Genomic DNA, 121,896 nt, shown 5'->3' on the forward strand with positions numbered 1-121,896 from the left:
TTCTTCTCTGATGGGCCTGAGACTCCCCTCCTCCTTCACTCAGAGACACCATGCAGTCGGAAGGCACCAGAAAGGGAAACACACCAAAAGAAGAGAGCATCAGGACTAACTGAATTTGTTTTGCAGACAATAATGAAAAAGAAAATCCAAAAAGAAATAATTTTTTTGAAAGCATTTACTTTGCAATCGGACACAAGAAGGTCCTGTAGGCATGGACCAAGTCTATACAGCTATAACTCATGGCCTAGAGAGCCCTTGGAATGTACAGCTACAGACAGCTACAGATACCCATATCCTTGCCCCTAGGGACGTCAGGAAAGAGGGTGTCATCTGCCAGACTGTGTGTGACCATGACTCAGGATTACTTCCCTTCAATCCCTTCAGAGACAAAATGAAATGAGGGATAAGTCATCCCTGACTTTGTTTAAAACACAGCACCCTATATAGGTTTTACAAACATCTTATTTTTTATGGCCTTTTTCTGTTATTTCATTTTTAAGAAACCCACCACTCACCTATTCATCCCCTGACAGAAACTTATTCAAAGCTATTAAAAAAGCAGAGAAATACTTCACAACATTGAAGCAAAATAATCTGACTGAACCAAACTTTCATAGGGGAACTGGGGAAAGAGTGAAGAACCAAGCAAAATAGACAAGTCAGGTAAAGTTGTAAAATAGTTTGGTTTTGAATTCTTATTTCTAGAAAGTTTTTGCAAAGTAGCATTATAACTAAGAGATTTTCCTCTAAGTTGCTATAAAAAGTAAAAGTGGGCCCAGATGTCACCAGGGAGAGCTGTCATGAAGGCTCTCCTGCCTCAAGAAACACCTTACCCGTCCCAGAGAATGACTTTGAAAAGAGGTCACTCTCAGAATGTTTACCGAGAGAGAAGGAAGTCAGTACTTCACACTTCTCCTGGATTTGTAATCCCTTGCTCTTCTGCTGGTTTTTAATTTCTATCTGGATGGCCTACTATGAGGCTGCCCTGACCAGATCCTTCCCCAGAACAAGGAGCTTTCAGTAAGTGAGAAGAGAGGAGTGACGAATCGCACTCCACTTTCAGAGTGTCTTGTTATGGAAAATTTTCTTGCATCGCATCCCAGAGAATTAAAATAATTGCACAAATGTTAGAAAAAACTTACGAGAACATTGTAAAAGCATCAGTAGAGCACACATTCATTCATTTCTTTAACAAATAAGAATTGAGCAACTTCTACATGTCAGATATTGTCCTAGCCACAGGAAACACAGCAATAAAAGCAAAAAAAAAATCCTACTGTAGAAGGCTTACATTGGAGTGGGAAGAAACAGACAAATAGTTATCGGCATCTGACCATAAGGTAGGTTAAGGAAGAATAAAGTATATTAAGGGAAGCAGAATTAGGAATATAGGGAACGAGAATACTGTTTTAAATCCTGAAAGATAATCTTTCTGAGGAGGTGACCTTGAGTAGAGACAGAAAGAAATGAGGGGAAAGTATGCACAAATGTGGAAGAAAAGCATTCCAGACAGAGAAAAAGCGCATGGGAACATGCATGTTCATGGAGAGTGAAGAGGGGAGGGTGGATGAAGTGTGTGCTGGCAGTGAGAGCAGGGGTGGTGGGAGCAGCCCACAGAGCACCTATGGCCAATGGAAGGATCAGACTTTCACTGTGTGCAATATAAGAAGCCACTGGAGCATTCTGAACAGAACAGCAACATCGTCTGGTCAATGTTGGGTCATGTGGACTGCTGTTGCAGGATAGGCGGTGGAAGGGGCAAAACTAGTTAGGAGGCTATTGCCTCAGTCAAGACAAAAGATGGGGGTGGCTTGAATCAGGATGGGAGCGTGGAGATGATGAGACATGGTCAGATTCTGAACAAATTTTGAAGGGAGAGCTGACATAATTTGTTGATAAATTGGGTACATGGACTGTGAGTGGGAAATAGGAATCAAGGCTGACCCCAAGGCTGTTGACCCAAAAAGCTGATAGAATTTACTGAAAAGCAAGATACTGCAACAAAAGTAAACCAGAGGTAGGTATGAAGAGAATTAAGAGCTTGATTGGAGATGTATTCAGTTTGAGATGCATGTTACATGCCTAAGTGGAGCTGGCAAGTAGGCAGTTGGACTTCAAAGTTGGACTCTTATGGGAAACGTTAATCGCTGAAGCTACTTTTGGAAGTTATTACCCAGATAGCTGGTACTTGAGCCATGGAAGTGAAGTTTACAAAGACAGAAATCTTCTTGTTAAGGCCCCTTGGATTTCAATAATTTACCAGATTTGTGCAATAGTAGACCAAATAAAAAATAAATAGAACAATAAAAATTTCTGTCTGTAGAGCCTATATAGTCAAAGTAGAAAAGCCTCTGGACCTTTAAGACTTGCAGTTTACTAGCTCTGTTCAAGGAATTCAATGACCACAAAACATGTGTGAGCATATAATATAAGGATGACCAAAGAAGGGAATTTAGACCAAGATCATCAAAAAGTTTTCATAGAATACATCAAAAAGACATCTGATACACACACAAGCACATACACACTAAATTCAAGATAGACAAAGATAGATATAGACTTACCATGGACATTTATACTTAATTATCCATAAAGAATAGAATCAAATTCCATTAATTTTTTTCAATTCTTTTTCTAACTCAAGACTTTCAAACCTCTTCTCTCTTTCGTTGTCCCTTCCTTGCTCATCTCAAATAAAAATCACAATTTATAAGATCACTCTTACCAAACCAAAGAGACTTGGGGGGAACAGTAATTTTTACAAGCTAACTTGGGATCTGTTATCATTTTTAACAGGTGACACTTGATTTCTCACCTGATGTACCAAAGAATGGCAGAACGAAAGCCTCGAGGGAGAAAATGAGATTTTCATAGCTTAAACACTAAAAATAACAGCCCCATAACACTGAATCTCATTATCAAACAGCAAACACTCCCACCTCTCTCGTCAACTGTGGTGTGCACGAGATGCCTTTCAGAAGGCCACACATTCATTTACACTCATGCCTACCCACCATGCCACCCCCATCACAAACAGACACACACACACACCCCACCAGCAATGATGCTGTTACCTCTGGTAAACTTGGAAAACATGTGTCAGAGCTAGAACCTTCTCTTGTCACACCATCATAAATTACTGCCCAGGATATGAGTCTGTGGTTGCAGACCATTTTGTTCCTTATGTGGTGAATTTGGCCAGAGCTGGTGAGAACAATGAATGCAGCTACATGTCCAATGTGCAAGGAGGATATTCAGACCCAGGGTAAATTAGAGAAAGAAAAGACCCCAGCAAGAGGCACGATGCAGCTCACTCAAGCTTTCTCAATCACTGTTTACATCACGTTCACCCATAAAATAGATAATGACAATATTTTCCCACATATTTCTAAGCTGCTGGTCTCTGGGGAAGTCTAAAAGTTCACAGTGGCCTTAAAAATGTGTACCAAATCTTTAGCATACAATAACAGAGATGTGAAATCAGCATTTTATCAATCACTGGATTAGACCTCCCTATGCCCCAGGCAAGGGACTATTTGCAAGGCTACCAAAAAGCAATGAGCCTTGTCCTACTCCACTGTTTTGCCCTTAAATTCTGTTGTCTTTTGGGGAAAGCCTTACCTCTGGAATCTTGTCTTGGAGTATTCTAGAGGGGGAAAAGCCAGCATAGCACTCCACACCACACCAGACTACACAAACTCACCTCCCTCTCCCTACCCCACCAAACCCCTTCTTCAGCGCCTTCGGGAGGGCTGCCTTTCTTATCCTAGCATGGCTTGGAATTAGCAGAATACAGGATTAACACTTTATGTGCTAGGCTTCAAGAACAGTTTCAACATCCATGGGCATGTTAGAGTTTGAAAATGTCTTCATGCCCTTTACCACAGTGAATACGTCCAACAAGACTCTGGGAGAAGCAATATGGGCATTACTCTCCCATTTCATAATTGAGAAGGGAAGGCTCAGAGTTAAGGCAGCACAGAGGCCAAGGTAAGAAAAGGCTGGCAGCAGGATATGACTGGAGGCCCATGAATTGAGGTCCACCTGCAGGAACTATATTCACTCATCTTTCTTTATAGGAAAAGATTCTGGTCTCAGGCAGATCCGACTGCCACTCAGGCAAACCTAATAATTCCTCTAAGCCAATTCACTCATCTATAAAGTTGATTTATTGTACCTGCAAAGGCAATTATGATTAAGGAAAATGGAGAATAGAAAGCACCAGGACCAGGACTGAGCACGTGTTCTGGGGATGTTAGTTTCCTGTGTGTCTCTTCCCCACTCCTTCTGCCCCAGCTTCAATCCTCACAGCACTATTACCATTACTATAATTGTTACTTTGATGTGATTACACCTAACCTGTTCTCTGTGCTTACTACATACCAGCCACCCCTATACTTAATTCTTGCCACAACGCTATGAATTACCACTATTATCCACCTTATTTGAAAGCCTGAAAAAAAAAATGATTGTCAGGACAGTTGTGCAGAATTGAGAATCCTTCTCTGGTCTGAGTCCCATGTCACAATCTCAGCCACTTGGAACACCGCCTGGATGCTCAGGCCTCCTGCTCAGCCCACTTGTTCTCACTAGCTTTGAACGTCTGCCCTCTCCCTCTTCATTCTCATGCCCTGGTCCTCACCTGACCTAAACAACCTTGTAACTAGATTAATAAAACAGCTTGTAGGACCTAGCCCCTGGTGCTATTCACAAGTCTCTCACCTAGGTTTGTTAGATATAATAAAAAAAAATATAGAACTCCCAATTAAATTTGAATTTCAGATAAATAACCATGTTTAAGTATAACTAGGTCCCAAATATTACATGCTATGCTGACTTGCATGAGACATAGTTGTACTAAAAATTATTCATTATTCATCTGAAATTCAAATTTACATTAGTATCCTATATTTTATCTTGATAACCCTAGGCACTTCCCAATCTCTAGTAGACTCTGCTATTCTGTGTGTCCCATGTCCATAAACCCTGCTGTAGTGGTTATTACATTAGTGGATTTTGAAAAATCACACCTCTATTATTCACATCTTACAGAGTTCCCTCCATTTGAATCTCAACGGATTTATGACTTGTGTTAGTAAAACTGCAGTGGCAGTGTCTCTTCTAAGCCTAGGTTTTAGGAAGCCCTAGAAAATAGTGTCGGGGCACGTATATCAGTTATCTATTGCTGCATAACAGTTTCTGATTTTGCACTCTTGTAATCTCTGAACTCTCAAGTAAGAAGTCTCACTACTCTGCTGGAAAGACTATATGTATTACTTTACTTCACAAGGATTTATGAAATGCAAATGAGAATGGGACGATTTAGATCAGCTTCCTCAGAAGTAGAACTCAAGACCAAGATATATATATATCACACATATAGAGATATATATGGACATATATATGTACGTGTGTGTGTATATATATATGACATATGCACGTGTGTGTGTGTGTGTGTATATATATATATGGAGAGAGAGAAAGACCTTGAAATTACATGAAGGAAAACCAAGGAAAGCAGTCAACAGCAAGGCCTAACCTCTGATCCTAATTGAGCTATTTCAGCCACCTCCAGCCATTTGAACCATGGTATCAAGCACGAATGAAGAAACTGGTTTGGGTATTCCAGCCCTAAGAGGCACCAAGTGAAACAGAGATATTCTATCCCGACTGTGCCCTGTACAAATTTCAGACCCTCAGAATCGTGAGAAAGTAACAGTACTTTTTTTTTTTTTTTTTGAGATGGAGTCTCACTCTGTTACCCAGGCTGGAGTGCAATGGCGTGATCCCAGCTCACTGAAACCTCTGCCTTCTGGCTCAACCAATTCACCTGCCTCAGCCTGCCAAATAGCTGGGATTATAGGCATGCGCCACCACGCCCGGCTAATTTATGCATTTTTAGTAGATACAGGGTTTCGCCATGTTGGCCAGGCTAGTCTCGAATGCCTGACCTCGTGATCTGCCCATCTCAGCCTCCCAAAGTGCTGGGATTACAAGTTTTGAGGTAGTTTGTTATGCAGCAATAGATAACTGACACACATGCCCTGGCACTATTTTCTATAAAGCTTTAGGGTTAACATCATAAGCATCTAATTCAATTCAGTTATTACCACAGAAGTCTCACAAACCAAACTTACCAGCTCTGATTCTAGATACAAGCTGCCTCTTTAAAAGCTGCTGGAGTCCAAGCTGGTCCCCATATTTCTCAGTTACAGTTGGAAACTAAGACGTGACAGGGCACAGCAGGCAGTTATCGTGTTGTGCTGCATAACAGAAGCAGCGTGGGGCCAGCCCACACCCAGGGAGACATTAGCAGAGCAAGGCTGAGAGAAGATTGTCCAGCACCTGCCTGCTCTCAGCTGGATCTCCTGCCAATCTCATTAGCTTTATGCTTACATAATCACAAAGTCCACCTACATAGCTTTCAAAAGAAAAATTCCAGGAACTGTGGGCCATAATATGTATCTGAATTATTATTTGGGTCGGTACACTGAGGAGAGAGTTGATAAAAGCACAGCAAGGAAAATATACTGGCAGCATCAGTGGAAAAATACAAGAGGTTATGATATTGATCCACAGTTTAAACAATAATAATGCCATCATTGGACCCCAAAAGTGGTTAAGTCATATCCTGAGCATTACTCATGTTCGATGTCCAATATAATGATCAGGCTTGATTTTAGTGGAAGACTTCTGCATAGAAAATGAGGAAGAGGAATTCATAATTCCCCAGAATTAGAGTTGATGTCACTAGGGCCTTAAAAAATGTATATCATCTGAAAATGAATCAAGGGTAAAAACCTTTTGACAGAATTAGTTAATGCTGCTGGAAAGGATAAATCAGAGGATAGACACTAAATAGAGAGAACGTTGGCTTGAAGTCTTTGCATTAAGTTGTAATATAGGTACTAGACTAACTCAAGGTATGGCAATTCCTTTTAAGGACTTAGAAAAATCCCTTAATTTTAACTTAATTGATTTCTCCAGAGTTGACTTTTTGTGAAGGAAACTGCCCTGTGGCTGGTCCTTTAATTGCAAGTATATTTGTTTGAGAGCCTATCATGTGCCAAGCACCAGACAGGCTCTGGAAATTTTGCAATTAGTTACACACGGCCCAGGTCCTCAAAGAGCTTACCGACCTGTACAGAGCCACATGTGGAAAAAGACTCTTGAAGTAGAGCCCTGATACATGCAGTAGGTAGTTAGGTCTGAGAGTCCAGACTTACTTAATTCCTGTGATTCAATTCAGGAGACAACTGTCTACGTAACCTTGAAAAAGAACCTGAAATTCTGAGACCACTGGCTAGCTTCATGTAAATGCTGATTGTTTTTCATGGAATTCAGTGCACTGGAGTCAGACACAGCTGGATTCAAGTCACAAGCTACAGATACATTACTACCTTTTGAGCCTCAGTTTCCTCATCTGCAAAAGGGGAATAATAACATTTACTTCGGCCAGGCGCGGTGGCTCACGCCTGTAATCCCAGCACTTTGGGAGGCCAAGGCAGGCGGATCACGAGGTCAGGAGATTGAGACTATCCTGGCTAACATGGTGAAACTCCATCTCTACTAAAAAAATACAAAAAATTAGCTGGGTATAGTGGCGGGCGCCTGTGGTCCCAGCTACTCAGGAGGCTGAGGCAGGAGAATGGCGTGAACCCAGGAGGCGGAGTTTGCAGTGAGCCAAGATCGCACCACTGCACTCCAGCCTGGGCAACAGAGAGAGACTCCGTCTCAAAAAAAGTAATAATAATAAAAATAAATAAATAAATAAAAAATAACATTTACTTCACAAGGTTTTTATGAAGTGCAAATGAGAGTGCGACAATTTAGATCAGCTTCCTCAAAAGTAGAACTCAAGACCAGGACTCATGATTCATGTCCAAGTAATTTATTTTTAAAACATGCTTCCAGGGGCACCAGTAGGGGTATGTGGGAAGCAGGACAGGGAAGAGGAAGAAGTCAAGTAAGGCTGTGATCTCAGTGAGAGTGCCACAAAGACTGGCCTCAGCCTGACCAGGGAGGGCAACTCTGGAGTGTAAGTCGAGCCTCAGAGTTTAGTTCTACTGGAAGCAAGAGCGGGGCATTTATGTTCTTGCATCTATTGGTCATTAGCTAAAAGCTTTCAGGGGGGTCTAGAAGGGAAAACTAAACTCACAAGCACTTTAAATTCTCTGCATATGTGGGTAAAGCAACTCCAACAACCAGAGCACAGGCCTCCAAAGAACAGTTTCAAGGGGCTAGCTATTTGGGAGCAAATGCTCATTGAAGCTGGGGGAGGTGGGAACAGGCATGGTAAAAGATCTGAGGGTGTCTGGGTGGAATACCAATGGCATCCACCTCAGTTTATATTTCTAAGCACACAGTAGTTAATAAACAGTCCTTTCCCATTTTCCTTAGAACGTGGGGTGGTGGGAATCATCCCAGCCTTTCACACAATGCAGTCAAGACACATCTTTCAGCTTTGTCTCACTTGTAGCTCAGAATCGTGTTCTACAGCAATAGACTGAGACTCTCACACGTGCAAGCAAATTCACCCAGGACCCAGGAAGAAAAGGGAATACGAATCACTAGTACTCTCTAGTGGGCTATGGTCCACTAATCCCTCAGTTTCTTCTCCAGCAGCTCCTTATGAGACCAGGAGAATCTCCCTCACCCCTGCCTTACTTGCAAGACAGGAAGTAACTAAACAAGGGACAAGGGGACAAGGTGGGAAGTGTTGGTCACATCCATTTTAGGCACTCAGCAGTTTCTTGCCTCACTGAGAGGCACTGCTATCATGTACTATAGTGGCTGAGGTGCTTTTTTTTTTTTTTTTTTGAGATGCAGTTTCACTCTTGTTGCCCCAGGTGGAGTGCAATGGCACCATCTCAGCTCACCACAACCTCTGCTTCCTGGGTTCAAGCGATTCTCCTGCCTCAGACTCTGGAGTAGCTGAGATTACAGGCATGTGCCACCACATCCGGCTAATTTTTGTATTTTTTTAGTAGAGACGGGGTTTCTCCATGTTGGTCAGGCTGGTCTTAAACTCCTGACCTCAGGTGATTCGTCTACCTTAGCCTCCCAAAGTGCTAGGATTACAGGTGTGAGCCACCACGCCCGACCGAGAGGCTCTTAACTCCCACTCTGTACAGGGACAGTGGCTGGGCCCAGACATTTCTTTCAGGGGCAACTTGCCTCCCAAGAGCTGGACCAGACCTCTCATATCTGGGGAAGAATTGGTGCCCAAATAAAGGATCTTTAAGAACCACCTGGCCTAAACTAGCACATAGTTCAAAGGAACATTCTGCCCTCAACAAGGAGGAAAGAGAGGGGTCAACACAAATCTGGGGCCAAGGGGCCTGAGGAAATCTACTGTCTATTGAGAATATGATATAGGCCATGATCTCTATTATTCTTGTTGTTGGAAGAAGGATTTTAAGTTTCAGAGAGGAAGTGATACTACTTCAAGTATCCTCATTCACTTATTCATTTATTCATTCTGTCAACAACCATGTTTCAAACACCTACCATGTCCCAGGCACTGTGCTAGATGCTGGATGATGAACAAACTCATCACTCTTCCCCTCAAGGACAGCCCCATCTAGTATAGAATTCAATGCCTTGAAGGGTGAATGGTTTTTTGCCTGATTGCAAGTTCCTGGCTAATGTCAACTGCCTCAGCTCTTCCCATCATATCTGCTTTTGTATACAGGCTTCCTTCTCGGTATCTGAACTTACCCTCCTCCATGTCCTGTTTGTCTAATAGCTCTTGTCAACAACAGCTCCATTCCCTCAGGTCTCATTTAGAATCCTGGTCCCTAGCACTAGGAAACACCTTAGGTCTACATTAGAGATAAGTTACACCCTCTCTCTAACCCTATTCGACCTCCTGAGAGAGTCACCTTCCACACACCTGCTGAATGGGCAAAGGGCACAGGATTCCACCCCTTAGTTATATCATATTGGATGGAAAGGGACCCCAAATAAGAGCTGGGCCAATCACGTTCTTCTTCAAAGGGTTTGGGATAGAACACACAGAGTGGTCTCTTTGAATACAGATCCTTGAGCATATGCTATCCAGCGAGGTCTGAAAAGGCCCGTAGTCCCAGCTACTGGGAAGACTGAGGCAGGAGAATGGCGTGAACCCAGGAGGCAGAGCTTGCAGTTAGCGAAGATCGCACCATTGCACTCCAGCCTGGGTGATGGAGCGAGACTCCGTCACACACACAAAAAAAAAGAAGAAAAAGGAAAGAAAAGAAACACAATCAAGTACAGACAGGTACTTCTAGTGAAGATTTAGTTCATGGTTAGCAGGAACAGATCTTCCCAAGTAGTTCTGGGAATGAGGTCAAACCCATTTGTTTCCACATGGTCCCAGACAACCAAAAAAAAGAGAGAAAAATTTCAAAGGGTAATGGAAAAATTTCCAGGCATCATAGGGTCATTCATCACATCTAACTGGCACCTTGATTCTTGAAATGCTGGATAAATCTCCTTTGGAAGTTAGCCATGTAACTGTCCTATACATGTGGACTTTATTTTTCAAAGTAAAGTAATAACTTTTTATTCAAGGATTCCTAAGCCATGGCCCCTAACCAAATTAAATATTCTTTCCCCACTGCAGTCATTTATGTTACTAGTAGTAGTATTTTTCTTTCTTGTACTATTCATTTAACATTATTTCTGGAGCACCTACTATTCACTGAGCTTTTTTCTGACACAGGAATGGAGTCCTGAGCACAACAGTCCTCTACTTTCATGGAATATATATTCTAGTTGGGGTTTGGGTGAGACAAATAATAAACAAAAAAAGAAGTAAATATGTACGACATACATTACAGTATATACATAAAAATATACATACTGAATATATAATATATAATGGAGATTAGGGAGAAAAATAATTGAAAATTGTGAAGATAGAGTTCCAGTGATGACAGGAGTTTGCTATCACACATAGAATACTCAAAGAAGACCTCACTGAGCTTGTGACATTTGAGCAGAGAGCTGAAGGAAGTGTGGAAGTTAACTGAACATATCTGGGGAAATAACCTTCTGGGCAGAGAAAATGCAAGTACAATGGCTCTGAGGCAAGAAATGCTTGGTGTGTCCTAGGAAAAGGAAGGAAAACAATGTCTCTAGATTGGAATGAGTATAGGAGACGAGGTCAGAAAGGTGTACGTAAATACTTGCTACTAGACCTCAAGTTCTAAAAAGTGAGGAACACTTTAATCATCTTTATACCCTCCCTAGCTCTTACTAAAGCAACTGGCACGTAGAATGCTTTAATAAAATGTTCGTTGTAGTTATAATGAATGTAGAGTATATTTATGTTTTATGTCATTTCCAGTGCATTCCTTTTATTATTTATTATTTTAAAGAAATTGGTCGGGCACAGTGGGTCACACCTATAATCCCAGCACTTTGGGAGGCCAAGGCGGGAGGATCACCTGAGGTCAGGAGTTCAAGACCAGCCTGGCCAACATGTCCAAGCCCCGTCTCTACTAAAAATACAAAAATTAGCCGGGCATGGTGCGCATACCTGTAATCCCAGCTACTCGGGAGGCTGAGGTAGAAGAATCGCTTGAACCTGGTGGAGGTTGCAGTGAGCCAAGAGCACGCCGTTGCACTCCTGCCTGGGCGACAAAAGCCAAACTCCTCAAAAAAAAAGAAATTAAATTTAGTTTTCATTTCTATTAACTAGGTTTAATTAGGGAATCAGTAGATGTATTTCTGTTGGATGGGTGGGTGGGTGGGTGGATGGATGGATGGATGGATATGTGGATGGACCAACAGATTTAGATATACAGATGTCAGATTTGAGCAAAACCCTAGATCCTGGCCATGATTATACATCTGTACCCATGGCCAGGATCCAATGGGCCTCTCAATTTATCCTTAACTTGCTTATTTGCAATTTTATCCATCAAGTGATGCCACATGAGGAATTTAAATATCCAGACTAAGTGGGAGAGATTATAGTTTGCTAAAGCGCTGCTGTTCCAAGCTCAAGAATGTTATGCTCTTGGCACTTATAAACCCAGTTCTAGGCATCATTATCTTGGTGGCCTTGAGACATTACCAGTCTACCTCAGAGAATCAGACTTGTCTCCTGATTGTATCTCTATCTTTTCCTCACTTCCTGGATGATTTACAATTACTGTCTCTCTGTCTGTACCAGCACAACACTAACAAGTGAGGGCTCTGCTGACTCAGTCGCACATGAAGTCCATGAGGCTACTCAGGGCCACCCAGTTGGCAAGTGACTGAGCTGGATTCAAAACCAGCTATCATCCTCTTTCCTCACACTACACACATTGCCCTAAGGCAGACTTCCACACTGGAACTGTTTCATCTGTTAAAAAATAAAAAGAAAAAGAAAAGAAAAAGCTGATTCTGCAGTGACCACTGGGACATCTAAACAGAAGCCTCACCTTACCCCACCTCAGGAGACAGGGCCATTGGAAGGTCAGAGTGCCCCTTTCCTGGTGTTTCTTGTGCATCTGGATTCAGCACAAAGCCCTGTCATTCCCCAGCTGTCCACTAGGCACCGCCGTCAGCAATAAAGGAGTTACCACTTAATCTCTGGTACTTAAAATGGAAAATTGAAGCATATAATCACAGGAGTAGAAACAGCTGAATCTAGGAACTCTGAAAAACCCTTTAGAGTAAGTTGCCAAATAGTTTTGCTCTTTGCCAAAATATCTTTTCTCTTTATTTAAACCTTTCTGAGTTATAAGAGAAATGCAATTAAAACCATGATATTCTCTACTAAAATGAACAGCTTCTGCTGTCTAAGAAAAAAAGGAAAGACTCAAAAATACACCTGTGACTATTGTAGCTCTTGGGAGGAGGAAAAGCCCTCTTGAGTCATCCAGAGTCAGGCCACTTGGAAATTGACCATACACGTAGGTTGGGAACTAGGCTGCTTATTAAGCTACTGTATCTTAGCACTACCCACCCATCTGTTCTCTGTTACATGATTTTGAGGCTGGACTCCACAAATAAAGTTTATCCTTTGCCATCTGGTTTCCTGTTAGGCTCTGCCAATAAAGGGTATTAGAGGAAGACTGCAAACCCAGAGGATGGCAAAGGGATTTGCCCCTTGCTGTTTGCTTTCTGTGCCTGTCAACATACCCTCAGCAATAGTTCTGCATCCTAGCAGCAACGTATGGGTCTAGGTCTTTTTTTTTTTTCTAATTTCCAGAATCAGCCTCATTGGAGTCACTGCAGAGACACCAGCACCAGCCAGGTGGCACTTCCTGCTCCATGGTCTTGTTCTCAACTTTATGGGGCCCTTCATCCAATCTTCTAGGTTATACTAATCCACTCTACCCTTTGCTCCCCTGTTCTAATGGTGGAAGATATTTCCTGTAGTTTTTATATCTTTCTGGAGTCACAGTTTTCTAAATACGTGTTTAGCAATTCGATTCCCTATATTAAATTATCTCTGTTAAAATAACTGGTATGGTTTTTGTTTTCCTGAATGAAACTTGATGGATACAGGATCTAACTTTATTTGTATTCCAGATATAGGTTGGAACGGTCACTTTCCCAAAACTTTTATTAATTTATTAATCCAAGAGAACACATTATATGTCTGGCATTCTGCTGAGGACTGGGAAAAGAAATATAAGTATCTTCTACTAACTTAGTCCAACAAACCATAAGAATACACAAATAAACCCTATGCAATCTGATGTGCTAAAAGAGATGTATAAAAATTGCCGTGGATTTTTTTTAAAAGAAAGGAGTATGCTATAACAAAAGTATCTCAGAAAAAAAAAATTTTTTTCAAACAAAAAAAGGGGCCGGGCGCGGTGGCTCACACCTGTAATCCCAGCACTTTGGGAGGCTGAGATGGGTGGATCACAAGGTCAGGAGATCGAGACCATCCTGACTAACATGGTGAAACCCCGCCTCTACTAAAAAATACAAAAAATTAACTGGGTGTGGTGGCGGGCGCCAGTAGTCCCAGCTACTCGGGAGGCTGAGGCGGGAGAATGGCACGAACCCGGGAGGCGGAGCTTGCGGTGAGCCGAGATTGTGCCACTGCACTCCAGCCTGGGCGACAGAGTGAGACTCTGTCTCGAAAAAATAAAATAAAATAAAATAATAAATAAATAAAACAAAAAAAGGAACAATTCATTTTATTAAGCAGGATTCAAAGGCAGATAAAGAACCATACTGAAAAGATCGAAAAAATGTTTTAACATAGACACAGGGAAGGGAACAACACACACTGGGGCCTGTAGGGGAGAGGCAACGGGGAGAGAGAGCATTAGGAAAAATAGCTAGTATCTGTTGGATTTAATACGGAGGTGATGGGTTGATAGGTATAGCAGATCACCATGGTCCACGTTTACCTATGTCACAAACCTGCACATCCTGCACACGTACCCTGGAACTTAAAATTTTAAAAAAGAGAGACAGAACAAATGAAAAATAAAAAAAGAAAAGAAAATGAAGGTTTTAAAGGGCCATGTGAATTTACTGTTTAAAAACAACTATAGTTATTTTTAGTTTAAAATAGTTTAAAAACAACTATTAGCACTCTCAATTTTCATTCATTATATCCACAATTTAAAAACTATTAAATCAATCTGGCCTGCTGAATCTCTGCATAATTCTTCCAGCCATTAAGATTACATTCATTTGTAAAACATCACCTTCTGCAGGAGTTGTATTTCATATTTCATAACCCTCCCCCACAAACACACACACAAATGCTAAACTTGTTAACTCTCTTTTCAAGGAATGCGCACTCTTACAACAAGCATTACGCAACTATAGAGCAAGCCCATGAAACCTAAAGTACATTCCATGATACGTTACTTCACTGGGGGCATTAGTAGGTAGTCCATGAATGAAGGGTACAATATGTAAATAACTTTGTGAAATGCTGGACTGAGCAGATAGATTTACTTACTGCAGGATTTTCCAAAGCTTTTAATATCCTAATATGTTTGTGAATGCCAAAGACAACGTTAAAAATTGCAGCCAGCTCTCCAGATCACATTTGCTTCAATCTTTCATTTATCCATCATATCCAATCAGATATTTAAGTTCCCTCTAGTTTCTTCCTCCTTCTTCCTTCCTCCCTACTGTGACCATCCAAGTCTTTGTCCTGGTCTTTTTTATCTACCACCCTCCTACCTGACCACCTTGCCTTACTTCTCATCCCCCAGGTCAGTCTTCCATTCTGACCTGCAGAGGTCAGAAAACTGCAGCCCACAGACCAATGCCAAACAGTTCCCTGTTTATTCATAGTTGATAAGCTAAGAATATTTTTACATGGTTATGTTTTAAACAGTTATATAAGCACCTACATAATATCATTTTGTGTCTTTTTGCAAAGCCAAAAAATGTACTATCTGGCCCTTTAAGAGAAAGTTGCTGACTCCTGCTTGACGCCCCTGTCAGATGCATTTATCCTAAATCACCTGTACTTTTTATGGTTTCTTATCACAAGTTATAATGGCTCCTGCTTGTTTAGCCTCAATGACCGAAAACCATGAACAAGGAAAATCCTCTCACCAAGCAGGGAAGTGAGGTCCTTCTTTTAGGTTTTGATAAAGAGAAAAATTGTTGTCATCTGCTGACTCCAGTGCAAAATCAGGGAACACTAAAGGTATAGAAAGTCCCTTTCTGGGGATACAAAAATGTGCATGCACCAGAGAGTGGTAAACAGAAAGAATGACCAATTTTGTCAAAGCAGAATTACCAAACAGGAAGCAGAAGGTACACGCAGTGATGCACTGACAAATGTCTCAAAACTGGCTTTCCACTGAGATGCAGGGAAGATTTTAATTAGAGGTGAGAGGCCTTGAGGTGTATCATGTGCCAATTTTCATGGTGTAAATGCTCAAACCATGCTGGTTTCAAGTTACAAATAAGACATCATGGAACTAAGTTGGGAAGAGACACATTTAATGGGCTTTCACCCTAATACAGCAGGAACAGAGCAGGAACCAAAGCAGGACTAAAAGGAGCAGAGTCCCGTTTCTCTGGGCTTCTGTAACCTGGTCACTCAGGAGAAAGGCAAGCTGCCTAGGATAGTGGTTAGAAATCAAGTCGACAGCCGGTCCTTGACACTAGCCTGAAGTTTGGGAAAGTATTTCATCTGCTCCCTTTGTGATATGACTTTTTTTCCTGGGGGCTGGGGAGGTCCACCCTGTTCCTACGCTCAAATTCTTTCCATTTCTTTCACAATAAGGAAAGCTCTTGAGAAGGAAAGCAAGGAAATATACACTTATCCACCCCATAGGCCAAATGCCTGATGTCAAACCCTTTCCTCGGGTCATGTTTGGTTAGGATATTTGGTTAAGAAGTAAGCGGTAAAGAAAATTTGAAAACAGTATATAAAAGGAGGCATCAGAAAGAGAAAAGTAGAAGAAAGGGAATTAACTACTATCAAGTGTGTGGTTTTTTTTTTTTTTTCCTCATTAAGCAAGAGGTTCAGGGTTCCATAAAATTGGAAGGAATAAAATTCATCTTTATTTTCACTCTTCTTTAATAAGTATTCAGCATTTTCTTCATCTACAAACGTAGGTTATAAACCCACAATGTGATTTTGTCAACAATAGAAATGACAGATATTTTCATGTACAGTGTTACAGTTTGGCAGATAAATCAAAATATCATTTATGTGCTTCTTTACCTCAAAATTAAAGTAGTTATCAGATCCTCAACTTAATCTCTTAATTTTGAACACATGAACAAAGAAACATATTACATTCTAACACATTTATTTTTAAAAAACATTTTGATAAATGTATTATAGTGTTACCTTTGTAATTCCCCATATTTTGTTTTACGAGTTTAAAGTACTTCTTCTAGGATCCCATAGCCTTCACTAGACTGCCAAAAAATATGGTCAATAAAAGATTGAAATCCCCATGGAAGACATTTTAAATATGTTAGTTTAACCATCAAAATGATGCTATAAGTTTTCTTGTTCTCCTTTCACTGGTGGAAAAAAAATTGAGTGTTAAAGAAGTTAAAAGATGACCCAAGCTTATTCTGCCATTACATGGCAGGGCCAGTAATTGAACTCCAGTTGGCTTGATGCTCTATTGCTCTTCCAGACCCTTCATTCTTCTGATTGCTCTACTGGTAAAGGGAAGGAGGGTTTGCTCAATGGTCTTGATCAGGCCCCAAATATCTGAAAAGGTCTTTTGGTTGCTACAAAGTCAAGAGCCCCAGAAAGCAGGCCAGCACGATGTTGCAGAATGGGCAGAAAAGTAGCCTTTCAGTGCTACCATTGTCCCTCCTGGAGTGGCTCAGCTAAATTAAGCCAGGCCTCAGTGACCTCGTCCTCCAGACATGCTACAGGGACCTAGCCTATGTGGCAAAGGCCTGGAGGGTATATGCACTCCATTATACAGACAGGTCCCATGGGTTTCATTGCATACCTCAGCTCAGTGCGAGGGAGCAGGAACACTGTGAGAAGGAGAACTTCCAGGAGAAAAGATGGGGAGGAAATAAATTCTCTCTAGGCTTGTGCCTCTGCTCTGCAGAGTGACTTTACTTCTGTCCAACCACCATCTATTGGGTCCTCTATGCCAATACTGTGTGAAATACTGAGATTCAAAAACAAACAAGTTATATAGTTTCTACCAATAGGAGCTCACGGCTTAGGGGCAGTTATACGTCCTGCTAGCTAATTCCAGGGTTCTTTGATGCTAATTCAGAAATCCCAGGGGGAGGAAGAGATGAAAACAATCCCAGGACAGTGAAATAAGAGGAGTAATACATGGAACTGCAACGAGGATGACAAAGAGGGATTTATATTGGTTACTTAGGTAAACAACAGAAGTTTTCACTAAGGGACTGAAAAGATGGATAGGAGTGTTCCCTACAGGGTGGAGGGTGGAATGGTGAACAGGCGGAGAGAAGACTGTGGACTGAATCACAGCTCACCTTCAGCAAGAGTGCTGAGTTCAGATTCCCCCAAAGGCAGAGCTGAGGCAAAGACTTGAGTGCAGGTGGTTTATCTGAGAGGATGTGAAATTGAGGGAGTAGTGAAAGACGGAGAAGGAAGAAAAGCCAGTAAAGAGTACATTTCTGAGTTGTTTACCACTGTAGGCAACAAGGGCTCAATGTACTAGGAGCCTGCTATAAAACCACATGGAACTCATCTCAGCACTGTTCCACTGGGGGAATGGGAGGCCTGAGTGGTAGAGACGAGGTTTGCTCTCAAGGAAGTTAACTCCATCATACTTTTCACGTTCCGCCTGCATGCAGCTGAGTAGCCTTTGGTGGTTTTGGAGACAGTAGAGAGCCACCACTCTCTGCATTTGTGTGATGTTGTCTAGTTCATGGAGGGGTCCACCAAGGTGTGCTGAATCAGATAGGCTGAGAGGATGGGAGATATCACAAGAATCTACTACTACCAACATATGGCTTCTCCTCCCTGGACCAGAGGGAAGAAAAAGAGTAAAAATAGAGGCTGAGAATCACACAGGAACCAAATGCTGCTCAGTCTCTTCCTGAGATTTGACCTGGGAGTTTACAAAACAAAACCAGTCCCTTTCAAGCCTTGTAAGATGGAAGAAGCTGTTTCAGAGAGTACTAACATTTTAGATAGAGCAGGCCTTACCCAGATTTGAAAGGCTGAATGAAACCCCCTCCCCACTCCCAAATATTTTCACCCACTAAGCCTAAATTTTTCACTTCAGTTCCTGCCAGGAATCCTATCAAATTAGGTATTTATTTTCATATATTCTTTTTTGATATCAAGCAAATTATCACAATTTCACATGGTTTCAGAAAATAAGTGCAAAAGGCTCAGTAATTATCCTAAGGAAAGGAATAAAAATTTATTAAAGTACGAAGATGTTCATTATAGCATTTTTTATTTTCATGTTTATGTGTTCAATATTCATTTTTAGTGAGACATAGTTAACACACAATAAAAGGCACCGATTTTAAGCAGTTTGATGACTTTTTGGCAAATTAACACATCCTGCTCTCACAACCACACCACAATCAAGGTGTAGAACATTCCATTACTCCTAAAATGTTCCCTATACTCCGTTTGAAGATGATCCTCCTAACTCTGGTGCCAGGCAACACTCATGTGCCTTTTTTTTTTTTTTCCTTGAGACAGAGTCTCGCTCTGTCACCCAGGCTGGAGTACAGTGGCACCATCTCGGCTCACTGCAAGCTCTGCCTCCTGGGTTCATGTCATTCTCCTGCCTCAGTCTCCCAAGTAGCTGGGACTACAGGTGCCCGCCACCATGCCTGGCTAATTTTTTTGTATTTTTAGTAGAGACGGGGTTTCACTGTGTTAGCCAGGATGGTCTGGATCTCCTGAACTCATGATCCACCCGCCTCAGCCTCCCAAAGTTCTGGGATTACAGGTGTGAGCCACCACACCCGGCGTGCCTTTTATAACTATAGATTAGTTTTGCCTGCTGTAGAATGCCACATAAATGAAATCACACAGTATGTGCTATTTTAGGTCTGGCCTCTTATATTCAGTATAATGTGTGAAATTTATCCATGCTGTGACATGCTTCAGTAGTCCATTCCTTTTTGTTAACATTATTTCTGCATCTGTAACCACACTTAATATGGAAAGTCTTTTTTTTTTTTTTGAGATGGAGTCTCATTCCTGTCAACCAGGCTGGAGTACAGTGGCATGATCTCAGTTCACTGCAAGCTCTGCCTCCCGGGTTCGAGGGATTCTCCTGCCTCAGCCTCCCAAGTATCTGGGATTACAAGCGCCCACCACCACGCCCAGCTAATTTTTTTGTATTAATAGAGACGGGGTTTCACCATGTTGGCCACGCTGGTCTCGAACTCCTGACCTCAGGTGATCCACTTGCCTCGGCCTCCCAAAGTGCTGGGATTAGAGGCATGAGCTACCATGCTGGGCCAAGTCTTTTAAATTCTACCCATTTTAGTGAATATGATCTGGGATCTCCTTGTGGTTTTAATTTGCATTTCTTGAATGACTTCTTATGCTGAACAGCTTTTTGTGTGCTCATTAGCTATTTTTATATCTTATTGTCTTCTTTGACATGTCTCTTTTATCCACTTTATTAGATTGTCTTTTCTGTATTGATTTATAATGCTTTTTAAAAATGAAACTACCTACATGGGGCAGGGCGTGGGGGCTCACGCCTATAATCCCAGCACTTTGGGAGGCTGAGGCAAGGATCACTTGAGGCCAGGAGTTCAACACAAGCCTGACCAACACGGTGAAACCCCATCTCTATTAAAAATACAAAAACAAGCCAGGCATGGTGGCGCACGCCTATAATCCCAGCTATTCAGGAGGCTGAGGCAGGAGAATCATTTGAACCTGGGAGGTGGAGGTTGCAGTGAGCCAAGATCACATCACCGCACTCCAGCCTGAGTGACAGAGTGAGTGACACTCTGAAAAAAAAAAGACCCTACATGTCAGAAAACAGAGATTACGTATTTACATATACAACAAGCTTTTGAAGGCTTCCACCAAGATATAGCAAAACCATCCTTACCAAATTGATAACTGTGCCTAGAAGTGAGGTTGTTCAGACAATTCAATGCATTTAGTCAATAAATGGATAATGGACCATGTTGTCTCATCAATATTCTGTAAGTATCCTTTGTTAGTTGTTATTTTCCTCTTTACCTTTATAATAAGTGTCAAGATTTTGATTCCCACGTGTTTTTTTTTTTTTTTTTTTTGCAATTTAATAATTTTTCAAGGAGTCAATTTCAACCAAACACCACATGTTCTCACTCATAGGTGGGAATTGAACAATGAGAACAATTGGACACAGGAAGGGGAACATCACACACCGGGGCCTGTTGTGAGGTGGGGGGAAGGGGGAGGGATAGCATTAGGAGATATACCTTATGTAATTGATGAGTTAATGGGTGCAGCACACCAACATGGCACATGTATACATATGTAACAAACCTGCACGTTGTGCACATGTACCCTAGAACATTAAGTATAATAAAAAAAAAACCAAATATGTTCTCCAGTTGACGTGCTATAATATATAGTACACACATATACACGTATATATAATTGCTTAAAAATAGCTCATGTGGTCTTATCTAAATCACTATGATGAGATAGAGGAGATATTCACACAGGAATCTTGGTGGCTAGACAGATATTCATTGAGTAAAAATGAATTTTGATGTTACTAAATTAAAAATTTCCAATAAAAATTGTCCAGAGGGGCTAGGCACAGTGGCTCACCCCCATAATCCCAGCACTTTGGGAGGCCGAGGCAGGTAGGTCACATGAGGCCAGGAGTTCAAGACCAGCCTGGACAACATGGTGAAACCCTGTCTCTACTAAAAATACAAAAATTAGCTGGGCATGGTGGTGCAAATCTGTAATCCCAGCTACTCAGGAGGCTGAGGCACAAGAATTGCTTGAACTTGGGGGGCAGAAGTTGCAGTGAGCTGAGATCACGCCAGTGCCCTCCAGCCTGGGTGACAGAGTGAGACTTGGCTCTGTCTCAAAAAAAAAAAAATACTGTTCACAGGATACACTTAACCATGAACACAAACTATCCACCACTTAAATTAGGACTTCAAAATAACCAGAACTTTTATAAAGAAGAACCCACTGGAAAAGGTCATAACTGGAGATTTTTAAAAATACATGTTTAAAATAGAGATTTTAGAAATGATATGAGTATTGATAATAAGGTCTAGAATTTGCCATGGGTGAGGTAGCTAGAAAGTTGTGTAGTGATAAGCTATTACAAAGGAAATGATTATTGGAAGTCATCAAGAAATCTGGAGGATAAGGCATTTGAAGTTTTATGCAGATAGATGCTAATGTTGCACATGATATTTGAAGTTAGAAAAACTGGCCCTTGGTCCCAGATCTGCCTTTTATAGGTTGCATAGTCTTTTTCTCAGCTATTAATATAAAATAGTGACAATAACGGTGATGATGGTGGTGTCTGGCAATGATGATGATGATGTCAGACGATGATATTGGTGGTGATAACAAAAATGATGACTGATTAACTTACCTATTCACAGCCTTAAGGACAGTATATGTGAAGGCAGTTTGTAAACTATAAGGCTCAATACAAATGTAAAATGTTGCTTTTATAATTTGAGGCATCACTTGGTCATTATATTAGCTGGGGTTCAACCAGAGAAACAGAACCAGCAGGAGATATATATTAAGAAATCTGATCGCAAGAAATTTGCTTATGCAACTGTAGGGACTGGCTAGGCATGTCCAAAATCCACAGATCAGGCCATAGTAAGAGTAAGCTGAATCCTCAGGCACGAGCTGAAGCAGTCCAAAGGCAGAATTTCTTCTTCTGGGAAGCCTCAATTCTGCCTTTAAGAACTCTCAACTGATTGAATCAGGCCCACCCAGATTATCTAGAGTAATTTCCACCACTTAAAGACAACTGATTACATGAAAAAATGCTCATCATCACTGGCCATCAGAGAAATGCAAATCAAAACCACAATGAGATACCACAGTTAGAATGGCAACCATTAAAAAGTCAGGAAACAACAGGTGCTGGAGAGGATGTGGAGAAATAGGAACACTTTTACACTGTTGGTGGCACTGTAAACTAGTTCAACCATTGTGGAAAACAGTGTGGCGATTCCTCAAGGATCTAGAACTAGAAATACCATTTGATCCGGCCATCCCATTACTGGGTATATACCCAAAGAATTATAAATTATGCTGCTATAAAGACACATGCACACGTATGTTTATTGCAGCTACTATTCACAATAGCAAAGACTTGGAATCAACCCAAATGTCCATCAGTGACAGACTGGATTAAGAAAATGTGGCACATGTACACCATGGAATACTATGCAGCCATAAAAAAGGATGAGTTCATGTCCTGTACAGAGACATGGATGCAGCTGGAAACCATCATTCTCAGCAAACTATCGCAAGAACAGAAAACCAAACACCGCATGTTCTCACTCAGGTGGGAATTGAACAATGAGATCACTTGGACACAGGAAGGGGAAAATCACACACTGGGGCCTGTTGTGGGGTGGGAGGATGGGGGAGGGATAGCATTAGGAGATATACCTAATGTAAATGACGAGTTAAGGGTGCAGCACACCAACATGGCACATGTATACATATGTAACAAACCTGCATGTTGTGCACATGTACTCTCGAACTTAAAGTATAATAAAAAAAAAGAAAAAATAAATTTCTTTAAATTAAAAAAAAAAAGACAACTGATTATGGACTTTAACCATATCTACAAAATATCTTGACAACACCACCTAGATTAATGTTTGATTGAATAATGGGGGACTATAACCCAGACGAGTTGGCACATAAAACTGACAATCACAGTCACATACTATTTTGTGTTCATGAGTTCATTATTTAGCTTCTTTGAGCCTGGGTTTCTACATCTCTGAAATGGGAATAACTATCTACTTCACAGGGCAGTCATGAGGATCCAGTGGAATCCTATGTGTTTAAATGAATGTTAACTATAGTAGTCTGCCTTATCCACAGAAGACACATTCCAAGACCTCTAATGGATGACTGAAAACCGCAGATAGTACCACATCCTATGTACACTTTTTCCTATATGTACATACGTATGATAAAGTTTAATTCATAAATTAGACATAGTAAGATATTAACAACAACTAGCAATAAAATAGAACATCTATAAAAATACAGTGGTCCCCCTTATCCATGCGGGATGCCCTCCCAGACCCCCAGCAGATGGCTAAAACTGTGGATAGCACTAAACCCTAGCCAAGGAACATCAAGGTCACCTTTTCACTTAAAGGAAGCACTCATTTACAGCTTCTCTTTGGTATATGCAAACTGCCGGCATCACTACTTTTGCACTTTGGGGGCATTATTAAGTAAAACAAGGGTTATTTGAACACAAGCATTGCAATATTGTGACAGTTGATCTGATAGCCAAGGCCACTACTAAGTGGCTAATGGGCAAGCAGTATTACAGTGCGGAAACGCTGGACAAAAGGATGATTCTTGTCCCAGGCAAGACAGTGTGAGATTTCATCACACTACTCAGCACGGAATGCAATTTAAAATTTATGAATTATTTCTAGAATTTTCCATCGAATATTTTCAGACCATGGTTGACCACAGGTAACTGAAACTGCAGGAAGTGAAACCATGGATAAGGGGGGACTACTGTATAAGAGTGAAAATTAAGGAGCTATCAACAGTAGGAAATTAAATTTAGCTAGCTAACCCTTATAAAAATGAAACCTAGACCCTGGGCCTCCCTGGCACCAACTCTTAGTTAACAGGAAAAAAAAAATTACCACCTGCCCATCTATCTCACTGATAACTTGTATAAATTTGTCAGCTACCTAAGAGACTGAGTGATTCACACCACAGTTCTTTAAAAAATAATTCTCATGTAAACAATTGTTTTAAAATGTTTCAGTAACACCAGCCTGTCATCCAAGTTGACACTTTCCCATGGTCCTGGACAAGGCTCAATTCCCTTGCTTTGTCCTTGGGGAGCTGAGCAGAATAATTGCTTTCAGTCTCACAATCTTCTGAAGCAATTCAGCTTCCTAATATTGATATTTAAATCAAACTCACTTTGAGTAGATGGCTGAGCCATCTCCTTTATGAAGGAGAAAAATCCCTGCACATACCATAAACCCCACATAAACCAAGCAATATAAAAGATTCAGATCAAGGTGAATAATATGCAAAATAAGGATTTCTTCTACATGCACAATAATGGTGCTTTGGAATTCATTTTTCAAAGTTGCGTCTTAAAGGTATGTTCTCCAGGCCAAAAAGTAATTGCAAATTCACCTCAGCAGGTTGAGAGAAACTCAGAATTTGTCTGAGAAAATACTTTTGCAATTTGTAGAGGATGGCATTTGGGAGGATATTAGGTTCTACAGCAGTTAGGATCGGGATTAATAGCCACAGGTAAGCAGAACCGAAATAACACTAAAGCTGATGGAAGATACAGTTTTTGTCAGTTCTCAAGAGTGCCAATCTTCCCAAATAGAGTTTCATTCACCTGCCCAATTTTCACTGGGTCAAATCACATTATATATTTCATAATCACCAATTCCCAGACAGCCAAGCAATTGAATACAATGAAATCCTTAAATGTCTCTCTTGCCCATGTTCTACAGTTCAACTCCATCTTTTCTTCTCTTATTTTTCTATATGCTTTATCCCAAATCAAAGATCAATTGGTCATAAGTATTTAACCAGCAACAATCTTTGAATGCCTACTATGTGTCAGGCACCTTTATAATAAACTGAGATTATAATAAAATATAAAATAATATTCTCTTGATTTCAGAGACCAGGACATGTGATAATTTTAAAAATCACTATAACATGAGATGTGAAATAAGATGTAGGTGAAAGTGCTCTAGGTGCCCAGAAGGAGAAACGCCAAATAGAGCTGAGCAGGGGGACAAGAAGTTTGAATTGCTTCTTGAAGGTGGGAAAGCGCCTTCCAGACACAACTGACACTTAATGAATATTTACTACATATCCTAAAGTCAGCTGAGTACTTTATGTGTGTTAAATAGAAACCACAGGCTGGGCTCGGTGGCTCAAGCCTGTAATCCCAGCACTTTGAGACTTCAAAATAACCAGAACTTTTATAAAGAAGAACCCACCGGAAAAGGTCATAACTGGAGATTTTTTAAAATACATGTTTAAAATAGAGATTTTAGAAATGATATGAGTACTGATAATAAGGTCTAGAATTTGCCATGGGTGAGGTAGCTAGAAAGTTGTGTGGTGATAAGCTATTATAAAGGAAATGATTATTGGAACTCATCAAGAAACCTGGAGGATAAGGCATTTGAAGTTTTATGCAGATAGTTTTATGCAGATAGATGCTAATGTTGCACATAATATTTGAAGTTAGAAAAACTGGTCCTTGGTCCATCTCAAAAAAAAAAAAAAGAAAAAGAAAAATAGGGAAGATTTGTTAGTATTCTGTGAGTTCCACAATCATGTCAAGCATATTAAAAATTCCTTAAATTCCTATTACCTTTTCCTGTTTTTTTTCACAAGAGGATTTAACTTCATCAGAATTTTTCTTTACATTTAAAACACCTGCATCTTCAGTTGCCTCATCATCCGGCAAAGCAAAGTTCACTCTTTTCAAGCTGTCTTTACATTGTTTACTGTCTTCACTTTCTTCCAGATCATCATCTTCATCCCTACAATACCAAAACTCCTATAAAAAGAAATATTATACTGCTTTCCATTAGAAAAACAAAAGGAAACATCTTTTCGGGCCGGGCGCGGTGGCTCAAGCCTGTAATCCCAGCACTTTGGGAGGCCGAGACGGGCGGATCATGAGGTCAGGAGATCGAGACCATCCTGGCTAACACCGTGAAACCCCGTCTCTACTAAAAATACAAAAAAAAAACTAGCCGGGCGAGGTGGCGGGCGCCTGTAGTCCCAGCTACTCCGGAGGCTGAGGCAGGAGAATGGCCTAAACCCGGGAGGCGGAGCTTGCAGTGAGCTGAGATCCGGCCACTGCACTCCAGCCCGGGCTACAGAGCAAGACTCCGTCTCAAAAAAAAAAAAAAAAAAAAAAAAAGAAACATCTTTTCCCTTAATAGAGTTCTTCTTTTATATGCCTAATGCAACAAAATACTCAGAACTTCCAAAACCATTCAGGTATTAAGGAACAGAAGGTATCATTTAAGTGAAATGCTATATAAGAAACAGAACAAAAAGCATCCAATATATAGAAAATAAATTGTTCATCAATCTATAATGCAAACCTCCTATCTCACAAAAATAACAGGATTTTTGGGGCACAAAACCAAATCAAAGTTCCTTGTAAGAAAGGTTTAATTGCTACTGTCAGTAACATTTTTCATAATTAAATGATCTCTAATATCCCTTTAAATCCAGAGACTTTTCTCTGGCTATCTTGAGAGTATCTGATATGACAGAATCTAACTTCTTAAAACAAACATGTGAAAACTACAAGTACAAATACATGATTGAGCAATTCCAGCTCACAATGTAAAGGATGGTTCAAAATACTCACATTTCAGAAATGCTTAGTTCTTCTGCTGCTGCTTCAACAATTTCATCATCTTGTTTGAACCCAGCTCATCATCATGATCACTTGCTATGTCTTCATCACTTTCGACTGGATCAAAAAAACTTTGTACTTCACATTTCTGAAACTTTTACCTGACTAAAATAAAAAGACTTTTTAAACTATTAGGAATAGAAAAATACCTTATTAACACATGTATATATACTTATGTATACTATATGTCTCCATTACTAACTTAATAACACTACAAGCCAAAAATAGTTATTAGGTGAAATTGGCAACTAAAAACACTACCATAAAACTATTGTAAGAACAACTGGAACATAAACTGAATGGAAGTACAGATTCATTTATAACTGATAAGATAGAGCACAATATTTCTTAGCTCTAAATCTTCTGACTACAATTACATCTCTCCTAGAAAAACAGAACAAAAGCTAATTGGAGGAGGATGAAAGTGCTCTCTCCTCTCTCAAAACTTTACCTTAAGTGTTTTACTTCCAAACAGTCCCCCCTCATCTTCATCAGAATCAATATCTTCAAAAAAATCAGTATCTTCCACCTCATCATCATTATCATCTTTTTGTTCCTCTTCTTTTTCCCTGTTTTCTAAATCGGCCTCATTTTCAGAGAGTTGGAAGAATTTCTTGTCTACTATGGACTTTTCTCTTGGTTTTCCATGTCCTTTGTTTTGCACCTTGCTCTGCTGTTCCAGTTTGTCGATATCAAAGTCATGGTCAGAATCCTCATCACTGAAAACTGGGTTTTTTCCTCAGATCGAATTTGCTTGAGTTTTTAGCTCTCTCACCCACTTCAGGATTGTCACCACCCATATCTGACATTTCCTCCTCCTCCTCTAAATCTTCTAGGTCCTCCTGGCCATCAGCCTCTGTCTCTGAACCATCCTCTTCACCCTCCTGTTTTTCACTCTCTGAGAGAAGACTGATACCTTCATCTTTGTTTCACTAACTGCACTCTGGAAGCATTGTAAAATTGGTTCATTTTGCAATTCCAGTTGTTGCAAAGTCTGCTCATCATCAAAGCTTTCTATCACAAGTTTTTGTAAAGGGCTTCCACAGATCCTACCATTCTCTAACATTTTATTAAAGTCATAAAGCACTTTTGTTAAAGAAGTGAACTTTGATGCCAATCCATCTTGAATCCTATAGGGAGGAATTAAATGAGATTTAGAGTTATAGGTAATAATTTCACAGCCCTCTTAATTAAAAGAAAAATAAAAACCCAAACTCTTATAAAATCAAATTTGAATGAAGTGTAAGTATAGATTCTGGCCCCAGCAACATATAAGCTGATGAGCCACACTGATATATGAAACCTGTCAACCAAGTATTTGTGAATCAGCTGTATAGATTTTAGGCAGGAAAAGCATTACAAATCTATTTGCTTGGAGATATATAGTGAATTAGCCTTAAATTACCAACTCTGCTACATTATATACCACTCCATTCATTTATTCCCTTATTCCTTCAGTGATCAACATTTACTTTGGCTACAGTGGTCAAGGAAAACCTCTCTTAGATATGACATCTGAGGTGAAACCTACAGATAAGGATAGTCTTATAAAGACCAGGAAACATGTATTCCAGGCAGAAGAAACAGCAAGAACAAATTCTCTAAGATGCAATTGAGCTTGGTAAGCCTGAGGAATAAAAAAGTGAGCATGGCTAGAGTGTGAAGGAGGCAGAAGGTAAAGTTGGAGAGTCTGATGGGAGCCAAATTCTGCGGGGCTCAAGGGTAAGAGTTCGCCATTTTAAGTGTAATAAGAAAACATGAGATTTTAAGCCGAAGGATGAAATGATGATTTACACTAAGGAAAAAGAAAGGGAGGAAGGAGGAGGAAGAAAGTAGAGTGATTAGAAGGTTGATGCAGAATTCCAGGCAAAGGATGATGGTGATTTAAGCTGGAGTTAGAGCAGAGAATATGCTGAGTACAGTTTGGAGGTATAACTGACAGGATTGCTAAGGAATTAGATACAGAATAGAGAAAAATGAAGTCATCAAAGCAGCAGCCTAGTTTTATGTGTGAGCAACTGGAAAGACAGAACTGCCATTTACTGTGATAGGCAAGGCTTGAGTGGTGGAGCATAGGGAAAGGACTTCAGAGGATGGCAGTATAGGTGGGTAGAAACAACATTCTACTCTATTTTGGACACAGTGCATTTGCGATGCTGAGAGTACCAAAATTAAAAAAATCGTTAAAAGCCGTACAGTGCGGATATCCCAGTTGCGCGCTACTGAATTCCAACTAAGCTCAGTCTGTAGTTGCTAAGAGCCGGGAACTCAAGGGAGAAGTTGGAGTTTGAAATATAAATGAGTTATAATTTTATAGATCATATTTGAAGTTCTTCAACAAAATAGGCATAAAACGCTTGTGCTGGAAAGAGGCATGAAAGTTCTAATTCTCAAGAAGCTTAGTTGGGGTGGGTAGACAAGTGACAGTTTGTACTTTCAATAACGTATGATGACAGGTAAACACTGAGTGCTTTAGGAGCACATAGGCAGAAGAAGAAACCAACACAGTTTGTGTGTAGGGGGATGGCGGCCGTAATAAGCCTCAAGGGGAGCTTCTAGGCGTTAATAGCTGAGGTCAGGTTGATTTCAATAACATTCAACTGAGAGATCCATACGGTAAAAATTTTAACAATTTTAAAAATTTTGATAGCCTAGGAAAGTATAAACCCTGAAATGTGGGGAAAAGTGATTTACATTTCCTCTTACCTTCCCCCAGCTCCACAATTTGCCAGGGGTCTGCAATCCGCTTCCACGTGAGACCGCCGTCGCACCCCAAGCCCGGGATCTGCGCACTTATGTGAGGATGCACTGGGGCCAGCCGGTGGCTTTGGGGACCTCCGTCAGACGCCGCTCCAGGGTCCCTCGGCGCCAGGCCAGTGGGGCCATGGCTGTCTGCAGCTCCTGACACAACGCTGCAAGCAAGGCAAGAGAAACCGCGCCGCAAGGATGTGCGCCGCCAGGAAACCGCACCGCAAGGATGTGCCTAGCGCAACTTGGGAGCTCAGAGCCAAAGTTCCCCTGCGCACAAGTTCCGGACTCACCCCAAGTCCGAGCCAATGGCAGCGCGAGCGCTTTCGCGTGTGCAGGGGGGCGGGAAATAAAAATTGCTACTGGTCAACCCAAGCACCTTTGAACTGTTTCCAAACCTCGTTTTGTATTTTTCAGGGGCCCACAAAGGATGGCGCCTCCTGGCTTTAATTTCTGCTTTAGGTAAAGTGGGCTGTTGTATGCAGTAGGAAATCAGTGGCCTTCGCCAGGCCCCCTGCCGGTGGCCCCGCCCTCCGCCGCGCACCTCCCTCAATCAGCAGCTGCTGGGGAGGCAGCGGAGATGGCTGGTGCTGAAGGCTGTGGCTGCCAATGCATTAGGTGAATACCGGGCGCCAGCAAAGGTCGCGGTGGGTTGGGGCGCGTGGGAATGGAGCCCGGGGGAGAAGGAGGCCTCAACGCGGCCAAAGCACCTTGACGATGCGCTGTCTCCCCGCGGGTGCGTTCTGCGGCCACTGCCGGCACCTAGGCAGAGGGTACCTTCCAGAAACGGCTCAGCTTAGTGCGGGAATGGCCTTCTTGTGCATGAGTCCCACTGCCACTCGGGAGCTGTGCGCCCTGGGCGCTGCACCTTCCAGTATGTGGGCGGGAGAGGCGGGGGATCTTGTCCAGAGGGTCCGACAGGACAGGGACTGAGATAAATGGAAGCCGGTAGGTAAGTGTTATTTTGCCGCTCACCCATAAAGAGGCTGGGGGAGAAAACAGAAAGGAGAGCAAGTCCTGTTTAAAAAAAAAAAAAAAAATCTGGCCAGGAGCGGTGGCTTACGCCTGTAATCCCAGCACTTTGGGAGGCCCAGGCGGCGGATCACAAGTCAGAAGACCGAGACCATCCTGGCTGCTACGGTGAAACCCTGTCTCTACTAAAAATACAAAAAATTAGCCGGGCATGGTGGCATGCACCTGTAGTTCCAGCTACTCAGGAGGCTGAGGCAGGAGAACAGCGTGAACCCGGGAGGGGGAGCCTGCAGTGAGCCAAGATCACGCCACTGCACCCCAGCCTGGGCAACAGAGCAAGACTGTCTAAAAAAAATAAAATAAAATAAAATAAAATAAAATGAAATAAAATAAAATACAGGGCCTGAAGGTGAGTAATAGCAAGATGGCTGTCACAGGACCTACAAAGGGGAGAAGCCATGTCGCCCAACTCCAGAGGTTGGTATAAGAGTTTGAGAGGCGTTGTCTGATTTCAAAAGCCTTTTTATGTAAATGCCGGGCAATGTCTCATACTCTCCCTGACTCGTTAGTGTAAAAGCAACACTCTTCCCCTAAGAAGGTGCAAAGTCCTCCTTTCTCAGCAGCAAGGAGGTTTAGGCCTCAGCAGTTTTGGAAAATCACTGCTGCCAAAGAGTATATTTGGGATTGTAGAGTAAGAATAGATTTTGTTATTTCTCGCAAACAATCTGAGACACCCTTTGAGAGTGTGCGGTAGTAGGAGAGTGAAGTGGACAAACCTGCTATTCCAGTTCCTGTAGCAGTGGCCATTCCTAACCCTATAACTAGGGGTATTAGTTGTATGGCCCTGCACTGATGGACTTGTGCTTTGAGATGCATTGATAGGGTTTGATTTCCTGGGGCAATATCAATGTTGGGACTTAGGAAGACTAAGGTGCAGGTGCCTGTCCAGTTGGTGGAGAGGCAGATATGGGTTGAAGTTCCACATAAGAAGAATATGTCTGGCCAGGCACGGAGGCTTACATCTGTAATCCCAGCACTTTGGGAGGCCGACACGGGTGGATCATGAGGTCAGGAGATTGAGACCATCCTGGTTAACACAGTGAAACCCCGTCTCTACTAAAAATAATAAAAAAATGAGCCAGGCATGGTGGCAGACACCTGTAGTCCCAGCTACTTGGGAGGCTGAGGCAGGAGAATGGCGTGAACCTGGGAGGCGGAACACTGGAGCTTGCAGTGAGCCAAGACTGCGCAACTGCACTCCAGCCTGGGCAACTCCATCTCAAAAAAAAAAGAAAAAAGAATATGCCTTGGCTGTAGACAGAACTGGTTGTGTATGTTAAACAGGTGTGTGAGTTTGTTGTTTTCATTTTCCCATACCCCTAGAGTACTTGCCAAGGTAGCTCTGGTGAGCAGCTGGAAATGGGTATGGGGAGCAAACTGAGTGGCTCCCTGTGTTCTATTTTCCCATTGGAGAGAAAACTGTTTTGTATCTACTGGGAACCATTCAAGGGAGTGATTGAAAAAGGGGATGAGAAGGCAATCATTAATGGTGGGGGCGCTGCTGCAGGGAATCCAGGAGTGAATGGTCATGCAGGGAGTACGTTTGCCGTTACAAAACCCGGACTGTTTGTTAAGCAGGGAGGAGGTGATGATTTTTGGAGGCCCTGAGAAGCGGACAAGCCATCTGAATGGAGCTGTTTGGGTGACTCAGAAGTTACCATGATCAGTTGGGGCTTGAAGTTGTAGCGTGTAACTACACTGATAGGATAGTAGGTGCCCCAGGGGCAGGCCTGATAACAGGTTGTGCTGGATGCATAAAGGGGCTTGGAAAGTTAAGACAGTATTTGTGGTTATAGGGTCGTGTATGGGCTTTTCACTGCTCATGTAATAGGTGTGGTTGGAAATGTAAGAGAGTAAAAGCTGGATTGCGCATCCTGTTAGGGCATTCTTGGTAAGCTTTGGGGAAGCCGAAATCTAGGAATTATTTCATGAATTAGGACTTTAACCACTTCCCCAGCCTTCTCTGTCTTACAGGGGAAGGCTTCTATCCAATTTGTAAAAGTATCGACACAGACCAACAAGTATTGAAATCCCCTTGGCTTAGGCATATGGGTGACATCTAACTGCCAGTCCTTTCCAAGATAGTGCCCTGTTCTTTGTTCCCCCAGAGGGGCCTTACAATGGACCAAGGGATTTTTGCTTTGGCACACCTCACAGGCTTTGACTACTTGTTGGATGGTCTGGAGGATATTTGGCCCTGTAAATAAGGATTTGACCATTTGATGAGTGTTTTCAATACCCATATGAAAAGTTTGGTGAAGGGTCTTAAGTATTTTCCATTGACTGGCTTTGGGCATGAATACCTTTCCCTCTTCTGTCATTAACCACCCGAGGGGAGGAAACTACACCCCCATGAAAGTCCCCATTCTGTTTCAGTCAGGGAATTCTGGGGCTTAATCTCTTGCAGGGGGTTGTTCCATACCAAGGGTCCTTCCATAGATATTTCTAATGGGAGGTTCAGCCTGGCAGCAATTTTGACCTCAGTGTCTGTCCGATGATTTCCTTCTGCCTTTTCTCCTCCACCTTTTTGATGACTTTGGCAGTGTAAGACTGCCATCTCTTTGGGTTTTTGCACTGCATGCAATAACTTCATGATTATCTTGTGGTATTTAATGGGGGTTCCCCCAGAGGTTAGGAAATCCCTTTCTTTCTATATTGCAGCATGGGCATGTAGGATAGATAAACATACTTTCTATCTGTATACACATTTATTCTTTTTCCCTTTCCCAGTTCTAAGGCTCAGGTAAGCACCACCGGTTCTGCTAACTGGGCACTGGTCCCTGGGGGAAGACGCTTACTTTCAAGTACTGTTACATCACTAACTATGGCATAACCTGCCATTCGTATCCCATTCCTCACAAATGAACTTCCATTGGTATATAGCTTAAAGTCAGGATTAGCTAAGGGGACTTCTAAGAGATCATCTTGGGCGGCATAAGTTGACTACAATTTATTGGCAGTCATGCTCGATTGGTTCCCCATCCTCTGGGAGAAAAGTGGCAGAGCTGAGGGCTGCACACATGCGTATTTGAAGCACTGGTCCCTCAAGGAGTAGCACCTGGTATCTAAGCAGGTGGTTGTCTGATAGCCACAAATTTCCTTTGGCACCTAGTATGCCGTTTACATCATGAGTAGTTCAGACAGTGAGATCCTTTCCTTGTATTATTTTGATAGCCTCTGATACTAAGATAGCAACCACTGCAACTACCTGTAAACAGTGAGGCCAGCCTTTTGCCGCTACAACAATTTCCTTACTTAGGTATGCCACTGGTTGTGGGGTTGTCCCACAAATCTGAGTAAAAACTCCAACAGCTATTCCCACTCTCTCTGTGATGTATAAAGAGAAGTTTTATCCTGTGGGAAGGCTTAAGGCTGAAGCTTGTACTAGGGCCTGGTTTAAGGTTTTGAAGGCTGTCTCTGCCTCTGGTTCCCATTCTACTAGATGAGTATTTGCCCTCTGGGTCTCCTTGATTAGAGTATAGAGTGGCCTGGCCATCTCACTATATCCAGGGATCCATAGTCAGCAAAAGCCAGTGATTCCAAGGAACCCCTGCAACTGCTTTAATGTCTTAGGGCAAGGATAAGCCAGTATGGGCTGTATTTGTTCCTAGCTCAGGGCCCTGGTTCCTCTGGCTAAGATTAGGCCTAGATATTTGACTTGTTGTAGGCAGAGCTGGGCTTTCAGTTTAGATGCCTTGCACCCTTGATTAGCTAGAAAGTTCAAGAGATCTAGAGTAGCCTGCTGGCATGAGGCTTCTGAACTGTTGGCCAAAAGTAAATCATCCAGATTCCGTTCCAAGATGGCTGAATAGGAACAGCTCTGGTCTGCAGCTTCCAGCGTGATTAATGCAGAAGAGGGTGATTTCTCCATTTCCAACTAAAGTACCTCGTTCATCTCATTGGGACTGAATGGACAGTGGGTGCAGCCCACAGAGGGTGAGCTGAAGCAGGGCAGGGCATCGCCTCACCCAGGAAGTGCAAGGGATCGGGGAATTTCCCTTTTCTAGCCAAGGAAAGCTGTGACAGACTGTACCTGGAAAACTGGGACACTCTTGGCCAAATACTGTGCTTTTCCAATGGTCTTAGCAAATGGCACACCAGGAGATTATATCCTGCGCCTGGCTTGGTGGGTCCCACGCCCACAGAGACTTGCTCACAGCTAGCGCAGCAGTCTGAGGCAGCAGCCTGGCAGGGAAGGGGTGTCCGCCATTGCTGAGGCTTGAGTAGGTAAACAAAGCAGCTGGGGAAGCTCGAACTGGGCAGAGCCCACCACAGCTCTGCAAGGCCTGCTGCCTCTGTAGGTCCCACCTCTGGGGGCAGGGCATAGCTGAACAAAAGACAGCAGAAACTTCTGCAGACTTAAACGTCCCTGTCTGACAGCTCTGAAGAGAGCAGTGGCTCTCCCAGCACGGTGTTTGAGCTCTGAGAACGGACAGACTGCCTCCTCAAGTGGGTCCCTGGCCCCTGTGTAGCCTAATTGGGAGACACCTCCCAGTAAGGGCTGACTCACACTTCATACAGGTGGGTGCCCCTCTGGGATGAAGCTTCCAGAGGAATGAGCAGGCGGCAATGTTTGCTCTTCTGCAATATTTGCTGTTCTGCAGACTCCGGTGGGGATACCCAGGTAAACAGGGTCTGGAGTGGACCTCCAGCAAACTCCAACAGACCTGCAGCTGAGGGACCTGACTCTTAGAAGGAAAATTAACAAACAGAAAGGAATAACATCAACATCAACAAAAAGGACATGCACACCAAAACCCCATCGGTAGGTCACCAGCATCAAAGACTAAAGTTATATAAAACCACAAAGATGGGGAGAAACCAGAACAGAAAAGTGGAAAAATCTGAAAACCAGAGTGCCTCCTCTTCTCCAGAGGATCCCAGATCCTCGCCAGCAATGGAACAAAGCTGGACAGAGAATGACATTGACGAGCTGACAGAAGTAGGCTTCTGAAGGTTGGTAATAACAAACTTCTCCGAGTTAAAGGAGGATGTTTGAACCCATTGCAAAGAAACTAAAAACCTTGAAAAAAGATTACATGAATAGCTAACTAGAATCAGCAGTGTAGAGAAGACCTTAAATGACTTGATGGAGCTGAAAACCATGACACGAGAACTAAGTGATGCATGCACAAGCTTCAATAGCCGATTCGATCAAGTGGAAGAAAGGATATCAGTGATTGAAGATCAAATTAATGAAATAAAGTGAGAGGAGAAGTTTAGAGAAAAAAGAGTGAAAAGAAATGAATGAAGCCTCCAAGAAATATGGGACTATGTGAAAAGACCAAATCTACGTTTGATTGGTGTACCTGAAAGTGACAGGGACAATGGAACCAAGTTGGAAAACACACTTCAGGATATTATCCAGGAGAACTTCCACAACCTAGCAAGACAGGCCAACGTTCAAATCCAAGAAATACAGAGAACACCATAAAGATACTCCTTGAGAAGAGCAACCCCAAGACACATAATTGTCAGATTCACCAAGGTTGAAATGAAGGAAAAAATGTTAAGGGTAGCGAGAGAGAAAGGTTAGGTTACCCACAAAGGGAAGCCCATCAGACTAACAGCGGATCTCTTGGCAGAAACTCTACAAGCCAGAAGAGAGTGGAGGCCAATATTCAACACTCTTCAAGAAAAGAATTTTCAACCTAGAATTTCATATCCAGCCAAACTAAGCTTCATAAGTGAAGGAGAAATAAAATCGTTTACAGACAAGCAAATGCTGAGAGATTCTGTCACCACCAGGCCTGCCTTACAAGAGATCCTGAAGGAAGTACTAAACATGGAAGTGAACAACTGGCACGAGCCACTGCAAAAACATGCCAAATTTTGGCCAGGTGTGGTGGCTCATGCCTGTAATCCCAGCACTTTGGGAGGCCTAGGCAGGTGAATCACAAGGTCAGGAGATTGAGACCATCCTTGCTAACATGGAGAAACCCTGTCTCTACTAAAAATTCAAAACAATTAGCCAGACATAGTGGCAGGTGCCTGTAGTCCCAGCCATTCGGGAGACTGAGGCAGAATGGTGTGAACCCAGGAGGCAGAGCTTGCAGTGAGCCAAGACTGCACCACTGCACTCCAGCCTGGGCAACAGAGTGAGATTCCATCTAAAAAAAAAAAAAAGCAAAAAGCGAAAACAAAACAATGCCAACTTTTAAAGACCATCAGTGCTAGGAAGAAACTGCATCAAATAACAGGCAAAATAACCAGCTAACTCACACATAACAATATTAACCTTAAATGTAAATGGACTAAAAGCTCCCAATTAAAAGAAACAGACTGGCAAATTGGATAAAGAATCAAGACCCATCAGTGTGCTGTATTCAGGAAAGCCAGCTCACGTGCAGAGACACACGTCGGCTCAAAATAAAGGGATGGAGGAAGATCTACCAAGCAAATGGAAAGAAAAAAAAAAAAAAAAAAAAGCAGGGGTTACAATCCTAGCCTCTGATAAAACAGATTTTGAACCAACAAAGATCAAAAAGACAAAGAAGGTCATTACATAATGGTAAAGGGATCAATTCAACAAGAAGAGCTAACTATCCTAAATATATATGCACCCAATAGAGGAGCACCCAGATTCATAAAGCAAGTCCTTAGAGACCTACAAAGAGACATGGACACCCACACAATAATAATGGGAGACTTTAACATTCCACTGTCGGTATTAGATCAGCGAGACAGAAGCTTAACAAGGATATCCAGGACTTGAACTCAGCTCTGCACCTAGCAGACCTAATAGACATCTACAGAACTCTTCACCCCAAATCAACAGAATATACATTCTTCTCAGCACCACATTGCATTTATTCCAAAATTGACCACATAGTTGGAAGTAAAACACTCCTCAGCAAATGTGAAAGAAAAAAATCACAACAAACTGTCTCTTAGACCACAGTGCAATCAAATTAGAACTCAGGATTAAGAAATTCACTCAGAACTGCAAAACTACACGAAAACTGAACAACCTGTTCCTGAATGACTACTGGGTAAATAATGAAATGAAGGCGAAATAAAGATGTTCTTTGAAACCAATGAAAACAAAGACACAATTTACCAGAATCTCTGAGACACATTTAAAGCAGTGTGTAGAGGGAAATTTATAGCACTAAATGCCCACAAGACAAAGCAGGAAAGATCTAAAATCAGCACCCTAAAATCACAATTAAAAGAACTAGAGAAGCAAGAGCAAACACATTCAAAAGCTAGCAGAATGCAAGAAATAACTAAGATCAGAGCAGAACTGAAGGAGATAGAGGCACAAAAAACCCTCCAAAAAATCAATGAATCCAGGAGCTGGTTTTTTGATAAGATCAACAAAATTGATAGACAGCTAGCAAGACTAATAAAGAAGAAAAGAGAGAATAATCAAATAGACGCAATAAAAATGATAAAGGGGATATCATCACTGATCCCACAGATACAAACTACCATCAGAGAATACTATACACACCTCTATACAAATAACTAGAACATCTAGAAGAAATGCATACATTCCTGGCTCATACACCGTCCCAAGACTAAACCAGGAAGAAGTTGAATCTCTGAATAGATCAATAACAGGTTCTGAATTTGAGGCAATAATTCATAGCCTACCAACCAAAAAAAGTCCAGGATCAGACGGATTCACAGTCAAATTCTACCAGAGGTACAAAGAGGAGCTGGTACCATTCCTTCTGAAACTATTCCCAACAATAGAAAAAGAGGAAATCCTCCCTAACTCATTTTATGAGGCCACCATCATCCTGATACCAAAGCCTGGCAGAGACACAACAAAAAAAGAGAAATTTAGACCAATATCCCTGATGAACATCGATGCAAAAATCCTCAATAAAATACTGGCAAACAGAATCCAGAAGCACATCAAAAAGCTTATCCACCACCATCAAGTTGGCTTCATCCCTGGGATTCAAGGCTGGTTCAACATACACAAATCAATAAATGTAATCCATCACATAAACAGAACCAACAACAAAAACCATATGACTATCTCAACAGATGCAGAAAAGGCCTTCAACAAAATTCAACAGCCCTTCATGCTAAAAACTCTCAATAAACTAGGTATTGACAGAACGTATCTCAAAATGATAAGAGCTATTTATTACAAACCCACAGCCAATATCATACAGAATGGGCAAAAACTGGAAGCATTCCTTTTGAAAACCAGCACAAGACAAGGATGCCTTCTTTCACCACTCCTATTCAACATAGTGTTGGAAGTTTTGGCTAGGGCAATCAGGCAAGAGAAAGAAATAAAGGGTATTCAATTAGGAAAAGAGGAAGTCAAATTGTCCCTGTTTGCAGATGACATGATTGTATATTTAGAAAACCCCATCGTCTCAGCTCAAAATCTCCTTAAGCTGATAAGCAACTTCAGCAAAGTCTCAGGATACAAAATCAATATGGAAAAATCACAAGCATTCCTATACACCTATAACAGACAGAGACCCAAATCATGAGTGAACTCCCATTCACAATTGCTACAAAGAGAATAAAATACCTAGGAATCCAACTTAGAAGGGATGTGAAGGACCTCTTCAAGGAGAACCACAAACCACTGCTCAATGAAATAAAAGAGGACACAAACAAATGGAAGAACATTCCATGCTCATGGATAGGCAGAATCAGTATCGTGAAAATGGTCATACTGCCCAAGGTAGTTTATAGATTCAATGCCATCCCCATCAAGCTACCAATGACTTTCTTCATAGAACTGGAAAAAACTACTTTAAAATTCATATGGAACCAAAAAAGAGCCTGCATTGCCAAGACAATCCTAAGCAAAAAGAACAAAGCTGGAGGCATCACACTACCTGACTTAAACTATACTACAAGACTACAGTAACCAAAACAGCATGGTACTGGTACCAAAACAGACAGATAGACCAATGGAACAGAACAGAGGCCTCTGAAATAACACCACATATCTACAACCATCTGATCTTTGACAAACCTGACAAAAACAAGCAATGGGGAAAGGATTCCCTATTTAATAAATGGTGCTGGGAAAGCTGGCTAGTCATATGTAGAAAGCTGAACCTGGATCTCTTCCTTACACCTTATACAAAAATTAAGTCAAGATAGATTAAAGACTTAGATGTTAGACCTAAAACCATAAAAACTCTAGAAGAAAACCTAGGCAATACCATTCATGACATAGGCATGGGCAAGGATTCATGACTAAAACACCAAAAGCAAGTCAACAAATGCCGAAATAGACAAATGGGATCTAATTAGGCTAAGGAGCTTCTGCACAGCATAAGAAATTACCATCAGAGTTAACAGGCAACCTACAGAATGGGAGAAAATTTTTGCAATCTACCCATCTGACAAAGGGCTAATATCCAGAACCTGCAAAGAACCTAAACAAATTTCCAAAAAATAAAAATAAAATAAAAAATAAAACCCATCAAAAAGTGGGCAAAGGATATGAACAGATACTTCTCAAAAGAAGACATTTATGTAACAAACAGACACATGGAAAAATGCTCATCATCACTGGTCATCAGAGAAATGCAAATCAAAACCACAACGAGATACCATCTCATGCCAGTTAGAATGGCAATCATAAAAAGTCAGGAAACAACAGATGCTGAAGAGGATGTGAAGAAATAGGAACACTTTTACACTGTTGGTGGAAGTGTAAACTAGTTCATCCATTGTGGAAGACAGTGTGGCGATTCCCCAAGAATCTAGAACTAGAAATACCATTTGACCCAGTGATCCCATTACTGGGTGTATACCCAAAGGATTATAAGTCATGCTACTATAAAGACACATGCACACGTATGTTCATTGTGGCACAATTCACAATAGCAAAAACTTGGAACCAACCCAAATGTCCATCAGTGATGGACAGGATTAAGAAAATGTGGCACATATACACCATGGAATACTATGCGGTCACAAAAAAGATGAGTTCATGTCCTTTACAGGGACATGGATGAAGCTGGAAACCATCATTCTGAGCAAACTATCACAAGGACAGAAAACCAAACACCTGATATTCTCACTCACAGGTGGGAATTGAACAATGAGAACACTTGGATACAGGGCAGGGAACATCACACATGGGGGCCTGTCATGGGGTGGAGGGCAGAGGGAGGGATAGCATTAGGAGAAATACCTAATGTAAACGACAAGCTGATGGTTGCAGCAAACCAACATGGCACATGTATACCTATGTAACAAACCTGCACGTTGTGCACATGTACCCTAGAACTTAAAGTACAATAATAATAATAATAAAATATAAATCATCCGCATACTGAAGGACCAGAGTTCCTGGACTTGAGAAGTGGCCTAGATCTTGGGCCAGTGCCTGATCAAACAGATGAGGGCTATCCCTAAACCCTTGAGGCAAGACCGTCCACATAAATTGGGATGTGTGGTCTGTGGGATCCTGAAAGGCAAAGAGAAACTGGGAGTCAGAGTGCAGGGGAATGCAGAAGGCGGCATCCTTGAGGTCCAGAACAGTGAACCATTGTGCTTCCTCTGGTGTTTGAGAGAGCAGGGTATAGGACTTGGGTACAACTGGGTATAGAGAAATTACTGCCTCATTGATGAGTCCTTATAAGATCTTGCTCTAGTCTCCACTGACCATTCGCTTTTTGTACTCCTAGAATTGGGGTGTTGTAGGGCCTGTTGCATTTTCTTACTAAGCCTTGAACTTTTAAATGTCTAACAATATCCTGTAATTCTTTATGAGCTTTAGGCCTTAATGGATATTGCCTTTGATAAGGAAAAGTGGTGGGGTCTTTTAGCCTGATTTGAACTGAGCGGGCATTTTTTGCCCTTCTGAAATGTCCTTCCAATGCCCAGACTTCAGGGTTGATTCCCTCCTCAAGTAGGGAACAACAAATGGGTAACTTGTCCCCCATATTCATATAGATAATGGCTCCAGCTTTGGCTAATATGTCCCTCCCTAATAAGGGTGTGGGACTTTCAGGCGTAACAAGAAAGGCATGTGAAAAGAGCAAAGTCTCCCAATTACAACTGAGGAGGTGGGAGAAATACCTGGTTACAGGCTATCCCAGGATTACTCAGATGGTAATGGACTTTGAGGACAGCGGTCTGGGGCTGGAGATTAACACTGAGAAGGCCGTGCCAGTGTCCAGGAGGAAATCAATTTCCTGGCCCTCAATGGTTAAACTTACCCAGGACTCAGTGAGGGTGATGACATGAGCTGGCACTTGCCTCGGGCACCCTCAGTCCTGTTGTTGGATCATCTGGTTGGGGGCTTCTGGCCCAGAGAAACTTTGTCCTCTGGGGCAGTGTGCCTTCCAGTGATTTCCTTGGCATAGTGGACATGGGCAAGGGGGAAGCTTGTTTCTCATTGGATAATCTTTTCTAAAGTGTCCTTGCAAACCACACTGATAACAAGCCCTATTGGGTGATTGGCCTATTCCATTTTCTGTCCTCTCTGAACCACCAAGATTTGTTCATCTGAGGGCCATGACTAAGGTTGTGGCCTTTCTCTCATCTCGCTTTTTCTTCTCGGCCTGTTCCTCTTGGTCCCTATTATAGAACACCTAGGTTGCCAGATTTAATAATGCCTCCAGATTTCGTTCAGGGCCCAGGGCTCGCTTTTGGAGGTTTCTCCTGATATCTGCAGCTGATTGCATAATAAACTTATCTTTTAGGATCAATTGACCCTCAAGGGAGTTGGGTGACAGGGAAGTATATTTTCTTAAGGCCTCCCGTAGCCACTTGAGGAAGGTGGACGGATTTTCTTCCTTCCCATGAGTTATGGTGGACATCACTGAATAATTCATTGACTTTTTCCTAATTCTCCTTAGTCTTTCTAGAACACAGGTCACCAGATGTTTGCGATTCCAGTCCCCATGATCTGAGTCGAGGTCCCAGTGGGGATCCATACTGGGGATAGCTTGCTGACCAGTAGGGAATTTGTCCCTTTCTTTGGTTGTCATTCTATCATTTACTTGACTAAGATACCAAGTATCTCCAAACTCTCAGGCTGCAGCTAAAGTTTCATTCTTTTCATTAAAGGTCAGGGTTTGATCTAACAGTAGCATGACATCTCTCCAAGTTAGGTCAAAGTTTTGCCCTAGACCCTGTAGGACGTCTATATACCTATCAAGATCATCTGAAAACTTCCCCAGATCTACCTTGATCTGCTTTAAATCAGAGAGGGAGAAGGGGACATGTACTCAGTTTGGGCCAAATTCCACTACCCCTACAGCTTGAAGAGGACACAACTGATAGCCTGGGGGTTTTTGTGGTCCCTCGGAGATTTCTTTGCTTGTTTCCTTCTGGGTGGGGGAGATTGGAGGAGGTTTATCATTAATAGGAAGAGAAGCTGTAGAGAGGCTAGGATATGGGTGTAAGCTGAGAGGTCCTCCTGTGGAATGTAGATTGCAAGCTTTGCATAGTTGTGGATTATCCTTCAATGAAAAGAAAGCTTGGACATAAGGTGTTTCACTCCATTTGCCTTCCGTCTTACAGGAAAGGTAAAGCTGCAGGATAGTATTGTAATTTATACTTCCCTCAGGTGACCATTTTTCCCCCATGAGAGAGAGAATATTGGGACCAGGCCATAGTGCAGAAAAAAATAAGCCTCTTCTTTTTCAGGGTTTGTTGGTCAAATTGGTACTAATGGCTTAGGATGCATTTCAAGTGTGAGCCTGTTGATGCCTGAGTGTTTCCCATCTGAAAGAAAAAACCACCCACAGTTTTGGTTGTTTTTTTTTTAAATTTCTGCCCAAAAACATGCAACGGTCCCTGCACCCTGCTGTTCAGAATAGTTGCGCTCACTGAATCAGCAGCGGAAACACTGGTTTTCCTCCTAGACCACAAAGAGGACTGAGGAAGGTCAGATTTAGTGGCCCTTACCGATGCATTCTCGAAAACCTGCACTCTTGCCTTTCCTCTTAGACCACAAAGAGGACCAAGAAAAAATCAGATTTAATGGTCCTTACTGATGCATTCTTGAAAACCTGTTAGTTAGAGTCCTAAGCATTTTCTTCTGTTAGTATTGGGAATTTACCCTTGTCCTATAAAGATGATATGCCTCAAAATGGAGTGCAGGGCCATACCTTGAGGGATGGAAGGGATCTCCAGGGTTCTAAGAGTGATGCCTTTTGTCCTCACTTGTCATCATATGAATAGGAAGGATATCCATCCCCTCAATTTTGGAGTCTATAATTTATGAGGCTCCCCATATCTTAGCTTCAGGAATAGTCTTCATTAGGCCTGCTAGTCTGAAGAGGGATCCTAAAATTCCAGATAGTCCCCCCTGCCACAGGCCTTTGGGCAATAATTGTCTTTCTGATTGGTGAGCCTGGGTGCCTAAAAAAAGGGAACAGAGTCCTGAAATTTATACTAGAAATTATTCTTATAAGAGAAACTAGAAAAGCACCAGGGACAGGGAGTGGTATTTAGAAGCAGGACTAACCTCAGAAAAGAGAGGCAGGAGGAAGTTTGTCTGACAGTCATTAGGACCCAGGAGGCAAGGGTCAGGATAGATAGGATAGATGGACAAATCTCGCTTGGGTGACGTAACTTTGAGAGTTATGCTCATGGCTGCAGGGTCAACCAACTTTTTGTCGGGACCCCGGAACTGAATGGCTTTCCTCTCTGTCGAACCTTGGCTCAGCCCAGAAGTGCAGGAAAAGCAGAAGCTGGTTCCAGGCAAACCAATGCTCCTAACTCCAAAGAGTTGAGGGTTGTTAGAGAGCCCTTTCCTAGAAAGCCTGACACCTGTGTCTTTAGTCCAGCACCTGCACTAGTTGCTTCTAACTGCCTGACAGGTGCCTGGTGTTTAACCCCCGGATTCTAAGGAAAAATAGGACAGAATAGCAAGTGAAATGGTACTTACTGCATGGCGCTATCCTGGATGAGCCCCCTAAATGTGTCTGGAGTTGGTTCACAGTGGGTTCGTGATCTCATTGACTTCAAGAATGAAGCTGCGGACCTTCACGATGAGTGTTACAGCTCTTAAACATGGCATGGACGCAAAGAGTGAATGGTAGCAAGATTTATTGTGAAGAGCTAAAGAACAAAGCTTCCACAGCGTGGAAGGGGACCTGAGCAGCTTGCCGCTGCTGACTGGGTGTGGCCAGCTTTTATTCCCATATTTGTCCCCTCCCATGTTCCATTTCTATCCTATCAGAATGCGCTTTTTTCAATCCTCTCTGTGATAGGCTACTTTTAGTATCCTGCTGATTGGTGCATTTTACAGAGCACTGATTGGTACATTTTACAATCCCCTTGCTAGCTGCAGAGTGCTGATTGGTGTGTTTTTACAGAGCACCGATGAGTGCCTTTTACAATCCTCTTGTAAGATAGAAAAGTTCTCCAGGTCTCCACTCAGCTCAGGAAGTCCAGCTGGTTCCAACTCTCACCAGCACTTTGGGAGGCCAAGGCAGGCATATCACCTGAGGTTAGGAGTTTGAGACCAGCCTTGCCAACATGGCAAAACACTGTCTCTACTAAAAATACAAAAATTAGCCAGGCATGGTGACGGACACCTGTAATCCCAGCTACTCGGGAGGCTGAGGCAGGAGAATCACTTGAACCCAGGAGGCAGAGGTTGCAGTAAGCTGAGATCACACCACTGCACTCCAACCTGGGTGACAAAGTGAGACTCTGTCTCAATAAAACCAAAAAACAAAAAAACTAAGTTCCCCCCATAGTTAGTTCAGACTTTCCCCAGGAATGAACAAGGACAGCTTGGAGGTTAGAAGCAAGATAGAGTTGGTTAGGTTGGATCTCTTTTACTGTCTCAGTTATACTTTTGCAATGGCAGTTTCAATCACTTCCTTTGGGTTTTATTATGCCTTAATCTTAAGATATTGGCTAATGAAGATGGAGAAAGGGCAAAGACCACTCTATCTTCTTCCTGCTGACCAGGGGCATAGTCAAGGTAGGTGTTGACCCCAAGGTGAGAGGACTGGAAACACTTTGCAAGTGTCTGAGCATACTCATGCAGGATGGCTGAAAAATGTGTTAGTATTATCATCTGTAATTTTAGTATTGCATTTAAGGGAACAGCACACTACAAAGTAAATAATGAGTTCTAGCATAGGGAATGCAATTCCTACTTTTAAAAGTAAAGATTTGAAATCATTAATTTGTGGACTTGTAGTCCACAAATAATTTAGGATTTAGTCCAAACTGCAGAAAAAAACTCGAGAACAACTAACGATGAGTGTTTATTTTTGGAGCATAATTTTTCTGTCTCCAGTCCCCATTTTTTATTAAAAATAAATCACAGTAGGTCAACTTTACTTGCAAAGTAAGTTTTGGTCTTATTATGCTCTGCCTGATTATTTGCATAAAGTGTGGCAAGAATGATAATTTTTCACATAGGCTTTTTAAACTGACTTTGATGGAACTCTGTTCCATAAGGAATCTCAGATAAGACTTTTTTAAAGCCAAGCCCACCCATGGGTTTCTGCCCTCAAATAACCATGAGTTGGGTAAATTCCTCTCCTCTTGAGGTCCCAAGATAACTTAGGGCTCCTAGGCCTGTTAGAAAGTGACATTCTTTACTTACCACAGATCAGGAACCCTGTACAGGGACTGTGTAGACAAGGTATGAGGCCACATTTCCCAAGGAGCTTTGTTTTCTGTTTTGTTTTGTTTTGTTTTTGAGACAGGATCTTGCTCTGTCACCCGGGTTGGAGTGCAGTGATGCAATCTCTGCTCACTGCAACCTCCGTCCCCCGGGTTCAAGCAATCCTCCCACTTCAGCCTCCCAAGTAGCTGGAACTACAGGCATGTGCCACCACACACAGCTAATTTTTGTATTTTTAGTAGAGAAGGGGTTTCATCATGCTGTCCAAGTTGGTCTTCAGCTCTTCAGCTCAAGCTATCTGCCCACCTCAGTCTCCCAAAGTGCTGGGATTGCAGGCATGAGCCACCACGCCTGGCCCCAAGAGGCTTTTACTCCTTAAAGGGAAGCACACGATTCTAGTCAAAGCCTTGGTAAAATAACCAGTTTCTTCAATTGTGTCCTGTTGTAAAGGAAAACATTCTTATTGCATTTATCAAAATTACTATATTGCCATAAGAATACTCACAAATAGTTACCAAATCCTGGCAAAACCAGGAAGACAGAAACAAATATGCTCCAAGTTTTGTTTACAGGTGTGTGCTTTACTCATTATTAAAAGCTGTAAAAAGCTCAAAAGAAAGGTTTTCTTGGCTCTGAAAAACAAAAAAGGATCAGCAATATTTTACACAAAAAGTCAAAAAAGGTTGCTTCAGTCTTCTATTAGTTCAGCCCATGCAATTAACTTCTGTTCTGCTTAATATTCATGAACATTTCAGCTCTCAGTGAGAGTCCTAAAAGTTTTTCCTCTATTCTAACGTCACAATCTCCAAAGTTTTCAGAAACCTGCATTTAAGGGCACCTGTTAAGAGTTTTATAGCTGATTATAAAACCACCATTTAAAGAGGATCAAAAGACAATAATTGTCTGTGGATGACAAAAAGTTTTAGGGCAGCCACAGTTAAAGACACAATTGACAAGGAAATTTGTTACTTCTGTGGCACACAATAATTTAACATGACAATTATAATTATTACTGATAACATATACTAAGTCATATCAGAATTATAGGAGTTTCACATAATTTTGGAACATATAACAATAACATAAAAATCTTTTTCAAAATAGAAAACCAAATTTCATGTTTGCATTAATGCCTGTTTAATGCTTATGCTAGTTTTTAAATAAAATGTTATAAATTATCCAGTTTTAATTAGTTTGACCATAAGGTTTTAGAAACTTTTTTGGAACCCTTTACAATTTTCCATTAAACAGCAGATTATTTTTCTAAGAAAACTCTGTTGTTTAGACACATGGGCCCAGATTCTGGCCCTGCTTTAGTGTGCTTTTATGTACAACCTACAGAAAAAAATCAAATAATCCCCTTCAAATCTTAGCCAAATTGCTCACACCCACAGAACTTTCTGTACAAGACCAATGCTTCACAAACACTTTTCAACTTGTTTAAACCTTCAGTTTTGTCCCATTACTCTTTTAGGTTAAGACAATCTTTAAAGCCCTCTGAACTAGACAAAATTACATTCCCTTTGACAAAAACCATATTCCCATACCTTATTTAATCTTTTAGCTAAAGCACATTCTACTTTCCTTACACATCTTGCATGTAAAACTATTTTTCCAGTAGTCTCAATTACATGTTGCAATGTTAACTCTTAGCAACTTTTGTTTTTGGTGAAAAATCTGATAAGTAAGTGGTTTTAATTACATACTAAGTGTGGAGCCTAGGACATCAGACAGAAGTGCAGATAAGGTCTGACCCCAGCATAGCTAGGGGGCATGGCTAATTCCACATGTCCCCAGGCCTTAGCTAGAATTTCTAATAGCTCCAAAGTAGGTAAGTCTAACAATTTTCAAAAGTCAAAGAAACAGTTTATGACCTTAAAGCATTTAGCAAACCTAACATCTGACCTAATTTAGACCAAAATCTAAATTGTGAAGACATTTTTTATTTTATCTATAATCTTTAAAACTGTCTTTATTTCCAAAAGATCACAGAAATCATGTGAACAAAAAGGCATTAAAAAGTTTCTATTTTTCTGACAAAATATTTCATTTAAGTGCTCTTTTTCTAAGCCAATTAGTCTGCGCTCCTTTATACAAACATCATGCATACAACACATATACATAGACAGACAGACAGCAGGACTGGTAGTTGTAAGATTTTTCATTTACCAGTTTCTTAATTGGATTACTGGCTTCAAGGTGGCACCCTTGGAGGAATAGCACCAGGAAAGCATGCCATTTCTAGGGCCTAATAAGAAGGCATGCCTGGAAGGCAAAAACATATCCCCAAAATTAAGGGTGCCAATTTGTATACTGCATCATGGATTCCCCCAAAAGAAGGAAATACTATGGGAGAAGTTAGTGCAATGCTTCTACCATGCGTGTCATTGCAAAGCAACCCAAAGCCAATCAGCCCATTTTGAAATCAGCCAATCCCCCATAGGAGTCTCCTCTCAGTTGCGGGTGGGGATGTTTCCATATCTTCCAGGTGGCCAAGAGAATGCTTCTCTAATCCAAAAATCCAAGAGCCAAGCATCCCTCTTAACTGCCATTAGCTATCCCTTAAAGTGTATTTCCTACTTGGTTATTACACACCAAGACTAAAAGCTCTCCAATAATGCAAAGTAATTTTTGGTACCCGCCAAAGTAAAAAATGTCAGGTGATGTAATGTAAAGCAGAATACAGCCTTAGATTTTGAGAGGGATCTATTCTTTTTCAATTCCTAGGGTCCCATAAGAAAAACATAGGTTTTTCCCAGAATGGGTTCTGTGGCACCTCCTCTGTTTTTCCCTAAGAGTCCCAGGTGTTAGAATTTATCTTAGGTTCTCTCATGTGGGCATCAAGAGTGTCGAGAAGACAAAAGTGGAGAAAAACAATTCAGTTGACTGAGAAGAAAAAAACCTTTTTCTCTTTAGAAAAATAAGATCCAAAAAGAGAAAAAAACAACGTAAAGGTATTTTAAATATATGTACAGTTTGGATATTTGCTTTTAATGAAACTGACTTTAACCATACAGCTCTTTAAAAATTATTTTTAAAATATCTAATTACTAGACTGTAGCCAGGACAGATAGTCAATATTCCATGCTTTTGAACTTTAGCACAGGTAACTTCCCATGTGAAATTAATGTTTTAAATAAGGTTACAATGCATGCATAAGGTGATTCAAAGAGATAGTAAGCAGTTTCTTTCTTTCTTTTTTTTTTTTTTTTTTTTTTTTTTTTTAACAAGATTTAGAATCTTCCCAAGGTAGTTCAAAGGAAAACTCAAGACGAGAAATCAAAAGTGGTCCACAGGGGAAAAAGAATCAATAAGGGTCAAAAAGTTACACAAATAAACCAGAAAAGACTCATTCTCTAAGCCAAGAATTGAACCCGAGCTGCCATTGTCAAAAGACAAGGCCTTAGCTACTGAGTTACAGCATTGAGCAATTTCTATTGCTCTTCCTAGAAGATGCCTAGAGCAGCCAATTTTGAGCTTGCAAAGGCTTTTAACTGCTCAAGATAACTTTTAGGGTTAACTATGACATGAACCCCCAAATTCCTGTCCTCTGGATGGCAGAGACAAAGAGAAAGTATCCCCACATGGTCACAAAGTTGAGCTCTAAAGGACACAAAACCAGACAGAGCAATTCCATCTGGTATTGGTTTCAGGGACACACAGCAAAGTTTGTAACTCAGCAGCCTGCCAGGCTGGCTTGAAAAGTGGGCTTACAGGAGTCCTATACCACAACCTATTCTGTGATACCCTTCTCTCCATTACAGAATAGCACAGAAAGACAAATTCTTAGCACAAAGTACACCAGATTTGCTTCAACCTAAGACTAGTCTCACAAATTCTTTCTTCTATTAATCAAACCCTTGCAGAGGAGACAGAGATGTTTATCATTTATACACAAAGACACACACACACACACAGGGGGGGAGAGAGAGAGAGAGAGAGAGAGCAGAAACTTGACTGGTAAGAAATTCTTACCCTTTTTACCAGCATACCAGGTTTCTGTGTTCCCTTTCTCTGAAGCTTCCAGAAAAATAGAGCAGCTTTTGATGACCCTGCTTACTGTGCCATAGCTGTGGGGACCAAACCCTGTTACCAAAGAAAATAATCCATTTCTGTTTTATGGAACCATAGGCAAAAAAGCCTCTCACTTTCGCAAAATGCTACCTGATGGGGTGCATGGGGAACTGAATATTTTCCATCCCAGCCGAAGCAAAATACACATAACAAAACAGACACTAGTCACCTCATTCAGCACCCAACATTGATCTGGCAAGGACCAAACTTTCTCATGTTGGTTCCTATAGTCTTTCATCCACTCCAAGTGGAGAGGGACGTCCTCCAACCGGTAATTAAATGGGTGGTCTCTGGGCAAGATGAAGAGTGAACAGTCACCCCACGTCAGGCCTGTTGAGCTTTCTTCAGGGCTCACCAGATGTAACCTGACTTATGGAAAGTTCTCCAAGTTAGGCCTGCTGGACTTCCATCAGCAATTCCCTCAGAGATCCCCTCAACATATACAAACACACACACAACAAAGACAAGACAGAAGGCCTTTGAGACACAGATTCCAGACCCAGTCACAAACCAAGAGTATTCCTCCAAACAAGTCCCCTATTCTCCATCCAATTGGACACCCCACCAGTAGACATCTCGTGATGGGGCTAAAGACAGACACCCTATGATGGGGCTACAGACAGACACCCTGCAAGGCAACCAAGAGATAGCAGCACCTCCAGAGAGGTTGACAAATAGGAGAAGGAAGGGGCTGTTGGCAGCACCTAGAATATTCACCAAATCAGATAGCCCATAATGGGGCTACAGCTACAGACACTCCGTGACAGGGCTACAGACAGACACCCAGTGATAGGGCTACAGGCCCAGACACCCAGTGGTGGAGCTGGAGACAGACACCCCACCATGGGAGTCAGGAGTGCTGATTGGTTGGGTCGGAGGTGAAATCATAAGGGGTCAAAGCTGTCTTCTTGGGCTGAGTCAGTTCCTGGGGAGGGGCCCCAAAATCAGATGAGCCAGTTTATCCAGCTGGGTGGTGCCAGCTGATCCATCAAGTGCGGGGCCTGCAAAATATCTAAACCACTAACATTTCATTTTACAATAGTGATGTTATCCCCAGGAGCAATTTGGGGAGGGTCAGAATCCTATAGTCTCCAGCTGCATGACTCCTAAACCATAATTTCTACTCTTGTGGCTAATTCATTAGTCCTACAAAGGCAGTCTAGTCCCCAGGCAGGAAGGAGGTTTGTTTTGGAGAAGGACTGCTATCTTTGTTTTAAACTATAAATTAAAAACTAAGATCCCCCCGAAGTTAGTTCAGACCATGCCCAGGAATGAACAAGGACAGCTTGGAGGTTAGAAGCAAGATTTTAGGTTAGATCTCTCAGTGTCTCAGTTATGATTTTTCAATGGTGATTTCACAGACACACTGCTAATCCTCTTACCTAATCCAGTAGACTTTGCCCCAGCCCTTGAAGTTGTCTCCGCCTGACCTGCCCAACAGATAGGGCACAGCCTGTACTTTCACCAATAATCACCCCTTCCCCAAATGCACTGGAATCCCACTGATGACAAGGCCTCATTTCTTCACCAGGATGTGGTAAAGTGTTCTATACAGCATAGAAGCCCCCCAAAAATTTGATGATGAAGACAGATCAAGTTCTGGAGCTCCAATAATGACAAAAAGGGAAGTGTGTGTGTGTGTGTGTGTGTGTGTGTGTATGCGCGCGCGCGCGCGCGATGGAGATGGAGGGTGGGGGAGCATTACAAGATGTACAAGGCAGTGGAATGGATTTTTGCAGGGATTACTTATAGAATCAGTCAGGTCCTTTGCTTTTAGATACTTCCCATAGCTCTTAGCTGTGCATGACTGGTTCCTCCAGGAGCTTCTGCACTTAGCAGCTAAGAAGGTCTTGCTTGGAGAGATGAGGTACTTGCCTTCACTTACCCACTGAATTTAAAATCCAGTTTAACCCTCTTTGCTTTGTGGGGTTTCCTCACTGTCTTCTAAGCATGTCCTTCCAACGGGTGAAGCTGAAGGAGAAGACCCCAGGAATAGCTTAAGAGCTGAGGGCCACTTTAAGTAGATACTTCTCAGACTTTAAATTATGAAAACAAAACAGAATCAAAGCAAAAGCCACTGGAATAATGACATAATGGCCACACTGGAGTTGTATTTGTCTTCTCCTGAGCAGTAACACTTTAAAGTTGTCTTGAAGGTTGTTGCCTGGTAGCAGAGATTTGGAGGAGGGGAAGGCAAATTTAGAAATATATTCTATGACTAGGGCTGTTTATAGAGAAGGTAAAAGGATGAATTGATAAGGATTCTGTTTTTTCAGAGCAGAAGAATTTATAAGGAGTCTTAAGAAACTGACATTTTAAAAACAAAAAAATCAAGTTGTAAAATGCTGCCTTTGCCTTTGCCTTTGCTGGTGGCCTGCTTGGCACAGCGTCTCTGGGCCTCTGCTTAACTTTCCCAGACAGCACAGCACTTTGAAACACTCTCAACACTGAATACAACTAACAAGTTGTTGATAAATCTCTATGTAAAAACCTATTTGGATTCTTACCTGGCAGGGGAGATGCCATGATCAGGAATGCGGTTTTCCCAGGGCGAGGCTCATCTGTTGTACTCCATAGGTGCGCTTACCCCTGTGATTTCCCCAAATGCGGGAAACTCGACTGCATAATTTGTGATAGTGAGGAAGTGCATTCCTGCTTTCTCCTGGGGAAAAAAAAGAAAAAGAAAAAAACTTATTTGGAGTTTAAAATATAATTAATTAAAAATTAATCCTGTGGAGTCATATATCTAGGGGAGACTTTAACGTATCACAGATACTGGGTCTGGATAACCTACAATAGCCCAGTGTCTGTGATGGGTTAGTCTCCCCTTATCACAGATACTGGGTTATTGCAGGTCTGGATTACATAGTGTATTAACAAGAAAAATCAGTATGCCATACGTCCTTGGTGTTCCAAAGGTCAGAACAGTTATAAAATCCTGACTATGGCTTTCTCCATTGCTTCATCAGCTGTTCAGTTACTCACACCTAGCTATTCACAACAAACGAAAGAAGCAACGAAAAACCAAAAACCGTAAAATTTCTTGAAGAACTTGGAAATAAGGTTGACAATGAAAGTTAAACTAGTAAAATCCATATTCAATAAAAGAGATTAATAGACGCCACCCTAAGGAAACATTAACATACTTTCCATTAACAAACCTGAAGAAAGCACTAAGAAGAGTTAGGAAAAGACAGTCAGAGAGCAGGAATTTTAGTCTAGAACTATCCAAGGAGAGAGGCTCTTTGGTAGTGGTGGCAGTGCTGGTGGCACAGGAAGAATGGAAGCAAGGAGACCGGTTGAAGTTTCTGCTATATGCCAGCTGAGAATAGTGATTTGGACTTGGATAAATGGTGGAAGTGAAGGTAGAGTGAAGTAGACAGATCCAAGATTTATTTTGGAGGTAGGATCCATGGAACTTGGTAAAGGGTTAGCTTATGGGAGTTGAGGAGAAGATAGCAGAAAGGCTGACTCCCAGATTTTTGGCATGACTAACTGGATGGATGAAGATACTCTCAGCTGAGATTTGTTGAGGAGCACATTTGGGGAAAATATCAAACGTGTAATTTTGGGTAGGCCAAGTTTGAGATGGTGTCTTTGTCTATTTTATGTTGCTGTAAAGGAATATCTGAGGCTGGGTAATTTATAAAGGGAAGAGGTTTATATGGCTCATGGTTCTGCAGGCTATACAATAAGCATGGTGCCAGCATCTGCTCAGCTTCTGCCGAGGGGCTGCAGGTTGCCTCCACTATCGGCAGAAGGGAAGGGGGAAGGAGAGTGAGCATGTGCTGAGATCACGTGGTGAGAGAGGAAGCAAGAGAGAGCAGGGAGGTGTTAGGCTCTTTTTACCAACCAGGTTTCCTGGAAAATAACAACCAGCATAATAGAGTGAGAACTCCGTCCCTTTACCTGCCCCACCAACCCACCCAGGAGGGCATTAATCCATTCATGAGAGGTCACCCTCCCTGACCCAAATATTTCCCATTAGGCCCCACTTCCAACATTGGGATCAAATTCCAACATGAGGCTTGGGGAGACAAACATCCAAACTATAACATTCTGCCCCTTTCCCCCCAAACTCATGTCCTTCTCACATGCAAAATGCATTCTACCCCAATAGTCCCAAAAGCCTTAACTTGTCCCAACATCAGCTTAAAAGTCTGAAGTCCAAAGTCTCATCTGAGACTCAGCGCAAATTCCTTCCAGCTATGAGCCTGTAAAATCAAAAACAAGTTATTTAATTCTCAGATGCAATGGTTGTACAGGCATTAGGTAAACATTTTCATTCCCCAAAGGAGAAATTGGCCAAAGAAAGGTCACAGGCCCATGCAAGTCTGAAACCCAGTAGGGCAGACAGGCAGACATTAAATCTTAAAGCTCCAAAATACACTTTGACTCCATGTCCCGCATTCTGGGCACACTGGTTTGAGGGATGGGCTCCCAGTGCCTCAGACAGCCCTACCCCTATGGCTTTGCTGAGCGCTGCTTACATGGCTGCTCTTATGGGTGGGTTGGAGTGGAGTGCCTGAGGCTTTCACAGACTGAGGTGCAGATGGGAGTGGGAGCCATATTGGGATGGAATCATTCATCCAGTTATTCAGCAACTATGTAATAAGTGTCTATGACATGCTGGTACAAGGTGCCGGGGATACAATGAATAAGACAGACACAATCTCCCCCTTAGGGGAGGAGAAGCCATTAAGCAGATAATCGTAGAAGTAATGACTGAAACACAATTATGGTAAGGGCTATGAAGGAAAAGAAAAGAAAACCATGAAAGTGTGTAGCAGAGGAATCTAGTCTAGCTCGAAAGCAAGGGAAGTTTGCCCTGAGGGAGTGATAGCTAAAGCTGTACTTGAGAGTTTTGAGTTTTGACAGCCGTAAGTCTAGGGAGGGAGACAGTATGTTCCAGGCGGAAGGAACCACAAACGTGGAGTCCAAGAGGGAGAGACCATCATGAAAAGTCAGCAGTGTGGCAGAATCCCAGTGAACAAGGGGAGAGTGGCACAAAACAACAAAAACAACAACGGCAACTAGAGCCTGGCAGTGACCCAACCCAGGGGTTCACATAGATCCTCCAGTGTTTTACATTGTAGGAAATGCCAGGGTGCAAGAAGAAAGGTAGTGAGGAGGCCTATGGCTGAAGACCTTAAGGCAAAAGCTGGAAAAGTATACTTCTGTAAGGTGAGGAGTTCACTCTGAGGTACAAAGTCTATTTTTTTTTTCAAGCAAAAAATAATCGAATAGCACTGACTTTTATTCATTCATGTTAAGTCACCTGAAATGATACCTGTTGCATTTAAATGCTCATTAATAATGTAAAAGACTTAACAAATCCATTTCAATGGATATTCAATATTCCACTTAGATAAGTCACACAGCCTCAAGACAACTCATATAACGTATATAAACAGAGATAAATACCCCCTCCCCGTCAGATAATTTATTCAGCATGTTAGAGCAGTGAAGAATGGTTTTAGTCTTATAACCAAGTTAGAGTGAAGACACTGGCCACATAATACACATGCTCCATTTTTAAAACAATTCTGAGTCTTGGGCAACTGTTCTCTTGAAACCTTACAGTTTCTAAAAGCAGTTATTGTCCAAAGCTGGGAGAACTTAAGTCTTCTCAAATGAGCATGTGAATGAATGGAGGGAGGTAAACAAAAAATAAAATTTTAAAAGATGAGGTCTGATATGGGAGCAGCTGGATAAGAAACTAAAAAAGGGGCATGGTGGCTCATGCCTATAATCCCAGCACTTTGAGAGGCCAAAGCAGGCAGATCGCTTGAGCTCAGGAGTTCAAGACCAGCCTGGGCAGCATAGTGAAACCCTGTCTCTACAAAAAAATAAATAAATGAATACAGAAATACAAAAATTAGTCAGGTGTGGTAGCACATGCCTGTAATCCCAGCTACTTGGATGGCTGAGGCAGGAGAATCGCTTGAACCTGGGAGGCAGAGGCTGCAATCAGTGGATAGAGAGAGAGAGAGAGAGAGAGAGAGAGAGAGAGAGAAAAGGGCGGAAGGTAAAAAGGAATATCAATTTAAAGTTTATTTCAGCTATAATGCAGGTTATTCTGACATTCCTCACATGGCATACTTCTAAGTCAATTCTTGAGATATTCTGTTGTGTTTATCTCTGTCTGTTTATATAAAAAGGCACAGTGAGACATTTCTAAGCATGGCAAGATCTCAAGAAATATTGTTTCCATGAGCCTTCCTTGAGGAAACTGCTAGAAGATGAACTTACACCAACCAAGAAATAAATGGGGAAACTATGGCAAAAAGAGAGGTCATCAAGAGCAAGATAGGGAGAAGATGAGAAAATACTCTAATTTCATTATTTAGTTATATTAGGGGATTGATAGATAATGCCTAAAAGAGGAAGATTAAGTGTATAAATTACAAAGACAATCACTAAAACAAAAATATAACCTTTCCAGATTTTCAGAAAAAATAAAATCAAATACCACAGCATCAGAATTTTTAGGAATCTATGAAATAATAGAAGGCATCATATAAAATTATATATATTATATTAATAATTAAGACCAAGAATGTCAATTTGATAAATATAAATGTGCTAAGCTAATGTATTAAAATAAAAGAAATTTCAGCCAGGCGTGGTGACTCACACCTGTAATCCTAGCACTTTGAGAGGCTTAGGCAGGAGGATCATTTGAGCCCAGGAGTTCATGACCACCCTGGGCAACATAGTGAGACCCCATCACTATTTTTTATTTTAAAAATAGGCCGGGCGCGGTGGCTCAAGCCTGTAATCCCAGCACTTTGGGAGGCCGAGACGGGCGGATCACGAGGTCGGGAGATCGAGACCATCCTGGCTAACATGGTGAAACCCCGTCTCTACTGAAAAATACAAAAAACTAGCCGGGCGAGGTGGCAGGCGCCTGTAGTCCTAGCTACTGGGGAGGCTGAGGCAGGAGAATGGCGTAATCCCGGGAGGCGGAGCTTGCAGTGAGCTGAGATCCAGCCACTGCACTCCAGCCTGGGCAGCAGAGCGAGACTCCGTCTCAAAAAAAAAAAAAAAAAAAAAAAAAAAAAACTGAAAGTCAAATAAAATAAAATAAATTTGGATTAAATCATAAAGCAAAATCCAACTGTATGCTGTATACAAGGGATCCAAAACAACATCAAACAGAAATCTTTACAAATGTAAATTAGAAGAAAGCAATGGTTATAATTTTTTTTGTTTTTGTTTTTTTCTCTTTCTTCCTTTTTATTTTCTATTACACTTTAAATTCTAGGGTACATGTGCACAACGTGCAGGTTTGTTACATAGGTATACATGTGCCATGTTGGTTTGTTGCACTCATCAACTCGCCATTTACATTAGGTGTTTTTCCTAAGGCTATCCCTCCCCCAGACCCCCACTCCCCGACAGGCCCCAGTGTGTGATGTTCCCTGCCCTGTGTCCATGAATTCTCATTGTTCAACTCCCACCTATGAGTGAGAATATGAGGTGTTTGGTTTTCTGTCCTTGTGATAGTTTGCTGGGAATGATGGTTTCCAGCTTCATCCACGTCCCTGCAAAGGACATGAACTCATCCTTTTTTATGGCTGCATAATATTCCACGGTGTATATGTGCCACATTTTCTTAATCCAGTCTATCATTGATGGACATTTGGGTTGCTTCCAAGTCTTTCCTATTGTGAATAGTGCCACAATAAATATACATGAGCATATGTCTTTATAGTAGCATGATTTATAATCCTTTGGGTACATACCCAGTAAGCAGATCACTGGGTCAAATGGTATTTCTAGTTCTAGATCCTTGAGGAATCGCCACGCTGTCTTCCACAAAGGTTGAACTAATTTACACTCCCTCCACAAAGGTTGAACTAATTTACACTCCCACCAACATTGTAAAAGCATTCCTATTTCTCCATATCCTCTCCAGTATCTGTTGTTTCCTGACTTGTTAATGATCGCCATTCTAACTGGTGAGAGATGGTATCTCATTGTGGTTTTGATTTGCATTTCTCTGATGACCAGTGACAATGAGTATTTTTTTCATGTGTCTGTTGGCTGCATAAATGTCTTCTTTTGAGAAGTATCTGTTCATATCCTTTGCCCACTTTTTAATGGGGTTGTTTTTTTTCTTGTAAATTTGTTTAAGTTCTTTGTAGATTCTGGATATTAGCCCTTTGTCAGATGGGTAGATTGCAAAAATTTTCTCCCATCCTGTAGGTTGCCTTTTCACTCTGATGGTAGTTTCTTTTGCCATGCAGAAGTTCTTTAGTTTAATTAGATCCCATTTGTCTATTTTGGCTTTTGCTGCCATTGCTTTTGGTGTTTTAGTCATGAAGTCCTTGCCCATGTCTATGTCCTGAATGGTACTGCCTAGGTTTTCTTCTAGAGTTTTTATGGTTTTAGGTCTTATATTTAAGTATTTAATCCATTTTGAGTTAATTTTTGTATATGGTGTAAGGAAGGAATCCAGTTTCAGCTTTCTACATATGGCTAGCTAGTTTTCCCAGCACCATTTATTAAATAGGGAATCCTTTCCCCATTGCTTGTTTTTGTCAGGTTTGTCAAAGATCAGATGGTTGTAGATGTGTAGTATTACTTCAGAGGCCACTGTTCTGTTCCATTGGTCTTTATATCTGTTTTAGTACCAGTACCATGCTGTTTTGGTTACTGTAGCCTTGTAGTATAGTTTGAAGTCAGGTGGTGTGATGCCTTGTGCTTTGTTCTTTTTGCTTAGGATTATCGTGGCTATGTGGGCTCTTTTTTAGTTCCATATGAATTTTAAAGTAGTTTTTTCCAATTCTGTGAAGAAAGTCATTGGTAGCTTGATGGGGATGGCATTGAATCTATAAATTACTTTGGGCAGCATGGCCATTTTCATGATATTGATTCTTCCTATCTATGAGCATGGAATATTCTTCCATTTGTTTGTGTCCTCTTTTATTTCATTGAGCAGTAGTTTGTAGTTCTCCTTGAAAAGGTCCTTCACATCCCTTGTGAACCTGGATTCCTAGGTATTTTATTCTCTTTGTAGCAATTGTGAATGGGAGTTCACTCATGATTTGGCTCTCTGTTTTTCTGTTATTGGCGTATAGGAATGCTTGTGATTTTTGCACATTGATTTTGTATCCTGAGACTTTGCTGAAGTTGCTTATCAGCTTAAGGAGATTTTGGGCTGAGATTATGGAGTTTTCTAAATATACATTCATGTCATCTACAAACAGGGACAATTTGACTTCCTCTTTTCCTAATTGAATACCTTTATTTCCTTCTCTTGCCCGATTGCCCTGGCCCGTCTTCCAACACTATGTTGAGTAGGAGTGGTGAGAGAGGGCATTCTTGTCTTGTGCTGGTTTTCAAAGGGAATGCTTCCAGTTTTTGGCCATTCAGTATGATATTGGCTGTGGGCTGTCATAACTAGCTCTTAATATTTTGAGATACATTCCATCAATACCTAGTTTATTGAGAGTTTTTAGCATGAAGGGCTGTTGAATTTTGTCGAAGGACTTTTCTGCATCTATTGAGATAATCATGTGGTTTTTGTCGTTGGTTCTGTTTATGTGATGGATTATGTTTATTAATTTGCTTATGTCGAATCAGCCTTGCATCCCAGGGATGAAGCTGAGTTGATAGTGGTGGATAAGCTTTTTGATGTGCTTCTGGATTCTGTTTGCCAGTATTTTACTGAGGATTTTTGCATCAATGTTCATCAGGGATATTGGTCTAAATTTCTCTTTTTTTGTTGTCTCTGCCAGGCTTTGGTATCGGGATGATGGTGGCCTCAAAAAATGAGTTAGGGAGGATTCCCTCTTTTTCTATTATTGGGAATAGTTTCAGAAGGAATGGTACCAGCTCCTCTTTGTACCTCTGGTAGAATTCAGCTGTGAATCCGTCTGGTCCTGGACTTTTTTTTTTTGGTTGATAGGCTATGAATTATTGCCTCAATTTCAGAACCTGTTATTGGTCTATTAAGAGATTCAACTTCTTCCTGGTTTAGTCTTGGGAGGGTGAGTGTGAACAAGAACTTATCCATTTCTTCTAGATTTTCTAGTTTATTTGCGTAGAGGTGCTATAGTATTCTCCGATGGTAGTTTGTATTTCTGTGGGATCGGTGGTGATATCCCCTTTATCATTTTTTATTGCGTCTATTGATTATTCTCTCTTTTCTTTATTAGTCTTGCTAGCGGTCTATCTATTTTGTTGATCTTTTCAAAAAACCAGCTCCTGGATTCATTGATTTTTTTGAAGGGTTTTGTGTCTCTATCTCCTTCAGTTCTGCTCTGATCTTAGTTATTTCTTGCCTTCTGCTAGCTTTTGAATTTGTTTGCTCTTGCTTCTCTAGTTCTTTCAGTTGTGGTGATAGGGTGCTGATTTTAGATCTTTCCTGCTTTCTCTTGTGGGCATTTAGTGCTATAAATTTCCCTCTACACACTGCTTTAAACGTGTCCCAGAGATTCTGGTACATTGTGTCTTTGTTCTCACTGGTTTCAAAGAACATCTTTATTTCTGCCTTCATTTTGTTATTTACCCAGTAGTCATTCAGGAGCAGGTTGTTCAGTTTCCATGTAGTTTTGCAGTTTTGAGTGAGTTTCTTAATCCTGAGTTCTAGTTTGTTTGCACTGTGGTCTGAGAGACAGTTTGTTGTGATTTCTGTTCTTTTACATTTGCTGAGGAGTGTTTTACTTCCAACTATATGGTCAATTTTGGAATAAGTGTGATGTGGTGCTGAGAAGAATGTATACTCTGTTGATTTGGGGTGGAGAGTTCTGTAGATGTCTATTAGGTCTGCTTGGTGCAGAGCTGAGTTCAAGTCCTGGATATCCTTGTTGGCCTTCTGTCTCGTTGATCTGTCTAATGTTGACAGTGGGGTGTTAAAGTCTCCCATTATTATTGTATGGGAGTCTAAGTCTCTTTGTAAGTCTCTAAGGACTTGCTTTATGAAACTGGGTGCTCCTGTATTGGGTGCATATATATTTAGGATAGTTAGCTCCTCTTGTTGAATTTATTCCTTTACCATTATGTAATGGCCTTTTTTGTCTCTTTTGATCTTTGTTGGTTCAAAATCTGTTTTATCAGAGACTAGGATTGCAAGCCCTGCTTTTTTTTGCTTTCCCTTTGCTTGGTAGATCTTCCTCCATCCCTTTATTTTGAGCCTATGTGTCTCTCTGCATGTGAGATTGGTTTCCTGAATACAGTACACTGATGGGTCTTGAGTCTATCCAATTTGTCAGTCCGTGTCTTTTAATTGGGGCATTTATCCCTTTACATTTAAGGTTAATATTGTTATGTGTGAATTTGATCCTTTCATTATGATTTTAGCTGGTTATTTTTCCCATTAATCGATGCAGTTTCTTCCTAGCATCTTTAAAATTTGGCATGTTTTTGCAGTGGCTGGTACTGGTTGTTCTTTTCCATGGTTAGTGGTTCCTTCAGGAGCTCTTCTAAGGCAGGCCCTGTGGTGACAAAAGCATTTGCTTGTCTGTAAAGGATTTTATTTCTCTTTCACTTATGAAGCTTAGTTTAGTTGAATATGACATTCTGGGTTGAGAATTATTTTCTTTAAGAATGCTGAATATTGGACCCCACTCTCTTCTGGCTTGTAGAGTTTCTGCTGAGAGATCTGGTGTTAGTTTGATGGGCTTCCCTTTGTGAGTAACCCTACCTTTCTCTCTGGCTGCCCTTAATATTTTTTCCTTCATTTCAACCTTGGTGAATCTGACAATTGTGTGTTTTGGGGTTGCTCTTCTCGAGGAGTATCTTTGTTGTGTTCTCTATATTTCCTGGATTTGAATGTTGGCCTGTTGGGGAAGCTTGGGGAAGTTCTCCTGGATAATATCCTGAGGAGTGTTTTCTAACGTGGTTCCATTCTCCCCGTCACTTTCAGGTACTTTCAGGTCACAATCAAATGCAGATTTGATCTTTTCACATAGTCCCATATTTCTTGGAGGCTTCATTCATTTATTTTCACTCTTTTTTCTCTAATCATGTCTTCTCGTTTTGTTTCATTAATTTGATCTTCAATCACTAATATTCTTCCTTCCACTTGATCGAATCAGCTATTGAATCTTGTGCATGCATCATGAAGTTCTCGTGCTGTGGTTTTCAGCTCCATCAGGTCATTTCAGGTCTTCTCTACACTGTTTATTCTAGTTAGCCATTCATCTAACCTTTTTTCAAGGTTTTTAGCTTCCTTGCGATGGGTTAGAACATCCTCCTTTAGCTGGAGAAGTTTGCTTTTACCAACCTTCTGAAGCCTACTTATGTCAACTCATCAAACTTATTGTCCATCCAGTTTTGTTCCATTGCTGGCGAGGAGCTGCGATCCTTTGGAGGAGAAGAGGCGCTCTGGTTTTTGAAATTTTCTGCTTTTCTGGTTTCTCCCCATCTTTGTGGTTTTATCTACCTTTGGTCTTTGAAGTTGGTGACCTACAGATGGGGATTTGGTGTGCACGTCCTTTTTGTTGATGTTGATGTTATTCCTTTCTGTTTGTTAGTTTTCCTTCTAACAGGCCCCTCAGCTGCAGGTCTGTTGGAGTTTGCTGGAGGTCCACTGCAGACACTGTTTGCCTGGGTATCAACAGCGGAAGCCGCAGAACAGTGAATATTGCAGAACAGCTATTGATGCCTGATCCTTCCTCTGGAAGCTTTGTCCCAGAGGGGCACCCACCTGTATGAGGTTTCAGTCGGCCCCTACTGGAGGTGCCTCCCAGTCCGGCTACACAGGGGTCAGAGACCCACTTGAGGAGGCAGTCTGTCTGTTCTCAGAGCTCGAACACTGTGCTGGGAGGACCACTGCTCTCTTCAGAGCTGTCAGACACGGACATTTAAGTCTGCAGAAGTTGTCTGCTGCCTTTTGTACAGCTATGCCCTGCCCACAGAGGTAGAGTCTAGAGAGACAGTTGGCCTTGCTGAGCTGCGGTGGGCTCCACCCAGTCCCAGCTTCCTGGCCGCTTTGTTTACCTACTTAAGCCTCAGCAATGGCAGATGTCCCCCTCCCCACCAGGCTGCAGCCTCACAGGTCCATCTCAGACTGCTGCGCTAGCAGTGAGCAATGCTCTGTGGGCATGGGACCTGCAGAGCCAGGCACGGGAGGGAATTTCCTGGTCAGTTGGTTGCTAAGACTGTGGGGAAAACGCAGTATTTTGGTGGGAGTGTACTTGTTCCTCCAGGTACAGTCTGTCATGGCTTCCCTTGGCTAGGAAAGGGAAATCCCCCAACCCCTTGTGCTTACGGGGTAAGGCGATGCCCCACTCTGCTTCTGCTTGCCCTCTGTGGGCTGCACTCACTGTCCAACCAAGTACCTCAGTTGGAAATGCAGAAATCATCCATCTTCTGTGTCAGTCTCGCTGGGAGCTGCAGACTGGAGCTGTTCCTATTCAGCCATCTTGGAAACAACTGCAATGGTTATAATTTTAACATCAGGCAAGGCTAACATCGGGACAAACAAGTATTAAGGGGCACAAATAAATAATCTATAATGATAAAAAAATGCAGTTCACAAGTTACAATGTTATGAATACCTCAGCACCAAATAACTTAGCACCAATATGAATATTAATTAAAACATAAAATCACAGGATGTACAAGAAAAAATGGAAGCACTATAGTAGAAGCCAAAATGACAGAGAAGGGCTAAATAGCAAAATTAATATCAGATAAAACTTGCTACTCAAGAAAGAGAATACACTCTTTTTAAAATTATCTGTGGATAATTCACAAAAATTGACCATGTATTAGGCCAAAATGAAAATATTTGTGAGGTATAAACTATAGAAATAGTACAGATAACATTGTCTAAATACAAGAAAATAAAAAAGAAGAGAAGAGCCAGGTGCAGTAGCTCATTCCTATAATCCCAGCACTTTGGGAGGCCAAGGCTGGTGGATCCCTTGAACCCAGGAGTTCAAGACCAGCCTGGGCAACAAGGTGAAACCCTGTCACTACCAAAAATATACATATATATACACAAAAAAGAGAAGAGAACACTTTATAACTTGTTTTATGAGGCCAGCATAACCTTGATATCCAAAACAGACAAGGATATTACGAGAAAGGAAAATTACAGACTGATCTCTCTCATCAATATAGATGCAAACATTCTGAACAAAATATTAGCAAATCTAACTGTATTAATACATTCAAAGCATGTATAGGTTTTTTGTTTGTTTGTTTGTTTTTTGAGATGGAGTTTCACTCTTGTTACCCAGGCTGGAGTGCAATGGCACGATCTTGGTTCACCACAACCTCTGGCTCCCAGGTTCAAGTGATTCTCCTGCCTCAGCCTCCCAAGTAGCGGGGATTACAGGCATGTATCACCACGCCCAGCTAATTTTTTGTATTTTGTAGTAGAGACAGGGTTTCTCCATGTTGGTCAGGCTGGTCTTGAACTCCCGACCTCAGGTGATCTGCCCTGGACTCCCAAAGTGCTGGGATTACAGGTGTGAGCCACCATGCCCGGCCAAGCATGTATAGTTTTTAAAAGCTCAATAACATGATCTGATGTGCAGTCAGGTTTAAACCACTGTTGTATATGATACAAGATGTCATCATCACAGACCATAATTGTAAATTCCCAGTTGAATTATCAAGTTAGAAGCTTGACTTTTCCCAGTCACTTCAGCATTATGTAGGAAAAGACTGAACTTTAAAATCGGACTGATCAGGGATGGAATCATAATCCTTTTTTTTTTTTTTTTTTTTTTTTTTTTTTAGACGGAGTCTCCCTCTATTGCCCAGGCTGGAGTGCAGTGGAGCAATCTGGGCTCACTGCAAGCTCCATCTTCTGGGTTCACGCCATTCTCCTGCCTTAGCCTCCTGAGTAGCTGGGACTACAGGCGCTCGCCACCATGCCCGGCTAATTTTTTTTGTATTTTTAGTACAGACGGGGTTTCACTGTGTTAGCCAGGATGGTCTCCATCTCCTGACCTCACGATCTGCCTGCCTCGGCCTCCCAAAGTGCTGGGATTACAGGCGTGAGCCACTGTGCCTAGCCAGAATCACAGTTCTTAGAATTTACAGGCTATGTGATTTTGGACAAGTTACCAAACCTGTTAGTGTCAGTTTTTTTCAGAGGTAAAATAAGAATAACACTAACTCTCTGTAATGTTCATTTGTGGAATTAAAGACACAGTATTTATACAGGGAATATGTTGGGATGACACCCCAAAGTATCCCTAAAACTTAGAATAAAATCAATGGGACACAAATAAAAAGGATGAGGTTAGACACCGCAGACATGACACAGCCAAAGAGATTGTTGGATTATTTGTGGGTGTGTACTCGTCTCAGCAACACCCAGATCAAATTTAAATGGCCTGGGTATATTGTCTTCTTTGGAAAATAGGAACTGGACTGCACTGGATTAGATTAAGTCTAAACCAAATCAGTTGCATAATAACATAGGAAGAAAACAATGTGCCAATCCCCACAGTAGGGACACCCTAACAACAGACATGGAGGCATCAGGCCACTGAAACAGGGTGGCATCAGCCACATCAGCCATTAGAACCATGGAGCTTTCCCCCCACCCCACCCCTGAGGTTTCATGCTCACTGGGCCACCTTCTGGTGACATTTTTACAGATGTGCCTATGGAAAGGGGATGACATGATGAGCCAACAAGCGCATCCATCAAATCCCCTAGAGCGGTATCAGTGGAAATCTAAAAGCCCTAGGACTGGGACCTTGGCCACCTCACCGCCCTTAGTGCCTGGGTGATGCTGGAGAGGATATTTGTAAGCCTCCATCTTTTTCTCCCATCCCAGTCTAGTCAGTTTATATGGCAATGAGGTGAGGAAAGGAAGCTTTGGTGATTCAGGTTTCTGCGGTGGCCACTACATGATTCATCAACGACAAGACTGCGATGATGATTTCTCAGACTTAGCAAATGCTAGCACTTATCCCTCCTGAAGTAAAGCAGGTCCATTAGGAGATGGTTTTTAATATGGCCACTTCTGGTATCTTTCATTTTTCAGAGAAAATCTTATATAACTAAAACTCCTTCTCTTCTCCTTCCTTAGTGCTGCGCCCTTCTTTGCTTCTTTCACCTCCCAGAATGCAGTCTGAACTTCAATCACTTCCACTGCCTCCCTTTTCCTCCACACTACCCTTTTTCCCATGGTCATTCAGAATACTTGTCATTGATCCTGTGGAGATCTCTTTCTCCACAGTTCATTTCCCAGTTTCGCTTTCTCCTACTGAATGATGTCCATCTCCTACCCATTCCCAGGATATGCTGAGTTTAACCACAGTCCATCATGTCGGAAAGACTAGTACGTACCGCATGAACGAAACGCTGTTTATTTTTCATGGAATAAAATGTAATGTTTTCCTGAAGGGTTGTTGTAATCTCCATCTCTACCAGACCAACAGACAGGCTGACCTTTAGAAGGTAAAACTAAACTTCTTCCTTTTCAACTCACCCCTCTCACCATGTCAGTCTCTAGGGGTTGGCAAGTAAGGAGGTAGAGCTGGTTCTGTTTCATCAATATTCTTTGTTGTTCTGTTTGATCAGTATTCTTTGCACTTAATGATGCTTATGTGCTCCAGCTTTGGCAGTTAAATCAACACCATTAATTTTGTTTTCAGTATGTGCAGAGCACCAAACCACAAGAGAAAGTGCATGACAGACAGACTCCTTGTCCTGAAAGAGATGACACTCTATGGGGAAGGACCACCCCTACTCCAAGAATACATACAACAACTCAAATGATTCAAATGGAAAAGTAGGGTGAGAGTTAGCCTTACCACAAGTGCAGTCATAGGTGTGCTCCCCAAATCAGCCTGTATGGAGGCGAAGAGCATGGGCTCTGCCACTTGCCCTCTGATTTTAGGCAACTGCTTAAGCTCTCTAAGCCTCTTTCTTCTCTGTAAGATAGGATACCCACAGTCTCTGCTTCCTAGTGTTGTAGTGAGGATTAATTAGCACCTAAAAAGTACTTAGCACAGTGATAATAATAGCTAATTTCTTAAGCATTTACTTTATACCAGTGTGGCAGCTAAATAATGGCCCCCAAAGATATCTAGGTGCTAATCCCTAGAATCTGTGTTACCTTATATCGAAAAGGGGTCTTTGCAGATGTTATTAAGTATCTTGAGATGGGGAAATTATCTTGGATCACCTGGGTGGATCTAAATGTAATCACAAATGTCCTTATAAGAGGGAGATAGACGGAGTAATCTAGGAAGGGTTTTACTGAGGAGGGCAGCAATGTGATGATGGAAAGCAGATGCTATGCTGCTGGCCTTTGAGATGGAGGAAGGTGCCACCTTCATTCTAACCTAATATAAAAATCCAGATTTATAAAACAAGTCAGTGAAAAGATACTTATTTTTACCTTGTTGCAACTTCTTGCACTCTGGACCCTGGGTTACGGGGTCATGGGATTGGTTATGGGTTTGGGAGAAAGCTGAGGCTTGAGGCTCTTCGGGCCTCTCCCTGGCCTAGAATGAAGTGGGTCAGTAAGGTTCTGCACATGTGAGTACAGGGTGTGGTGTGTGGTGAAGCCTAGTGAGGATGGCAGATTAGTAAGTATGATCCCTGGATACACCTCCCCACCATCAATGAGGAGATGGGAAGAGGTGAGAGTTGGATGAACCAATACAAGGGAATTCTTTAGAATAGTGCCTGGCTGTACTCATTTCCTATGGCTGCTGTTATAAATTACCACAAACTTGGTGGCTAAAAACAATACACATTCATTCTCTCACAGTTCTGGATGTCAGAAGTCTGAAATCAGTGTCACTGAGCCAAAATCCAAGTGTCTGCAAAGCCAAGCTCCTTCCAGAGGCTCTAGAGGAGAATCTGTTTATTTCCCTTTTCCAGAATCTAGAGTTGCATTCTTGGGCGTAGCATCTTGTTTCAGTCGTCACCTTGCCACCTTTTTCTGTATATAATAAGTCACCTAGGCAAGCAGTATGCTAACTGATTAATGATCAAAAGCTTAGTTGCTATTATGGAAGACGCTACTAGACCGGCTCCTTATCATTGCCGTCCCGAAGCTATCTGTGTCTTCAAGGCAGCTGCTTGAAAGAAACACAAAAAACAAACCAACACCCTGTCACATTTGTCCTTGTGGCCTGAGTCACAGAGAAACACAGAATGGAGAGAACCAAGTTTCCTATCTGTGACCTGACTCTGCCATAGCCTAGACCCAAGTGATGCCTATAGCACTCCCAAAGTCCCTGGGAGTTTGGATCCAGGTCAGGACTGGTAAATACCAGTGGGACTGGGTCCCGGCTCAGTATCAAGATCTATCTGTTTCCCCCAAGGGTTTTCCAAATTTCCTAGAGTACCTGAGCCTGGGGAACAGACTTTAGAACAACACTGTCCAACAGAAGTACAGAGGTCTCTTGGGATATGCAGAGGATTGGTTTCAGGACACCTCCAAAACAGCTACCAAAATCCACGATGCTCAAGTCCCTTATATCAAATGGTGTAGTATGTGCTTATAACCTACACACATCCTACCGTATATTTTAAATCATCTCTAGATTACTTATAATACCTAAGACAATGTAATTGCTATGTAAATCCTTCTTATATTTTTAAAATTTATTTTTATTGTTGTATTATGATTTTTTTCCCAGATATATTTGATCCACAGTTGGTTGAATCCACAGATGCAGAACCCAGAGATATGAAGGGCCAACTGTATGTGGGCCATGTACAGTTTTATTTATTGATTTCTTTTTTTTAGTATCAGAGTCTCGCTCTGTCACCCAAGCTGGAATGCAGTGGTACAATCATAGCTCATTGCAACTTTGAACCCATGGGCTCAAGTGATCCTCTTCCCTCAGCCTCCCGTGCAGCTGGGACTACAAGGATGCATCACCACACTCAACTAATTATTTATTTTTTTTGTAGAGATGAGGGTCTACACCTTACATTGTCCAGGGTGTACGTAACTTTTTAAATGGTCTAGTAGCCACATTAAAAAAGTAAAAAAAAAAAAAAAAAAAAAAAAAGAGGTGAAATTAATTTCAACAATATATTTTATTTAAAACAATATATCCTAAATATTATTTTAACATGTAATCAACATGAAAATTATTCTGTTTTTGGCTGGGCACGGTGGCTCACGCCTGCAATCCCAGCACTTTGGGAGGCCGAGGCGGGCAGATCACTTGAAGTCAGGAGTTTGAGACCAGCCTGACCAACATGGCAAAACACCACCTCTACTAAAAATACAAAATTAAAACAAAAAATAAAAATAAATTAAATAAATACAAATACAATACAAAAATTAGTTGGGCATGGTGGCAGATGCCTGTAATTCCAGCTGCTCGGGAGGCTAAGGCACGAGAATCACTTGAACCTGAGAGGCATGAGGTTGCAGTGAGCAGAGATGATGCCACTGTACTCCAGCCTGGGTGACGGAGTAAGACTCTGTCTCATAAAATAAAAATAAAAATGATTCTGTTTTTGTGCCACGTCTTCACAGTCCAGGGTGTATTTCACACTTAATACATCTCAGTTCACACTGGCCACATTTCAAGTGCCCGCTAGCTGCATTTTGCGATATTAGACAGCACAAGTCTACAGCAACTTGACTTGCCTGCTCCTACCCACTCTACCTCGCACTCTCATCAAATGCAGAGACGGTGCCAGGGATTTGATGAGAGGTGGGCCAGAAAAGCTCAGGGGGATATATTTTTTTTTTAATAAGTCAATAAAATATGTTGCCCAGGCTGGCCTCAAGCAATCCTCCTGCCTGGGCCACCCAAAGTGCTGGGAACCTGTAAAGGTGTGAGCCACCATGCCCGGCTACTTTTTTTTTTTTTTTTAACAAATCATTGTTGCATATATTTATGGGGTACAATGTGATGTTTTAATATATGTATCCAATGTGGCATGATGAAATCAAGCTGATTAACATATCCATCACTTCACTTACCTATTATTTTTATAGTGAGACATTTGAAATTTACTCTTAGCTATTTTGAAATATATATTACCATTGACTATAGTCACCCTCACGTGCAATGGATCTCAAACCCCGTTCCTCCTGTCTATCTGAAATTTTGTACCCTTTAATCAACAATTCCCCATTCTCTCCCTCCCCATCTTCCCCTAAGCCTCTGTTAACCATTGTTCTACTTTCTACTTCCATGAGTTCAACTTTATTAGATTCCACATATAAGTGAGAGCATGTGGTATTTATGTTTCTGTGCCTGGCTTATTTGACTTAGCATAAAGACCTCCAGATTCATCTATGTTGTTGCTGGAAACGACAGGATGTCCCCCTTTCGGGGACCTTGTTATTGTCATCATGGTGATGCTATGAGTCCACCAGAACAAAACATGGTTCTTCTGAACCATCCTGATTTTTTCCAATGTCCCTCTTTTCTGCTCTGCAGAAACCAAGGACTAGCACTCTCAGAGAATTTGACCTGTATGTTATTCTAGCACTGACTTCACTTTGCCTTACAGTCAGTTGTTTATATTTCCAAGTCTCCAACCAGATTATAAATGCCTTAATGGAAGGGTCCCACTCCCTGTTATCTCACTTTACAGGAAAAGAAAAAAAAAGCTGTGAGTTTAGCACTCAGTCATCAACAAATGTCTGTTGAATGAATGCATAAATGAATGAATGAGACAACCCTAACGGGGTTGATGAATGTGTGTTATGGAAGCCTTGGTTTTATCTGGCACCTCCAGGTCCGTACAACCTGCTTCCTAACAAGCAGTGAAACCCATCAGGACACTGGTGGGTCCCAGTCTGAAACTGAAGGAAATACTTTCCTTTATCTTCTGGATTCTTACACGTATGAATTCAATTCATCAAATAGTTCCTGAGTAACTCCCATATTCCAGGCATTGTGCTGGTGCTGTGGGAGCTGCAAAGATTAGTAAGAAATAATCCTTGCCTTCAAGTACCCAACAATGTAGTAAGGGCCTTTGGCAGGTATACACAAATAATTTTAATTTGAGGTTGAGTAACCTAAGTGCTCTACGTGGAATAGAGTCCTGTGGGGAGAGGGGGCAAGAAGAGGGGGTTGCCAAAGAAGTTTCATTCAGAGATATCCTTTGAGATGATGTCCGAAAGAAGGACAGGATTTGAACAGGTGGGAATGGAGAGAGGGAAAGAAACAGGTTTTTAAAATCTGACAAAAGGGGTGGGTGTGGTGGCTTGTGCCTGTAATCCCAGCACTTTGGGAGGCCGAGATGGGCAGATCATGAGGTCAAGCGACCGAGACCATCCTGGCCAACATGGTGAAACCCCATCTCTACTAAAAATATAAAAATTATCCAGGCATGGTGGTGCGCACCTGCAGTCCCAGCTACTCAGGAGGCAGAGGCAGGAGAATCGCTTGAACCCCAGGAGGCGGAGGTTGCAGTGAGCCAAGATCGTGCCACTGCACTCCAGCCTGGCGACAGAGCAAGACTCGTCTCAAAAAAAAAAAAAAGTCTGACAAATGAGGAAGAAACACAATACAGAGTAGGTATGGTGAGGAGCCTAACTAGGACAAGGAAATGAACCCAGTTTTAAAGATAAGAGCAACGTGAAATACATCACAACACCGTGACAAGGAAATAAACCTCACAAGGAAACAAACCTCATTAAGTGGGTGAGGGCCCCACAGTTGGCAGGCACCCTCATTTAAGTCAGCAACACCATGAAGAAAAGCTCTTGAGATTGGGAATTCCAGGAAGAGATGAGATCTGTGTCACACCTTCATCTGTGTCACACCTTCATCTGTGTCACACCCTCATGGTTGCAGAGGCAAGGAATGGAGGAATGAAGGGCTCTCTGATCAAGAAAGAGGGAATCTCCTAAAGATTGTGACACAACCAGATTGAGCAAAGCCCCCAAGTGACAGAGAAAGGATGAGAAGAGATCAGATACGCTGGAAATAACTTTATGTAACACAGAAGACAAGGGGAATATTCTGGCTAGTGAGTACTACATGCTCTGGAGATCAGGGGAACCATACAAACAGGAAATCTAATAGCAGGCTGGGAAATCACCCCAGTGGGGGAGATGCAAGAAGAATGGAGACAGTGATAGTGAGAACTGGAATGTAAATTCTAAGTGACAGCCTTTTCCAAGCCACTAAGGTCAGGATCCAAGGCCTGGAGTAGGGTGGTTCTGTACATATCTCAGAAATTGCACCCACAACAGCAGGAAAAAATTCCAAGACTGATATTGAGGCAGGTGTGCAAAACAAAAGCAGAGACAATCTGATTTAAGGAAAAGATTGATTTACTTTCAATTTTATTTTTAAATTTCAGATCCACCTAATGCCCTGAGCAGTTTTACTTCAGAACAAAGAGCAGGCCCCTTTACCTTTCAGAGCATGCACATGAGACAGCCTGAAGGACACACACATTCTGCACTCAGTGATACACCATAGCTGTAAAGGAAACTAAAAAAGGCAAGCATGCATTGATCATGTGGCAAACGCTAGGCCCTGTGCAATGCACTTTTACAGGCATTTTCTCATTTAATCCTCCAATATTACTATGGCATTATGTTACTATCTTCATTTCTCAGATGTGGAAACAGGTTACATAGCTCACTAAGATGACAAAAACTAGTAATTAGTGGGGTTGTAGGACGATTTTTCATATTATAAAATCGTGATTTTTCACAGTTATACGACTGTTCAGATTTCCTTTTTTGTGGCAGTTTTAGTAAGATATATTTCCTAGAAATTTAAATAGCTCGTGTAAATGTTCAAATTTATTGGCATTAATTTGGTCATAATTTCCTCTAATTTTTTAAATGTCTCTAGAATCTTAGATGTATTCCTCTTTTTATTTTTGATAATATCTGTGCCTTCTTTCCTTTTTTTGGCCAGTCCTGTCAGAAATTTATAAATTTCTTTTAGTCTTCAAAACTCAACTTCTTGATTTGTTGATCATTTCTATTGTAAGTTTGTTTCCTATTTTATTAATTTCTCCTTCTCTACTATAATTCCATATTATTTCCTTCCTTCTATTTTCTTTGGGGTTTTTTGGTGATTTTTTTTTCGATTTCCTTTCTTTCTTTCTTTTTCTTTTTCTTTCTTTCTTTCTTTCTTTCTTTCTTTCTCTCTCTCTCTCTCTCTTTCTCTTTCTTTCTTCCTTTCTTTCCCTCCCTCCCTCCCTCCCTCCTTTCCTTCCTTCCTTCCTTCCTTCCTTTCTTTCTGTCTTTCTTTTTTCTCTCTTTCTCTCTTTCTTTTTTGATGGTCTCGCTTTGTTGCCCAGGCTAGAGTACAGTGGCACAAACATGGCTCCCTGCAGCCTCAACATCCCAGCTCAAGGCAATCCTCCCACTTCAACTTCCTGGGTAGCTGGGACCACGGGTGCACGCCACCACACATAGATACTTTAAAAAACTTTTGTAGAAATGGGGTCTCCCTATGTTGCTCAGGCCTGTCTAGAACTCCTGCACTCAAGCAATACTCCCGCCTCGGCTTCCCAAAATGCCAAGATTACAGGCGTGAACCACCATGTCCAGCCCCTATTTTCCATTCTTTTACGTTCAACATTTTAAGATCCTTAAATTTTAAATGTCTTTTATAAACAGCATATAATTATTTTAAAACCCTAACTGCCAGTTGTGGTGTTTCAATTGAAGCATTTTGTCCACTTAAGATAATTATTGATATACTAGAGTAAATAATAAACATTTCTACCATATATCTCCCCTAAAGAGAGAAAAAATTTCCTTGGGAAGAAATGAGGGATATTATATTGATGCCATCTACTGAAAAAATTAAAAAACTAAAAAACTACTCCAAGTAACATTGTTTCCGTTAAGCAAACCTTTTTTTTTTTTTTTTTTTTTTTTGAGATGGAGTCTCGCTTTGTCACCCAGGCTGGAGTCCAGTGGCGCTATCTTGGCTCACTGCAAGCTCCACCTTCCGGGTTCACAGCATTCTCCTGCCTCAGCCTGCACAGCAGCTGGGACTACAGGTGCCTGTCACCACGCCCAGCTAATTTTTTGTATTTTTTAGTAGAGACGGGGTTTCACCATGGTCTCAATCTCCTGACCTCATGGTCCGCCCCCATCAGCCTCCCAAAGTGCTGGGATTACAGGCATGAGCCACCGCACCCGGCCTAAGCAAACTTTTAAAAAGTTTTTGTTCCAGGTTTCAACTATGTTATTGTATTGGATAAACACATTCTGCCTTCAGCTATTCATAGATTTCTATCTCTTCCAACCTGTTAGGGTAAAAATGGAGCTGTCATGAACTTTTTGTGTCTTAGGAGGTAAAAAGCTCCCTAACTCTATCTAGTTTCCCCACACTAGATAGCCCTAATTTGAGTTTTGTGGGGTTTTTTTGTTTTTTGTTTGTTTGCGTGTTTTTGTTTTTCGTTGTTGTTGTTGTTCTTGTTGTTTTTTAAGACAGAGTTTCGCTCTGTCGCCCAGGCTGGAGTGCAATGGTGCAATCTCGGCTCACTGCAACCTCTACCTCCTGGGTTCAAGCAATTCACCTGCCTCAGCCTCCTGAGTAGCTGGGACTACAGGCACGTGCCACCATGCCCAGCTCATTTTTGTATTTTTACCAGAGACAGGGTTTCACCATGTTGGCCAGGCTGCTCTCAAACTGCTGACCTCAAGTAATCCACCCACCTTGGCCTCCCAAAGTTCTGGGATTACAGGTGTGAGCTGCTGTGCCCAGCTTTGAGTTTTTTATTGAACTTAATTTTTTAAGTAAAGACTGGGTTCTTGCTACGTTGCCCAGGCTGATCTTGAACTCCTAGCCTCCAGAGATCTTCCTACCTTGGCCTCTAAAGTGCTGAGACCACCATGCCTGGCCCCAATTTGAGTTTTCAAAGTACTAGTTTGATGATCATTTATCACTTACTTTGTGACAGGAACCAGAATATGCTAATAATAATGAAGCTGTATAGCTTTTTTATTGAGCGCTTACTAAGTACCAGTTATGGTCCTAAGCACTTTACATGTATTACGTCACTTAATCCAACACAATTTCCCTAAAATTTTGGCATTAAGATCCCCATTTACCAGGAAACTGAGGCACAGACAGGTTAAGTAACTGGTCCAAGATCACAAACTAGATAAGAGTTATAGTTGGAATTTAAATCAAGACAGTCTGACTCTGTTCTCTTAACCACTCCCTTATACTGCTACTGAGATGCAATGCCCTCTCCTATACAAAGGGTATGAGTTCAAGTATCATTTATGAGTATGTTTGCTGTGGTATAATGTAGAATGCAAAGTAAACAGAAAAAAAAATCTAGGGAAGGTCTATAGATTTTAATAAAATTGTTAATAGCTTTAGGTGGGTTCTCCTATCCCGTAGTAACAGGATGATAGATGCATCGCTGGGCCACTAGGCCTTTCATTTAAGTACTTCAGGGAATCACTCATGCAAATAGAATTTTCTGCTAAATCGTTGTTTCTGGGAATTATTTGTGCCTAGTAAAATTTTATAGACTCACAGACCTGGAAGATCCCTTAGAGATCAATTATTCCAGACCACTCATTTATAGTATTAACAATTATCTTTGGAGGTGCTTTTGTTTGTGTGTTTGTTGAGACAGTGTCTTACTCTGTCACCCAGGTGTACGGTGGTGCAATCACAGCTCACTGCAGCCTTGACCTCCTGGGCTCAGGTGATTCCCCCACTTCAGCCTCCTGGGTAGCTGAAACCACAGGCACGTTCAGCTAATTGTTTGTATTTTTTGTAGAGATAAGGTTTTGTCATGTTGCCCAGGCTGGTCTCAAACTCCTGGACTCAAACTATTCTGCCACAGCTTCCCAAAGTGCTAGGATTACAGGCATGAGCCACCACACGTGGCCTGGAGGTGGTATTTTAAGGACCTTTTTCTTTTTTTTTTTTTATTTCTATGATGTTTAATTTTTTTATAAGAACATATCACACATACAAAAATAAACTTAAAGATGGTTATTTCTGCTAAGACAATTCAATGAGGGAAATAATAGTCACTTCAACAAATGGTGCTGGAACAACTGAATATCCACATGCCAAAGAATGAATCAGGACTCCTACCTCAAACTATACTAACTCAAATCATAGACCTAAATATAAAAATTAAAACTATAAAACTCTTAGAAGAGAATGTAGGAGTAAATCTTCATGATCTTAGGTTGGGCAATGGTTTCTTAGGTACAAACCAAAGGCACAATCAACAAAAGAAAGTATAGATAAATTGGACTTTCTCAAAATTAAAAACTGTGTGTTGTAAACAATGTCATCAAGAAAACAAAACAAAAATATATATATATATATAAACCAATTCATGAACAGGAAAAAATATTTGCAAATCATATATATGATAAAGGATTTGTATCCAGAATATATAAAGAACTCTTATAATTCATTAACAAAAAGACAATTAACCCAGATTAAAAATGGCAAAGCAGGTGAATAGAAAGATATTCTATTCTTTCTATTAAGTATTCTTCAGAAGATATTGAAATATATTCAATGTCTTCTTTTATTGGCTTCTTTTTTTATCTCCAAAGAAGATACAAAAAATAGCCAGGCTGGGCACTGTGGCTCACGCCTGTAATCCCAACACTTTGGGCAGCTGAGGTGGGTGGATCACTTGAGTCCAGGAGTTCAAGACCAGCCTGGGTGACATAGCAAAACTCTGTCTCTACACACAAAAAAATTAACCAAGCATGGTGGCCTGTGCCTGTAGGCCCAGCTACTCAGGAGGCTGAGCCAGGAGAATTGGTTGAGCCTAGGAGGTGGAGGTTACCATGAGCCAAGATCATGTCACTACATTCCAGCCTGGGTGATAGAGTGAAAACACATCCATAAAAAAGAGAGAGAGAGAGAGCCAATAAGCACATGAAAAGATATTCAATATTATTAGCCATTAGAGAAATGCAAATCACAAGAGACCACTTAACACCCATTAGGATGGCTATATTTAAAAAGATAGATAAATGTTGTCGAGGATATGAAGAAATTAGAACCCTATTCATTGCTAGCGGGTATGAAAATGGTGTAGCTACTTTGAAAAACAGGTGGCACTTCCTCAAAATGTTAAACATAGTTATTACATGACCCAGCAATTACACTCTTAGATATATATGCAATAGAAAAAAAAACATATATCCACATAAAAATGAAATATTCATAGCAGCATTATTCATAGTAGATAAACAGTGGAAAGACCTAAATGTCCATCAGTTGATGAATAGATAAATAAAATGTAGTATATCCATAGTATATCCACACAATGGAATATTATTATGCTTAGCAATAAAAAGTAATCAAGTACTGATACATGCTTTAACATAAATGAACCTGGAATACATTATGCTAAGTGAAAGAAGCTAGTCACAAAAGAGCATATATCGTATGATTCCATTCATATAAAATGTCCAGAATAGGCAAATAAATATAGATAGAAAGTAGATTCATGGTTGCTTAGGCTGGAGTGTGTGTTGGGGGCATGGGGAGTGACTGCTAATGGGCAAGTGGTATCTTCCACACAATTGTAATCTATAGATCAAGGTCAACAGCCTGCCTTAAACATCATTTATAATTGGTTTGGCAATAATAGACAAAGATACAGTGACTTAAACAAAACAGAAGTTTGTTTGTCTGGCACATAAATCTAGAGGTAGGCAGCTCAAGGCTGGGATGGCAGGTTTCTCCACAATATCCTCAGGATCTCAGGCTGTTCTCAGTCCACTGCTTTGCCAACCCTAGGGTATGGTTCTTGCTCTTATGGACTGAAATGGTAACTATCACATCCTCTAAGTAACAGGCTCTAGGAACACAGAAAGAGTGGGAGTGGAAGGAAAGGGAGACAAAGAGTATGTGCCAATGCCTTTAAGAAAAGTTCCCAGATGCCATTTCTGCTGTATATCCATTGGCTAAACCACTGTGACATAGCCATACTTAATTTCAAGTGAGACTGAGAATACATTCTTTATTCTTGGTAGCATGTGCTTAGATAGAAATTAGGGGTTCTAGGGCCAAGTGTAGTAGCTAATGCTCATAATCCCAGCAATTTAGGAGGCTGAGGCGGGAGGATCGCTTGAGCCCAGGAGTTTGAGATCAGCCTAGGCAACATAGTGAGATCCTGTGTCTATAAAAAAAATTAAAAATTAGCCAGGTATAGTGGTATATGCCCATAGTCCTTGCTACTTGAGAGGCTGAGGTGGGAGGACTGCTTGAATCCAGGAGTTCAAGGTGATTGCACCACTGCACTCCAGCCTGGGGAAACAGGAAAGGAAACGAAAGGAATGGAAAGGAAGGGAAGGGAGGGGAGGGGAGGGGAGGGGAGGGGAGGGGATGGGAGGGGAGGCGAAGGGAAGGGAAGGCAAAGGGAAGGGAAGGGAAGGGAAGGGAAGGAAAGGGAAGGAAAGGGAAGGGAAGGGAAGGAAAGGAGAGGAGAAAAAAAAGAAAAGGAGAGGAAGGGAGGGAGGAAGAAGGAAGGAAGGAAGGAAGGAAGGAAGGAAGGAAGGAAGGAAGGAAGGAAGGAAGGAAGGAAAGAAGGAAGGAAGGAAGGAAGGAAGGAGAAAGAAAGAAAAGAAAGAAAGAAAGGAAGGAAGGAAGGAGAGAAAGAAGGAAAGAAGAAAGAAAGAGAAAAAGGAAGAAAGGAAGGAAGGAAATAAATAAATTAGAGGTTCTATATCATCACAGAAAAAAGAGAAACAGACATTCAGAAATTAACTGGCAGACTTGGTCAATGACTCATAACATATCTAATTACAGAAAACACTACCAAAAGCTAGGAAAAAAAAAATCTAGTCACAAAGGATGAAATAAGTAAGATGAACTACACACTAAATTAAACAGTATAGGAAATGACTGTGCTTAATAGTTGAAAGCATCAGAGGAGACATGCTTGCAAAAGGATGGAGAAATAATCAAAAGTTCTACAGTAAGGAGAACTTTTTTTTTCTTTTTTTTCTTTTTTCTTTTTTTGAAACGGCGTCTCCCTCTGTTTCCAGGCTGGAGTTCAGTGGCGCAATCTTGGCTCACTGCAACCTCTGCCTCCCAGGTTCAAGGGATTCTCCTGCCTCAGCCTCCCGAGTAGCTGGGATTACAGGCACGTGCCGCCACACCTGGCTAATTTTTGTATTTTTAGTAGAGACGAAGTTTCACCATGTTGGGCAGGATGGTCTCGATCTCCTGACCTCGTGATCCGCCCACCTTGGCCTCCCAAATGCTGGGATTACAGGCATGAGCCACCACGCCTGGCCAGAGAATACTTTTTATAAGGATATTCAGAGGCAATATCCATCAGCTACATTAAAGCAATTTTTTAAAAAAAGATTACATGAGCAATAACTAAGATCATATTGCTTTTCACTTCCCATTAAGACAATAAACTTAAAATAGTTCACCTTTGCTTATTTTATTTTTTTATATGCTTCTAATTCCTGGCAGACTTATATTATCACCGATTTTATCGTGTCTGACAATATTTCAAGGATATAGGTTACATTTTGCTTTACTATACACATCTAAAGATACAATAACTTTTTTTGGGAAACAAACCAAAAAAAAGTTTCATTGTAATTTTTAATTTACACATCCATAATACATCAGAAAAATACTGGATACTCTTTCAAGAAATTCCAACATACGCAACTTGGTATAAATTTACTTAATCCTCTTAGTCATTAATTGAAGATTTCTTCCAAGAAATTGCTATTAATGCAGAAATACAAAAAGGAAACTTATTCAATTGAGCAAATAAAAAGATTAAAAATGTTTACTTTAGTTCTACGAATAAAATTCACAACAGAGTATTACCACAGGTGGAAATTATACTTTTAAAATTCTGACTAATTTTTTAACAGTTTTTAAAAATTTGTTTTTGTGTTACACTGTTATGTCTTTTTGAGCAATCAGAATGTTTCTTTATCCAGCAATAATACATAAAGCAACACTATTACATGTCCAAATGTAGGTATATGTCCTTATCTACGGCTGATTTTAATATTTATCATTGCTCTTTTAAATATACTAATAAATGTTTGGTAAGTCCAAATGAACAGGGTTAGTAATATGGCAAGACGTCTAGGATCTAGGAAACTGTGGACTAGTTGCAAGAGGTAGTTTTAACATTGCTAAATAAAGAGAAAATGATAAACACACAAATTATTTTTTAAATAAGCTATCAAAAACCCATACTTTAAAAATTGCTCTTTTAAAAACAATTTTTTAAAAAAATCTTTATTTTTAAAATTGTTATCAATGACTCCACTGAATACTACTCAGATCAAAGTATCTAAATATCCATCTCACTCAACACAATTCAAATCCCAATGGCCACTTTTCAGTTGGTTCCCTTGGTTCTACCCTCTCAATGTCAGCTGTGGTTAGTTGTCTTCTCTTTATGTACGGCACTAGGACAGAAAACCCAAATATGCAGTCCACGGACACCTGGGTAATCCATGTATAGGCTTCTGGGCATCTGTGAGCCTTTATATGTAAAGTTCGTGTGTTGTGTTTTTGTTTGTTTTTTTTTTTGTGCGTGTGTGGTTTTAAGGAGTGTAGAGTTTAATAGGCAAGGAGGAAGAGAAAAGACAGAAGGAAGAAGCTCTGTTTGGTTTTTTAAATATTTATATATTTGATATTGAATGGAATGGCAGTGTGTGTGTTATGTTTGTATGTGTGTATGCTAAGGAAAGGGGCCTGTGTTTCATCAGATTCTCAAAAGAAACTATAATTGGGGCTGTTCATATAATTTATCTTCCAAACTAGGACACTTGAGAATTAAAAACTAATGCCAGACCAACAGCATAAACCACATGTAAATAGGGACATGCGGTCACCCTACCTTGATATCATTGTTTTAGCACAGCAAATATAAAAGCATATTCCTGGGTCAATTCTGCAGGTAATTTATTCAATATGTAAAGGATGTCTCCTCCATTACCATGCTTAATAGAGAAGGCTCTACTCTCTACTCTCTAGGTATTTGAAATACAACCGCTTTATTCAACACAATATTCCCTTGTTTCTTCCCTACCTGAGTTTACTCTAAATTTTATTTTAAACTACCTATTACCATGTTGTTAACTGGGTAATTCTGTAGAGGGAAGTACATCTGTTTTTCTACAACTGGAGTTCTTATAAAATGTTTTTCTGGGTTGTAAAATAAAACATACAGAAAGTCACATGTATATAATATATATATGTCTATATGTACTACATTTATATTAAAGTATATTTATAGTAAATATTTACATTTACTATAGTATATTACACCACATATGTATATATTTGGATTTGTTTTACAAGTGAGAACTCATTCCAGGCAATATATATAGTGATTTCTAAAAAATATATAAAATGCTTCACAAATATGCATGTCATCCTTGCTCAGGGGCCATGCTAACCTCTGAATAGTTCCAGTTTTGGTATATGTGCTGTCAAAGTGAGCACATATATAGTAATTTCATTGCTCTTTGATCAGACTTCAGTCTTAATGGGGGAAAATGTTAGTTATGAACTTCTTTTGTGCTTCTAAGTAATACAAAAACCCAGATATTCTGGTATTCTTGGCCACTTTACAAAACAAGTATTTGAGTCTATAGAGTCCTGGGTCTTTTTCTCAATACCCCTGAAAGTACACTAATGCAATACTATATATTCAGACAAAATACACGTATACATATGTAATATTAAATCTGCCAAAAGAAAAGCATAGTAGATTCTATTTTAAATGATCACAACATATTTGTTAGTGTTCAAATAATTGGGCCTCTATTAACTAGTACTTCCACAGTTTACTATAACAAATAAAAACTGATGTCTGGGCCCGGCGCAGTGGCTCACGCCTATAAATCCAGCACTTTGGGAGGCTGAGGCAGGTGGATCACCTGAGGTCGGGAGTTCAAGACCAGTCTGGTCAACATGGTAAAACCCCATCTCTACTAGAAATACAAATTAGCTGGGTGTGGTGACATGGGCCTGTAATCCCAGCTACTCAGAAGGTTGAGGCAGGAGAATCGCTTGAACCCAGGAGGCAGAGGTTGCAGTGAGCCAAGATCGTGCCACTGCACTCCAGCTTGGGCAACAGAGTGAGACTCCATCTCCAAAAAAAAAAAAAAAAAAAAAAAAAAATTGAGGTTCTAATCATACAATTGTAAAATCTAAAAAAAATTATATTCTAATTTTCTAATTTTTAAAAGCTAAAAGTTGGCCAGGAACAGTGATTCACACCTGTAATTCCAGCATTTTGGGAGACAGAGGCAGGTGGATCACTTAAGGTCGGTAGTTTGAGACCACCCTGGCCAACATGGTGAAACCCTGTCCCTACTAAAAATACAAAAATTAGCCAGGTGTGGTGGCGGGCAGCTGTAATCTCAGCTACTTGGGAGATTGAGGCAAGAGAATGACTTGAACCTGGGAGGTGGAGGTTCCAGTCACTGAACTCCAGCCTAGGTGACAGAGCGAGACTCTGTCTCAAAAAAAAAGCTAAAAAGATCTCAATTAAAAGATCCTATTTTCGTTCATGTCTTTTTGAACAGTCACTATTCAAAAATGACAATGTTTACTATACTTAGACCACATATAACTAATAATATAATTGTATAAAAAGAAAAACCTCAATAATTAAAAATTGGAGTCATACTTAAATTTATTATTTTCCTAAAAATCTAGAAGTACATTGAGTAATAGCAAAGGCTTTATTTTCCATTTTTAAGGCCGGGCACGGTGGCTCACGCCTGTAATCCCAGCACTTTAGAAGGCCGAGGGAGGTGGATCACCTGAGGTCAGGAGTTCGCGACCAGCCTGGACAACATGGTGAAACCCTGTTCCTACTAAAAACACAAAAAAAATTGCTGGGCATGATGGTGCACGGCTGTAATCCCAGCTACTCAGGAGGCTGAAGCAGGAGAGTCACTTGAACCTGGGAGGTGGAGGTTACAGTGAGCCGAGATCGCAGCATTGCATTCCAGCCTGGGCAACAAGAGCGAAACTCCGTCTCAAAAAAAAAAAGAAAGAAAAAGAAAAAGAAAAAGCTTCTATTTCATTTAAACTCCCCAAAAGAAACTCTACTCATTAGGATGAGATCCTACAAATAAAGCAAAATTGTGTTCCCAGAAAACTCAGGGACCACCCAGTACTTAATTCTGGCCAAACAATAAGAGATAAAGGGAAAAAGAGTTGGGGGCGGGGGGGATGAAAAGCAAGAGATATTGTGAAAGAAGGAATATTTTTATTATTTTATTTTATTATTATTATTATTATTAGGAACAGAGTCTAGCTCTGTTGCCCAGGCTGCAGTCCAGTGGCACAATCTCGACTTACTGCAAGGTCAGGTCTCCCGGGTTCACGCCATTCTCCTGCCTCAGCCTCCCGAGTAGCTGGGACTACAGGTGCCCGCCACCGCGCCCGGCTAATTTTTTGTATTTCTAGTAGAGACAGGGTTTCATTGTGTTAGCCAGGATGGTCTCGATATCCTGACCTTGTGATCCGCCTGCCTCAGCCTCCCACAGTGCTGGGATTACAGGCGTGAGCCACCGCGCCCGGCCCGAATACTTTCATTATTAGCAAATGATATGACTATGCACCCTGAAGAGCCAAGAGAATCGATTAAAATATCCTTAGAATCTTAAGGAATTCCAAATGGGTAGATATAAGACCAATACCCTCAATTCAGTAACTCAGAGTGGCTGCTTTCGCTGGTAAAGTGGAGGTATCTTCAAGGAAATCGGAACCCGTGATGATCCCTGGCAACTCGATCTGTTTGGGGCTGTTTCTAAACATTAGGGAATGGAAACTCGGTGGCGGCCCTAAGTAGCCTGGTTTCAGGCTGTCATGGATGCACTCATAGAAGGTGATACCTGTATGCTACCTTGTGAAAAAACCCCAGCAACTCCAGTTTCAACATATTGAGGAGATGCTTCTGTTGCTTCCCATTTTGCCCATATGAAGACATCAAAAAAGGACTTAAGGATTCAGAGAAAGAGAAGACTTATGTTAAAAAAAAGAATTAGATTTTTGAAAGAAAAGCTTACAGGAGCTCAATTAGATGAAGAAATAAGTTTTGTGGAATAGCAACAAGTAAATAGGGCCTATTATGTATATTGAAACATTTGCATTGATAGAGATAATTTAGAGAACAAATCGGATAAAATGAGTAAACACAAGTCTGAATCTTTAAAAGTATTGAATGAACAGATGCAATCTAAAGAAGCAGAACTCTAGCTAAGGACAGAGGTGGAAACTCAGCTGGTGATGAGGAATTTCAATCTACCTTCATCAAACTGGGAGGTGGAAAAGTTAAGCAGTGACCTGAAGATCCATGGTTTGGAACAAGAGTTGATGAGGAAAGAATGTAATGATCTCAAAATAGAACCACTCAAAAACCAAACAAATCTCTGTATCAGGAAGACAATCTGAAGAGCAGAGATCTCTGAAGAGTAAGAACTTCAACTGATAATACGTAGAATGCATACTGGCAACTGAGGAGATAAATGTCTAGTTTATATCTGGTGACTCAAGTGCTAGCTGAACTATTAAGAAAACTGAAAACCCCAACTTCAATCAAGACAGCCTGCACCTCAGTAGGATGCATTGAAGACCCTTGCAAAGATGGCACAAAACTGCACATGATGAATTTTACTGCAACATACACAAGACATCCCCTTCTCTCACCAAATGGCAAAGCTCTTTGTTATACTACATCTTCCTCTTTACCAGGAGATATAAAGGTTTTATCAGAGAAAGCAGCCCTCCAATCACGGACAGATAATGAGAGAGCCATTTCTAATGAGGGCACACACTCTTATGGCAGAAATTCTCTGGAAGATCACTTTGAGTATTCCCAATCCCTCCTGACACAAGTGAGACAGCATTTAGGGAAATTAAAAGTAAAATTTTGCCTTTAACCAGTGTGCCACCACTGCATTACTTGGATCAACATAATCAAAATTTCCTTTATAAGACTTAAGTCTGAAGAGATTCATCATTTCATCACAAGGACACTATCTCTCAGTGGTTCTCTCAAGAAATTACTTAACAAACTAAATGTAGATTTTGATTAAAATTTTGGAGAGTTCTTTAGTACATGCATTTGAACATACTGTATAATATTATATAGTTTATTTTCAGTATGAAAGAATACCCTCCAGCTCCATATTCTAAGAAACAGATATATACTACTATTTTTTTTTTTTTTTTTTTTTTTTTTTTATGCATGGCCTCACTCTTTACCTTGGTTGAAGCACAGCGGAATGACCGTAGATTGCTCACTGCAAACCTCAACTCCTAGGCTTAAGCAATCCTCCTGCCCCAGCCTCCTAAGTAGCTAGGACTACAGGAGTACACCACTACACCCAGTTAATTTTGTTTTATGTTTCGTAGAGACTGGGTTGCTCTCTGTTGCTCAGACTGGTCTTGAACTCCTGGCCTCAAGCTATCCTCATGCCTCAGCCTTCTAAAGTGCTGGGATTACAGATGTAAGCCACCATGCCTGACCTGCTGCTATGCTAATTAATAAATACCCTGGGCCCAGAAGTTCAAGACCAGCCTCAGCAACATAGTGAGATGCCATCTTGACAAAAAAAAAATTTAATTAGTCCGGGCGAGTTGGCACACACCTGTAATCCCAGCACTTTGGGAGGCCTAAGAGGGTGGATTGCTTGAGGTCAGGAGTTTGAGACCAGCCTGGTCAACATGGCAGAAACACGTTTCTATTAAAAATACCAAAAAAAATTGGCCAGGCGTGGTGGTACACACCTGTAGTCCCAGCTACTCAGGAGGTTGAGGCACGAAAATCGCTTGAACCCAGGAGGTGGAGGTTGAGAGGTTACAGTGAGTCAAGATTGTACCACTGTACTCCAGTCTGGGTGACAGAAATGCTGTCTCAAAAAAAAAAAAAATTTTTTTTTTTTTTTAATTAGCCAGGCATGGTGGCACACATCTGCGGTCCTAGCTACTCAGGAGGCTGAGGTGGGAGGATTGCTTGAGCCCAGGCGTTCCAGGTTGCAGTGAGCTATGATCATGCCATCTCACTGCAGCTTGGGTGACACAGCAAGATCTTGACACACACACACACACACACACACACACACACACAAAATTAAGTAAATAAATACACATAAGGTGTTTAAGAAAAAAAACTCTTTATACCATAATTTCCACATCTGAGAATTTACGTGAAGAAAACTATCAAAAAAATAGAGCAAGACTTATTTTTAAAAAGATGTTCATGGAGGTATCATAAAAGTAACAAATTGTAGGCCAGGTGTGGTGGCTCATGCCTGTAACCGTAGTGGCATTTTAGGAGGCTGAGGAGGGAGGATCTCTCGCTTCAGCCTGGGAGGTTGAGGCTGCAGTGAACTAAAATCATGCCAGTGCGCTCCAGCCCCAGGGGTCAGAGTGAGCTTTTGTCTCAAAAAAAAAAAAAAAAAAAAAAAAGTTAAACAAACAAAATGAAATGTCATATGCTGCCATTATACATCATAATATCAAATAACATTTTTCAGCCAGGCACGGGTGCTTTATGCCTGTAATCCCAGCACTTTGGGAGGCTGAAGCAGGTGGATCACTTGAGGCCAGGAATTTGAGACCAGCCTGGGCAACATGGCAAAACCGTATCTTTACTAAAAATACAAACAATTAGCTGGTGTGGTGGGGTGGCATGTGCCTGTAGTCCCCACTGCTCGGGAGGCCAAGACACGAGAATTGCTTGAACCCGGTAGGCAGAGGTTGCAGTGAGCCGAGATCACACCACTGCACTCCAGCCTGGGCAACAGAGTAAGACTTTTTCTCAATCAAAAACAAAAAACAAAAAATGAAGGTTATTACTGGGAGAAGATTTGGGAGAAATTAGGATTTTATACTAAATCTGTACTGCCTGATTTTTTGTACATCAAGTTTGTATGATGTAAAAAAAAAATCAGTGTCCCCAATAGTATGCTAACAAATGCTCCAGCAGGTAAATTGAGGGTATATTTTATCTATGTTCACACTGCACCCTCTGCTGTTTCCACAAAGAAAAGGCTCAAAGTAGACACCTACCCAGGGTTTATTCATATCCTTTGTCCATTTTTGTTGTTTTTGGATTGGTCGTATTTTTCCCAGATTTGTAATACCTCTTTGTATATTAAGGAAATTAGCCCTTATGGAAGAAAAACTTGAAAAAATTATGTAAATTACAACATTACTTTTTATTTTGAAGAATGATAACTACTATTTGATCATTTTTATTATAGCAGCTAAATACCAGACTGCAGGGTACCCCAGTCCCATCCTCCCCTCCCCCGATTCTACTCCTGGCTTTCTTCCCATGTCCTGACCAAAAATCACAGAGTGCTTTGACTGCTCTGTGAGACAGCCCAGTGCAGGGTTTTCCCAGCGGGCTTGAACTCAAACCAGGACCTTAAACATTTCCAGGGACTGATAAAGGTATTTAGGTTGCTGCTCAAAACACTGAAAGAAACTGGCCTCAGCCCTGAGCCAGATTCCTTAGACCCTCATATAAACTCCATATCCAGACCCTCTCACTGTGGATATACCTAGGTAGAACACCCCTTTTATCTTGTCCATTGCAAGGATTGGCGCAGTAATCTGCAAGTTCCCTCAGTAAATGCTTTAGACTGATTACTTCATTTAGTGGTTCTTTCTTCAGAATCCCAACTGACCACAACTTGGGACAGTCTGGGGCACACCCTTGTGGGGACTCCCCTGCCTCCACTTTTAAGTTGACTCTGGCCACAGGTTTGGAGGATAAAACATACACTTCTGAAAAATCAATGTTCCCTATGAATATTTGAAAAACAACTGAATTGGAAACCATGGAACGAGAAGTAGATCATGTATAAGCCTGCAATGAGAAGGCCTCTCATAAATTGGTCCTAATATAAGGGCAAGGCCATGTTTGTTTGTCTTTTTAAATTAATTTCTTGTTTTTCTCTGAGACAGAGTATTGTTCTGTCACCCAGGCTAGAGTGCAGTAGCGTGATCACGGCTTACTCCTGGGCTCAAGTGATCCTCCCACCTCAGCCTCCAAATAGCTGGGACTACAGGTATGTGCCACTATGCCCAGCTAGTATTTTAAATTTTTTATAGAGATGGGGTATCCCCATGCTGCCCATACTGGTCTCAAATTCCTGGGCTCAAGCGGTCATCCGGCTTCAGCCTCCTTAAGTGCTGACATTACAAGCATGCGCCACAATACCCAGTCTAAATTTAATTTCTTAAACCAAAGTAATATATTACAAGCAATTTGGACAGAAGAGGGGAAATCACTCGCCACTTTTCATCCTAATAAAATTACTGCTAATATGTAGTGTATTTCCTTCCAAGTAAAAAATATATTTTAAGATTCTTTTGTAGTTCATAAGCATGATGATTGGGTTTTCACACAGAGAAGCATATAATTTTTAAATAATTTATTAACTGTTATCATAACATACATAAAGTCCTTGTTTCCTTTCTGAAGAGACAATATAGTGTGCTATACTATGAGATAGTATAGTATGCTACATAGTAAATACGTAGTATAGTATTTAATGACTGACATTTAAATGAATGGGCTCTGACTCACTTCAAATCCTGCTTCTCCCCTACTTAATAAAAGTTTGTATGACTTTGGGGAGATTGCTTATCTTTCTAATCATAGATCTCTTTTTTTGTGTAATGGAAATGATTATAATGCTATCAATATCATAGGAAAACTGAAAATTAAATGAGATAAGCACACAATCAGTGCTCACAGATGTCTACACTGAATTGAGTATCAGTGAAGTTTATGAATTCAGTACCTTTCGGATAATTCTTTTATGTGCTCTGTTGCAAGTTCGCTGTTTTCCCCAAGGGTCTTTATTTCATTTGGTGTTACTTCATCATGCTGTGGATAGAAAAATAAATCACATTTAAAAAAATCATCATACCAATGATCCAATCAGTAATGGTTCTAAAAAGGAAAAATAAACTGGCAATATATATATCAAAAGCCATAAAATATTTACACATTTAAGTCTATTCAATCTAGCTTGGTGGAGAAAATTTACAAAATTTCGTCCACACACACATATAATTATACTATATATTTTTAGAGACCCATAAAGAAGATGAGCATTTTAAATATACCTGCTGTGATTATGTCAGATAAGCAAAACTTTGACTGATTTTATTCTCAAGTATTGAAATTTCCTCTAATGTGGTTATATTACTTTTTAGTCACAAAAATAAGGAAACAAACTTGCTACTAATTTAAACTTTCTTAAAATCCTTGATTTGAGGATTCCTGGGCTTCTTGTGAGCTACATATAAAAAATATAAAGTAGGCTGAGCAAATTATATTTCTCCTTCAAAAGGACAGTGAAGTATTTAGCTATAAAGATATAAAATAACTAAATGTATGTTAAGCTTTTCCCAAATATTTTGTGAAAGCAACTTAGATACTGGTACCTATCACATAATCTATTTATTTTATATACCATTAAGAAGTTTCTTTTCTTTTTCTTTCTTTCTTTTTTTTTTTTTTTTTTCTGAGACAGAGTCTTGCTCTGTTGCCCAGGCTGGAGTGCAGTGGCACGATCTCGGCTCACTGCAACCTCCGCCTCCCAAGTTCAAGCAATTCCTCTGTCTCAGTCTCCCGAATAGTTGAGATTACAGGTGCCAGCCACCACATCCGGCTAATTTTTTGTATTTTTAGTAGAGATGGGGTTTTGCCATGTTGCCCAGGCTGGTTCGAACTACCAAGCTCAGGCAATCAGCCCGCCTCAGCCTCCCAAAGTGCTGGGATTACAGGTGTAAGCCACTGTGCCCAGCCACCATTAAGAAGTTTCTATATTTAAATAAAAACTTAAATCCACTCCAAACAATAATAATGCTCCCCAGATCTACCCTTGTTATTGCCATTCGATGAATACCTTCCACTTATATATGCTATGGTTACATGATTATAATGGGCTAATACTCATATCAAGCAATATTCTGAAAGAACTGACAAACTTTTTTATCATGTAGTAATATAACTTCTAGAGTCAACATCCATACAAGCATGTTCTAGTACTTTTTTAGTAGAAAAAAACATTGGATTGGGTTAGAGCTGAGAAAATTGGGCTCCACTTTGCTAATATCTGCCAACGTGTACTAAAACAGGTCATTATATATTCTTTACCTTAGTTTTCTCATGTATAAAGCTAAATGATGAAATTAGTGATCTGTGAACTCTAAAGTTCTGGTAGAGTCAATAATTACCATCAAATAATAACCATTGCATTACTGCTCACGTTCCTGGAAACACTGTGAAAAGTCAAGGATTAGATATTTCAGTCCTTAGTACAACATACTGTTACCTCCTAGACAAAAAAACTGAAAGAACTATTATTTTCAGATGATGATGCCTTGGGAAGAAAAAACAAATTAATAACAGAAATATAAAATATATGTTGATAGCCTGATTTTGGACATACTGTAAAGTTTTTCTATATGATGTGGCTGTGGGTTTAAAGTTTAGAACAAATAAAAAATAAAAGTGAAAGATTTTCTCCCTAACTCTTTATTGTGAAAAATTTCAAACGTACCAAAAAGTTAAAGAATAGTACAATAGACCAGGTGCGGTGGCTCACACCTGTAATCCCAGCACTTTGGGAGGCCAAGGTGGGCAGATCACGAGGCCAGGAGATTGAGACCATCCTGGCCAACATGGTGAAACCCAGTCTCCACTAAAAATTCAAAAATTAGCTGGGTGTGGTGGCAGATGCCTGTAATCCCAGCTACTTGGGAGGCTGAGGCATGAGAATCACTTGCACCCAGGAGGTGGAGGTTTCAGTGAGCTGAGATCCCACCACTGCACTCCCGCCTGGTGACAGAACGAGACTCCGTCTCAAAAAAAAAAAAAAAAAAAAAAAAAAAATAGTAAAATAAATACCATATACCTTTCACCTGGATTCACAAAGTGTTAACATTTCCGACACCTTGAGTGCCTCTTCTCTCTTTTTATTTTTGTGGAACCACTTGAAAACATTTGCAGATATGACATTTCCACTCTCTAATACCTGGCATGTGTTTTCTAAAAATATACATTGTTTTATCTTTACAACGCCACTATCACGCTTAAGAAAATAAAATGTAACACAGTATCACCTATTATACAGTTCATTGTTACATTTTCCCAATTGCTCTCCAAATGTCTTTTATTCCTCTTTTTTATGTCTCTTCATCTACTACGGTCCTATTGCTTTTTTTGTATTTGATGACATTAACTGATGTTAGAGTCCCGGTCAGTTAATTGTCTTGTGGTATGGTCCATATTCTGGATTTGTCTGAATGTTAACTCATAATTAAATTCAGGTGAAGTGTTTTGAACAAGAATACTACACAGATAATACTGTGTATTTATTATATCATATCAGACTGAACATACTGAAAGGTTTCTCCAATATTGGTGATGCTAAGTTTGCTAAGTTGGTTAAAGTGGTGCCGGCCAGATCTCTCCATTGTAAAGGTACACTGTTTAACTTTGGAACTAATAACCAATCTGTGGGGTGACAACTTGAGATCATGGGTTTAGAATCCATTAATGACCTTATCTAAATCAATTATTATATTGAGGGTTTTAAAAATGGTGATTTTCAATTTTATCTTTCTTTCTATATTTACTAGCTGCTATTTTATAAAGGAAAATTTTCCTTATCCCACCCTTTTCTTCCTTATTTTCTTCCTTCTTTCCTTTCTTCCTTCTGTCCTTCCTTTTTCCTTATGTCTGCTTTTGGAGTATCATATATGTATATGGAATGCTTCATGAATTTGCATGTCATCCTTGCGCAGGGGCCATGCTAATCTCTGTATTGTTCCAATTGTAGTATGTGTGCCGCTGAAGCAAGCACATGGATTCTTTTTACCTAACATATTCATTATTGTCATTAGTTTTAATGCTCAATTGTTTGCAATTTGGCTATTACTTAAAGATTATGAAGTAAGTCAAAAGCATAAGTGAATCTGAGGCAGGATGGCAAAAGCTACAAAACAATTATTTTTCCAGTATTGTACACTTTTTTTTCTTTTTTTGGTTAATCAGGCAGCCCCCGAACCAGAATAGGTTCAGACAGACTCTTGTACACATTTATTGAGGGGTGTTATTCAAAACATTGAACAAACAGCACATCACAGGCATTAACCAATCACAGTCTACATTGGCAGTAAAGAACTGGTAAATGGCCGGGTGTGGTGGCTCACGCCTGTAATCCCAGCACTTTGGGAGGCCGAGGCAGGCAGATCACGAGGTCAGGAGATTGAGATCATCCTGGCTAACACGGTGAAACCTTGTCTATTCTAAAAATACAAAAAATTAGCCCGGTATGGTGGCAGGTGCCTGTAGTCCCAGCTACTCGGGAGGCTGAGGCAGGACAATGGCGTGAAACCAGGAAGCGGAGCTTGCAGTGAGCCGAGATCGTGCCACTGCACTCCAGCCTGGGTGTCACAGCGAGACTGTGTCTCAAAAAAGAAAAAATAAATTATTGCATTTGATTTCCCAATATTTTGTTAAGAAATTTAGCATCTACATTCATAGGGATATTGTTTACTTCTGGAGTTATGCTGGTCACTTAAAATAGGTTGGAATTGTCTACTCCTTTGTTGGAATTTTAATAGTAGCTTCCCTTTCATTCTAGATATTAGTAACTTGCTGAAGTGTTACCAGTTTTAGGGCTCATTATAAAAAAAAAAACCCTTTTGTTTTAATTGTTTCTCTCAATTGCTCTCTAGCTTTCGTTTTCATCAATTTCTTCTGTCACCTATGTTTTTTCTGCCTACTTATTGTCATCTAAATTTGCTCTTTTTGCTTTGCTTAGCTTCCTAAGGTTTAAATGTATCATTGACATAGAGTTTTTGCTTTATTTCCTAACATATACATAAATTGATTCATCTACACTGTTTTCCATACCTCTCAGAAATATTGATACTCTGTGTTTTAATTTTCATCCATTTCAAAATATTTTGTTTTTAGTTGTGATGTGTTCCTTGGGCAATCTGCTGTTTCAAAGTGAGTTGTTCAGCTTCCAGATGTTGGGGAATATCTCGATGTTTTACCTCTGTTAATTTCTAAATTAGGATAATTTTGGTGAGGGAACATATTCTGTAAAATTTTAAATTTTAAAGCTTATTGAGACATGTTTCATGACCCAGTATATGCAAATTCTTGGTAAATATATTGCATTTGGACTTGAAAGGATATTTATTCTCAACTTTTAGGATTTTCATAAATATTACTTTGATTAAAGTAGTTAATGGCACTCATCAGATCATTTATTTTGAAGTGTTTTTTTTTTTTTTTTGTCACCTCTTCTATTAATTGCTGCAAGATTAGTGTTAAAATCTCCAACTATGATTTTGGAGTTTCTTTTCTCCCGTTAGTTGTTAAATATTTTATATCCTACTTCTGTTTTTAGGCACATGTATGGCAATAATTTTTACATATTACTGATATATTGACACTTTTAACATTATTAACTGTCCTTCTTTGTCCCTTTTGTCTTGATGTTCGATATTTACATTGAAATTTTTGCTTATAATGTGCATGGTATTTTATTTCCCACTTGTTCAATTTCATCAATCTGTGTCATCATATCTAAATTTTGTACCTAATAGACAAGAATTCAGTCGTTTCTTGCTTTTATATTCTGTCTGGTCTTCTATGCTTTTTCGTTGGGGTGATATACCTATTTACATTTAATGCACTATTGATATGGTTCTATTGAGGTCTGCATTTCACTCTTGTTTTTCTATTCCCTATCCAATTGCTTCTCCTTTCATCTTTATTATTTTTTTCTTGGGCTTTTTGTTTGTTTTGTATTACTTTATTATTGTATTACTTTTCTGTGTTTTCCATCTGTGAAATTAAATCATATATTGAATTCTTTCATTTCTAATAAATGTGCTTGACATAGTTTGGCTGTGTCCCCATTGAAATCTCAACTTGAATTGTATCTCCCAGAATTCCCACGTGTTGTTGGAGCCACCTAAGGGGAGGTAATTGAATCATAGGGGCCGATCTTTCCCGTTCTCCTCTTGTGATAGTGAGTAAGTCTCAGGAGATCCGACAGGTTTATCAGGGATTTCCGCTTTTGCTTCCTCCTCATTTCATCTTGCCCTCACCATGTAAGAAGTGCCTTTCACCTCCTGCCATGATTTTGAGGCCTCCCCAGCCACATGGAAATATAAATCCAACTAAACCTCTTTTTCTTCCCAGTTTTGGGTGTGTCTTTATCAGCAATGTGAAAATGGTCCAATAGAGTGCTCAGTGGTAAGAATTTTCCTCTGATTTCTACATTAAATGAGCCCATGGATGCTGATCTGTAATATTTTATCACTGTTTTTAGAATTTTTCCATTTCCCCTTTGACTCCATAGTTAACTTTTACTTTTATTCCATAGTTAACAATTTTTTAAAATTTCCATGGGAAAGAGTCTTTGTGTTTGTGACTTTGCTAATAATTTCTAGTGTCATTGAATTGTAACTAGAAAGTGTTGTTAATAATATTTGTACTTACGGAACTTGCAGATATGTCTTTATGATCTATTATATGATAATTTCTTGTGACTCTTCTATGTGTTCTTGACAAAGTATATTCTCTAGGCGGGGCGTGGTGGCTCACGCCTGTAATTCCAGTACTTTGGGAGACCAAGGTGGGCTGATTACGAGGTCAGGAATTCGTGACCAGCCTGGCCAACATGGTGAAACCCCCTTCTCTACTAAAAATACAAAAATTAGCTGGGCGCAGTGGCACCCCCCTGTAGTCCCAGCTACTTGGGAGGCTGAGGCAGGAGAATTGCTTGAACCAGGGAGTTGGAGGTTGCGGTGAGCTGAGATTGTTCCTCTGCATTCCAGCCCGGGCAACAGAGTGAGGCTGTGTCTCCAAAAAAAGTATATTCTCTAAGGGTGTAATGTTTATATTTATTCTTACGATTTTCCTTATTGATTTTATGATGTTTAGGTTTTCTATAGCCTTGGTTATTTTGTCCACTTGATTTGTGTTGTATTGAGATTAGTGTTTTAAAGTTCCCAATGATGAGAGCCTTCTTAACTACTCATTAGTGCCTCTGTGGTTTCTGTTTACGCAGAATGTGATTTGTTTTACGCAGACATTCATAAGTAGTGTATCTTCATCGTGAATTGGGTTTTAGCATTAAAAGCTTGCTTTCGCCGGGCGCGGTGGCTCACGCCTGTAATCCCAGCACTTTGGGAGGCCCAGGCGGGCGGATCACAAGGTCAGGTGATGGAGACCATCCTGGCTAACGCCGTGAAATCCCGTCTCTATTAAAAATACAAAAAATTAGCGGGCTGTGGTGGCGGGCGACTATAGTCCCAGCTACTCGAGAGGCTGAGACAGAAGAATGGCGTGAACCCAGGAGGCGGAACTTTCAGTGAGAGCCGAGATACCGCCACTGCACTCCAGCCTGGGCGACAGAGCCAGACTCCTCCTCAAAAAAAAAAAAAAGCTAGCTTTCTTTGTCTTGCTTAATGTTTTGTGTACTGAATACTATTTACACAAGGATCGCGATGGCTATACCTTGCTTTTTTTAATGTTTTCATTTGCTTAATATGCTTTGTGCTTTTTTTGGGGGGGGGGGACAGAGTCTTGCACTTGTCACCCAGGCTGGAGTGCAATGGCACGATCTCGGGTGACTGAAACCTCCGCCTGCTTCAAGCGATTCTCCTGCCTCAGCCTCCTGACTAACTGGAATTACAAGCACCCACCACCACGCCTGGCTACTTTCTATATTTTTAAGTGGAAACAGGGTTTCACCACGTTGACTAGGCTGGTCTTGAACTCCTGACTTCAGGTGATTTGCCCGCCTCACCCTCCCAAAGTGCTAGGATTACAGGTGTGAGCCACTGCACCTGGCCATGCATAAATTTTTAACCTTTCTTAATCACTTTGTTTTTGGTGTGTCTCTTATATTCTGCAAATATTTGGGCTGTGTTTTGTGATTCAAAGTGGTCTTTTTTTGGTAGTTAAGCCATTCATATTGATAAATATGACTTTTGATAGATTTGGCCTCAATTGTGTCACAATATTTTATAACTATGTTTATTATAATTGCTGTTTCCTTTTCTACAAGTCCTGTATTAATTGCTTCTATATTTAAAAAAAATTTAACTTATTCTACTTTCTTCTTTCCCTCTCTCTTCTCCTCCCATTTTTAGTTTCATTATTTTTAACTTACACAATATATAAGATTTCCATATCAGTGAGGATTTCCCAGTAATATTTGTTTGGATGAAGCTCATCCTGTAGTTTCTTCAAGAAAAGCTTGTAGGTAAATGATTTTATATGTTCTTATATCTTTAATACTTTCTTGTGTAGTCCTGGTACTCAGAGGTTAGTTGGCTGGATATAAAATCCTCTGTATATTAGAGTGTATTTTGAATTTTGTTACTCACCTTATGATTGTTTTCCTTTGTATGTTGTTTTTGAAAGGTCTGATAGGCTGGGCATGGTGGCTCACGCTTGTAATTCCATCACTTTGGGAGGCCGAGGAGGGCAGAACACTTGAGGTCAGGAGTAAGTAAAAATTATTTAAATCAGTCTAAGAGTGTTCATAAATTATTTAAATCAGTCTAAGAAATTTTCAAGTTCATGTAACTTAAGTAATCATTAATAAACAAATAAAACAATCAGATCCAATATACTTTGACTAATTCAAATCTCCCCAAATTAAATAACTATGAATCAGAATAAAATTCTAAGCCAACTCTTCAAATAGAATAAAATTTATTCAAATAAGCATTTGTGGATATGAAAAGCCAATTGAGTCAGGTATCTAAAAAATAAGAACAAAAATGGGCAAAAATATAAGGAAATGAAAATATAGTTAATTGAAGCCAGCAGATAAATGAAAGAAAGACAAAGTTATCTCCTAAAGAAAAAGGGAACCACAAGGACACAAAAGAGAATAGACTCAAATGAAAATATAATGACTAGCATTGAAGAAAGGTAGAAAAACAACCTGGAGAATGAAAATGACATAAGGAAAAAAGAGGTCACAGAAAAGTGGTAGAAATCAAAGTTTAGCAAAGGCACTATTCACAAAGTTGCCAGGAAAAAAGTAGTGAAACAATGGAATAAACTAATAAGAGATAATATTTAAAAGTATGTTGCAAGAAATTTTTGCTGAAATAAACTTGAGGCAACTGAGTATTTGGGAAAATTCTCCTGAAACAGTAAACTTTAAGTCATAAGCTAGTAAAATCATTAGCCTTTATAGATTTTGAAGGAAACAATATTGACAAGAATGCACATTGAAACTTGTTACGGCTAAAAACAAATATATCAATGTAACTATGCATGTATTAGGATAAAAAAGGTGAAGAATAGTTTACAAGTGTGAAGGGCACATGAAGTAAAATGTGACATTTAAAGATAAACTCTTCCTGGTCTTCAAGAGAAAAGATCACACAAAACACCTTTTTTTTTTTTTTTTTTTTTTGAGATAGAGTCTTGCTCTCTCGCCCAGGCTGTAGTAGTGCAGTGGCATGATCTCGGCTCACTGAAACCTCCACCTCCTGGATTCAAGTGATTCTCCTGCCTCAGTCTCCCAAGTAGCTGGGACCAAAGGCATGTGTCACCACACTCAAATAGTTTTTATATTTTTAGTAGAGACAGCATTTCACCATGTTGCCAGACTGGTCTCAAACTCCAGAAATCAATAACAACTAGATAACTAGAAAATCATATGTACTTGGAGATTTAAAAACATTTTGCATAATCCACTAGTCATAACACTCATATGGGAAATCTGAAAATACTTTGAATTGACCAATAATAAAAAGACATCTCAAAAACATGTGGCACAGATTTCAAAGGAAATTTACAGCTTTATATGCACATATTAGAAAAATAAAGGATGAAAAACAATCATCCAGTTCAAGAAATTAGAAAAAGAACAGCTTTTTTTTTTTTTGAGATGGAGTGTTGCTCTGTCACCCAGGCTGGAGTGCAGTGGTGTGATCTCAGCTCACTGCGACCTCTGCCTCCTGGGCTTAAGCAGTTCTCCTGCCTCAGCCTCCCTAGTAGCTGAGATTACAGGCATGCGCCACCACAGATGGCTATTTTTTGTATTTTTAGTAGAGACAGGGTTTCACCCTGTTGGCCAGGCTGGTCTCGAACTCCTGACCTCAGGTGATCCGCCCACCTCAGCCTCCCAAAGTGCTGGGATTACAGGCATGAGCCACTGTGCCCAGCCTAAGAACAGCAATTTTAAACAAAGAAAAATGGAAGGAAATTATAAAAAGCTAAAATTAATGATATACAAAAGAAATATATAAAGAGAATATCAATAAAACCAGAAGTATGTTCTTTGAAAAGACTAATACAATTGACAAAGTTCTAATGAGACTAGGAAATAAAAAAAAGGGAAGGCACAAATAACCAGAATGAGAAATGAAAAAAGATTGTCAGAGAGGTGACTAAAGTAGGAGGAAAAATTTAAAAACAAGAAAAACAAAAAGAAAAAAAAAGAACCATGACTAGAGCTCTCACAGATATTTAAAAAGATAGTAAAAGATTTTATGGACAACTTTATATAAACAATTTTTTAATGTTTAAAGGAACACAATACTAGAAAAATATAACTACTTATCACAACTATTGTAAGAGGCGGAAAACTGTAAAAGGAAAACAATTTTGAGTAAAACAGAAATTTGAACACTGGTGATATTTGACTATATTAAAGAACTATCTTTTAAGTGTGATGATGGTGTCCCGGTTGTGTGTGTGTTTTTTAAGTCCTCACTTTTAAGGGATTCAAAGTGAAACGTTTATAGATGAAATGATGAAATGAATTTTGCTTCAAAAATAAAACTTGATGCTGCAGACTCTGCCCTATGCCTGTACATACACAGCATGGTAACTTTGTTAATATTTAGGGTTAACACTCGCCACCTCAAAATTTAAAACAAAGTCAACCAAACAACAAAAAACCCTCACCAACTCGAGTCGCTCTCCTCCTCTTATCAGGGCAAGGCTGAGAGGCCCCTAAGTGATCTGGATAAGCAGTCAGAGACCGTCCCTCACCTGAGGGCCTCAGGCCTTTCCCGGCCGTTTCTCTTGGGAACCAATCATTGAGCTTGGCGTTGGACCTGGAACCAATCAGGGATCTCAGCTCTGGGGCCTCCTCTCTCACGTCCGCGCAGGCTTGGCGACGCCATGTTTCAAGGGCAGCGCGGTTGGTTTTGCCGCAGCGTTAGCCGGGATCTGAGGCAATTCTGGGGTAGGAAGCTGAGTGGAAGCAGCGGGTTAGGTGGTGAGGGGAGCATCCTCCTCTCTCTGATGCTTTGGGTCCAGGGTGCTTGATAGGTTCACCCCGTGCTCTTACCTCCACAGTGGCTGAAGGGGGGACGATCAGTGACCCGCGAGCCGCCGACTTCTTGTTCAGCTGTGATGCCTCGCACCCAGACACGCTGAGGTACTGAGGGCCACCCGGCAGCGCCACTTACGTTAGGATGAGCCGGGAGTTAGGGAAGGAAGTTGCAGTCCACTAATATTGATGAGGCGGGGCGCCTTGGCGGACACCTATAATCCCAGCTGCTCGGGAGACTGAAGCAGGAGAATTACTTGAACTCGGGAGGCAGAGGTTGCAGTGAGCCAAGATCGCACTCCAGCCTGGGTGACAGAGCAAGATTCCATCTCAAAAATTAATAAGATAATAAAATTAAAAAAAAATAATATTGACGATAGGGTGAGGCTGGAAAAGGGCAAGTTTTCAGTCCTAGATTTGAGGGAAAGAAATAGACAACCACCTTTCCTGTCTGCTGCAGTGTCACAGGCTTCTCCCTGGTCCTCAGGCCTCTTCCTGAATTCCAAGTGTGTGTTTCCAGCTGCCGCTTCTACACCTGCGTGTGGCGCCTTGAAGGCCCCTGATATTCAATGTCTAAATCAAATCTTATATCCCTTCATACCTGCGCCAAGGCCTGTATTCTCCAAAATTTTGAATAACAACCCTACGCCATGAAACAGTCAGTGGCCGAATACCATGAATTAGATCCCTGTAATTGTTCTTTATGCTCACTGCCACTAACTTAGTAGCACCTTAATTCCCTTTTGGACGGGACTATCAAAATAACTTCCTAAGCTGTTACTGTGCCTCGAATCTGTTCCCTGAGATCCCCCTTCGCAGGGCTGCAGATTTTGTTTACAAACCAGACATCAGATCAGGGCCCTACCACATCCTCCTTTCCCCACTCCCCCCTCCACCCACCGATTTCCTACAGATTTAGATCGTGTCTGTGCCTACCTTGTTTATTTCCCAGTTTTTCTCACGCCTTCCGTAGCCCAGTCAACCCCAACTGCCATTATTGTGCCTTCACGCATGCCTTTTTCTTGTAATGCTCTTCTTATCTCCACCTGTAGAAAAGATGTTGCTTTCTATATGTGAAGGTTTTTCTGACTGCATGAGCGCTCCTCACCTCAGGATTAATTGATCCCTATTTATAGCAATGACCATGGATAAGATCCATAGGCTGCTAGCGCAATCCACGGTTGATGCCTAGTAAACACGACTGTTTTAGATCAAGTTTTCTAATTCATATGGTCATTAACCAACCCTGTAAAGCTGAGATGTGCCAGATATAGGCCCCCAGAAAGTAGTATCTTATGCCATACGTTTTTCCTTCCTTGCCAGAAAAGGACACATAGATGTATGCATCAATGTAGTCGTCTCCCTACTTCCAGTTATTTATTTATTCTTTTGAAAGGTTGAATACATTCTTGTTTGTTTCATAACCTAAAATATTTCCTTTCTTTCTCCTAGAATATATCAGAGCCTTGATTACATAGAAGATAATGCTACAGTTTTTCATGCCTACTATCTCTCTGCAGTAGCTAATGCCGAGATAAAAACCTCGGTGGCTTTGGGTCATTTCATTCTTCCTCCTGCTTGCCTGCATAAAGGTTAGCAAAGATCATTCAGCCAATCCCTGTCAGACAGTCAAATCCGGCTAATCTCTGTGAAACAGCCAAATTCCACTGTACTTATTTTGTTCTCAGTCACATATTTTTTAATTTCGTATCTATTTAACATAAGTGGAAAAAGCATGGACTTTGGATCAATTTGCCTTGGGTGTATATCCTGACTTTGTTTATGTATTGTTTATTCATATTCATTGAGCTCTTCCTGTGTGCCAGGTTGCAACCTGGGTAGGTGCTGGGGATTCAATGGAGAGACAGACAGACGCAGATCTTTCCTTCACAGGCTAGGGTCTAATGCTTACTAGTTTTGTGATCTTTTAGCAAGTTACTTTTCTGAAGTTGTTTTGAGGATAAAATGAGATAATAGGCCTGGCACGGTAGGGCATGCCTATAATCCCAGCATTTTGGGAAACTGAGGCAAGCAGATCACTTGAACCCAGGAGTTCAAGACTAGCCTGGGCAACAGGGTAACATGGTGAGACCCTGTCTTTATTTATTTTAATAATTTCCAATTATTTTTAAAAATAAGATAATGTTTTAAGGTGTCTGATGTGGTGAGCATTTAATAAATGTGTTTTTTGCTAGTTTTGAATCTCTTCATTATTTTCCTAATTTTTTCTTCTGATATTTAAAGATTGGTTATGATAATAAACCCATGTATTTGTATTTTTTAAAATACACTTGAAAGCACTTTCACATCAATTTTTTCAGCACCCCTTGAAAATACGATGGGAAAGTAAATCAACTGCTTCTGAGATTGGTTCTTTTAGTTTTCTCTGCTTGGAACACCCTTCCTTATCCTACCCAAATCCTGCCTATTTTTTTGGGCTAACTTTATTATTATTATTATTATTATTTTGAGATGGAATCTTGCTCTGTCGTCCAAGCTGGAGTGCGGTGGTGTGATCTCAGCTCACTGCAACCTCCACCTCCTGGGTTCAAGTGATTCTCCTGCCTCAGCCTCTTGAGTAGCTGGGACTACAGGCACCCACCACCACACCTGGCTAATTTTTATATTTTTAGTAGAGATGGGGTTTCACCATGTTGGCCGGGCTGGTCTTGAACTCCTTACCTCAAGTGATCTGCCCGCCTCAGCCCCCCAAAGTGGTTGGAATACAGGCGTGAGCCACTGCGGCTGGCCTTGGCTAACTTTACCCCATTGATACGTTTTGTATTATTACCCAATTCTTGATATGTAGCTTGCCTATCCAATAGATATCTGTTCATCTCCAAAAAGACAGATTGAAGCTGAGTACATATTCCCAGTGAGGAGAGTATTAAAAAGAAAAGAAAACAAATAACTTAAAAATTATTTCTATAAAAGAGCCATTAGAAACCCCAGAGATTTGGTTCCTTCCATAGTCGATGTCCTGGTGAAACCTACTTATAACACTAAATTGTTCTAAGTGGTTACACAAATCGATTAATGACTGGATAGGGGAATTGATTTTAAAAACTACTTGTGCCAATCAGTGAATACCCACCTTCAAGGAGCTTATATTGTAGAATGGCTGTGATTTAATTTATCACTCCTATTTACTTACATGATTTTAAATGATCACTCCTATTCTGCCTTTGAGTTTAGCATCTTATATTAACATGTATTTAAATTTTCAAAAATCTGTTTTAAATGAAAACGTGCTTCTTTTTAAAAATTAAAAGCATACCTTTTTAAATCTGCCTATTGTCTAGTAGAAGCGTGAGATGCAAATGTGAGCCACATATGAATTTTACATTTTCTAGTAGCCACATTAATAAGAATAAAAAATAGCTCAGTAAGGTGGCATGCACCTATAATCCCAGTTACTCTAGAGGCTGAGGTGGGAGGATCCCTTGAGCCCCCAAATTTGAGGCTGCAGTGCACCAGTATCACCCCTGTGAATAGCCACTGCATTCCAGCCTAGGCAACATAGTGAGACCCCCTTCTCTAAAAAACTTAATTACATAATTAACTGAGTATAATTAATTTTAGGAATGTATTTTATTTAACCTAATACATCTAAAATATTATCATTTCAATATATAATCTATAAAAACTGAGATACCCTACATTCTTTTTTTGATACTAAGTCTTCAAAATCCTGTATTTATTTTATACTCACAGCACCTCTCATTTTGGATTAACCACACATTTCCAGTGCTCAGTACCTACATGTAGCTAGTGGCTGCCATACTGGACAGCAAAAGTCTAGAGTAATACCACCTTTTTTGTCCTTTGGGCTACTGCGAAAACTTTTGAGATCATTGAGTTTGGATGATGACATTGTCCTTTGACATGTGGACCATTGTAGAATTCCTGTACTACCATGTTAACTAGACATATTGTTCATCCACCCTTCTTTTATATCTATATAGGTATCAATATCCATAGTTATATAGACATTAGATATACATCTAATATATCTAATGCATTATATAGATACATATGCATTATTATATATAGATATATCTATATATGCAGATCTATATCTATATATGTATACTAAATACATCTAATGTATAGCTAATGATACAGATATAGATACTGATATATATCTAATGTATATGTAGATACAAATATAGATATAAGAGTGGATGAACATACCTCAATGATATATATATACACACACACACATACACACATCTAATGTATATAGAGATACAAATATAGATGTAGATATATTCTAGCAGGAAAAGTCTACAACAATGATTAGCAAAGTGTATTAGAATCATCTGGAGAGTTTCTTAGAAAAGCAAATTCCAGAGCTCCTCCTCAAAGATCTGATTCAATAGGAATCTGCATTTTAACAAGCGTGTTATGTGATTTTGTTGAAAATAGAATAACACTGGCCTAGAAATTTCAGACTTTAAGCAAAATTCGGAAGGTTTAAAAAAAAACAGTATTGGATTTGTTTTTCTCATCACAGAAATAAGAAGAAAAATTGGTAGTTTTATTTGGGAACAAGACCAACATTTTCTGATAAAAAAGGTAAGAGTAAATTAAGGTACTTGTTTAGAATCGACAGTTTCACATTTTCTGAAAGCGAAGTTATCTTAAAACATTTACTTGTGACATGTTAGCACCAGTGAGTCAGATTAAGAGATTTATTTATTTATTTATTTATTTATTTCGAGATGGAGTCTCACTCTATCTCCCAGGCTGGAGTGTAGCAACGCGATCTCGGCTCACTGCAACCTTTGCCTTCCAGGTTCAAGCGATTCTCCTGCCTCAGCCTCCCAAGTAGCTGGTATTACAGGCATGTGCCACCGTGCCCGGCTAATTTTTGTATTTTTAGTAGAGACAGGGTTTCACCATGTTGGCCAGGCTGATCTCGAACTCCAGGCCTCAAGTGATCCTCTCACCTTGGCCTCCCAAAGTGCTGGGATTACAGGCGTGAGCCACTGTGTCTGGCCCAGATTAAGAAATTTAAACGGCATGCTGTTATTGAATATTATTTGATTCAACTTTGTTTTATAGTAGTACATTAGTAAAGTTGAGGTTATTTTGTATAAATAAAATTATTCCCGTAAGAAACTTGAAAATTTGCTTCTGTTAGTAATAAGAAGAGAATAATCGGTGCATAGTATTTACCAGTTCTTTACTGCCAGTGTAGATTCTGATTGGTTAATTTCTGTGATGTGCTGCTGTTTGTTCAATGTTTTGGATAACACCCCTCAATAAATGTGTACAAGAGTCTATCTGAACCTATTCTGGTTTGGGGGCTGCCTGATTAACCAAAAAAAGAAAAAAAATGTGTACAATACTGGAAAAATAGCTGTTTTGTAGCTTTTGCCATCCTGCCTCAGATTCACTTATGCTTTTGACTTACTTCAAAATCTTTCAGTAATAGCCAAATTTGGGAACAATTGAGCTTTAAAACGAATAATGACAATAATGGATTATAATATGTTAGGTAAAAAGAATCCATGTGCTTGCTTCAGCGGCACACATACTACAGTTGGAACAATAGAGAGATTAGCATGGCCCCTGCGCAAGGATAACACGCAAATTCGTGAAGCATTCCATATATATATGAGATACTCCAAAAGCAGACATAAGGAAAAAAGGAAGGACAGAAGGAAGAAATGAAAGAAGGAAGAAAATAAGGAAGAAAAGGGTGGGATAAGGAAAATTTTCCTTTATAAAATAGCAGCTAGTAAATATAGAAAGAAAGATAAAATTGAAAATCACCATTTTTAAAACCCTCAATATAATAATTGATTTAGATAAGGTCATTAATGGATTCTAAACCCATGATCTCAAATTATCACCCACAGATTGGTTATTAGTTCCAAAGTTAAACAGTGTACCTTTACAATGGAGAGATCTGGCCGGCACCACTTTAACTTAGCAAACTTAGCATCACCAATATTGGAGAAACCTTTCAGTATGTTCAGTCTAATATGATATAATAAATACACAGTATTATCTGTGTAGTATTCTTGTTCAAAACACTTCACCCGAATTTAATTATGAGTTAACATTCAGACAAATCCAGAGTATGGACCATACCACAAGACAATTAAGTGACCTGGACTCTAACATCAGTTAATGTCATCAAATACAAAAAAAGCAATAGGACCATAGTAGATTAAGAGACATAAAAAGGAGGAATAAAAGACATTTGGAGAGCAATTGGGAAAATGTAACAATGAACTGTATAATAGGTGATACTGTGTTACATTTTATTTTCTTAAGCGTGATAGTGGCGTTGTAAAGATAAAACAATGTATATTTTTAGAAAACACATGCCAGGTATTAGAGAGTGGAAATGTCATATCTGCAAATGTTTTCAAGTGGTTCCACAAAAATAAAAAGAGAGAAGAGGCACTCAAGGTGTCGGAAATGTTAACACTTTGTGAATCGAGGTGAAAGATATATGGTATTTATTGTACTATTCTTTTTTGTTTTGTTTTGTTTTGTTTTGTTTTGTTTTTGAGACGGAGTCTCCTTCTGCCGCCAGGCTGGAGTGCAGTGGTGGGATCTCAGCTCACTGCAACCTCCACCTCCTGGGTTCAAGCAATTATCGTGCCGCAGCCTCCCGAGAATCTGGGATTACAGGAACCCGCCACCACACCCAGCTGATTTCTGTATTTTTAGGAGAGACAGGGTTTAACCATGTTGGCCAGGATGGTCTCAATCTCCTGGCCTCGTGATCCTCCCGCCTTGGCCTCCCAAAGTGCTGAGATTACAGGCATGAGCCACTGCGCCTGGCCTATTGTACTATTATTTAACCTTTTGGTAAGTTTGAAATTTTTCACAATAAAGAGTTAGGGAGAAAATCTTTCACTTTTATTTTTTATTTTGTTTAAACTTTAAACCCACAGCCACATCATATAGAAAAACTTTACAGTATGTCCAAAATCAGGCTATCAACATATATTTTATATTTCTGTCATTAATTTGCTTTTTCTTCCCAGGGTATCATCATCTGAAAATAATAGTTCTTTCAGCTCTTTTCTCTAGGAGGTAACAGTATGTTGTACTAAGGACTGAAATATCTAATCCTTGACTTTTCACAGTGTTTCCAGGAACGTGAGCAGTAATGCAATGGTTATTATTTGATGGTAATTATTGACTCTACCAGAACTTTAGAGTTTACAGATCACTAATTTCATCATTTAGCTTTACACATGAGAAAACTAAGGGAAAGAAAATATAATGACCTGTTTTAGTACACGTTGGCAGATATTAGCAAAGTGGAGCTAAATTTTCTCAGCTCTAACCCAATCCAATGTTTTTTCTACTAAAAAATTACTAGAACATACTTGTATGGATGTTGACTCTAGAAGTTATATTACTACATGATAAAAAAGTTTGTCAATTCTTTCACAATATTGGTTGGTATGAGTATTAGCCAATTATAATCATGTAACCATAGTATATATAAGTGGAAGGTATTCATCGAATGGCAATAACAAGGGTAAATCTCGGGAGCATTATCATTATTATTGTTTGGAGTGGATTTAAGTTTTTATATAAATATAGAAACTTCTTAATAGTGTCTGGACGTGGTGGCTCACACCTGTAATCCCAGCACTTTGGGAGGATGAGGCAGGCTAATCGCCTGAGCTTGGTAATTCGAAACCAGCCTGGGCAACATGGCAAAACCCCGTCTTTACTAAAAAATACAAAAAATTAGCCAGATGTGGTGGCTGGTGCCTGTAATCCCAACTACTTGGGAGGCCGAGGCAGGAGAATTGCTTGAACACGGGAAGTGGAGGTTGCAGTGAGCAGAGATCATGCCACTGCACTCCAGCCTGGGCGACAGAGCAAGACTTTGTCTCAAAAAAAAAAAAGAAAAAGAAAAGAAAAGAAACTTCATAATGGTATATAAAATAGATTATGTGATAGACACCAGTATCTAAGTTGCTTTCACAAAATATTTAGGAAAAGCTTAACATACATTGAGTTATTTTATATCTTTACAGCTAAATACTTCACTGTCCTTTTGAAGGAGAAATATAATTTGTTCAGCTTATTTTACAGTTTTGATTTGTAGCTCACAGGAAGCCCAGGAATCCTTAAGTCAAGGATTTTAAGAAAGTTTAAATTAGTAGCAAGTTTTTTTGTTTCCTTATTTTTGTGACTAAAAAGTAATATAACCACATTAGAGGAAATTTCAATAATTGAAAGGAGAATAAAATCAGTCAAAGTTTTGCTTATCTGACATAATCACAGCTGGTATATTTAAAATTCTCGTCTTCTTTATGGGTCTCTAAAAATATATAGTATAATTATATGTGTGTGGACAAAATTTTATAAATTTTCTCCACCAAGCTAGATTGAGTGGACTTAAATGTGTAAATATTTTATGGCTTTTGATATATATATTGCCAGTTTATTTTTCCTTTTTAGAACCATTACTGATTGGATCATTGGTATGATGATTTTTTTAAATGTGATTTATTTTTCTATCCACAGCATGATGAAGTAACACCAAATGAAATAAAGACCCTTGGGGAAAACAGCGAATTTGCAACAGAGCACATAAAAGAATTATCCGAAAGGTACTGAATTCATAAACTTCACTGATACTCAATTCAGTGTAGACATCTGTGAGCACTGATTGTGTGCTTATCTCATTTAATTTTCAGTTTTCCTATGATATTGATAGCATTATAATCATTTCCATTACACAAAAAAAGAGATCTATGATTAGAAAGATAAGCAATCTCCCCAAAGTCATACAAACTTTTATTAAGTAGGGGAGAAGCAGGATTTGAAGTGAGTCAGAGCCCATTCATTTAAATGTCAGTCATTAAATACTATACTACGTATTTACTATGTAGCATACTATACTATCTCATAGTATAGCACACTATATTGTCTCTTCAGAAAGGAAACAAGGACTTTATGTATGTTATGATAACAGTTAATAAATTATTTAAAAATTATATGCTTCTCTGTGTGAAAACCCAATCATCATGCTTATGAACTACAAAAGAATCTTAAAATATATATTTTTACTTGGAAGGAAATACACTACATATTAGCAGTAATTTTATTAGGATGAAAAGTGGCGAGTGATTTCCCCTCTTCTTTCTAAATTGCTTGTAATATATTACTTTGGTTTAAGAAATTAAATTTAGACTGGGTATTGTGGCGCATGCTTGTAATGTCAGCACTTAAGGAGGCTGAAGCCGGATGACCGCTTGAGCCCAGGAATTTGAGACCAGTATGGGCAGCATGGGGATACCCCATCTCTATAAAAAATTTAAAATACTAGCTGGGCATAGTGGCACATACCTGTAGTCCCAGCTATTTGGAGGCTGAGGTGGGAGGATCACTTGAGCCCAGGAGTAAGCCGTGATCACGCTACTGCACTCTAGCCTGGGTGACAGAACAATACTCTGTCTCAGAGAAAAACAAGAAATTAATTTAAAAAGACAAACAAACATGGCCTTGCCATTATATTAGGACCAATTTATGAGAGGCCTTCTCATTGCAGGCTTATACATGATCTAGTTCTAGTTCCATGGTTTCCAATTCAGTTGTTTTTCAAATATTCATAGGGAACTTTGATTCTTCAGAAGTGTATGTTTTATCCTCCAAACCTGTGGCCAGAGTCAACCTAAAAGTGGAGGCAGGGGAGTCCCTACAAGGGGGTGCCCCAGACTGTCCCAAGTTGTGGTCAGTTGGGATTCTAAAGAAAAAACCACTAAGTAGAGTAATCAGTCTAAAGCATTTATTGAGGGAACTTGCAGATTACTGCACCAATCCTTACAATGGACAAGATAAAAGGGGTGTTCTACCTAGGTATATCCACAGTGAGGGGTTCTGGGTATGGAGTTTGTATGAGGGTTTAAGGAATCTGGCTCAGGGCTGAGGCCAGTTTCTTTCAGTGTTTTGAGCAGCAACCTAGATACTTTTATCAGTGCCTAGAAATGTTTAAGGTCCTGGTTTGAGTTCAAGCCCGCTGGGAAAACCCTGCACTGGGCTGTCTCACAGAGCAGTCAAAGCACTCTATGATTTTTGGTCAGGACACGGAAAGAAAGCCAGGAGTAGAATCGGGGGAGGGGAGGATGGGACTGGGGTACCCTGCAGTCTGGTATTTAGCTACTGTAATAAAAATGATCAAACAGTAGTTATCATTCTTCAAAATAAAGAGTAGTGATGTAATTTATATAATTTTTCAAGTTTTTCTCCCATAAAGGCTAATTTCCTTAGTATACAAAGAGGTATTACAAATCTGGGAAAAATACGTCCAATCCAAAAACAACAAAAATGGACAAAGGATATGAATAAACCCTGGGTAGGTGTCTACTTTGAGCCTTTTCTTTGTGGAAACAGCAGAGGGTGCAGTGTGAACATAGATAAAATATACCCTCAATTTACCTGCTGGAGCATTTGTTAGCATACTACTAGGGACATTGATTTTTTTTTTACGTCATACAAACTTGATGTACAAAAAATCAGGCAGTACAGAATTAGTATAAAATCCTAATTTCTCCCAAAGCCTCTCCCAGTAATAACCTTCATTTTTTGTTTTTAATTGAGACAGAATCTTCCTCTGGAGTCTAGAGTGCAGGCTGGAGTGCAGTGGTGTGATCTCACTCACTGCAACCTCTGCCTCCTGGGTTCAAGCAATTCTTGTGCCTCGGCCTCCCGAGCAGCTGGGACTACAGGCACATGCCACCCCGCCACACCAGCTAATTGTTTGTGTTTTTAGTAGAGATGAGGTTTCGGCATGTTGCCCAGGCTGGTCTCAAATTCAAGTGATCCACCTGCTTCAGCCTCCCAAAGTGCTGGGATTACAGGCATAAACCAGGCCTAGTTGAAAAATCTTATTTGATACTATGATGTGAAATGGCAGCATATGGCATTTCATTTTGTTTGTTTAACACGTTTATTTATTTATTTACTTATTTTTGAGACAAAAGCTTTTTCTGACCCCAGGCTGGAATGCAGTGGTGTCATCTCAATTCACTGCAACCTCAACCTCCCCGGTGAGAGATCCTCCTTCCTCAGCCTCCCAAAATGCTACTAGGATTACAGGCATGAGCCACCACACCTGGCCTACAATTTGTTGCTTTTATGACACCTCCATGAACATCTTTTTAAAAATAAATCTTACTCTACTTTTTTGATAGTTTTCTTCATGTAAATTCTCAGATGTGGAAATTATGGTATAAAGAGGAGTTTTTTTTTTTCTTTTTAAACAACTTATATTTATGTATTTATTTACTTAATTGTGTGTGTGTGTGTGCATGTGAGTCAAGATCTTGCTGTGTCACCCAAGCTGCAGTGAGATGGCATGATCATAGCTCACTGCAATCTGGAACTCCCGGGCTCAAGCCATCCTCCCACCTCAGCCTCCTGAGTAGCTAGGACCGCAGATGTGTGCCACCACACCTGGCTAATTAAAAAAAAAAAAAATTTGTTTTGAGACAGGGTCTCATTCTGTCACCCAGGCTGGAGTACAGTGGCATAATCTTGGCTCACTGTAACTTCTCAACCTCCACCTTCTGGGTTCAAGCAATTTTCATGCCTCAGTCTCCTGAGTAGCTGGGACTACAGGTGTGTACCACCATGCATGGCCAGTTGTTTTTGGTATTTTTAATAGAAATGTGTTTCTGCCATGTTGGCCAGGCTGGTCTCAAACACCTGGCATCAAGCAATCCACCCTCCTAGGCCTCCCAAAGTGCTAGGATTACATGTGTGCCAACTTGCCCAGCCTAATTAATTTTTTTTTTGTCAAGATGGCATCTCACTATGTTGCTGAGGCTGGTCTTGAACTTCTGGGCCCAAGGTATTTATTAATTAGTATAGTAGCAGGTCAGGCATGGTGGCTTACATCTGTAATCCCAGCACTTTAGAAGGCTGAGGCATGAGGATAGCTTGAGGCCAGGAGTTCAAGACCAGTCTGAGCAACAGAGAGAGACCCAGTCTCTACAAAAGATAAAAAAACAAAATTAACTGGGTGTAGTGGTGTACTCCTGTAGTCCTAGCTACTTGGGAGGCTGGGGCAGGAGGATTGCTTAAGCCTAGGAGTTGAGGTTTGCAGTGAGCAATCTGTGGTCATTCCACTGTGCTTCAACCAAAGTGAAACAGTGAAGCCATGTACCAAAAAAAAAAAAAAAAAAAAAAAAAAAATAGTAGCATATAACTGTTTCTTAGAATATGGAGCTGGAGGGTATTCTTTCATACTAGAAATAAAGTACATAATATCATACAGTACGTTCAAATGCATGTACTAAAGGACTCTCCAAAACTTTAATCAATATCTACGTTTAGTTTGTTAAGTAATTTCTTGAGAGAACCACTGAGAGATAGTGTCCTTGTGATGAAATGATAAATCTCTTCAGAGTTAAGTCTTATAAAGGAAATTTTGATTATGTTGATCCAAGTAATGCAGTGGTGGCACATTGGTTAAAAGGCAAAGTTTTACTTTTTTTTTTTCTTTTTTTTGAGACGGAGTCTTGTCCTGTCGCCCAGGCTGGAGTGCAGTGGCGCGGTCTGGGCTCACTGCAAGCTCTGCCTCCTGGGTTCACACCATTCTCCTGGCACAGCCTCCCGAGTAGCTGGAACTACAGGCGCCCACCACCACGCGTGGCTGATTTTTTGGGTATATTTACTAGAGACAGGGTTTCACCGTGTTAACCAGGATGGTCCAACTTCCTGACCTTGTGATCCGCCCGCCTTGTCCTCCCAAAGTGCTGGGATTACAGGCATGAGCCACCACACCTGGCCAAAATTTTACTTTTAATTTCCCTAAATGCTGTCTCACTAGTGTCAGGAGGGATTGGGAATACTCAAAATGATCTTCCAGAGAATTTCTGCCATAAGAGTGTGTGCCCTCATTAGGAATGGCTCTCTCATTATCTGTCCGTGGTTGGAGGACTGCTTTCTCCGATAAAACCTTTATATCTCCTGGTAAAGGGGAAGATGTAGTATAACAAAGAGCTTTGCCATTTGGCGAGAGAAGGGGATGTCTTGTACATGTTGCAGTAAAGTTAATCATGTGCAGTTTTGTGCCATCTTTGCAAGGGTCTTCAATGCATCCTACTGAGGTGCAGGCTGTCTTGATTGAAGTTGGGGTTTTCAGTTTTCTTAATAGTTCAGCTAGCACTTGAGTCACCAGATATAAATTAGACATTTATCTCCTCAGTTGCCAGTTATGCATTCTGCGTATTATCACTTCAAGTTCTTACTCTTCAGAGATCTCTGCTCTTCAGATTGTCTTCCTGATACAGAGATTTGTTTGGTTTTTGAGTGGTTCTATTTTGAGATCATTACATTCTTTCCTCATCAACTCTTGTTCCAAACCATGGATCTTCAGGTCACAGCTTAACTTTTCCACCTCCCAGTTTGATGAAGGTAGATGGAAATTCCTCATCACCAGCTGAGTTTCCACCTCTGTCCTTAGCTAGAGTTCTACTTCTTTAGATTGCATCTGTTCATTCAGTACTTTTAAAGATTCAGACTTGTGTTTACTCATTTTATCTGATTGGCTTTCTAAATTATCTCTATCAATGCAAATGTTTCAATATACATAATAGGCCTTATTTACTTGTTGCTATTCCACAAAACTTGTTTCTTCATCTAATTGAGCTCCTGTAAGCTTTTCTTCCAAAAATCTAATTCTTTTTTTAACATAAGACTTCTCTTGAATCCTTAAGTCCTTTTTTGATGTCTTCATATGGGCAAAATGGGAAGCAACAGAAGCATCTCCTCAATATGTTGAAACTGGAGTTGCTGGGGTTTTTTCACAAGGTAGCATACAGGTATCACCTTCTATGAGTGCATCCATGAGAGCCTGAAACCAGGCTACTTAGGGCCGCCACCAAGTTTCCATTCCCTAATGTTTAGAAACAGCCCCAAACAGATCGAGTTGCCAGGGATCACCACGGGTTCTGATTTCCTTGAAGATACCTCCACTTTACCAGCGAAAGCAGCCACTCTGAGTTATTGAATTGAGGGTATTGGTCTTATATCTACCCATTTGGAATTCCTTAAGATTCTAAGGATATTTTAATCGATTCTCTTGGCTCTTCAGGGTGCATAGTCATATCATTTGTTAATAATGAAAGTATTCTGCCCGGGCACAGTGGCTCACGCCTGTAATCCCAGCACTGTGGGAGGCTGAGGCAGGCGGATCACAAGGTCAGGATATCAAGACCATCCTGGCTAACACAATGAAACCCCGTCTCTACTAGAAATACAAAAAATTAGCCAAGCGTGGTGGCAGGTGCCTGTAGTCCCAGCTACTCGGGAGGCTGAGGCAGGAGAATGGCGTGAACCCGGGAGGCCTGAGCATGAAGTAAGTCGAGACCGCACCACTGCACTCCAGCCTGGGCGACAGAGCAAGACTTATAAAGTAATGAAAGTATTCCTTCTTTCACAATATGTCTTCCTTTTCATCTGTCCCCCCCAACCTCTTTTCCCTTTTTCTGTTATTGTTTGGCCAGAATTAAATAATGGGTGGTCCCTGACTTTTCTGGGAACACAATTTTGCTTTATTTGTAGGATTTCATCCTAATGAGTAGTTTCTTTTGGGAGAGTTTAAATGAAATAGAAGTTTTTTTTTTTTTTTTTTGGAGACGGAGTTTCGCTCTTGTTGCCCAGGCTGTAGTGCAATGGCGCAATCTCGGCTCACAGCAACCTCTGCCTCCCAGGTTCAAGTGATTCTCCTGCTTCAGCCTCCTGAGGAGCTGGGATTACAGGTGTGCGCCACCATACCCGGCTAATTTTTTGTATTTTTAGTAGAGACAGGGTTTCACCATGTTGGCCAGACTGGTCGGGAACTCCTGACCACAGGTGATCCACCTCCCTCGGCCTCCCAAAGTGCTGGCATTACAGGTGTGAGCCACCGCACCCAGCCTTAAAAATGGAAAATAAAGCCTTTGCTATTACTCAGTGTACTTCTAGAGTTTTAGGAAAATAATAAATTTAAGGATGACTCCAATTTTTAATTATTGAGGTTTTTCTTTTTATACAATTATATTATTAGTTATATGTGGTCTAAGTATAGTAAACATTGTCACTTTTAAATAGTGACTGTTCAAAAAGACATGAATGAAAATAGGATCTTTTAGTTGAGATCGTTTTAGCTTTTTTTTTTGAGACAGAGTCTCGTTCTGTCATCTAGGCTGGAGTTCAGTGGCGCCATCTCGGCTTACTGCAACCTCCACCGCCCAGGTTCAAGTTATTCTCTTGCCTCAGCCTCCCAAGTAACTGGGATTACAGCTGCCCACCACCACACCTGGCTGATTTTTGTATTTTTAGTAGAGACAGGGTTTCACCGTGTTGGCCAGGGTGGTCTCAAATTCCTGACCTTAAGTGATCTACCCACCTCTGTCTCCCAAAATGCCAGGATTGCAGGTGTGAACCACTGTTCCTGGCCACCTTTTAGCTTTTAAAAATTAGAACATAATTTTTTTTTAGATTTTATAATTGTATAATTAGAACATCAATTTTTTTCTTTTTTTTTGAGATTTAGTCTTACTCTGTTGCCCAAGCTGGAGTGCAGTGGCACGATCTTATCTCACTGCAACCTCTGCCTCCTGGGTTCAAGCGATTCTCCTGCCTCAACCTTCCGATTAGCTGGGATTACAGGTGCATGTCACCACACCCAGCTGATTTGTATTTCTAGTAGAGATGGGGTTTTACCATGTTGGCCAGGCTGGTCTTGAACTCCTGACCTTAGGTGATCCACCTGCCTCAGCCTCCCAAAGTGCTGGATTTACAGGCATGAGCTACTGAGCCAGGCCCAGACATCGGTTTTTATTTGTTATAGTAAACTGTGGGAGTACTAGTTAATAGAGGCCCAATTATTTGAACACTAACAAATATGTTGTGATCATTTAAAATAGAATCTACTATGCTTTTCTTTTGGCAGATTTAATATTACATATGTATATGTGTATTTTGTCTGAATATATAATATTGCATTAGTGTACTTTCAGGGGTATTGAGAAAAAGACCCTGGACTCTATAGACTCAAATACTTGTTTTGTAAAGTGGCCAAGAACACCAAAATATCTATATGGGGTTTTATATTACTTAAAAGCACAAAAGAAGTTCATAATTAACATTTTCCCCCATTAAGACTGAAGTCTGATCAAAGAGCAATGAAATTACTATATATGTGCTCACTTTGACAGCACATATACCAAAACTGGAACTATTCAGAGGTTAGCATGGCCCCTGCACAAGGATGACATGCATATTTGTGAAGCATTTTATATATTTTTTAAAAATCACTATATATATTGCCTGGAATGAGTTCTCACTTGTAAAACAAATCCAAATATATACATATGTGGTGTAATATACTATAGTAAATGTAAATATTTATTATAAGTATTTATAAATATATTTTAATATAAATGTAATACATATAGAGATATATATAGTATAAAAAATATATGTGACTTTCTATATGTTTTATTTTACAGCCCAGAAAAGCATTTTATAAGAACTCCAGTTGTAGAAAAGCAGATGTACTTCCCTCTACAGAATTACCCAGTTAACAACATGGTAACAGGTAGTTTAAAATAAAATTTACAGTAAACTCAGGTAGGGAAGAAACAAGGGAATATTGTGTTGAATAAAGCTGTTGTATTTCAAATGCCTAGAAAGTAGAGCCTTCTCTATTAAGCATGGTAATGGAGGAGACATCCTTTACATACTGAGTAAATTACCTGCAGAATTGACCCAGGAATATGCTTTTATATTTTCTGTGCTAAAACAATGGTATCAAGGTAGGGTGACCGCATGTCCCTATTTACATGTGGTTTATGCTGTTGGTCTGGCATTAGTTTTTAATTCTCAAGTGTCCTAGTTTGGAAGATAAATTATATGAACAGCCCCAATCATAGTTTCTTTTGAGAATCTGATGAAACACAGGCCCCTTTCCTTAGCATACACACATACAAACATAACACACACACTGCCATTCCATTCAATATCAAATATATGTCTTTTAAAAACCAAACAAAAAACATAACACACAAACTTTACATATAATTGTAAAAGGCTCACAGATGCCCAGAAGCCTATACATGGATTACCTAGGTGTCCGTGGACTCCATATTTGGGTTTCCTATGCTAGTGTCCTACATAAAGAGAAGACAACTAACCACAGCTGACATTGAGAGGGTAGAACCAAGGGGACCAACTGAAAAGTGGCCATTGGGGTTTGAATTGTGTTGAGTGAGATGGATATTTAGATACTTTGATCTGAGTAGTATTCAGTGGAGTCATTGATAACAATTTTAAAAATAAAGATTTTTTTAAAAATTGTTTTTAAAAGAGCAATTTTTAAAGTATGGGTTTTTGAACACTTATTTAAAAAATAATTTGTGTATTCATCATTTTCTCTTTATTTAGCAATGTTAAAACTACCTCTTGCAGAGCCAGTTTCCTAGATCCTAGATGTCTTGCCATATTACTATCCCTGTTCATTTGGACTTACCAAACATTTATTAATATATTTAAAAGAACAATGATAAATATTAAAATCAGCCATAGATAAGGACATATACCTACATTTGGACATGTGATAGTGCTGCTTTATGTATTATTTCTGGATAAAGAAACAGTCTGATTGTTCAAAAAGATATAACAGTATAACACAAAAACAAATTTTTTAAAACTATTTAAAAATTACAATTTTAAAAGTATAATTTCAATCTGTGGTAATACTCTATTGTGAATTTTATTGGTAGAACTAAAGTAAAAATTTTTAATGTTTTTATTTGCTCAATTGGATAAATTTGCTTTTTTGTATTTCTGCATTAAATAATAGCAATTTCTTGAAAGAAATCTTCATTTTTAGAGGTAATTTATTTGTTTTTAATTTTGATGTGAAATGACAAGTACTTCTCTTTTTTATCATACCCATCTGCTTGCACAGGAAGGAATAACTTCTTGTTGGAAAAAATCAGCTTGTGTTAATTAAACACTTAGTGACTAAGAGTTCTAATTTAGGCTGTGGTATCAATTTTTGAGACTAAAACTTGACTATCTCTTCCTCGGCATGGGTTGGGTTCAACTCATTGACTATTAAATTTCTGAAAATAGAATTAATTGTGGTCTTTATTTATAGAAAATACAAGTTGGGGCAATAGCCTAGAACAGGGTTTCTCACTTTTGGTGCTACTGGCATTTTAGGCCAGATAATTCTTTGTTTGGGCGAGGGTAGGAGAGTGTCAGTCCTGTGCATTATAGAATATTTACCTTGGCCTCTGCCCACTAGATACCAACAGCAGCACAAATCTCTCCCCCAGTTGTGACAACCAAAAATGTCCCTAGACATCGCCAAATATCCCCTAAAACATCAAAAGATTTTTTGTTTTGTTTTCAGCTTTTGACTGGAATTAAATTCTCTCAGACTAATATCACTTGTTATCACCCATGATAAGAAGTTCTGATTGACAGTTACATATGTGATTAATAAGAGTAAGAAAGCAATTACTAATAATTGTAAATACTTTGCTGGCAACAATTTTCTAATCAAAAGGTTCTGATAAAAGTTTGGAAATCTGTAATAGATGCTATATTAGTTATTTATTGATGTAAATCAAAGTGCTCCGAAACTTAGCAGCTTAAAACAATGAACATTTATTTATTTATTTATTTATTTATTTATTTATTATAGAGATGAGGTCTCACGGGGTTGCCCAGGCTGGTCGCGAACTCCTGGGCTCAAGCAATCCTCCTGCCTTGGCCTCCCAAAGTGCTGGGATTCCAGGCATGAGCCACTGCCCCTGGCCCAGTGAACATTTATTATTTCAGTTTCTAAGGTCAGAAATCCAGGAGTATCTTAGCTGGGTACTTCTGTCTCATAGCCTTTTGTAAGGTTGCAGTCAAGTTGTCAGCTAGAGTGCAGTCATTCCAATGTACAACTGGGACTGGAAAAGCCACTTCAAAATTCACTCAAGTGGTTATTGGCAGGTGTTGGGTCCTTGCTGGATTTTGGCCAAAGGCTTCAGCTCCTCACCAAATGGGCCTCTCCGTAAAGACTATCCACAGCATGGTAGGTAGTTTGCTTCCCTCAGTGTAAAAAATCCAAGAATAAGAAAGAGCACGTCCAAGACAAAAGCCTTAGTCTTTTTCACATCTGACTCTCAGAAGTGACATAGCATCACTTCTGTCATATGCCATTGGTTATACAGATCAAACCAAGTACAAAATGGTAGTGGACTGTGAATATCAGGAGGTGGGGATCAGTTTGGACCACTGAGTGGCTGGCTATCACAGATGCATGTGGGACTGTCTGCCAGGAGTGCTTTCTTAGGAATTCCCTTCTCCCTCCCAGTTTATCTGGATAACACAGGAACAGACATTTTTTTAAACATGAGCTTACTCCCCACCCTCAACATTTGCTTTGAGAGTGAATGCCTGATTTGAACTGGGCTAATGGCAGATCTTCTTCTGGATTTTTAGATATGGAACATAGCAAATCAAGTCATTCTCATTTAGGTGATCAAAAGTCTAAGATGTAAAACTTAGGAGCTGTCATTGGCCATATTTTCTACCATGAAAAGAAAGCCAACTTGCTTCCAAAAAGGAAAATGAGGCTAACGCATAGAGAAAAATTTGAGACCAAGGTTGCAGTGAGGTGTGATAGTGCCACTGCACTCCAGCATGGGCAACAAAATAAGACCCTGTCAAAAAAAAAAAAAAAAATACACACACATACACACACACACACATACATACACACACACACACACACACACACACACACACACACACAGACCAGGAAAAAAAAACCCTAAAAACTTCAGACTGGTTGAGAGCGATCGTAGCTGGTTCTAATTAACTCTGAGTCCCAGCAATATGCCTGCCATCCTCACAGCTCGGATGATATGGCAATGTCCTTCCAGTAAACTCCCCTTTTGTTTAAATTAGTTTAAATTAGGTTTCTGTCTACTTCATCCTAAAGTCCTTACCTATTCAAAAATTACAATAATCTATTTCTGATGCTATAAATATCCTATCCTTCTTATACTTACAGGAATATTTTTTACTAATGTAGTAATTTTTAAATTCCTATCCTCGCACATCTTCAGAGGTTTCACACAGTGTATGTGTGCAATTAACTAAACACTAATAGTGATATTTTTCTGCACTAGTTTATTTTACACAGATACATAGCCATTAGGCAAAGATTATGAACTCATAGAGTATAGTAATAGTGCTTGAAGAGCTCCTAAAGTAAATGACCATGATTAAAATATCTTTAAAGATACTAGTCAATTTTGTATGCTTGGATTCATAGTTAATTTATTAACTGTGAATTTATTATTTTTTATTAGAAATGATTAAACAGTATGCATGGATATCCTGTTGATCTTGATGGTACGGTGTTCTAAATTCAGTCATCCTTGAGCTCTACCAGAATTTTTTCATACAATATTTACTTTTAAATTAGATTTCAATTTTAGTAAAAGCCATAAACACTTGTGTTACACATAAAATGTAATCATTTAAATAGTAAGCCATTGATATGAAATTAATATTGCTTAGTGATAGAGTCCTTAAACCGTCTCCATTCTAGGCAGTGTTTTTTTATATGACTCATATCTATTTTAGATAACTAATTGACATCAAAATTACTCTTATCCATTATCTTTGTTGACTGAGCAGTAATATCGATTTTTCATTATTTTTTAAATCCTATTCCAGTGTTAGCAGTGCAGGAAAGTGTTACCTGCTGAAACAGGGAAGATGAACTCTTTGCACTGTTAGTAGCTGGTTGGATGGATAGTTCTAAGTGATTACCCTCTAAGCTAGATACACTTCCCAGTTATTTTGGTCTGAGTACTTTCATGTTCTAGCCCCAACCTAGACATCACAATCTCAATAGTCAAAGCGGCTTTAATCCACCTTTTAATCTCTTAAAAGGTGGCAGAAAGTTGTGGGAAGGGGAAGAGGAGGTGTTCCCTGATAGTTATAAGGTTTTGTGGAACATCTTCTCACTGGTATTATTTCTTCTTTTTACCTCTTTTCTAAAAACATTCTTTAGAAGTCTTAACTCTAATAAATCAAAGACACTGAAAAGCAAATAGTATGAGAGGGTTTCAAATATATCTCTATATATTTTTTATTTTATTTTGTAGGTTATATATCAATTGATGCCATGAAGAAATTCCTTGGGGAGCTACATGACTTCATTCCTGGAAGCTCAGGGTATTTGGCATATCATGTTCAAAATGAAATTAATATGTCTGCTATAAAAAACAAATTGAAGAAGAAATATTAAATTAAATTGTAAATATCTTGGCATTTATTTTCTATAAAATATTATCGAGATGTGCATAACGTAAAATGCTCCCTTTTGGTACTGGGGGATAGAGAAGTGGGAAAGAATTTTTCTGTTTCTCAAAATATGTCTTTAGGAAATTCAGAATCATTTTGGTTCTGTGTTTTCACATTTGGGCTGGACTTTTTTCCCCTAGCTTATAACAATATGTTCAAATATTCTCAATGCACAGTTGTTAAGGAGTAATTGTCATTAAAATATATTTCATGAGAAGTCTCAATCTCAAACTCTCCATCTCTCAATCCTCCTCCTCCTCCTCTCTCTCTCTTTCTATTTCTCTCTTTCTCTTTTCCCTCTCTCTTTTTCTCCTCCCCTTCTCTCTCCTCTTTCTCTTTCTGTCTGTCAAATGCTCTTTTGGCTTTAACATTCTATTAATTATATTTTTTCTAGATTGAATACTGTGAATGCTAAGTTTTATGATTCTGGTCATCTTATTTTGATTTAAAAAATCAGGATGCTAGCTGAGTTCTGAATTACTGTTTCTGACTTGAAACATATGGAGAAAAATATTTTAATAATTCATATTTCATGTTGGATGGTTTCTGATAATAAATATTTGAAAAGTGACTTAACATAAACAGACTATGAGTGTTATGTCTTGTTAGATGAACCTGCAAGTCACCTTAGAATCACAGTTCTAGAAAGGACCTTAAAGAACAAGTCCAGTTCACTTATTGTTTTTAATGAGGAAATAAGGATCTTGAGAAGATGTCTTACTTAGGGGGACTAACTGGGGGCCAAAACAGAATTGGAACACAACCCTCTTGATTTTCTAGGCAAGTGCTTCCCTACTCTCCCAAAGAGCATATGCTATAGCTTCTGTGCCAGGTATAATAGGACTGCAGATCCACAAAGCAGACCCAGAAACAAGCCAACATGCTTGTCTTTT

General features: G+C 40.2%; 1 protein-coding gene, 1 long non-coding RNA gene, 5 other non-coding genes and 3 pseudogenes across 9 annotated transcripts; 5 read left to right on the plus strand and 5 right to left on the minus strand.

Moving 5' to 3' along the window:
• Positions 1–26,557: 26,557 nt before the first annotated feature.
• LOC126957939 (U3 small nucleolar ribonucleoprotein protein MPP10-like) lies at positions 26,558–29,878 on the minus strand (annotated as a pseudogene).
• A 22,408-nt stretch (positions 29,879–52,286) lies between these two features.
• LOC126957941 (uncharacterized) lies at positions 52,287–100,685 on the minus strand. Of its 2 annotated transcripts, XR_007727019.1 has the most exons (7): positions 100,580–100,685; positions 99,274–99,948; positions 96,729–96,836; positions 89,099–89,184; positions 63,726–63,819; positions 52,941–53,095; positions 52,287–52,404 (listed from the first exon to the last, which is right to left on the minus strand). It is a non-coding gene; the product is annotated as an uncharacterized LOC126957941 (long non-coding RNA). The 2 variants fall into 2 exon arrangements; XR_007727020.1 differs by lacking the exon at positions 63,726–63,819.
• LOC126960280 (U1 spliceosomal RNA) lies at positions 52,933–53,098 on the plus strand. The gene has a single exon (XR_007727846.1). It is a non-coding gene; the product is annotated as a U1 spliceosomal RNA (small nuclear RNA).
• LOC126960182 (U6 spliceosomal RNA) lies at positions 81,661–81,764 on the minus strand. Its single transcript, XR_007727770.1, has one exon. It is a non-coding gene; the product is annotated as a U6 spliceosomal RNA (small nuclear RNA).
• LOC126957938 (5-azacytidine-induced protein 2-like) lies at positions 83,965–85,231 on the plus strand (annotated as a pseudogene).
• Positions 92,070–92,173, minus strand: LOC126960171 (U6 spliceosomal RNA). The gene has a single exon (XR_007727761.1). It is a non-coding gene; the product is annotated as a U6 spliceosomal RNA (small nuclear RNA).
• On the plus strand, positions 99,425–121,579 carry TERB2 (telomere repeat binding bouquet formation protein 2). 2 transcript variants are annotated; one of them, XM_050795885.1, is made up of 8 exons: positions 99,425–99,556; positions 99,670–99,751; positions 101,096–101,235; positions 104,160–104,221; positions 106,334–106,474; positions 108,158–108,243; positions 116,134–116,222; positions 120,805–121,579. In XM_050795885.1, exons 1-8 carry the CDS (start codon positions 99,493–99,495, stop codon positions 120,945–120,947), a joined length of 807 nt encoding a protein of 268 aa, XP_050651842.1. In that variant the 5' UTR covers positions 99,425–99,492; the 3' UTR covers positions 120,948–121,579. The 2 variants fall into 2 exon arrangements, with proteins under 2 accessions (XP_050651842.1, XP_050651843.1); XM_050795886.1 differs by lacking the exon at positions 106,334–106,474.
• LOC126960180 (U6 spliceosomal RNA) lies at positions 105,162–105,265 on the plus strand. The gene has a single exon (XR_007727768.1). It is a non-coding gene; the product is annotated as a U6 spliceosomal RNA (small nuclear RNA).
• Positions 111,921–114,017, minus strand: LOC126957940 (5-azacytidine-induced protein 2-like; annotated as a pseudogene).
• Positions 115,824–115,927, plus strand: LOC126960175 (U6 spliceosomal RNA). Its single transcript, XR_007727764.1, has one exon. It is a non-coding gene; the product is annotated as a U6 spliceosomal RNA (small nuclear RNA).
• Positions 121,580–121,896: the final 317 nt, after the last annotated feature.

Source organism: Macaca thibetana, chromosome 7, assembly GCF_024542745.1.
Source record: "Macaca thibetana thibetana isolate TM-01 chromosome 7, ASM2454274v1, whole genome shotgun sequence".
Taxonomy (NCBI): Eukaryota; Metazoa; Chordata; class Mammalia; order Primates; family Cercopithecidae; genus Macaca; species Macaca thibetana.

What these genes read in the sequence shown, in the direction of transcription:
- TERB2 (XM_050795885.1), top strand. Translation starts at nt 99,493, where the DNA reads ATGTTTCAAGGGCAGCGCGGTTGGTTTTGCCGCAGCGTTAGCCGGGAT. An exon ending in TCGCACCCAGACACGCTGAG is followed by an intron (nt 99,752 to 101,095) that starts GTACTGAGGGCC and finishes TCTTTCTCCTAG; the next exon opens with AATATATCAGAGCCTTGATT. An exon ending in ATAAAAGAATTATCCGAAAG is followed by an intron (nt 108,244 to 116,133) that starts GTACTGAATTCA and finishes TTTATTTTACAG; the next exon opens with CCCAGAAAAGCATTTTATAA.